Source organism: Peromyscus eremicus, chromosome 3 (genome assembly GCF_949786415.1).
Source record: "Peromyscus eremicus chromosome 3, PerEre_H2_v1, whole genome shotgun sequence".
In the NCBI taxonomy this organism is placed as follows: Eukaryota; Metazoa; Chordata; class Mammalia; order Rodentia; family Cricetidae; genus Peromyscus; species Peromyscus eremicus.
The window spans coordinates 13,087,249-13,228,908 of record NC_081418.1 but is presented as its reverse complement, the minus strand read 5'-3'; the positions used below and the strand labels follow the sequence as shown (position 1 = coordinate 13,228,908).

The window sequence follows — 141,660 nt, the reverse complement described above, 5'->3', positions numbered from 1 at the left end:
TTGCATAGCTTTTTATAACAGTTTTATACCTACTAATACGGAGCCCTTGTTATAACTCAAAGAGCTGTGTTCTGCTTGTAAATATACCTTTATTCATAAAATCAGTTGCAGGCCTTCTTATACTTTAGCCCAGGGTTCTCAAAATCTAGACCTATCGTTGGTTGTTATTACTCTTTTTACTCTTTACTCTTTGCTCTTTTGGGGGGCCTGCCACCTAACTCCCAAATAAATCCACACACAGAGACTTATTCTTACTTATGAATGCCTGGCCTTAGTGTGGCTTGTTTCTAGCCAGCTTTTCTTAAATTATCTCATCTACCTTTTGCCTCTGGGCTTTTTCCTTTTCTTACTTCTGTATGTCTTACTTTTACTCTTATTCTGTGGCTGGATGTGTAGCTGGGTGGCTGGGTGGCTGGGTGGCTGGGTGGCTGGGTGGCTGGGTGGCTGGGTGGCTGGGTGGCTGGCCCCTAGCCTCTTCCTCTCCTTGTTCGCTTGCTCCTTGATCTCTCTCACTTCTCCTTCTATTTACTCTCTGCCTTCCAGCCCTGCCTATCCTTTCTCCTGCCTTGGTATTGGCCATTCAGCTCTTTATTAGACCATTAGGTATTTTAGACAGGAAAGTAACACAGCTTCACAGAGTTAAATAAATGCAACATAAAAGAATGCAATACATCTTTGCATCATTAAACAAATGTTTCACAGCATAAACAGATGTAAAACATCTTAAAATAATATTCCACTACATAGCCCCAATCAACAGTATAATGAACACCAAAGAACTCAGAAAAGTACATTCTCCCAGACTTTGTCCTAATGTTATGAAATTCTGCACATAGGATCAACCAGCATTTCACGAAGCCCTGTGATCCTTATTCACAGGCAAAAGCCATTGCTTTAATCTAGAGGGGGGAAATAAAGCTCTCTTTTAAGTTAAAAGCTACTTGAGTTAGGTTCCCCCTATTTCAACCTCTCCTTTTTACAGGCCAACTCTCTAATCCATGCATTTTGAAACTTTGGCAGTGACTTGCCATCAATAAAGTGGTTGATGATTCCATTTGCTTTTGTTTTTTGTTTGTTTGTTTGTTTTTGTTTTTCCTAATTTCATGTGGAAGAGATACCAGATATTACCTAGGGTTCATGTTCTTACAGAGTTAATTTTCACCAATAATCCTGAAATAATGTGGTAATTTTCTTCACAGCTTTATGGCCCCAAAGAGCTCACTGCAGATGTATCCCCTACTGGACCTGTCAGATGGTAGCTGGGGTTGTCACTGTTCCTACACAGAGCTCCCTGTTTAGATCAGAATTTTTATCAGATATTTTTTAATATTACAAACTTCTGCATATACTTTTTCTCAAAAAGAAATACTAATATTTTATGCTGCTTCATGCAAATATTATTAGTAGAGGAATAAAATTGTATCAATAAATCAGAATGTGTTTTAACAAATGGAAATGAGTTTCCTGACAAAATAGAGAAGGGGAAAAATGTTCTTTGTGTAAATGGAACTGGAAATGGAGGCAGAAAGGATTTGCTTACAGGTTCCCATTTCAATAAATGAGTTATAAAGCCGTCTAGAGGAATGTTTTCCTTTCTCAGCTTGCTGAGACAGGAAGGGTGACAGACTAGGGCAGAAGACAAGTTCAGAGCTCTACTGAGAGGAGAGCTGTGAATTGAGGTGCATTCGGGAAGATCTGCTAATGCTGGAGGTAAATGATGTGACTAAGGCAGGCAGTCAGGCACCTGTGAAAGTAAGAGTGAGGATTTGTTCCCAGATGTGGCCAGAGCTAGTAGAAGACTGAAAGCCAGTGACGTCATCCATCTGGCGTTAGGGAGCAATCACTTTGCTAACAAGGGGTGAGGGAGGGACTTAAAAAAAAAGGTGAAAAGTGATTGCCTTGAAGAGGAAGGTGTAAGAACCCAAAATGAAAACTGGTGTCAGTGAAAACAGAAGAGAATGGATTCACCGGGATGTAGGAGGAGTGATGAACAGAGCTTCTCTAGGCGACTCTGCTGGGTAACTAGCAGTCCTGTGTCTGCTGCCTTATCTCAAGATCTCTGCACTAAGAAGAAAGGGGGAAGCTTAAAAATGTTTAAAGCTAAAGCCGTTCATGAATTACATCCGTGAGTCTGTGTGCTTGGAAAAAAAGTTCAGACAGGGTCAAAAACACCACACACACATGCAACACATACACGCACCACACTTACACGTACCACACACACACACACACACACACACACACACACACACACACACGCACCGCACACACGTACCGCACACATGCACCACACACATGCACCACACACACACACACACACACACACACACACACACACAAGCACCACACAACACGCACCACACACATGCACCACATGCATCACACAGGATGCAATATCTTTAGACACAGCCTTGAAGGTGCCTCTGCACAGACTGTGGCTTACTCTTCCCTGATCCCCACTCCCCCCCCCCCCCCCCCCCCCCCCCCCCCCCCCCCCCCCCGCCAGGCCGATGAAACAGACGGTCTGCTGCAATCGCTTTCCTAACTGCCCACAGCAAGCCTAAGTTCTCTGATTACTTTCAGTTTAGCTCCTAAAAGTTCCCTGGTGGCTTTGGGACAGAAGCGGACACCAGCTTTCTCTCATTCCCCTTGCCTTGGTCTTGGTCTCCATCTCTTCCATCTCTTCATCCTTCAGCTCACTGTTGGCCAGCTCCACAGGTGACAACGGGGCACTTTCACTGTCCTTGAATCAGAGTTCCACATTCTGATTTTTATAGACTATTTGGGCAGCACCAAGGCGTGGTTACCATGGTAACATCATCCTATCTTTAACAACAAAAACAAAAAATTAAGCTCACTTGGGAGAGTGAACAACAACAAAAGAAAAAAATCCAGCTAAGAACTGAACATCTTTGCTAGTAAGCAATTGCCTCCTCCAAGGAACACAATTTTAAAAATTAATAAAAATTAAAAATGAACTTTAAAAGCTATTCTCAAGGGGAAACTTTTTAAAAGATATACATCTTAATTAATTTTAAAGTTCTTATATAAAGTGTTGAGTTTTATTACTGCATTTGCGTACATATTTTGTTTTCATTCATGCCCCTCATCGATACCCTTCCCCCATGACTTCCGACCTGCTCTGGCTAGTTCCTTTTTTTTTTTTTTTTTTTTTTTTGGTTTTTCGAGACAGGGTTTCTCTGTGTAGCTTTGCGCCTTTCCTGGAACTCACTTGGTAGCCCAGGCTGGCCTCGAACTCACAGAGATCCGCCTGGCTCTGCCTCCCGAGTGCTGGGATTAAAGGCATGCGCCACCACCGCCCAGCGCTAGTTCCCTGTCTAGCCCTCAATAAGGAGTGGTTGTTTTTAACTCCCCTCACAGTTCTTTCTGTGCAGAAGTCCTGGTCTGCTCACCACAACATGGAAGCTGATTGGTCACAACTTCGTGAAGATGAACCTAGTGACAAGAAAGTGTGAACCCCCTGACTTATCTCTTCAGGAGGCTGATTTAGGAGCTGTTCATTCAAGGAGACCATGATTGCCAAGTGCTGGATACCTTCTAACTGGAGATTCATAGGCAAATGATACACTCCAGATCCAGCTGCCAGGTCACAGATATTTTTGAGTTCTGAGACTCTCAGAATCAAAAATCATTATTTCCTGGGGCTGATCTTGCCGCCGATTGCTTTGCCCATGGACTACTACTGACATGTTACACAATGAACAGGCTTCTATGGAAGGGTAGTTTTCCCAGGGTCCTCCAGCTTATCACCAAATGTGTGGTTACTAAAGATGAGGCTTGTTTACTATAGAAGGAAAGGATCAAGGGAGGTTAAGTAGGGAACCAAGTAGCAGATCCCTATGGAGGTCCCACAGAGGTCAGAGTTGAATTTTGCAGTTCTTAAATGTCTCAGAGAAATGTTGAGCCGTCGCTGTTACTTAGCCCAACCAGAACCCACGCATAGAAATCCCACTGCAATAACCCTCAACAGGGGAAAAGAAAGTAATAAAACACGACGGTCCTCTGGCAGTTGATACTAATAGCTTGGCTTATGCAAAACTAATTCCTTAAGTTGAAATTGGTTTATTGTATGAGTTATAGTATTACATAATGTAATATGGAGCTGTCCTGTTTCAATAAAAATTGTTTCTATTCTAGGCAAATAAAAAAGTGTCACATTAAATTACAAAATCTTTCTGCCTTTAAATTTCTTGCATGCCAATGATTATTTATAAAGAGCCCAATTTAAAAGTAGAAATAAATAAATAAGAGAATGTGACAAGTGTGCAAGTAGATGGTGGTGATCTGAACTCTTTTTCCTTTTAAAGACACATATGATAGGTAGCTCCTGCATTTTCATAACATCGGAGTTCCAAAGTAGTAAGCAGCAATCAAAGCTACAGGAGCTGACCTACTGTAATTTTACTACCACGGCAAAAATCAGCCCCTTTATTCTCAGCTACACACTTCCAAAGACAGGCTCAGCGGTATGCTCCTTTTATGACTCCAGTTTATGCAACTTTTCCTTAGGCCTGTAGCTCATCTACCTATCTGAAATTTCTAAATGCAGCAAGTTATCAAGGAGCAGCATTATTTTCTTATCAGCAGTCAAGTATGACTACAGGACAGACTATGTGGAATAAATTGGGGTCACTGAGACATGCCAGGCATACGCCCTCTGTGCCATCCATTTAGAAGTTATGAAAATGTAGAAGCCACACGCTGTACTTTTAAAAGTATGTATATTTATAAAAGAAGACTTCTGATCATCGCTGAATAGGGTGCTTTGTGAATGAAGGGCAAAGGGCCGTAATGGATGCCACAGGCTAGAAGCTTGTGATGGTTCACAGTTTAAATTAACAGCGGGCCATTTCTAATCAGACCTTTCGAAGGAAAGCATTCCCAAGATGACAGCCAGCCTGCAAGCCTTGTTTTACTCCTGCTTAGATCCCTGGGTTTCATAAATACATCAAGACAACCAAAGGGTGCACAACAGGGCTTCTTCCACTTGGAAAAAGATGGCCATGTACAAGAAAAGGGAGGAGAATTTGCATTCAAGAAAAGTGTCACTGCACTGGACAATATAGAGAAAAAGATGAAGATTTCACTTTTACATGCCTTTTTTGAGTGACTTTTTCTCTACAGAAAGGGTGTCTGCATTTCTATGTCTGTCCTTGACAAAACATTCAGTTGAAAGTGATTATCTGGGCAGAACATAAGCAGACTCCTACAACACACAGTCTAGAGAGCCAAGAATATAGAAGAGCTCTGTTTAGACCCTAACACTGTCTGGTTCCTCGACTCCCACATGAGGAACTTGTCTATAAACCATGGTTCTGGGGATATCAAAGAAGACTTCAAGAAGGTAAGACAAAAACATATCTGACTTAGAGAAGAGAGCTTACCTATCCACTAGGGCTGGTAACTCTATGTGTCATAATTTTCCAGGAGCTTAAAAATCCAATTTCATCTTTCAGCAAAAAATATAGTTGACAATACTTGTTGTGTTCATGGCCTATGGATTTGTTGTAGGGATTAAAAAAGTGACATTGAATATAATTTACATCTTTCTCTAAAGACAAGTGGGCTCCTTCTGACATTAACCGAGTATAGCTTTATTGAATAAAGGGACTTTTCTAGAAACAAGTGAGCATTAACCACACTAGCAAAGCAATGTGCATATAATGTATACATATTATATATATATTACATATACATATAATATCTGTTAAATATCTGTCTTGGCCACAGTTGCATAACACATATGTAATTGATTGGAATTATTGATAAAATGATTTAAATAACTCCTTCAATTACCTGCTATTTTTTATCATTCCCCTGTCCTGAAGAAGGGGAAAAAAACTAACATAACTGTTACCATTTAATTACTCATGGGAAAATGTTAACAATGTGAAAATCTGTTTTACTTTCAGGCTTTTTAACCACTGTTACTAAATTAAAGAATTAATAAAAATCACTTGTCTGCTACATTTGTATCTGTGCCTTTTCCGTTATCATGTTTTATCAAAACACTTCATCGATGACTCCCACCTGGAGAAATGGTAAACGGGTATTTGCCTCATCCGGGTAGTTTGCGTGTCTCTAAGAAATGACACCACCAAATTCCAGTATAAACCAGGAAGCCAAAATAACCGCTGAACTGCTTTTCAGTTAAGTGACAAGATTGTTGCATATAAAGTTTTAAATCTGCACATTTCAATAAAAATACTAATAATCGGGTCAACCTCAAAACATGAATTGGGAGTTAGAACAGGGGCCAGCAAGATAGCTCTGTGGATAAGGGTGCTTGTGGCCAAGACTGAGTGATGAGTGATCTTTGGAAGGACACAGTGGAAGAAGTGAATCACCACAAAGTTGTCCTCTGACCTCCACACATCATTCTCTCTCTCTCTCTCTCTCTCTCTCTCTCTCTCTCTCTCTCTCTCTCTCTCTCTCCCTCCACTTTCTCATTCTCTCTCTCACACACACCACACACATTAAATAAATAAATGTAAAACAACAATTTACAATAGTAAAAAAAGATGTTAGAACAATTGTGTTATCTGTGCAAATGATATCTCACTGTAGAAAGACAATCCAAAATTGACCTGCCATGACTTAATATTGATAGAACATTTATTTTTTTATATCAGTCTGATTTGGAAAATGCCAAAATTTACTTCTAATTTAAAAGCTTTCCAAGGGAAGGAAATAATTAGTCACTAGTCTCTGTGCAAATGCAGAACGGAATAGTCTAAATGCTTAGATTGGCCTCATGACCTTTAAACTGGAAGGCTTTTCTGATTTTCATAAAAACATCCTGACTTACTCAATTACCATAATGCTTTTTGATAAATAATGCTGTGCTGAAATGGAAGATCTGTAATCACACAGCACTATTTCTAATATTACAAGATGGAGATTTCACTCTGTTTGCAGGAGCAGATATGTTTGCCTCTCAGAACAAAAACTCAGAAGAATAAATGAATTTCCAGAATTGACAACTAAATGTTCTATTTGTCAAGACATGAAAATAAATTGTTGAAAACAGTGTTGTTTACAAGAAAACCATGTGAGTCATTTTGCAAAGTCTGTGCTGGAGGAAGAAAGAAGGGAATGTATTAATTTTACATGATGAATGACTTGACACTTCCTGGGTGTTGTGTTGAAGAGGAAGTTTTGAAAGGTTTTCCTGAGGGGTTGCTTCACACTTCTGATGCCTATGTGTTTCACCATTATTTAGCATTTTAAATACTTCTCATAAAGATGGCAGGAATGCATTGTAAATTTTGATACATAAGAATGCACACACACATACAAATATAAGTTGTTTAACCATGGAGACATGCTCTGAGAAATGCACTTTTGCATAATATTCTGTTCTGGGAACATCATAGAGTGGACTTATGCAACCTAGATGGTCTATGTCAACTAGTCAACATGATCTCCTACCACAAGCAAGAGGTGCAATCAACAGGACATAATATATAAAACCTCCTCTAGTGTAACAAAGCTTTCTGGGTTATAAATATTTTAATATGGGTACACGCTAAAATAATAATAAAGCATGTATAAATACATAAGCCAACACTGTGCTGTTGCCGTCATTATCAGGTATTATATACAATACAAAGATATGGCATGCTGTATTTCCATGCGACTAGCAACAGTGTAGGCTTGTTCGCACCTTAGTACTACATACCTGTGAGTAATGTTTTGCAGAGCAATATTACAGTTACTAACACATCAATAGGCAAATGGCACTTTTCAGCTACAGTTAGTCTTATAGAACCACCACAGTACTGGAACTGTCATGGACCAAAACACTGTCACACTCTATAACGATGTATATATTCAATGTCTTTCAATATCCAAAAAGTCAGCCTCTAGGTTCTTTAAGAAAAATGCATTGTCTCCATTCTGCCATGTACCTGTGATAACCTAATGTTTCTGTTTCTCTTTTATGTTCTGATAGCGGCTTTTATCATGGCAGTGTTTGATACACAATTCAAAGCAACATGAACAACCCACTGCAGTAACGTTAATTTATACAGAAAGGTTAGGATTTCCTACAAGAGGGTAAAGGAAAAGCCAGTAGCTTCACACTTGAAATAATACTCTCCTAAAAGCCTCATTCCAATGTCATCTCCAAATGGAACTCTTTTTTCAAATGTTTTGGGTACTGTACCATTAAAAGATAATTACAACTACATGGACATCTGCTGTCTCTGAGGCTATAAATTAAAACGTTCCTAGCATTTTTTTAATAATCACACAAACTGATATTTATAACATAAATCAGAAGAACAGCTCTAAAATCCCCACATCATAACCCATTCTGTTCTTCCTCCTTCCATTTCAATACAGAAATAAAAAATGCTGGGGCCAGTGTGATGACTCAGGGAGTGAATCAGCTTTCTGCCAAGCTTGACGACCAGAGCTCAATCTCAGGGACCAATATGGTACAAAAGAGAGAACTGAATCCCACAAGTTGCCCTCTGACCTCCACGTAAGTGCCATGGCGTACATGCACACACTGAATGAAAGTAATACATTTCAGATTGTATAAAGAAATAAAAAATGCTATGTCTCTCTTTGTGATTTTGTCTCATATTCCAGTAAGCACGATGTAATTATAGTGATGATAGGCTAGCAGCTGACAAAAAAGAACAATCATTCTGCATCATTGTGGAGAACACAAATCACCTTCTGTAGTCCTGAAAATCATCCACTCACAAAGTAGATTAAGGTATTTAGGCCCGACTTCTCTCCTTTCTGTGTGCAGTGAAGTTAGTTGTTCCGTGATGGATTGTGCTGAGATGACGTGATAAAAATGTGATGTTGAGATTTCTTCCCTTTTTTGTCCTCTTCCCAGCATGCCAACCTGCACAGTTCACCAGCCCGCACAACCTCACCAACCATCATCACTCTAAAAGAGTGGTTCCAGGAACACAGTAAACCAATCATATCCCACCAGTGCTGGCACATGACACACTCTATGCTTGTTATCCAGGACTCGTCCATCACTCTAAGAGCAAGCTCCCGTCTTCCTCTCCTGCAGATATGCAGGATCCAACACGGGGCCTGACAGACTTGGCACAAAGCTCTTTCATTGAACCGCATACTACTGCATTTGTAACAAATGAATGCGAGCCAGTGTTTTTAACATCTATTGAAGCCTGTCATATGTACAAAGCCTTCAAAACATAAGCACACAAGATCATTTGCAATGTGTGTAACTTACCAGTGTTCACGAAAAGGCCTTCACTGGCCTAAGCCAGAATCATAATTTCTGCTTCTCAGGAATCGACTCTGTCCAACTGTGGGTTCTTCGTCACAGAGGAGGGCAGAAGGAAAGGCAGAGCACAGTACAGTACAGAGTGGAGCAGAGTAGAGCAGGACACACCACCACGTGTGACACCTGAGCTGTCAACAACCCTCCCTTTCCTGTTCCTACTAAGAAGCTATATAGAGTAGTGAGTGCTGTTAAAAATGCCCTCATCCTTCCCAAACTTGAACTCTCGATCTCTACATTCTCTCTCTCTCTCTCTCTCTCTCTCTCTCTCTCTCTCTCTCTCTCTCTCTCTCTCTCTCTCTCTCCACACACACACACACACACACACACACACACACACACACACACACACACACAGTGGGAAATGGGGGAATTGGGTACACTCTTGATGTGTATCTTAGGATATAGATCAAGACCTCAGATTCCAATAATGTCCTGTATTCCCACGAAGTACATTCAGTTTGAATAAACCGATGTAACCTGCATCAGTACCCCGTCAGGCTTAAAGTCTGCCAGTGACGGGCACTTACCATGTATCAAGTTATGTACCAAACCCTTTATGTTAAGCATTTTTTTTAATTTGTAGGGCCATCCATGATGTAGGTGCTGATACTATCTACCAACTGCAACCCAAAACTCAGCCAGTACATCTTGCCCAAGGACACACAGAAAGTGAGGAGCCAGGATTCCAACGCAGATCATTTTGAGTTCTCATGTTGCCGTCTTTAAGGTCTCTACGTACCCACAGGAAGACATTTCCCTTAAAGCACTGAAAGGCCATGCTCTGAAGAAGGCTGTTTTGTTTTGTTTTGTTTTGTTTTGAATCAGTTTGCTGTATTAATCTCTGTATATCTTTGCCTATAAATAAGCAATTCCATGTTGTTAATGAGTATACATTGGTTTGAAAAATATGAGCTAGGCATTTATATTGAGAACATAATTAGTAACTTCAGTTCACTGACATCACAGTCCTGAGTGTTTCCCCTTTACCGCTATTAGATAGGAAGAGGTCTGTGCGGCTGCAGCCTGGGAAAGCTTTGTGGTGCATCCCAGTGTTCCCTCGCCACCTAGAGGCTAGGATCTGCAGCGATGCTGTGACTGGGATCTGCTACGCAGAAAGAATGAGTCCCTGAGCTCTGAAACCCACCCTGAGCCCTCCACATCACCCCGTTCTAAGAGTTTGATCTTTTCTCCTGTAAGAACATGCTTTCCTCCTGAATTTTCAAACTTAATAGTAACAAGGGCCAGTTGCATTAAATCAAATATGAGGCAGATATTTTTATGGTAAAAGGAATTTGGGGATAGCAGTTATAAGAAAAAAAGAGCTCACTAAAGATCTATTGTTGGCATTTCAGGCCTCTCTTTTCACCATGGTCTATATACAGTAATCTATTACTGTATCGTGTGAGCAGTAAATCAGCCCTCCTTGAGTTTGTCCAATCGCCAAATGCTCATTATATATATTGCTAGATGTTCTCAAATAGCATAAAGAAAATGAAGTAAATCAGCAGGAGCTAATTTCCTAATATTTGCCTTATGTGAAAAACCCAGAGGAAGTTTTTCTAGAGGTGTTTGGTTCTAACTGGTTGCTCATAATGATGATAGGACAGCTACTGCTGGTTAATCCGCTGTGCTTAGGGAGTTTTATGTAGCCATATATTATTTCTAACAACAAAACAATTTGAATGATATTAGAACCATTATTTGAGAAATAAACAAAATGAGACTCAGATAAATGATAAAACAAATTCATTGCAGGTGTTAATTGAAAAAACTGGTACTTACACAAAAAACTCCAAAAATTCATTCCCTTTCATTGCATCAGTTTAATTTGGAAATAATGAAGAGCTACTAATTATATATCCAAGGTGACAATGGTAAGTTAATAACATTCATCTAAATATTTTGCATTAGGGATATGATATTTAGTGTTAATTGTCAACTTGACACAATCTAGAAATATCTGGGAAGTGAGTCCCAAGGAGGAAAATTAGGATGATATCATCTTGGGATGTCTTGATTACATTAATTGAGATAGGAACTATTACCCACTGTGGGTGGCTCCATTCCCTGAGCAGATGATTCTGACCTGTGTAAGAGTGAAGAAAGAGAGATGAGCATTACCATTACGTGCATGGGTTCACTGCTGTCTTCTCTGGACTCTGACGGGATCAGTTGCCACAAGTTCCCCAGCCTTGGCTCTTTCTGCAGCAGGAACTGTAACCAGAAAAAGCGAGCCAAATAAACATGTATTCATAATATCTCTCTCTCTCTCTCTCTCTCTCTCTCCTCCCAAGTTGGTATTTTATCACAATAGGAAAGGAAACTGAGACAAGAGGTAACCAATAAAATTACTTTACATATTTAAAATTTGATTGAAAGTCATTGAAATGGGATATTTTCTTTATAATATGCTTTATTAATTCTTTGAGAATTTTACCCAACAAATTCTGATCATATTCCTCCCCACATATATGGTGGTATTTTACTTGTACTGAGATGTGATTTTAATTGTATGTTAATAAATAAAGTTGCCCGGGGGTCAGAGTTATTAGAGCCATAGCAAGAGCATGGCGGTGGTGGCGCACGCCTTTAATCCCAGCACTTGGTAGACAGAGCTAGGTACATCTCTGTGTGTTCAAGGATACAGCCAGCATTGGAGACACACGCCTTTAATCTCAATACCAACCATAGAAGACCTGGAAGTCTCTACAGACAGGCAGTGACGAGGGCAGTCATGTGTTTGGGTTTACAACCAATGAGAAGGCAGAACAGAAAGGCTATAAAGACAAACACACAGGAAGTAGCTCCTTTTTGGAGAGCTCTCTTGGCTGAAGAGGATCGCTGAAGCAGGAAGGATGAGGCTCTTAGTTCTGACCTCTTGGCTTTCTTCTCTGAATCGGCTCTGTGTTTCTTATTTAATAAGACGATTGGTTACATCTACACACATATACTCTCCTCCCCACCCATTCCCAACAGCATATCCTCCCTTTTTTTTTTTCAAATAACCCCACCCAGGCCAATTTGTGTTGATAGTGTCTTCCTAAGTGTGGGGCTGTCCACTGGAGCATGGTTTACCTACCAGGGACCTACCACACCTCTAAAGAAAGCCTGTCCTTCCCTCCCTGAGAAGACATCAACTGCCAATAGGTCTTCATTCAGGGGTGGGGACTCATGAGCCTCCACCTCCCTCCATGTTAGAATAAATTAGCTTGATCTTGTGTGGGTCTTGCTCAGGCAACCACAGTTGCTGTGTGTCAGTGAATACAGCATATGTTACTCCTGTCATATGCAGAAAACACAGTTTTGCCCCAGTCTTTCCCATCCACTTGCTCTTATAGTCTTTCTGTTACGGACCCCGAGCCCTCTGGGAGGATGATATACACTTCTCACTTGTGACTGGGCACTCCCCTGACACACAGTCACTGTACTTTGACTAGTTATTAGTGTCTGTGTTAACCACTTCTCTGATGAAGTGTGAGTGCCTTGGCAATCAATCTATTAATTGATACCAATTTACAGGGCAGAAATAGAGCAGTAGGTTCTCTCCTAGGGGCTGCACTCTCACCAGCTATAGGTTCTTGGCCAGAGTTTCTATAGGATACATGAGTTTCCTCTTATAGAAAGGGCCTTAAAGCCAATCAGAAAGTGGTCACTTCCCTCCATATAATTGTACCACTATTGTGCCTATGGGACTGTACTAGCATGCTGATCATTATTGTAGTTTACAGGGTTCACAGCTGGATGTAGCTATTGATGCTGTGCCCCCAGCAGCCAGCATAACACCTTCCATTACTATGAAAGCTAGACAGCACAGCAGGAGACATCCTGGTCAGTATCAATTTGATTTTCCCATCTCCTATGACCAAAGTGTGGGGTGCCTTCAGCAATAGGGTTTTACCATCAAGTTCCCATGGGCAAATCAAAAGCAATGGCAGTCAGATGTATCATTTTTGGTAGCTGCTCAGGACATCCCTAAGTAACATTTGGAGGAGCCGTATCCCACATCTGGCACTTGGCATTTTATTTGGTACTCTATGACTTCTGAGAAGATAGTTATCCCCTGTGTAGGGTAATTCCAATTAAACTTTAAGGATAGGACTAAAGTATCCCAAGCAAATGAGATCAAGAAGCAAGCAAGCATTGTTATCATAATATCGGACAAAATAGACATCAAACTAAAACAAGGAGAAGAAGCAAAGAAGGGTACTACATTCTAATCAAAGGATCAATTAATCAGAGAAATATCACAACACTAAACATGAGCACACCAAACTCCAGTTCATCTAATTTGTTAAAGAGCATACTAAAGGAATTAAAGACATAGATTAACACAAAGCTGATTTAACACCCATTTCTCCAATAGATAGGCCATCTGGACAAAAAAATAAACAGAAAAACCTCAAAACAAATATATAAATTTTTGAATAATCCCATATATCCTAGCTGACTGTTATGCAATATAACTTAAAATCAACAGCAAGTAAAACTCTAGTAAGTGTATAAACTCAGACAGATTAAGTAATCCATTGCCAAATGATGAATGGGTCAAAGAAGAAATCAATAGAAATTAAAATATTTCTGGAACTAACTGAAAATGAAAACACAATACAACAAAACCCTTAGGGCATATTAAAAGCAGTCCTAAAAGGGAAATTTATAGCCCTAAGTGCCTACATTAAAAAATAAAAAAGACCACAAGCAAATGACTTAATAATGCAACTCGAGAATTTGGAAGTATGAAAACAAAGCAAACCCCAACCCAGCAGACTCCAAGAAGTATAATGGAATAGAAACAAAGAAAACAAGACAAGGAATCAGTGAACTCAAGAACTGGTTCTCTGGGAAGATAAACAAGAATGACAGATACTTGGCCCAACTAACCAAATGAAAAAAGAAAGAAAGAGAGACAAACCAAGTTATCAGAATGAAAAGGAACACAGAGAAACATTACAATAGACACCAAAGAAATACAGAATATTACAAGGGAATACTTCAGAAACCTTTACCCCATTAAGTTAGAAAATCTGAAATAAATGTTTCCATACAGCTTGAAATGCATTCTTAGTGTTGGTTATCCCTCTCCAAATGACCTTCTCTGCCTATGTTTCCATCTCTCTCCCCTATGAACCTCCCCCATTATTCTCCATTCCCCTTTAGAAATAAGATACTTTTTAACAGTTTATGATTTAACCTACTTCTAGAGCTGACAAAATTGCTTAGTCTGAATAATAATACCCCAGCGTGAAGGTGGCAGTGAACTAAAGATGGTTTATAGAGATAAGTGAGTATGGTAGGATGCTCTTAAGCATTTTTCAAAGTGAGTTTATGTCTCCAGGTTCATAAGCAAGTAACTTTGCTCTAGGTGAAGAGTTAGTCTATAAGAAATTCTATTCCACTAAGCTGTCCTGAAGGACAACATCAGAACGTCACTTATGCTATCCAGTCTCTCAGTACTTTTAGCTTATTTGGAATCTACCTGTTGTTAAAGCTTTTCACTGATATATGTATGTTGTGAAATTTTGTTCACTTAGAAATACTTCAACAAAGATGTGTTGTTATGCTTGTTGAATATTTAATGTCCTAGGAAGTTTTTGAATGCAAATAAGACCAAATTCTGTTATTAAAATCATGATATATGTAAGGACAAATGCTAAAGATTTTTGTGAGATATCTGTGTCCTTCTACTGCTAGATGAAAAATAAAAGGAATGATTATAAACACTCGGAGAGGTATGGGCACAATTATCTTTGTTAGCATATCAGTGTAGGTTCTTGGGTATCTTTTCAACTGTAAAAGCAGCATATGGGCATTATGATCTTAGAATGTTAAAACTAGAAGGGATGTAAATATCATCTATTCTAGTCAACATTACATTTTTTGTGGATGAGAAAGCTAAGGCCCATGGAGATGAAAGGACTTCCCAATATTCACAGCGAGATAAGGGCAGATCCAAGAATAGATTCAGGGTGTCTTGATTGCCAGTCTTGGTCTTTCAATAGATTGCACAATATGTGCTGTCCATCCATATCCCATCCTACTCATTGTGTTAGTAAATTTGATGAAACCCAAGTATCTGTCTTTGCTGAGCTGAAATAAAAACAATAGATGCCTAGAATAGCAGTGGGCACTCAATGAGCACTCACATTCAGTCCCTGGCATGTGAAGATGAACTACATGCCAGAGGCTAGCTACATATGAACAGAAGAAAATGTAGTGGAATATTATCCAGACAACAAAGTTTTGATGAGAATCCCCTCCATGTTTTCTTCTCTGTGTGATAAAAATGGAGGCTTTCAGAAATGCCATAATAAAGAAGTACCTCTGGGGCTTGCGATACAGTCCGGTGGAAGAACAATTGTCCAGCATGCACATTGCCCGGGGTTCCATCCTCAGGCCCAGAAAAAGGAAGAAAGGAAACGGGGAGTGATGAAAACAGAAAGGGAGGGAGAGAGGAAAGGGTAGAAAGGGGGATGAAGGAGAAGAAGGTAGAAGTGGGGGGAACAGGAGGGAGAAGAATTATCCTTTGATCATAATCCCAAAGAACTTACACAGAAAAGAGAAAATAACTGGCATCATTAATTAAAGACAATTTATTAAGTACACTGACAGTCTTAAAACTCATAAATTCTCAGACTGCAAATTGGTAGTTTAAAAATTAAGGCATTTAGTAGGTAAATTTGGAGCTCACTCTAAGAAAAACTAAACAACCTAAACTAAGCACCTCTGGGCTAGATCAACCTGACCTCCATGCCCACTCAGTGGTAGCTGAGAGGTCCAACATGGGGTCTTACCTTCTGATCAAAGCTCCCTTCCATATAACTTCATTGCTAATAAATATAAAATTCAAGTGGAACATCTACAAAAATTCAAAAGGCTCATCCAAAATTTAATCATAGATCTTAATCTCATACAGAAAAATAATGTGATTTAAAACTATGTCATTTTATCTCTTATATGATTAGAGTTTAAAATTGTGGTGACTCCCTGTGTCCAAGTTGGAAAGTAGGCACTCTCATATGGTGCTATTTAGCTGGCCCTTATGAAAGGTGATTTTTTTCAGTATCTGCCAAAGTGAAAGCTGCATGTACTCCTTCACCTTCCATTCACTCTGGGACTTTTTCTGGCATGTGTGTTTATAATTATGCAAAAAAAAAATGCTTAAATGTTTTCATTGTTAACTGTTTGTGGTAGTGAAAAAACAGAACTTCAGTGTCTGTTCGTAGTGAAATCATCATATAGTCTATAATCAAATAGCATAGCCCTAAGAGATAACAAGCAAAATCCCTGGGCATCACTAGGAAACGATTCCCCCACTGAGAACCACTAAGGGAAGAAGCAGTGTGTTGTACATCATGGATGCCGCACTCTCGTGTGACAGGGGAAAATAAGAAACTGGTATTTTCTTATGGCGTTTTGAAAATTCTGTAAGGACATATAACTAATAGTAGTCATTAACTGTGGCCCAGACAATTGGTACATAGGGACCTAGGGAGATGGCTCAATCAGTAAGGGCCTTCCCTTGAGAGCATAAGGACCTGAGCTCAATCCCCAAATCCCATGTAAAAACCAAGCACAGTATCATACTCATACAATCCCAGCACTGGGGAGACAGACAGGAGGATCCCCATAACTCACTAGCCAGCAAGTATAGGCAAATCAGTAAGCTCCAGGTTTAGTGAAAGACCTTGTCTCACAAAATAAAGTGGAAAGCAATTGAGGTAGCCACCCAATGTTGGCCTCCAGTCTTCACACACACATGCACACACACAGAAAATAGACAAATGGGGAATGGGAGCAGGATTTGCAAATAATGTAATTATCACTAACAAGAGAAAGACAGAGACAGACAGACAGACGGATAGATAGAAACAAACTGAACAACTTCAGCAAACTCAATAGCGGTTTTACAAAAGAGCCCAGGTGGGTATGAAACAGCTGTGTGAAGAGTCGTGAGCAGGTGAGTGGCTGTCAGCATACATGAAAGACCAGAGCAGTCCCAGAAAGAGGAAAGACAGATGCTGCCCAAAGCAAAAGCAATGGAGTTACATCTGAGCCTGAGATTGACAGGAGAGAAGAAGGCAGTGAGATTCAGTCATTTTGAATTCTCTGGTTTCTAATGTGCGTTTTGATACAGAATCCAGGTCTGTAGCAAATTCAACAAATCTTGAGAATCTTTTTTTATTTTTTTTTTACATCTCGACAACAGTTTCCCCTAGCTCCTCCCTCCCAGTCTCTTCCCCCTACTTCCCCTCTGTACACCGCCCCCCATCCTCTCCTCCTCCATTTCTATTCAGAAAATGGCAGGTCACCCATGGATACCAACAAAACATGGAATATCGAGTTGCAGTAAAACTAAGCACCTCCCCATATATTAAGGCTGGACCAAGTAACACAGTATGAGGGAGTAGAGTCCTAAAAGCAGAAAACAGAGTCAGAGACAGCCCCTGTTCCCATTGCTAGGAGTCCCACAAGAAGATCAAGCTACATGACTGTAACATATACACAGAGTGCCTAGGTCAGTGCCATGCAGGTTCCCTGGTTATCAGTTCAGTCTCTGTGAGCCCCTATGAGGCCAGGTTAGTTGATTCTGTGGGTTTTCTTGTGATGTCCTTGACCACTTGAGCTCCTACAATCCTTCCTCCCTCTTCAGCAGGATTTCCTGAGCTAGGCCTAATGTTTGGCTGTGAGTTTCTGCATCTGTTCCATCAGTTGCTGGATGAAGCCTCTCTGCTCACATTTGGGCTAGGCACCAATCTATAAATATAGCAGAATTATCAGGGGCCTTATGGAGAGCCTGCTCAAAATATCATTAGGTATCATTATATTGACATTTTTCACTCCAATCCTGTTGGGTTCTATCCTAGGTCTCTGGGCCATCTAGCCTCTTGGTCCTGGTGCTCCAGGCAATACCAGGGGTAAGCTCACTCTCATGGCATAGTTCTGAAGCTGGACCAGCCATTAGTTGGCCACTCCCACAATCTGTGCATCACCCTTACCCCAGCACATCCCCTAGGCAGGACAGACTATAGGTTGAAGGTCATGAAGCTGGGCTGGTGTTCCAGTCCCTCCACTTTAAGTCTTGCCTGGTCACAGGAGATGGCCAGTTCAGGCTACAAATCAACTATTGTTAGAAGTCTTAGCTTGGGTCATCCTTGTAGATTCCTGGGAGTTCCTCTTGCACCTGGTTTCTGCCTCATCCCAAAATGCCTCCCATTTCAGTTGTCTTTCAGTACTTTCCCATTCATTCTTCCCCCACTTGATCCTTCATGTTCCCATCCCCTCCCACCCCCAGTCCACTCATGAAATCTCCTCTATTTCTCCTTCTCAGAGAGATCTGAGCATCCCACCCCCCTTGAGTCCTCCTTGTTACATAGCCTGTCTGGTTCTATGGATCCATGGATATACCTAGACATAATAAAGGCAATACACCAAGTCAATAGCCAACATCAAATTAAATAAAGAGAAACTCAAAGCAATTCCACTAAAATCAGGAGTATGACAAGGCTGTCCACTCTCTCCATATCCATTCAATATAGTACTCAAAGTTCTAGCTGGAGCAATGAGACAACTAAAGGATATCAAAGGGATACAAATTGGAAGAGAAAAAAAAATCAAAGCATCACTATTTGCAGATGATATGATAGTATACATAAGTTAATCCCGAAAATTCTACTGGGGAACTACTACAACTGATAAACACCATTAGTAAAGTGACTGGATATAAGATTAACTCAAAAAAGTCAGTAGCCCTCCTATATATATAAGTGATAAAAGGGCTGAGAAAGAAATAGGGAAACAACATCCTTCACAACAGTCACAAATAATATAAAATACCTTGGTGTGACTCTAACTAAGCAAGTGAAGGACCTATATGACAAGAACTTCAAGTCTTGAAGAAAGAAATTGGAGAAGATATCAAAAGATGGAAAGATTTCCCATGCTCATGGATTAGTAGGATGAATATAATAAAAATGGCCATTTTACCAAAAGTGATTTACAAATTCAATGCAATCCCCTTTAAAATCTCAACACAATTCTTTAAAGACCTTGAAAGAACAATACTCAACTTCATATGGAAAAATACAAACTCAGGACAGCTAAAGAATCCTGTACAATAAAAGAACTTCCAGAGGTATCATCATCCCCGATTTCAAGCTCTACTACAGAGCTATAGTAATAAAAATCACATAAATTTGACATAAAAACAGACAGGTGGATCAATGGAATCAAATTGAAGACCCAGACATAAATCCACATATTTACAGACACCTGATTTTTGACAAAGAAGCCAAAAGTATACATGGGAAAAAAAAAGCATCTTTAACAAATGCTCCTGGTCTAACTGGTTGTTGGCATGGAGAAGAATAGACGCATATATATTGCCCTGCACAAAACTCAAGTCCAAGTGGATCAAAGACTTCAATATAAATCCAGTTACATTGAACCTGATAGAAGACAAAGTGGAAAATAGCCTTAAATGCATTGGTATAGGAGATAACTTCCTGAACAGAACACCAGTAGCACAAGTACTAAGATTGATTCATGCTGAAGAGGATGTGGAGCAAGGATAACACTTCTCCATTGCTATTGGGAGTGCAAATTTGTACAACCACTTTGTAAATCAATATGGGAGTTTCTCAGAAAATTGACAATTCATCTACCTCGAGGCCCAACAATGCCACTCTTTGGCATATATAAAAAGAATGCTCAATCACACCACAAAGATACTTGCTCAATAAATAAATGGGACCTTGTGAAACTGAAAAGCTTCTGTAAGGCAAAGCACATTGTCAATAGGACAAAACAGCAGCCTTCAGAATGAGAAAAGATCTTCACCAACACCACATCTGACAGAGGGCTGATTTCCAGAATACAAAAAAAACTCAAGAAACTAGGCATCAAAAACCAAATAATCTAATTTAAAAATGGGGTACAGATCTAAACAGACAACTCCAACAGAAGAAACTCAAATGGCCAAGAAACACTTAAAGAAATATTCAACATCCTTAACCATTAGGGAAATGCAAATCAAAACTACTCTGAAATTCTATCTTACACCTGTCAGAATAGATAAGATCAATAACACAAGTGACAGCTCATGATGGAGAGGATGCGGAGTAAGGGGAACACTCCCCCATTGCTGTTGGGAGTGCACACTTGTACAGCCACTTTATAAACCAATATGGAAGTTTCTCAGAAAATTGACAATCCAACTCAAGGCCCAATGATACCACTCTTTGGCATATATCCAAAGAATGCTCAATCATACCACAAAGACACTTGCTCAACTATGTTCATAGTAGCTTTATTTATAATAGCCAGAACCTGGAAACAACCTAGATTCCCCTCAACCAAAGAATGGATAAAGAAAATACAGTGCATTTACAAAACGGAGTATTTCTCAGCTGTTAAAAACAATGACATCAGGAAATTTGCAGGCAAATGGATGGAACTAGAAAAAACTTATCCTGAGGTAACCTAGACCCAGAAAGACAGACATGGTTTGAACTCATTCGTAAGTGAGTAAGTATTTTCATTGTAGTGGACAACATACCTGTTTCAGGCTAATAACAAGGTGAAGTGATGGTTTTAATCCAGTGTAAAAGCTAATACAAAAAATGACTCCATAAGGACCAATACACATACTCTTTCAGATGAACCTAAATGCTGTAAATAATACAATGTATCAATTTTCGTTTAACTCCAGAGAAATTCAAAGTTACAAAGAACTGAAAAGTATGCATAATGATCTGTTGACATCAGCAAATTAACAACAGTAATACTCTCAATCTTACACTTGAATGCTATAAATACAAAATCCACGTAGGTAAAAAGATGGAACTACAATTCTCTACTGCAACATTTAGTGAAAAAGGCATAATTTCATTCCCAAGGTCTGGCATAAATAATTAGATATTCCTAGAAACTTCCAAAACTATTGACAACTTGTTTTTCTCTAAACCTAAACAATATTTTCTGTTCTAAAATTAAGTCAATATGAAAATTCTACAATTTACACTTTGGTTACTTTAACCATAATTTTGATAATATGCCAGTAAATTCATGGATTTGAAAACAGAAAGGCCTTGTCATCATACCCATTCCTCTCAATATGTCACTTAGCAATAGTGCTGAATGTTCACAGGAGAGTGTTTTCTGTTTGCTGTGTGCCAGAGAGATGGATAAATACATAACAACCCTCTATTACAGGGCAGGGATGTCTATAGCAAAGACTATTAGTCATTCATATATTTTCCATGAGTACATTTTTGTTGGTTTGTTTGTTTATTTGTTGGTTTGTTTGGTTTGAAACATGGTGTAACTGTGCAGCTCAGCTGCCCTCAAACCCACCATACTTCTGCCTCAGCCCTAAGTACTGGGGAGATGTGATCACTCCTGTCCCCACAGGTCAATTTTGCTTTTAAATTTTAACACTGTGCTGAATGGGTAAATCTATTAGTGTTCTGGTTCTTCACTAGAGGTGGATTTTTGGGCCCTCTTCCCCATCTAAGGACACATGACATTGTCTGAAAAGATAGTGGTTGTTGCCGCTTATGGAAAGCAGTATTGGAAGATCCCTGAGCATCCAGTGGCTAAAAGGCAAAGGTGTTACACACATGTAATACATGTTATACACATGGACAGAACAACACCTAAACAGAGGATTATATGACCCCTAAAGTCAATGCACTGACAGTGAGAAACTTCCACCCTGTGTTGTAAGAGGGATAATTGTATTTACATTTCTCAATTTAGATCTGGAATTCTGGCTAGAACCCACACAGGAAAAAAGTTTCCATTATCATAACTATTCCAAAGCTTAATTATTGTTTTAAATATATCTTGACTCCAATGCTTTAAGAAGTGAAAATGTGATTGTGTTTTTTTAATCTGCTTGAGTTTAATGTGGTTTTCATTTTTCACTAGGAAGCACTTTTGTTTGTTCAAAATTCTAAGTCAAAACAATGAAAGTCTTAGCAACAAAAACTGCTCAAGACATTACTAATTCATCTTCTCTGGTATAAATCGCAACCAGAACTGTTCTTAGCCGTGACATGCATTTCTGTATTTTTTGATGCTTTATGCTAGATCATGCCCCAGATGTTAGCCAGATAAACCCAAAGCACAATTAAAAGAGTCATTTACATCCAGGATAGTTCATGGTGTTAAGTAAGAAACAGGCCATACTGACAAGTTTTCATTCTCCCATTACAACCTATTAGTAAAACTGCAATTAAATAAACCAACCAAAAATTTTGGACTCATTGAATCTGTCCACAATGACACAGAATTTTCTAATTCATTTTAACCATTGCCAAAACAGTATTGCTCCTTTTCAGATCATTTCTCTTGCTCAAAAGCTTGACTATTTAATCTGAGTCAAGTGGACATAAAAAGTAAATAAAGTTTGAACATGAGAATCCATTGACCCTCCTGAACACCCTGGGGAATCCGGAATTTACTAAATGAGGCCAGTGTGAACACAAGCATGGGAAAACCCAGGACTTTAGAACTGGTCATCGAGGGAGTAATGCGTTTGGTGAACTAATACATTCTAGAAGCAACGTTTGATTATTTTCAGGAAGGAAGAATAAATAAAATTTTTATCTAAGTCCACCATTATCTAACATGGTAGTTACGAGTTTAGAAGAAAAACTTCACAATAATGTGGAGATACCCTGTGTTAACTTATATTTGAATATGCTGTTTATGTTGATGTCCATGTAAATGAATTATTCATAAAATGGCTTAAAGTACCTCTGTGACCATGTGTGTGCTCAAGGCAACTTTGTCCCCTTGGGGGTTTGTTCCACACAAAGCACTTCAAAGGCCTTTGGGAAAAGACTCACAGAGAGAGTCACATTTTTTTCCAATCACACTGTCCACTGGATTTTCCCATGACTTCTTCCCCTTTTACATCTTGATCCTGAGAATCAAAGTTTGTGGGGTTTGAAACTAACTGGCCTTTCATTCCTAAGTCACTTAGCTTACCCTGGACCTGCACTCAGAGCTGCTGCCCTCCACTGTGCTCCTGGGGCTGCCCTCTTAAATGGCCCTCTCCCGCCAGGACACAGGTCCCACCATCTCACTGATGAGGTTTGGTTTGAACCCCCAGGGACAAGTCTTGCTTCCCCCTTACCCTCTGGCACAGCCTTCAGAGAGCAGATTCAGTTCAGAATATGTGAGCTAAGTTGTTTTTATCTCACAAATGGTGAGCCAGAGGGTCTGAAAGCCAATAACAGAAACTTTAGAACAGCAGCATGCCCCTCACCCCTGCTTTTTCTTTTTTTATGTCAACTGAGATTTTTCTGGATCCCACATTAATGTTTCCTGCCCTCTTCTAGACCGACTAGAACATGCTCATCTCTTAACAGTAAAAAAAGCAAGCCTAAGCACAATTATATCAAATCACTTTTGTCTTGTTTTTAATGTTTGAATTATAATCTTAAATTGTTTATCCTTTAGCAGCCCCTTATACACGTAAACAATGAACTTTAATCATTCTAACCACCCTCCCTCTTCTGCTGAATGCGTTCTTTCCAATAAGGTGCCCCACTCCCGTGTGTGTGTGTGTGTGTGTGTGTGTGTGTGTGTGTGTGTGTGTGTGATCTGCGGGGTTTAATTAGGGTTGTTGGCATGGGCATGAGTGGAGGGTTATTTACTAAAGCAAGTGCAATTTCTCTGTGGCTACACCACTGAAGTGTAGACAAATTTCTAAATGGTCTTATTAAATAAAAAACACGGAGCCAAATATAGGGATGAAAGCCTTAGAGAGATCAGGGAAACTGGGAAAGCCACAGCTAACCTTACCTCACCAACTCTGCGGCTTCCAAATGCGAGTTGCTTCCTGTCTACCCACGCCTATATGCCTTGCTGTTCTGCCATCTGATTTGCTCTCTCCGTTCAGCCACATCACTTCCTCTTCCTACACAGTTCTGTCACTTCCTGTCTGTCTGTACAGACCTCCAGACCTCCATGGTTAGCTAGTTTTGGAATTTAAGGCGTGTGCCACCACACCTGGCTCTGTTTCCAGTGTGGCCTTGAACACACAGAGATCCTGCCTGCCAAGTGATAGGATTAAGGGCATGTGCTACTGCTGTCTGACTTCCTTGTTTACTTATAATGGCTGGCCTTTTTCCTCTGATCTCCAGACAAGCTTTATTTATTAAAGCACAAATAAAATATCACCACACTGAAAAGAGCGACACTCCTTTTCCCAACAACCCTTAACTGCCGATATTCCCGTAGGGATGGGACTTCCAGGATGATAAGGGGCTCATGGCGGGACTAATCCCACGCAGGTATCATGCAGGTAACCACAGCTACTCCAAGTTCATAAAAGCAGTGGCCATTTCATGGCCAGAAGAAGTCCTTTTGCAGCACAACTTCCCATCACATAGCTCTTACATGTTTGTACCCACTCTTCTGCAGTGTTCACTGAGCCTTAGAGCAGTGATTCAGATGTCCTTTTAGGCACTGAACCTTCAGCAGTCACCTGTTCTAAGCACTAGGACCACATCTCTGCATTCACTGCCACTCCCTGCCATGAAAAGCTTCTCTGATGAATACTGAGAGCAGCACTAATCTATGGATATATGTATGGGGGGGGGGTAGAAGACAGTTTACGTGTCCACTTAGCGAAACAACAGTAGTGGGTACCTCTCTTGGCCCACAGCCTCTGCAGCCTACTCGCTCTTTACCAAGCTTACTGGACAAGGGACAGGAGTTCCCTCCTGTGGACCAGGCCTCAAATCCAGTCAGAAAGCAGTTAGCAGTCAGTCAGAAAGCTAGCCCTATAATAATTGTACTACTATTGCACCTGTGGGAACGTCTTGCTGGCAGGTCATTATTATGTCTCACATCATGTGCATCTGGATAAGATGACCAATGACTTTTCTCCCCCAGGAACCTGCATAGACCTTTCTACACTGTGAAAGCTAGCCAGCAGGGAAGAAGCTTCCAGCTCTGTTTATCTTGACTTCTCCATGTGCTGTGACCAAAGAGTGTGCTGTCTTCTGAAACAGGGCCTGACTATCAAGAGATGGTGGGCAACTAAGAGCAATAGCAATAGCTATAGCCTACACTGTTTGGGGACCTCTGGAGCCTCTGTAACCGGTAAGGGAACTTTCCTATACACCGCACTAAGGTTTTTTAAAATAACATATGGCTTCTGGGATAAGACTTAGCCATCCATGCAGAGTACGTCTATTCAAACTCCTTGTTTTAATTCTATTTTTCAATAAGCTTACAAATAGTTAAGTGTCCAAATGGCCTTTGCACGCATCCTTAGTGCTGATAATCCCTCCACCTGCTCTGACCCTTAGACTTTACTTTCCCATACCCCTCTTCACTCCACTGTTTCCATCCAAAGTATTCCCCTTCTTCACATTCACACCACTTGTGTTCTGAAAGCCCCCCTCTCTCCTAAGAATTTTTTCTCCCCTCTCCTAATGACCTCTTTTTTTATCACCTTGGCCTCTACAGGCACTGCTCTAAGAAGTGATAGCTAAGAAGCGCAGGTGAGAGAGAACACTTGATGTCTGTCCTTCCAAGCCTAGAGTACTTAACACCATAGAGCATTTTCCAATTCCATCTATTTTTCTGAAAAATTCATAATTCCATTTTTTTCATAGCTGAATAAAATATTATTGCATATACGTACGGCATTTTTCTTAACTACATTATCGGTGGACACCTAGGCAGGTTCTACTTCCTGGCTATTGTGAATAGAGCAGCAATAAGCATGGATATCCATGCATCTATTAGGCTATAGATATAGGATACAGAGTCTTTGATGTGTGTGCCCAGGAGTGGTATAGCCAAGTGGTGTGACAGTTCTATTTTTACCTTCCTGAGGGACTTCCACACTGATTTCCATAGCAGTTAGATCAGTTTACATTCCTACAAACAGTTAATAAACGTTGCCCTTTCCCCAGGTTCATAATGAAATTGGCTGTCATTTGGTTTCTTAATTCTGACTAGGATAAAAATAAACTGTCAAAGCAGTTTAGATTTGCAGCTCCCTGATGGCTGAGAATGTTGAATGCTTTGGAAAACATTTATTAGCCATTTATATTTCCTCTTTTGAGAACTCTGTTCAGTTCAACAGTTCATTTTTTAATAGAGCTGTTTGGTTTTTATGCTTATTTTTCAAAACTCTTAGTATATTCTAGACACTAATCCTCTGGTGAAGGTTTTTCCCCATGCTGAAGGCTGCCTCTTCACTCCACAGTTCTCTTTGAAGTCCAGAAGCTTTTTTATTTCATAATGTCCCAGTTATCAACTCTTGATCTTATTTTATTTCCTGAGTGACCAGGGCTCTGTTAAAGTAACCCTTATCTATCTGCTACCTTCAAATGTACAACTTCCTTTTTCCTCTAGAATTTTCCAAGTTTCAGGCCTAACATCAAGATCTTCAAGGAACTGTAGAAACACATTCTATTTTTAGCAACTTATTATTTGCAATTTTTAATTCAATCTTATGATTACCATATAAATTACTCATTTCTCACTGCTACCAGTATTATCAGTTATTTCCGTTGTTTAAAATTCAAAAAAAGACCCAAGGTGAGGAAGCCCAAGCCTGAATTTTCTGTATGTCTTCTCTGCATAACTCAAGCAAACTACCCCTACGTCTCCAAGGTCTTGTCTGCACATCAAGAAAGCTGGCCTGAAGCAGGGATTCCTCTGGGCTACGCGGAGAACTAAGCAGTGTGGCACAGTGGGCGTTCGTTCGGCGCTCTCACAACCCTGCTTATTTAGAGCCACTTTTTAAATGAAGTTTGTTGGTCCAGTTTGGCTCACTGTTTTTGGACATGAAAGCGTGGTGACTCACGGGAATTGGGGGATTTGCCCAAACACGCACACAGTCTAGTATGTAGAGCGCAGTGGAACTTGAAGTTTTCAAAACAAGTGGATTAGACCAACCAGATCCTTCCCCTCCCTACCCAGCCCTTCACAGGCAAAGCCATTGCAACTGAGGTCCTTTTAAAACCGGAACAGGTTCAGCTCCTCCCCTTGCCTGGCCAAGGTTCCCTTAGCCCCTCTAGGTGCTGATCCCACAATGCTCCTACTCTCTCCAACTCCAGCTCTCCCAGGAGCTAGAATGAACACGGTCTCCTAACTCCAAATTCCATGCTCTTGGCACAGCAGTACATGTGAACACAAGGGAAATTTTCTTCACAATAAAGTTGTATCTGCCTGCCAAGTTATCAGGAAATCTTTTAAGAATGCGAAACAGAACCTGTAATTTTAGATCATTGCAGGACAGCGTCGGATCGTGAAGTACAGGGCCGGAAGCAAAATTAAACACTGTAAATAGTCTCTGCCACTTTCTGTGAGAGGTTGCCAAATGAGATAAAACCAGCTCGTGCTGTGAAGGCCTCTGCAAGCAAAATGCCTGGGAGATCAACTCTCCTGCTGAAAGGAGAACAGACCTGGGGCTCCTACCCAGAAGCCCCTGCTCCAGGGCTCTGGGGCTGTGAGCACAGGTGTGGCCAGTGTCCTCTCCACCGTTCCACAACAAGATGCCTTTGCAGCCTTGTCCTTGGGCTCCATGCTCTTGACACACAGAGATCTGAGCGCAGGTAGGCTTCTGCTGTCATTGCTTCCTTGAGGACACCTGGATCAAACAGAGCCAGTCGCAATTTCACCCAATCATCTGGATATTTGAATCAAGGACTGTCCAGGCTGCCAGCTGTCTCGGTCTACTCTTGCAAGATTCCCAAAAGTTGCTTGTATCCATCTACCATTTCTCAGGTACCATTATGTTCCTTCTCAGGTCTTTGATAGAACTGAAGACTAACAGTTATAGTCACAACTTAGCATATATATATATATATATATATATATATATATATAATCTTAGATAGAACATATTAAGTATTAGATTCAGGTTCTTTAGGATAGGACACCTTTTAGAATGATCTTTGTAACATACCATTTACCTACACTCTAGACTTCTCTGGATTTTTAGTATGTGTTTCTTGCTTGATATTGTTTACATTGATTGTAGTTCCATCTTATCTAGGTCATTATCCCTCATTATTCCTGGACAATATTTGATAACCATTCCTTTGTATATAGTCTTATATTTAGAACCTTCTTATTTAGACAAAAAGGGGGAGATGTAGTGGGTCTTCCAGCTTTGGTCTGGAAGTTCCAACCCGCATTGAGGCTTTGGTAACTATCACGCCTACAAGGCGGGGCCAAGGGAGGGCCCTGAAGACCTGAGATCAGAATGCGCTGTGCTCTCTTCCTCTTTGGACCGTGGACGAAGAGAGTTCTGCAAAGAACACCGCCGGACTGTGCTGCGTCTTTCACAGAACCCACAACCTACCTATCCCTTCATTTGTAAGTTACGCCATTAAATAAATCTCCCTCTTAACTACGTGGAATGGTCTTAATAATTTCACCAATACTCTTGATCTCAGTTATGTGAAACTGCAGAAAAGGAACCACCATGGCTTCTGCTGAGCCTCCAATGGCTCTGCTTCCTAAGGCCCAGATGTATGTTCCTTAAAGCCTTTTTTTTTTTTTTTTTAGGACAACACCATGCTATCCATTTCCCAAGGAAATCTGCTGGAGCAGTCTGAGTTAGATTCTGTTATATGAAAAGAAAGAATGAAAGGCACTAAAACTACCCTGTGTCCTTGCTAAGTTTTCCTGTTAAACTCCAGAAATATTCATTCTGGCTTTGACAGAATGAATGTCTATATAAACTCTTTCCCATATGGAGATGTTGATAAAAGCAAAAGAAAACTTGAAGAGGGGAAAAAAAAAAAAAAAAACCACCTGTCTTGATTCCATAGAATAGGATCATGAAATCATGGAAGTAGGAAAAGCCCATCTCCTCCACAGATTCACTAGAGACAATGTCATCTCTTTTTTTGTTTGTTTGGTTAGCTGGTTGGTTTTTTGAGACAGGGTTTCTCCTTGTAGCCCTGGCTGTCCTGGAACTCCTTTTGTAGACCAGGCTGGCCTCAAACTCACAGAGATCCACCAAGTGCTGGGATTAAAGGCGTGCACCACCACCATCCAGCACGTCTTTCTCTTTTTATTTCAATATCTTTTTGTGTTTGAAATTCAAATATAATTATATCATTCTCCTCCTTCTCTTTCCTCCCTTCAACCATTACCATGTACCTCACCAGGATCTTGCTTGTTCTCAAATTCACAGCCTCTATTTCTTTAATTGTTGTTATGTACATACATACATACATACATACTACATACACACACACCATATACACACACACACACACACACACACACACACATACACATATCCCCAAATATATAAATACAACCTGCTTTAAAAGCCAGTCAGATCTTCCCATTATATTTCAAATTGAATCCAGCCTTTTCATTGGCTGGGCCCAATACTGCCTGACTTAGTTGCCCTTGGCTACCTCTACCCTCATCTCCACTGATTCCTCTTCACTCACTCCATGCAGATACACTGCTCTCTTTTTCCTCTCAGACACACAGCTACTTCTGGATCCTAGCACTTACAGGTCTCTATCAGGACATTTTTATAGCCTACAGATAGCTTTAGGGTACAGAAATTTTTCTTTTAGTCCATCTTCTCAGAAAAGCCTTCCCTGAACTCCTATCTAGAAAAATAACTCTAATTTCTACTCATATTCCAATTAATTGTTCATGGTACCTGTAATTGGTTGTTTTTGCTCTTTTGAGGGGCCTGCTACCCAGCTCCCAAATAAATCACACACAGAGGCTTATTCTTAATTATAAATGCCTACCTTAGCTTGGCTTGTTTCTTGCCAGCTTTCCTTAACTTAAATTATCCCATCTACCTCTTGTCTCCAGGCTTTTTCCTTTTCTTACTTCTGTAATCTTACTTCCATTCCTACTCTGTGGCTGGCTGTGTAGCCCTGTGGCTGTGTAGCTCTGTGGCTGGCCCCTGATGTCCTTCCTCTTTCTTCTTTTCTTCCTAAATTTCTCCTTCTATTTATTCTCTCTACCTGACAACCCTGCCTATCCTTTCTTCTACCTCACTATCAACCATTCAGCTCTTTATTAGACTATCAGAAATTTTAGACAGGCGAAGATTACAGCTTCACAGAGTTAAACAAATCCAACATAAAGGAATGCAACACATCTTTGCATCATTAAACAAATATTCCACAGCAAAAATAAACGTAACACATCTTAAAATAATATTCTACAACATTTCCCCCTTCTTTCTAATAAAAAGAAAGGTTTTAACTTTAACATAGTTAAAACTATACACAACAAAAACAACTATCAAGGAAGAATTACATTTACAATATTCTGTCCATTTGTAGTTAGCATATTCAGAGTAAATAATGCATTATCTATCCTATGTTAGTGAATACACCTAACTTACTTTCTATCATAACTAAGGAAAACTGCAACTGTAACTATCTAGTCTTCAACTCCTCCATCAAATACCCAGAAGGATGTGATATTATCCAACAACAGAGACATATGGCTGCCTGGACAGTCACCCAAAGTTCCTCTGCAACATTGGGGCATCCATCTTTCAGCCTACAGACCTAGAGTATCTGACAGACTTTTCAATGCAGCAGGAAATTTGAAGGACTGTCTGGCCTTGTATTGGTAAAGTTTCTCAGTCATTTTCCTGTGCATCCTACAGAATATCTGGCAGACTCTTCTGTGAGGCAGGAATTTTGAAGGACTGTCCTGCCTTGTTTTGACAAAGTTCAACAGTCTTTTTCCTGTGCGTCCTGCATGTCCAGTCTGCACAGCATATTGTCAGCAGTCAAAGGCAAGAGCGGTTTCTTTCCACAGTGGCTAACCTTGCCACAAAGAAAGCAAACTCCATAAATAGTTTCTTTGATGCCCATCATCTCTGAAGTAAATTGGTGCTGCCAGGAGCAGATATGTCTCATTGTTATGAAAACATTTAAAATGCCATATTGTATAGGTCTTTGAAGTGTTTGAAGACCTCTTATCTATCTAAAATATACCTATTTAACCTTGAAAACATACCCAATGTGACTACAAGTTTGGTTATTATAGATAAACTACTAACCTCATTTCTTAATTATACATTGCATTTTTAAATGAGCTACATAAGCACAAAACCCAAAGCAAAAGTAGAAATATATATATATATAGTGTGACAAATTTAACTTCAAATTTGTATCAATACACCAAAATTCTCCTAAATGATAGCAAACATCCATAACCCACCAAATAACCAAAGACGATCCACACACCCCAACTCTTGGGAATGTGGACATCCTTTTCTCCAAACTGCTTCCTGCAGTCTGTGAATGAAGTATCTTTAGTGTCTATATTATTCCTGAAGAAATCCACAGCCTCTTGACTCCTATGGGAACAAAACTCCAAAGCATTTTTAATTTCCATTAAAAAAATACATTTTTTGACTTACATTTTAAAGTTACGATAGCCCTAAAGTATCTAGGTTGGCTCAATTTTGACCTCCTATTCACAATTGTTTGCTCATCAACATTCAAAAAATTCAAAATCAACACAATAGCATACTGGATTCAGAGTCCTTGTGTATTTCCCATCTCTACGTGGCTTATTCTTTTACTCTTTCTTTAAAGCCTTTATTTTTAAACCACTTATTTCTTTCTATGACTGTCTGTACCCATTTTCTTTTCTTTATTAAGCCTATGCACATTGTAAAACACTGGAACCTGTTTACAGGGTTTTTGTTTTTGTTTTTGTTTTTTCCATCTGGACCTCTTTTACTGCATATCTCTCATCTTTGTCTGACTGCACAAGCAAACTTTAGACTGCTAACCTACACCTGGATCCTCCACATGGCAGCTCTCTTGGTTGGCTCTGCCAGCTTCTAGGTTTGTTAGAGCCAAGCCTAAGGCTTGCGGCCAGTGGGAGGTTTGCCTGACCTGGAACCGCATCCAACCCCCCAGCTGTGGAATGCCAGTGCCCTGCACTGTGCAGGCATTTTTTGCTTAGTTTGCCATTTCTATTTAGCACTGCTGGCTGAACAGCAGCATCTTGTAAAGGAGCCATGTCATTTTTCTTTTTCTTTTCAGCTTTCTCAGGCCCTAAGGATATTTGTGCCTCATGTTTGTATGCCAAAATAGTATCCAGCTTTCTATAGGCCCATGTTGTAACACCAAAATGTTGTTGCTGGTTTTTTCTCTTTTGGGGGGCCCACCACCCAACTCCCAAATAAATCACACACAGAGGCTTATTATTAATTATAAATGCCCTGCCTTATTTGTCTTGTCTCTTGCCAGCTTTTCTTAACTTTAAATCATCCCCATCTACTTTTTGACTCTGGGCTTTTACCTTTCTCTATTTCTGTATACCTTTTCTTTCCTTCTTACATCATGTCTGGCTGTTGTAGCCGGGTGGCTGGCCCCTAGAATCCTCCTCTCATTGTTCTCTTTTCTTTCTTCTTTTCCTCCCAGATTTCTCCTTCTATTTATTCTCTCTGCCTGCCAACCCTACCTATCCTTTCTCCTGATTCACTAATGTCCATAAAGCTCTTTATCAAAACCATCAGGTATTTTAGACAGGCAAAGAATCACAGCTTCACAGAGTTAGACAAATGCAACATAAAAGAATGCAACACATCTTTGCATCATTAAACAAATGTTCCACAGCACAAACAAATGTAACACATCGTAAATTAATATTCTACAACAGTACTTACATAGTAAAACTGTTACATATTTGTCAAAACCCCTACAGGATTGCAGTTTCAATTATGGTCATGAATTTTGCATGCTTTTGTTCCTTGTAGAGTTCACTGTACTTAGAAGTAAATGGTATGTAGAAAGTCCTGACTTTATTAATTGGATAAATAGGCAATTGACTGAAATTGAAGACAGACACATTTCCACTTGCAAAAGCAGTGAAAAATTGTGGTATGTGATAACTGTGCTTCAGTCCTTCCTATCTCTAGTTGTACAGGAGCAGAGACACAGCCCTGGGAGGAAGAGTCCTGGTGGGCTTGGAGTACACAGAGGAAGTAGTTCTCCCACTCTGGCTCATTCTCACACAAACTTGCTATGGACCAGGTACTAGAGCACCCTTATGAGTGGGAGGAACATCTGTGAGACACCCAGTGGAATGGTTTGTATGGCTGCAGCTAGAACAGGGCAACAGTGAGGAGGGAAAAGGGCAATCCCAAGCCTGGGTGCAGGAAAGGATGGATGGACTTGGGAAGGAGGCAAAGAAATTGGGCTGATTCATCCTCTTGAAACATCTGCACTATCTACGTGTCTCTTTCTGTTCGTAAGTGGTTTTATAGTGTTGTGATGAGTTCATCTAAGGTTGCAGAAACAGATTGTTTTTCTCAATTAGAAGAACAACAAAGCAGGGAAAGCTAAGTCTTAGCATGCAGCTGTTTTACTGAAATCAGGTTTGCACGCTCACACACACACACACACACATGCAAGAACGCACACACCAATGCAGCAGCAAAGCACATGTGGAAACAGACTCAGGAAGGAGGGGACCCAAGAGATTATCTGACAGAGACAAAGGTTTAAGTTTGGAGAATGAGATGAGTTCCCTTTTACCTTCAGAACTAGCTGGTTTGGGCCATCACAGGGGACCCAATAATGCAAACAAGGAAAGGGAAACTCGACTGGTTCTGACACAGGCGCTCTCCTGCCCACCCACCAGGGGAGATCTGAGTGTGACAGAACAGCATCCTCAAGAGATTGAAAAAGCTCCCCAAGTCTTTGTCTTGGAGAGAGAAGCAGGAGGGAGTCAGCCCCTGAAACAGCTCAGTGACAAGTACACTAACCTAGCTCAGGCCTCCTTTCCCTTTGTGTCCAATTGTCAGGACCCATCTAAACTCAGTCTCAGTTTTTCCAAAACTTCTATACACCTTAGCCAAGTGCATTCCCTTATTGCTACAATATGGGATGGAGGGAGAGTTTAGATCTGTCTCATTCCATACTCTCACCCACCTGCAGACTAGTTCCCCTCAGGATCAAAGGAAAAGGCAAGTGTAGTGGTTCCAAAGAAAATGGCCCCCAAAGGGAGGGGCTCTATTAGGAGGTGTGGCCTTGTTGGAGGAAGTGTGTCACTGTGGGAGTTGGGCTTTGAGGTTTCGTATTCACAGTGTGTCAGTTGACTTCCTGCTGCCTTCTGGTCAAGATGTAACCACATCTGCCTGCATGCCGCCATGCTCCCCATCATGATGGTAACGGACTGAACCTCTGAAACTGTAAGCCACCACCTCAATTAAATGTTTTCTTTGTAAGAGTTGCTGTGGTCATGGTGTCTCTTCACAGCAATAAAAAACTCTCAGACAGAAGTTGTTATGGGGGGACTGAGGTATTGTTGTGATAGGCCTAATCATGTGTTTGTTTGGAGGAATTTGGACTTTGGTACTTTGGGTTAGAAAGCAGTGGAATCCTTTAAGCACTGCTTAATGGGCCATACTAATTGGAACATGGAAGACAGTGATACTAAGAGTTATTTGAACTATGGGAGGCTCACTCAAGAAGTTTCAGAGGAGACAGATTTTAGTATGTTGCCTAGAAATAGTTCTTGTGATATTTTGGTAAAGGAAGTGGGTACCTTTTGCCCTTGTCAGAAGAGTCTGCCTGAAGCTAAAGTAAAGAGTTTTGGATTCTGTTGGCAGAAGAAATCTCAAAACATCCTGGTATAGAGTCTGTAGCGTGGATATTAGTGGTAACTCACTCTAATGAAGATATATAATGAAAAGTAGCAAGCTGAGCAAGGAAAAATATTTGTGGAGAAAAGGGGCACCAGAAAGTGGAATGGAGCTAAATCCTGTATTCAAGGAGATAAACAGATTAAGAAATGGAGTAAAGGTAGTGACCTCAGGGCAAGATCCCACCCAGCTAAGTTTCCAATGTATGAAAAGGAACTGAAGAAAAGCTTGGAGCTGAAGGTGGTGGAGTACACCTTTAATCCCAGTACTGGGAAGGCACAGGCTGGCAGATCTCTGAGTCTGAGGCCAGCCTGGTCTATGGAGCAAGATTCAGGATGGCCAAGCTTAGGCAGTGAAAGAAAGCTGGTGAAGATGTAATTGAATGAGGGGGCCATGTCCCAGCCCCAGTAACTTTGGCAACTTGGCAACTTTGGCCACATGGTTCTGGCTTTAGAGTTAAGGATAGCAGAAAGAAGTTACAGAATAAAATCCCTGAGGCCAGGCATGTGTCAGGGGTGACCCTGAATGGAGGCCTACTAGAGAGGCCATTGTGTGAAGCTGTGACATTGAAGCCTGGCCAAGATGGTAGAGATGCCAGAGTCGTGGGATACCTGCCAAGGAGAGCTGCTGACAGGGAGTGGAACCAGCCCAAGAGAAAGAAGCATGTTGCAGTTAAACCTGAACAGAGGAGTTGGAGATCTGAAGAGCATTTTGATATCAGACATGGAGATACAAAGTTTGAAGTTTGCCCAGTTGATCTAACTTTAGTCCAGTATTTCCTTACTATGTTCCCTTCCCTACATTCTGGAATGGTAATGTATATTCTGTGCCATTATATGTTGGATGTATGTGATCTGCTTTTTTATTTTGATTTTATAGGAGATTAAGTTAAGAGATTGCATGAATCTCAGAAGAGACTTTGAACTTTGGACTTTAAAACAGTGTTGAGACTTTGATAGACTATGGGGACTTTTGAAGTTAGACCAAATGCATTTTGCATTATGATACGGCTATAAGCCTTTGGGGACCTGGGAGTGGAATGTGGTGGTTTGAAAGAAAATGACCTCCAAAGGGAGTAGCACCATTAGGAGGTGTGGCCTTGTTGGAGGAAGCGTGTCACTGTGAAGGTGGGCTTTGAGGTTTCCTATGCTCAGGATACTGCCCAGTATGTCAACTGACTTCCTGCTGCCTTCTGGTCAAGATGTAGCCAGCATCACATCATGGTGATAATGAACTGAACCTCTGAAAATGTTTTCTTTGTAAGAGTTGCCATGGTCATGGTGTATTTTCACAATAAAAAAAATAAATAAATTAAATAAATAAATAAATAAATAAATAAATAAATAAATAAATAAACCCCTAACTAAGACAGCAAGATTCCATGCATTAAGTTTTTCTATGAGTTTTCTAACCTTCAAAACCCACTTGTTCGCAGCAGAATCTACCAAAAGCAGTAGCTCAACTGTCATTCTGATTTGCACAGCAATGGTAAATTGAATTGTGATACGATCTCTAAACAAATATGACTAGGATACAACAGAGGCATCCACAGAGAAGGCTCTCCTCCCAAGCCTGCTGGGTTCTCACGTGCCTTTTGAACAAAAGGGTAGGTAGATAGGTAGATAGATAGGTGTGTATTCTAACTAGTTTGATGATCCTACAAGTTGGTGACTGAATGTAAAACTGTTTCACAAAGCAACAAAAAAATTAAAGATGTATTCTTGGAGGATAAAAATGGTTATAATCCCTTTGACAGAAAAGTAAATCAAAAGCCTTTAAAATGTACTACTTCCTAACCTAGCAATTTTACTTGTGGAATTTCTGCAAAGATACTAATCATAGATGTGCAAACAGATTTCGTTAGAAGAATGTTGGCTTTGTGTGTAATTATAATCATGAAAATTTGGAAATGACATAAATGTCTCACAATAGGAGCTGCGTAAAATAAGCTGTGAACAAGTTTGCAGAGAGATACAATGAAGCCATTAATGTGATTTGAAAATATTTGGGAGGTTGGAAAGTAATTATAGTATAGTCTTCAATTTAAAATGTATTCTACTTTTAACGTATCACAATGCCAATTTATTTAAAATAAATATATACTTTTACTCAAAAGAGGTCCAGAAGGAAATATAATGAATGTTATTAGGTTGCCCTTAAGTATTTGAATTATATGCCATTTTTGTTTGAGTGCATTTACACCTGTACTCCTAAATCATCCATAATGAATACATATTACCATTTAGTAAAAATGCTATGTATTTGAAAACCATAGGCTGAAGAGTATGGCTCTTGTGTTCAGAAGATTGGAAAGAAAGGCATCTATTTATGCCATGACAGAGAATAGTTTATGTGATACTTCTTAAAGATATGGTCCTGTCTTGCCACCTTGAAGTGATAATAAATAACAACCACCCTTACAAAGAAGCGGTGTCAAAGGGCTGCAAAGGGAACCAAAGTAATAGTAATAGACCAAAAAGCATGCATGGAGTGAATGCAAATGTCCTGCAAAGAAGAATGCTGGTAGAATCCACAAGGAAGACTAGCAGAGTGCCAGTAATGGCACGTTCCGAGGTGGGATACACAGGGTAGGTTTTGGAGTATTAAGGAACCCATTGTTACACTAATTTCTGATATACAGTAATTAGAATTTTAAGACTGATGCAACTGTATTTATATAACAGCATCACAAGGGGTTCACAAAAAGGACGTTTGGAAAAACATTTCACATTTAAAGCCTCTTTTGTACCAAATACTGATTTTAAAAGGCTGAAATTTTAGGAATATATATAACCAAAACTGTAACAGCTTTTCTTTTATTTCTCCTTATCACAACTTTGCCCATTTCTCAATTCATTTCTCTCATCTCATTATCATACCAAAAACTACTCTTTTTTTTTCAGTTTTATGTGGTAAATTTATGGATCTCTGGTAATCCAGTTATAATACATACAGCCTACGCTATCTATTTTTGCTACCTAGGAAAAAATCTAAAGGAAATTGAGTCTTTGACTCATAAAGCCACTGCTAAGCTTATGAACTCCATTTCATTCAAATCACACCAAGCATAAATTGATTAAAGGAGAAAGGCGTTTCAGGGCTTAGTTCCCATTTCTGTCTCATTTGTTGAACAGAGGAACGTGATCCGCTGCACTTCAACTCAACCCAGAGATGAGTTCCCAAGACCCGAAAGTTTATGAAGAATCTTCACTGTCATGTTGGAGAAAGCAATACCTATGCTTTGTGCTCTGATTTGGGGAAATCCCGAGTTAGTCGGTCTAGGAGAACATTCCAACCTGTGAGATTATCAAAGCTGAGTGTGGTGGACGAGTCCAGCAGACACCATCTTGGTTTTTCTCTGTTTATTCAGTGCCTTTCAACAGCCTACAATCTGTGCAGTTTACTGAAGAAATACCTCCTGGGGCAAGAGTTCAAATAAATATTAATTGAGAGGTTCAGGAAACTCCAATAACAGACTGGGAAAGGATACAAGGAAGGGAAGGTAACCAATGAAAAACATTCAGCAAATAGTTTAGGTTGTGTTTGCGTTAGTTAAATAGTTAGTTTGCGTCACAAACCACCCCAACCCTTACCTACTGAAGAACAAACAAATCTGTACCCTCTCAGGCTTCTAGAACCATCCAGGCACTTCTTGCCCGGACCTGCTCCTATGATCTCTTCTTTCAGTTGGGAACTCTGGTAGGTCTAATTGCTCCTCACTAGCCAAACAGTGATTGCTCTAGGGTGTTTTAATGAGAAATGCTCATCGTAAAGTTATCTCTTATCTTCCAACAGAATGATTTAAATGAGTGGTTCTCAACCTTCCTATAGCTGTGACCCTTTAAGACAGTTCCTTATGTTGTGACCCCCAAACATAAAATTAGTTTTTCTACTGTTAGGAATTGTAACATAAATCCCTGATATACAGGATATCTGATATGTGACCACCAAAGAGATAAAGACCCATAGATTGAAAAACACTGGCTTAGAATCCCAGGGCTCAAAAGAAAAACAAACAGAAGCTTAATCAGCAACACTTTCCAAGACTTTGATTGGGTCGTGTTTGTTAGTTGCCCAAGGACAATACAAGCCACGTAACTGACCAGGCTGTGAGTTTCAGTTAGGGATCTGCAATTGTGCATGAACAGGGCAAGATTTGAGACTATTAGGTAACTTACCTCCACTTACCATACTGAGTGATTGGAATGTAGTCTGATAGCGAAATTCTGTATTAAACTAAGCTTCAGAATTAATCGACTCACCCCCTGGGCTGTTTATACACAAGCTGTAAGTCATTGAAAGGCTCCTCCAGGATGGCAAGAGCCCAACAATTGTAGCAGACATTGGCACTTAGAATCTCTTAGAACAACCAGAATTAGTAAATCTCAAGGGTAGTTATGGGACTTAGTATAAACTATGCAACCACACAAATTTACTATTCAGACTCACTCCAAGATCTGGGGTAAGTAATGTCAGTTAATTCCCTTTTAATTCTAACTTTTTTTGTCTTGTTGCTGTTCTCTCTCTCTCTCTCTCTCTCTCTCTCTCTCTCTCTCTCTCTCTCTCTCTCTCTCTCTCTCTCTCTGTTTCTCTTCCTTCCTTTCCTTCTTTTAACTCAGGAAGCAGTAAAATGTTGGAAGTGGCATTCACCAGCCATTACCTATCTTCTGTTTAACAATACTGCAGCTCCCCACAAGGTCCCATTTCAAATACCTGAGAATTTAAACTGAAAGTCCACTCAGTTACCAGATACTCTCTGGTGCGCATGGATACTGTTCTTCACACTTGAGTGGGACTCTGAGCCTGGCTTTGAGCACAAGTCACAGTGATCTGCCCGTTACACCAATGACCACGAACAAGGCAAACGTCTCCTGAAATGGAGTCCTAGCAACATTACTGCAAACATTTCGAGCCCAGTATCACCAACTGATCAGTTCGGCATTAGAAATGTAGATGTTTTTGTCTTCAAAATTGCTTCTGTTCAGTGTGGTGGAACTGAGCTAACTAATATAGCCGTCAGAGTTATGAAATCTGGAGCCAGATGTGTGGGTTGAAATGCTGACTGGCCACAGCCCAGCTGGGAACAATTCACTTCAGCTTGCGGGTCCCACTTTTCCTACTGTAAAATGAGGGTGGGAATATTTGAGAACCAGAGAACTGTGGTAAAGATTGATACTCTTAGGGCAACATACAATATGGTCAGTACTAGCAGTTTGGGGTAGAAAATTATCATCCCTATGTACTACTAGCTCGAGCTAATAAGAATTGTTTTAGGGACAAAATTCTGAAAAAATATAAATATGGTTTATTCATATCCAGATGTTAGTTAATATCTTGGGAATGTTGACTGTAAAACTGGAAACAAGTGGTGTTGGCCTCGGTGGAGTCTAACATTTTTCTTAGTGACTCTTGGTAAGAAGTAAATTTCCCAATGAACACAGACACTGATTTACAGTACCCACATCCACACCTACGTATAAACAAAATAATACACACACACATATGTGCAACTTAAAATAATCTCATAAATAACATTCATTGTGGTATTTTTCACTCTCTGGTATTTCAGTTTATTAAAACATTGGCAAGAATATTAACTTCCCTCTCTTGACCCTCTTGAAAAAATACCGTATAACCACGTCTTATAATTAGACAATTAGAGGGGAAATGTATGCTTCTCATTTCCAGCTGAACTTCAGCCAGTCCTGCCCTGTAGTCAAACTCCTTTTAGTATGAAAGGCAATAGAGACTATTCCAGACCTACTTGCAGATTTGAAAGCTCATCAGGGAACCTTGACCTCTAGTCCTGTGCTGGCCACTCACCGTCCTCTGACAGTGCGGGACTTGGGAGTGAGTGCCCTTGCCTGGGAAGACAGAACTTCCTGGGACCCAGTACCCTCCTGCCTGTTGTGGACATGGGAGGCGTGAGGCCGGAGCAAGTAAGGAATATTAACTCTGGAAACTTTTGACGAGCCTCCTGAACCCCATAATAAAAATCATCACCCCTACTTTTTTACCCAGTTTGTGGTTAAATCAGCATATGGTGCAGCATCTAAATTAGTACTTGACAAAGAAACATGTAACATGTTGTAGGGACATCAGATGCAGGCTCCACTAAGTATGTTTTTCTATGATAAGTGGTACCTATGCCACAAAAATCACTTGAAGTGTGGTTCACTTGCCTTTTCAACTTTTTAACTTGTACCAGCAGTGCATCAGGAAACTGTAACTTCAGTCCTGATGTTTCTTCAGTTCACTCTACTCTTGGAGGTCCATACTGCATTAAATGAGAGCTTTAAGAATAGAGGGTGGGGGTGCCTAACAGTGTAAGTGTAGATGAAGATATTTAAAATGATTAAAATATAAATATCTGTTTATTTTACTGTGATTTTAAAAAATTAAGTACCAAATAAAAGTTATTTTGAGGGTGAAAGGTTTCCGTGTACCCACTATTGGGATTCTCCACCTATGCAGTAAATCAGGTCAGGCCGAATTAAAGTCCAGGTTTTAATCTGATCAAAGCATTGGGGGCGGGGAGCCTATGGGCCCGACCTTAAGTACCCTGTCGGCTTGGTCTCCAGCATCTCAGGAGGAGGAGCTACGGCTTGATGGGCTTTCTCAGGGGCGGGGTCTGGAGAGAGAGAGAGACATGGGGCCAAGGTAGGGCTTCCACCTAAACAGAGGGGTCTGCGGGCTTGTCTCAGAGGTCAAAAGTCCTTGCCACTCCCACAGAGGACAAGGGTTCAGTTCTATGCACCCATTAGGTGCCTTACATCTGCCTATCACTCCAGTTCCCGGGGATCTGGCCCCCTTTGCTGGCCTCTGCCAGCACCAGTGTGCATGCAGTACAGTTATAAACGTGGTGGCAAAATCTAATACAGGTAAAAGAGAAATAAGAAAATCTTTTCAACATTTTTTATGTTGAATTTCTTCTTCCTTTCTTATGCTTCATTTGAACCAAAAATACTTTTTAATTACAAATAGGTGTCACATTTTATAGTTTGTTATAAGAAAGATTTAATTATTTAAATGTTCCAATATCTCACCCATCACCACTTCCTACTGTTTGCAAGTATGAGGACTAACCAGTAGAAACACAAATATTGTTCTTCCTACTCTCTTGTTTAATCAAAAGTTTCCAAGCATCTGTCTACTTTACCAAGGGTAAAAGTCTCTCTAACAAACATCATCTGTAAACAGACTACTTCTTTTACTAATTTTGGAATTTTGTGGCAGAAACTTATTGACTTACATTCAGCAGTCAAAGGTCATAAAAATATTTGTAAAGAATTACACAAGTGTTGCTCTTCAAGAGAAAAAAGAAAAAAAAAAAAGAAAAACAGAGGACCTGATCAGCAGTTTCTGCTTGGTTGCACTTTGATCAAGAGAAAAAAAATACAAGGAAATTTTACTTGGGCGCCTCTTTTAAAGTGGACATAGTTTCTTAAGCAAGGCTTTGGTGAAAACGAATGTAGCAGTTCATTTAACACGTGTTTCTCATTGACCTTGTGAGGCACGCATCCAGCACATTCAGCGCACATCCTTAATAAAGAAGACTGCACCTAATGTGCCTTCCTACCTTTGGATGTTGATGTCCTTAGAAGCCACTCAAGCTTTGCTTTTGTGGTTAATGTGTCATGAGAATCTCTTTCCAGTCATTTCGTAGATAGGTTTCTTGAAGCTTCCAATTACCATAGTGCATATAGTTTCGTCCCATTCTCGTCTTATTACTCAGGCTACACATTCTACTTTGTTAGAGCCAACTTATTCAGGTAAGGTTTACTTATGAAAATTTAACTTTAGGCTTGTTACACAGTGCTTGAGTATTGCATTTAACATCTTGGGATTAATTCTAGTCTTGAAATCCGCCTCAAACACAGTACTTTTTACACTTGCTTATCCCTCTTGATTTACTAAATAACTGATTACATGAGAAGCTCAATACATCTAAAATAAAAGGCTAACTATCCTAACACATGCCCACACTTTCCACAGTGGACTAATCTGGTAAAACAAAAGACATAAACTGAAGCAGCTTTGTGACACTACCAACCTCGCATCAAAACAAGCTTCTAGACAAATATAGAAGATACAAGTGTCCAGTAATTCTGTGGTTCTGGAGTGCATAACTCCTACACAACAAGGACTTGGGAAGGACAGTCAGATACACAGAAAACATCAAGAACAAGACAATGGCCAGGCAAGGTGGTGCACGCCTTTAACTCTGGAAGCAGAGGCAGGCGGATTTCTGAACAAGACAATGCAAACAGCCCTGTGATAAGTATTTTTGTATTCTTGGTAGTAGGTTTCTCTGATGACACAATAAGCCAGATCAAGCCAAATTAAAAGTCCAGGTTTAATGAGCAAAATGCCCCCAGGTGACTGTCAAACACACACACACACACACACACACACACACATACACACTGCCAGAAGTGAGGTGGGGGAGGGAGGAGGAGAAATCACATGGCAAGTAAGTCTGAAATCACATGGACCTGCAGGCATGGTCTTGAGCAGCTCTGGGGAAGGAGCCACCACTTGGCAGGCTTTGTGGGGGGCAGGGTTTGGAGAGAGAGGAGGGAGGCTGAGGCAGAGCTTCCAACAGAACACCCTGGACAGAAATTCAAACAACTACCAAAGACCAAATGATAAACAATCACAAGACGTCTTTTTAAAAGCCCTTCCAAAAGAGATTTCACAATTAAAATAAAAATGGAAAGGTAAGTGAAGATTGTAAGTACACACCTTGAAAAGTAAAGGTTCTTTGCAAATGAGGAATGTGAGCCTTGGAACCCACAATCTCTTTGCAAATAAGGAAGTCTAGCTCATCCAAAACGTTGATCGGCTTCGTTTGTACTGTATAAGGAGGCAATACCGAGAAGGGTAGACAACTCCGGCTGCCTTTCATATGGTAGCCAAGTCATAGGCTTTCCATCTCTGGACTCCTCCTGAAGCCTGCTGGGCCCTGTCCAGGAAACCTTTTAGAGGGACTCACGTGTGTGATGCTCTTATCACTATGACAATCTACACTGCTTCATAAAGTGACTTCCAAGATTATGACTCTCTCAACTTCAATCCTCACTCAGACTGTCACCAAAATTTGATAGCCAGGCCTTATAAATTTTGCCTAACAATAATCGCTAGCAATTTTCTAAGATTCTACTAAAAGTCAGGCATTGCTCTAAACACCTTACAGATATTATCTCAGTGCCTATTACTCTGTTGGGGTAAGAACTACAAACCCCCCATTTTGTAGACAAATATTAAGTAACTTGACCCTGACCACAAGGCCAGCAAATTCCAGGTCCAGGATTCAACTGGAAAAAAAAAAAAATCAAAAGCTCAGGTTTATTTATTCAGACTGTGCTACCTTGATTTTCTGTGTGAGGAAACACAAAACTGATCTACTAACAGGCTCCATTTATCCTGTGCATTCATAGGGACGGTAAAAGTGAGGATTCATTCCTTAAGGACTACAGCAGACAGATGCTATGCAGTGCCCTGCTTACAGTGCTCACAGGGAAAAAAATCAATAGTAAGTCCTGTTCAGATGAAGCATAGTCCAGAAACAAACACATTACTACAATATATGAAACTGTGCTTATAGAACCACACCCAAAGAGCTACTGAAGGCACAGAAATAGAGATGACTAACTTCTTAAATGTTTTCAGGGTGGCATGCAGAAAACATGATAAATGGTCAAGAATCTTGAGAAACAAATAAACTTTTCCAAACAGTAAGGAAGACAGAGGAAGGTGATGCCATGTTTTTGGAAAGGTTGCGGTTGCTGCTATCACTGCTACCACTATTTCACTTAGGAGCTGTGAATAACCACGCTTGCTTCACGCCAAGAACATATCTTAGAAAAAGTCTGCAAGGACAAGGTTGGAACAGAAGCACAAAAAAAATCAGGGAGCAGGGAGCTAGTCTACAGTCCTGCTCAACTCCCTTGGAACTACGTATTTTTGGAAATGTATTGCATTTCCTTCCCCAGCCCCCTTTTCTGATTCATTCAATTTTGGTTTCCATTAGTTAAATTAAGCCAGGTCTTAAATCCTTGTATTCAGAATCTGTGCAAGACTAGTTAATATTACCCCATTTGCTAGGATGCTGCAGCGGAGAAGACAGAAAGGGAAGGAAAGGAAAGAGGGGGAGAGAGAGAAAGAAATGAGAGATATTTCCTGTATCAGCTACTTTTTTTCCAGACCAGTCTTAACAGTGCTTTGGTGCTTTGGGGAATCGTGCAGACTACAAAGGATTTGGGGGCAAAGGGAACATGCGCAAAGAATCAGTAAGAGGAGTCATTTGGGAACTGAGAATAAGACCGTGGCAAAAAGTTACAAAAAGAGCTGAGAAGGAAGCCTGGGTGGCACTTAGCATCCAACTGACAGACACATTATAACTGATCCTGAAGTAGGACCATTGTAAAGAGTTGGAGATCACACATGCCACTCGGGGTTTCTACTGGCATCTGTCCACCCAGCCCTGGGGAAAGGCGGGACTGGAGCCACAGATGTGGAAGCCCTTAGGTGGGGCTGACTGATAGAGGTCACGTGGGTCTTATAGGCATCAAAATGTAAAAGAACATAGCTGGAGGGGTCTGCAAGCCTCCAAGAGAAGCCTGAGCGACTGAGCAATCAGGGCAGCATGATGGTGGTGGTGGTGCTGATGCGTTTTAAGGAAGTTGTGGGCAACAGTTTTACATACCTCGGAGAGGCCACGTCACTCGAGAACAACCAAAATTTCAGATAGACTCAGAAAAACAAATTATCAGGTGATTTCTCTCATAGTTTTTTGACAAAAGGGAAAGCTTGGGAACAGAAGGGAAAGTAGATAAGCAATTGTAGTGGGTGATGAACATGATCAGCATATTTTATATACGCATATGAAAATGCCAAAAGGAAACACATCATTTTGTACAATTAATATATGTTCGTAAACACTTAAGAAGTAACTAAGCATTTTCAGTGTGCTCATGAGAGACAGCAAGAATAAGTAATTAGGACCAAATGAGACAAGATAAGAAGAAATCCTTTAAGGAAGTGTGAAAAGAGAGGTCTGATTCTGACTTTGTTTCTTCCTCTTCTCCTTCTTCTTCTTCCTCTTCTTTTCTCTTATTTATTTGTTTTTAAATAGTTAAGACTAATTACAGTAGTGGGAGACAAGGGAGGAAAGACAAAATCTGGAAGGAGCTAAAAGCACACATTGAGGCTTAAGTGGGGAAACATGATTTGAAGGAAGTTCTAGAACATGAACATAGTCCATCTCCCTGGGAGTTCCAGGTCTGCCTTCAGAGACGACGATGTCACCCGTGAGAGCTGAGTCCACAGCCCACCCTGGGGCACCGTCAGCACTTAGCAAACACTGTGACGAGCAAATGATTCTGCAGCACAAGCACATATGTAGAAATAGATACATGGATATTTGGGATGGTTTTTTTAAACTAGTTTGAAAAGAAATGGCATTCTACAGCAATCAGTCCTAAACAGAGCCAAAAATAACAATAAGCTTTGCTTATACTAAGCATCATAGAAGAGGCTCATAACTGTGACATATTGGTTCATTTGGCCATACCCTGTGTACTCAGAAAGCCATACCATCAGCAGAATAATTGGCTATTGTGAAAGCTAGAGTAATACAAATACAGAAAACTTAATTTCCATAAAAGAAATCCCACGCCACCCTTACCACATGACCTTCCCCTGCTCTCAGTGTTTTCCTACAAAAACGCATTTTGCCTCACAACACTAATGTTCAGAGAGTAGGCTCTTCCTGTTTTCAGCAGCAACAACAACAAAAATCAAATATGATCAGGCAATGCATGAAGAAAGTGGAGTTAAGATTTCCATGCAGGAAAAACCCCACAACTGGAAAGCTGCTGATGAGCAACGATTGTAACCTATGTAGACATTTGCAAAATAAAAGCAGAGCAAACCTGTTCACCGAGACAGCAAAAAAGAGGTGTAAAATATTTAAGGAACCAAGACCTTGGCTCTTCTAGGAAAACTGGAATGTTACTTACTGTAACTTCTCTATGCCCTTGAACAGAAATAGAATAAATAGCTCAGTTTCTAAAGGAGCAGACGATTCTGTTTGAGGCTTTGGTTGTCGTTTTGAAAGTTAACACTAGTGTTAGCATTTTCAGTGCCATATGCCTTGTTGGCAGTCTGGTGCACTCCTCAGAATTATATTTACAAAAACAAAAAATAGGCTTACAAAAGCAACTGAAGTTAAACTGCGAATGACAAACAACTGGAACAGCTGTCTGAAGCCAGACACAGCAGTACATGCCATAATCCCAGCACTAAGGCAAGAAGACTGCACATGTTCAAGGCCAGCCTTGGATACATAGTTGGTTTGAGTCCAGTCAGGAATACAGTGTTCAAAGGTGAGACATTGTCTCAAAAAAATGCATACATACAGACATATATGATTATATACGCATACACACACACACACACATATCTTAGAGAAATAAGTTCTCTGTGGCCTGTAACTTAGAGTCTAGCTCATAGCTAAAGGAAATTTTCAGTTGCAGTCAAAGTTTAATAAAGATTCTCCCCATCTGAAACCACAAACGCCAAGTTGAGAACTTCTGGCTGTCCCTCTTATGAAAACTCAGCTAGCCCTAGTGTTCACTGATGGTGATGAACAGCTCAATGAACACAAACTCACCTTAGAAGTGTGAGGAGTTATGAAAGAGCAGAGAGAGAACTGTGGCTGCAGTTGGCAGAGGGGAGACTGTGGATATCAAGAATCGCTGGTACACTCAGAGAAACATCGTCAAAGAAACTGACTCTACTGCAAGCATGGCTTCCAGAAAGGCCTCGAAGAAAGGTAAGTGTAGAGGAGTATCTTCATGTGTCCCCATCAAAATGATTTTCTCTCTGTATCGCAGAAAGCCTAGGATGTACAAATGGCAGTCTTAAGTACCTATGACCACACTGTCAGATACGTTTGATCCCTGTGGTGTTCTCCCTAAAACCTCCATAGATGGCTCCAGATTCTGGCAAGAAAGATTTCAGTTTCAATAAACTCCTAAATCAATCACTATTCATTAAAAATAGTAATATCACTATGATGTAAATTGTATAAGGGTATATAGTGCACATGAAATGCTTAAAATCAAGGCCCACAGAATGACATGTTTCTTTTTTTTTTTTTTTTTTTTTTTTTTAGTTAGTTGATTGATTGGTGTTGGCATGGGGTCTTTTTTACTCTAAAGGGTCACAGAAGTGGCCTTTATGCCAGGTAAAGTAGACACTTGGTAATATATATAATAGGAAACAGCTGTAAGGTAAGTGATGGCTGGTTAATAGGAGGGAATTCTCATGACATCATTTGTTATTTTAGGTTACTTGTTCTGATAAAATAACAAATTTACTCTTTCATGGTTCTGGAGGCCAAAAGTTCAAAGTCATGGTAATACCAGAAGGCAAGCAGATGCCTTTAATTCCAGAATTTGATAGGATGAAGGGAGGCATGTAAGTTCAATACCTAATTGGGCTATGTAATGAGTTCCAGGCCAACCTGAATACCTGTCTCAAAAAACAAGGGCCAATATGTCCACTCAACAGTGGAGCACGTACTTGTCTTGCATCCACAAGGACAATGTACCAGCAGGGTTGGCTCCCTCTGTAGCCTAGAAAGAGAAAGCTGTTCTACCTTCTGACAACTACCAGCCACCCACGACACTGTAATTCAAAGCCACAAACCCCACTCTGATACTGTGGTTGTGTGTTCTTTCCTGTGTCTTTGTATTTCAAGTACCCAACTTCCTTTTCTTACAAGGATACCATTAATTATAGAGTCACCTGAATTCAGAATGACTTCATCTCTTTGTCCTCAATTAATTACATCTATAGATTTTTACAAAAAAGGCTACATTCACAGATATCAGACAATAGGAGTAAAATGTGTATCTCTACCTATTGTAACAAAATTGAATTATATAGCAAAACTATATAAACTTTTTAATAAAAGATGGCCCAGGGATTACAAAGTATAAAGAAAGCATTTTTCTTACATATTGTATTAATAAATCCCCCTGTGTAAAGGCAAAGCCCCACCATGTAGCTCAGGCTAGCCTAGAACTTACAGTCCTCCTGCTTCATCTTCCTGAATACTGAAATTGTGGGAAATTATAGGTGTTTTTTATCGAACTAGATACTTTTACTCTTTTTAAAGTATGTATTATAAATTACTGTTATTTGCAGACTGGAAAATACAGAGAGTCTAAGAAACAATTCTCTTTCTACACAATAAAAACAGAGTTGACTCAGTCTTTGTGGTTACATAGACAGCTAAAGTATTTTAAGGATTTAACTCAGAAAAATTATAGCCCCAACTCAGGAATTCCTGGCAATCATCTCTGGAATAAAGTATGCCCAGGCCAGCACTGGAGTCTGTGGGTCAGTATAGCATCTAAAAATAGCATAATGGCAGATGTCCCTTTAGCCACTGCTAAAGGTATGCCCAATTATTAGCAAACTAGACTAAGTATTGCCCAACTTAAGCTGTCGAAAGTATATGGTTAATAATTATGCTTATATTAATTCTGTACATTTTATATAATTTGTAGTCCATCTAATAGTTTATAGCCAATTCTTCTAAACTAAGGTTTTCAGCTTACATAGTTCTAAACAATTAAGAATAAAAACCTCTCAATATAAGACTAAAGAAAAATGGCATCTGAACTGCATGGAACAATTAATATTTACAGTCATATGGTTCAGGAAGAGAGACTGCATGATGCCCAAATACTGATGCTACTTTTTGATCCAATACTCTTTACATATGCAAGATTTTAAAGCGAAGGTATGGTAGCAGAGTTTTATCAAGTTAGCCAACAATATTTTCTGTCTTCCACACAGAAAGCATATTGTCATCAGACAATTAGAAGTTTTGTCTGCAAAATCATAGTTTACCACTGTATTTCTTCACTGTATTTGATTATATTATTCAGTTCTTTACAAATGTGTAGTCATTTTTAGACCTACTATCAGAAGCATCTCTGTCTTTCTAGAAGAATCTTGTTTACTCTTCTTTGGCACTTCCCATAAGGTCTATATCAGTCCCTGGTGTACAGGAAATTCACCATTGACAGTAATTGTCAGATTTGTCCAAGCTCTCTATGAAATGGCTATCCTTTGCATGGTGATGCAAAAGGAATTCATGTAAAATCAATTTTGCTCAATATTTTTTTTTTCACTGAAACAGCTAAGCAGACCAAGCATGGTGCCTTGGTTTCTTGATTTGAAAATTTGAACTTCTAACTCTATCTGCTTCAGAAGGCAGTTCTTAAAATACTAATAATGGCATTTGTAAATTGTTCTGAAAAGGGATTTTCATTAGTAGTGGTATTGAGATTATTATTGTTAGATATCCCTTCATGTTGGCTGTGATGACAGAGGCATATAATCCCAGCTACATGGGAAGCTAAGGCATGAGGATACAAGTTCAAGGCCAGCCTGGACAACTTATGAAGACCCTATCTCAAAATTCAAAACTCAAAAAGGGACTAGAGACATAGCTCGATGATTGAGCACTTGCCAAATATGTGTAAGGCTCAAAGTCTGATACCCAGCATTGCACCGTAAAACAATCTTCCCTTCCTTGGGGGTTTTGGAAGGGTCTTTTTGAAATCTGAGAACTTGGGCAAACTAGCTTGACTTCTTGGATTTCCTTCCCTTGGCTTGCTTTGCTGTGGGCAAATGAGGCTTTCTTCTTTCAAGTGGACACAATGGCTTATAGAATGTAACTTTCTACTGATAGCTACACAATCCTTCATTCCTAGAAAGATTAAATCTTCTGACGTTCAATTAAAATTTTGAAATCAAAAACTACAATAAAACTTCACTTGCTTATGAATGTTCTTCTTAAGGAATAGTCATCATGTTGTAAAGGCTGCTGGTGCTAAAATAGTCCCCATTTAGGGTTTTAGTTCACTTGCACCAAGCCGTAGAAATTATGACCTACCTTGCCTTTAAAGACGTTTTCCCTCATGGCCTTTCTCATCTATAAAATGTGTTGTAATCACAGCTTACAAAATACAAGAAAGCTTGAAGTAAGAATGTTTTGGAAAAGAATGTACCTGAGTGGCCACCAGCCCACTCAAAGCAGATGTCAGAAGAAGGCTAGCAAAGTGAGCCATTTATTTTTGTCTCCTTTCCTGTACTGTGTTTGACTTCCATCAGTTCAGGATACATGTCTATCCCTCTCTTTCTGAAGTCAGGGTACAAAAAGGGATGCCAGTTCCATAGAATCAGAGCACTCTCCGTGGCTGCTGTATAGTTCCATCGTGTGAGGGGGATGTGTCCACTTTCCACATAATGAATTATGCTGGACATCTTTCCACAGCCTGTTTACAAGCGCTGATGCCTGGGACTTAGGAAACAATATCTTACTACAGAAACGCTTTTGGGAACAAAAGCCCAGGAACTCTATTATATTTCTGCAAATGCTTTTGCAGACATGGGAGATATGAAGTTGAGAAAGAAGTAATTAAATGAAAAGGTTATAGATGGAAAAAAAAAAGTCTGAAGAAAAAAGAAGCAGAACCCTGGGAATAGCAGGAGATAAAGTAGCCAGAGGCATTTGGCCTTTTCTGAACGATTTTAGCACAGAACGTTTGGCAATCAGAAGAGGCGGTTACTGGAGCATCCTGCTTCATGGAGTGAAGCGAGGGTTTAGTTTCATCAGTGTGTTTTTGATTTAAATGGTTCTCAAAGACTTCAGTTTTTATATTATTCTTTACAGGTTTTTATCATTCCATCATTACCCTTCAATCCACTTGGTCTCTCATTCACTCAACATTTATTGTGACCCTACTGTGTGCCAGCCACCATTCTAAAAGAGGTGTTATATATGCAGCAAGGTGTAAACTGTATGTAAAATAAAATACAATGACCATTGTTCTCAGGGCTCCAGACTACCGTAAACAAGACAAACAGCAGAGTGATAAACAGATACACTGTATTGAAAATGAGAGAGCTGTGAGCATAAGGTAGAGGGCGGTAAAGGGGGCTGGACACGTGCTGCTCCGAGTTTAACTGTTCCATTAGAATAATCCTGCCGGGTGGTGGTGGTGCACGCCTTTAATCCCAGCATTCGGGATGCAGAGCCAGGGGGATCTCTGTGAGTTCGAGGCCAGCCTGGGCTACCAAGTGAGTTCCAGCAAAGGCGCAAAGCTACACAGAGAAACCTGTCTCGAAAAACCAAAAAAATAAAAAAAAAGAATAATCCAAGCAAGGGGAAGGTTGAAGACTAGGCTGCCCCTTGTATTGCTGTTACTGTTGGGGTACGTGGTGTGTGTGTGTGTGTGTGTGTGTGTGTGTGTGTGTGTGTGTATACTCGTGTGAGTGTGAGCGCTCATGAGGTGTAGAGGATAGAGGTCATTGTCCCATGTCTTCCTCATTCACTCCCCACTTTACTTTTTTTAAAAATTATTTATTTTTTATTTTATGTTTACTGGCTGTTTTACCCACGTGTGTGTCTACATACCACATGCATGCCTGGTACCTATGAAGCCAGAAGAAGGCATCAGATCACCTGGAACTGGAATTACCCACAGTTGTGAGCTGCCATGTGCTGTGGGATGTTCTGTATGTCAAATATGTTGCTCTGATTGGTTAGTAAATAAAACACTGATTGGCCAGTGGCCAGGCAGGAAGGATAGGCAGGACAAGCAGAGAAGAGAATTCTGGGAAGTAGAAGGCTGAGTCAGAGAGACACTGCCAGCCGCCATGATGACAAACAGCATGTGAAGATGCCGGCAAGCCACAAGCCTCGTGGCAAGGTATAGATTTATAGAAATGGATTAGTTTAAGATATAAGAACAGTTAGCAAGAAGCCTGCCACGGCCATACAGTTTGTAAGCAATATAAGTCTCTGTGTTTACTTGGTCGGGTCTGAGCGGCTGCAGGACTGGCGGGTGATAGAGATTTGTCCTGACTGTGGGCCAGGCAGGAAAACTCTAGCTACAGCCATGTGGGAGCTAAGAATCAAATCCAGATCCTCTGCAAGAGCAGCCAGTGCTCTCAGCTGCTGAGCCATCTCTCCAGCCCTCCTCCTCATTGGATCTTTCACTGAATCTAGAGCTCACCCATTAGCTAGGCTGGCTGTGCCAACAAGTCCCCAAGATCCTCCTATTCTCTCCAGTGTTGGGTCTACAGACTCATGTTGCCACACCCAGCTGTTTACATGTGTTGGGGCAACTGGTCTCAGGTCTTCACACCTCACTCAGGTTTCACTCAGTAAGGCATTTCTCTAGCCCCCTCAACTTGCACTTTTTAAATCTCTGTGTGTGTGTCTGTGTGTGAATATGGACATGAGTGAATATGTTGCTCCTCGTCTTCTCCCTTGTTTTGAGGCAGGGAATCTTAGCATTTCCTGCCGAATATGTCAAGCTAGCTAGCCTGCAAGCTTCCGGGGGATTCTCCGGTCTCTGCCTCCACCTTGTTGCAGACGCTCCCACCACATCCAGCTTTGCCTGGGTTCTGAGAATCAGAACACCTGTTCTCATGTTTGAAGAGCAAGTGAGTTATCCACTGAGCCGTCTCTCCAGCCCTCCACTTGTGTTTTTAAGGAATAGGTACACATGTTTTCAGGGCTTTCCTATGCATTGCCTGCTAGGAAATAAACCCAACAAATATATTATCACCACGGTTTTCATGCAAAAAGAAAGATTCGGTGTCTAGGGGGAAAGGCTTCTTAATACATCCCTTTAAGTCTTGAATTTTACAACTGTCCATAAGTTCGCTTAACTTAAAAAAGTAAGTATTATAGATGTAGAAACAAGCTACAGTAGTTAAGTCAATTGCTTGGGACATAATGAGACTATGAGATGAATTATCAATATCTGTAATTGGACCAAATACTGCCATCAGGAGAGCAGAAGTGTCATTATCTTTAAAGCAATTCACAAGAGAAAATAACTCTCAGCACATAACGGGCCTTTATAGTCGAAAGTACACAGAAAAGACAGTGTAGAACTACCTCTGCTTTGTCCCTTTGTCTTCCCTCCTGTGAGTGGTTTCCTGCTAATTTAACCACTAATCCCTTCTGAGAGTGAACAGGACCACACTGGGGGGATGGGAGGGTGAGGGGAGGGGGGGGTTACATTTTATTTCGGCTTGTTTTGGTTTAGTTGCATCCCCTCCTTCACATGTGAAGATCTAACTTTTGGTTACTGGCACTAGGCACAAATTGCCTGAGCTGGAACTGGCTCTACAATTATAGTAGTTCCGGTAGGAGCAGTGGCCACCAGCCAGATTGATTCAGATGTCGCCAAGCAGTGGGAGGCATCACTGTATAGCAGGAGTCTGGGGCAACACTGAGTTGGCATGTGTTCGGGTTTTAAGTTACTTAAAGAACATTTTAATTCCTACTAACTTCATTTATCAAATAACGAAACTAAATATTCCCCCATCTCTACCAACTGTTTAGAACAGCTTGTTCCCTGATGACATCCTAACTGAGTGACTAGACCCCTGAGGTTAGCAGGTATTGTTTGAGCCACCTTCAGATGGTTATCGGTGATGTTCAATCCACAGTCCCGCCAGTATTTCAGAAGCCTCTGAAGTTAACAGACTCTCAAACTCAGGGAGTTAAAGACCACATGGGGGGACAGGCTTCACTTCCCACTTTCACCCCGAGAAGTAGTGGTAGCTATTCCTCCCTTGAGTTTTTATCATTACTAAAAAAAAAAAAAAAAAAAAAAAAAAAACAAAGAAACCTCAAGACATGTTTTATTTTTAAATTCTTTATTGCTCTTCCTCACTGCCTTCTAGCCCAGTCTCCAATACTGTCTGTGTCTGGCATATTTCCCATCAGCACTTTTTTTTGGGGTACAGGAGGGTGGCAAAATGTTTGGTTTTGCTTTCTGGTTGGTGTTGGAGAAAATCCCAGAACATGGTTAAAGTCAGGTCAAAGAACTGGATCTGTTACTATATCCTTTATCGTTTCAGAGTCCAGAGTGATGGGGGAGGAGTTTCTTTGTGTCCACTTTCCCATAGAGTAGGCAAGAAGCACAAAAAGATGTTTGCTGAGACAGGAAATTAAATTGCAGCTGTACTGGGAAGTAGCTGAGAACTTTCAGCCACAAAAATCAGCTGTTTACTCAAGCCTCAAGTTAACTACAAGGAAACCAAAAAGGGATGTTTTTGGTTGCTGTTGCTTTGAGCAATGAATATCGTCCTCATTCTGACCTCATTCTGACTACACGTTGTGATGACCCCATCTCAACAGGAACATGACCGATGATCAGAGAAAATGACTTAGCCCATATGATGCCCATCCTGCCTAGTCTATTTTATTAATCCAGACTATAAATAACTTATTCACATAAAAAAAAATGCCCAGGGTGGAGCTGAAGAGATAGCTCAGTGGTTAAGTGCTGTTCCAGAGGATCTGGGTTCAATTCCCAGTACCTACCTGGTGGTTCACAACCATTCGTAACTCCAAACCCAGGAAATCTAAATCCTTCTTCTGGTCTCCATGGGCACTTGAATGTATATTGTATTCATATATACACCCAGGCACATATATATATCATATTACATTATATAAAAATAAATAAATCTTAAGAAGAAAAGCCCACTGTATAGAGCACCCTTTAAGCACAAAGCTCCAACCGTCTAGAAATCTCTCTTTTCATCCTTTGCCCTGATTTCCTGTAAGTGGCTTATTCCTTGGATTCACATTCTGCTTACAGTGAGGTGGACTCACAATCTAGCAGAACAACCAAGGGTGGACTGCTTTCCAGCGCATTCCAGGAAAGACTATCCATGTGCCATCACAGAGCTACAGCTGTGGACAACACTCCATGCTTCGGTTGTATGAGCCTAAGTCCTGGTAGCTGTGTCAATCAGAGCAACCCACAGGGACCAAGATTGTGCAAGGATACTTGTGAAAGGAAAATGAAAAATAAAAAAGCAAAAGTAGAAACTAGGCAAGAAACAGGAACAGGAATTTGCTGAGACAGAAACTTTCTTAACGTTTTAAATGTTAAAAACATTTAAAATGCCAGGTGGTGGTAGGGAACACCTTTGATCCCAGCACTTCAGGAGGCAGAGGCAGGAGGATCTCTGTGAGTTTGAGGCCAGCCTGGCCTATAGAGCAAGTTCCAGAACAGCCAGAGCTACACAGAGAAACCCTGTCTCAAAAACTCAAAGAAAGAAAGAAAGAAAGAAAGAAAGAAAGGAAGGAAGGAAGGAAGGAAGGAAGGAAGGAAGGAAGGAAGGAAAGAAAGAAAGAAAGAAAGAAAGAAAGAAAGAAAGAAAGAAAGAAAGGAAGAAAGGAAGAAAGAAAGAAAGGAAAGAAAGCAACAACAAAGCCATTTTAAAGTAGCCGATAGAGCCCAAAGTGATGAATAGCTGCAGCTGCTTCTGAAAATGGCAAAGGAACCCTTGTCCTCTGCAGAGCCTGGACTGCAAGAAACCCAGAGAGGTACCAAAAGAGCGTGGATGTTAAGCAGGAAAAAGATAAAATAGTCATTACATCCAGACTCACAAATATCTCCAGAGGGCATGAACTTCACACGATTAAACAGTCATTTCCTTGACTCAGAAACATCTCTAGTGGCATTTTAATTTCGTTTTCTTTCTTTTCTTCATTCCTACCCTCCTTACTTACTTTAAAAATAGATAGAGGGCAAATATTTAAGTGTATGTGTTTCTTGCACGTGTTAATGATAGACTACCCCTTCCAGTGCTAGAAACAGGAGGAACTCAGGCGCAGTTAACATGGAAATCCCTAAGCAGGAAGTCTGATGGAGTGCAGCATCTGGAAGGTGTATCAAAGGATCTGATGGTGCAGCTACAGGAAGAGGAATGAATCCTGCCAATGCCAAATCCTTGGGTATTCGGTTACCGGTATCTTTTGGAAACTTAATTTTCCCTTACAGCTAGGATTTAAAGAAAAACTAGGAGAGTTATGAATTGTGTGTGCCTCCTAGGCCTAAAGGGATAATCAATCTTTTAACCACAAGATGAATAAGTCAAGTGCCTCTCAAGTTTAATACTAATAAAGGCAATTTCTTCCATCCTTCATATCCCAGTAATTTGATCTTTCTTTTCTGGAGCTCTGGTTGCCTTCAGCAAAGAAAAGGGCTTACATAACTGAAATATATTTGCCTCTAATAACAAAATTCAAAATTTTTTCATCTACCTAATAAAGATAAAATGTCACTGGTTGGAGGCTACATTTGAGAACACAATACAATTGTCAATAATGTCAGTTTGTGATGGAGCCAAACCTGGTCTAGAAACCAAACAGCCTGCTCCATTGACCCCAGCTGTCTGTCTCTGGTGGCAGAAAGGCAATTGGCCTACTCTTTCCTAATAAGAATTTAGTTAAGCAGAGTTCCCACACTGGCAACTCACCACCCCTTGGGCCAACAGCTGTGTGGACCAGGAGACAAGATAATTAAGGCCTGAGACCAAACAAGTGGGGGGTCTCTAAAAAGAAGAGAAAGCTTCGTTTCATTTTGTTTTGTGTTTTGCTTTCATTCATTTGTTGAAGACAAAAATCTCACCATGTAGCCCAGGCTGGCTTACAGCTCGTAATCTTCTTGGCCTCAAAACCTGAGTGTTGGGATTTTAGGTCTGCACCACCATGAAAAAAAAAAGTTTAACTTTCTTCTAGCAAGGAAAAACTAAGAGAGTTATGAATTGTGTGTCCTTTCTAGACCTAAGGGAAAAATCAATCTTTAAACCTGTCGACATAAAGGACCAACTCTATACAGAAAAAGGAAATAGTTTATTCCAAGCCCAATCTGAACAACCATGACCTGGGGACCCAGATTCAGTGTTCCACCACAGTAGAGGTTACAGGGAAAAAAAGCCATGAATCAATGTGTTTTCAAAATTCAGCTGTGGGGTCATCTGGTAGGCAGGCTGCAGAACGTCTGGGAAATCTGTGGGACTTCAATGTGATCTTTGCACATTCGTAGCTTTAGGGTTGGTGAGTCTGAGTGTGTGAGGAGTTTATCTCAAAGTCAGCTATGTTAGGTCAGAGAAAGAATTGAATAGCAAATGGCTGTTGAACTGGGCTAAAGATAGCCTGAAATGATTTTGGTTCTTAATCTACACAATGAAAGTGTTCTGTTCAGCCAAAGTCAAGTGGTCCTCAAGATCATTAACACAGATGCAGAGTCCGACCAAAAGTACGGTTCACAACCACAGGATGAACGAGTCAAGTACCTGTTGTGTTTACTATGGGTCATTTATTACTATTACTTACATTGTAAGCGAGGCCATCACAAGCACAGTAGAGCCTCTTACACAGTAAGCCTTGGGATCTCATAACTTCGCTCCCCGTGATTAAGCAGCCAGGTGCACATACCATGAAATGCCCAGAAGAAAACAGTGTGGTGGTCAGAATGGCTGGTGCCCTCAGCAACTGTCCTTTCACAGTAACGGCTTGCCACTCCATGGCAACCGATAAATCTGCATTCTAGATGTAGATAGTAGGTCCCTGTGTCAAGAATCAGGTCTCTGTATCAACAAGGCTTAATGCCAGATGCTACCCCACGGCAAATCATCAGAAAAAGCACTGATACCCCCCAAACTCTACACTCTAAAATCCCAAGTCCTCCCAATCGTCTCCCACCCGGCTACCTTGGTCGCCAATCAGGTCTCTTGGAGACACAGCTGAATATCTTCTTCCCTATTTAGGTACCCTTCTCTCACCTGAGTTTTCAGGTTCAGAACACTCAGTGCTGCAAAACCAGTGGGTTGTTTTTTTAGTTCTTTCCTGGCCTAAGAATACTATCAAACGAACCCTTCAAAAAAAATACAAGAATGGGGAGTAGATTTATTAACAAGCACAGTAGATATTCATGGCGTGGTACATTAGGTATGATGGGAAACCACCCACGAAGAGGTACAAACATAATGAGTCCCTTAAGGAGTAAAATGTCCTAGCCACTGCACTCAAAGTACAAACTGCATTGTATGAAGACAGATAGGATTTAATCACAACTAGTTGTCAGGACAGGACTTTTTGGAAGACACTGAGGCCTCAGCTGACTCTACAGGAGACATGGGAAGAGTTGCAATCAGGGCAAAGAGGAGACTGCCTCAAATGTTCTGAGAACACACTTCCCTTGAGACTGAATCTGAACTTTGGCAAGAGTATCATGGAAGTTGAACCAGATGGCTGGGAGAGGGACAAGCTTGGAGAACTCTGTATTTTAGACTGTAAATGGCAGTGAGGGAACGCTCTTGTCCTCAAGTTTTCATGGTCCTTTATGTACAAATCCGAACTGCCCATGGGAAAGGAGCCTGGAAGAATACAGGTGTGTAGTCTAGCAGTCTAATGCACCTCTGCAGACAGGCACACCAATGCAGTTGTCTATGTCGTCAGCCCTCTGCGTCCATGTTTTTTTCATCTGTGGATTCAACGAACTATAAATCAAAACTATTTAGGAAAAGAAATATTTTCATCTTTTCTGCATGTGGAGGTATTTTTTTCCTTGTCATTCTCTTCCAAACAACGAAGTATGACATCTGTTTCGATAAATTTGCATTGCATTGTTACCTGGTAGAGGCGGCTTTAAATGAACAGGACCAGGACGAGGGGTACTCATTACACAAGCGGCTTGTGCATTCCTGGGTTTCAGTACCACTGGAGCCTTGGAGCAACCCCTGTGGACTTACTTAGAGATATATCTGCATTTGAAATGAAGACCTGAAAACTCCAGATCTTTCAAGCTCTGACTCTGTAAGAACCAGGGATCCAGAAAGGAGAAAGATGCCACCATTTCGTCTGAAGAGAGGCAAGATGGCAAGTAAGAGGAATACCTAAGGTCCTTGCCCATGTGCTGTTTTTTTAGCTGGCCAGAGGCCTCGGGCTCCAACTGGAATGGAGAGCCTCCCTGCCCCTTTATTTAGGCTGCAGCTGGTCTGGGATGCAGCGATTCCAGGAGCTCCGGAAAACCCCTTTTAAGCCCCGCTTGCCAGCGGAAAGCGGCCACATCTGCATGCCAGAGCAGCACAAAAAGTTCTGGCCCTTCCAGCTGCTCGGGATTCCCAGGTTGAACTCTTCCCGGAAACTTTGCTTCACAGCTCCTCTTGCGAAATCAAGCGGGCCCTCCCTCTGCTCGGTGGCTGTTTAAAGGCGAGAGTCTGAAGGCAGTGCAGAGCACAGGCTGCCAACCTCGCTGTGCATGCCCAGCAGCCAGTGCCCACCGCAGCTGCGCCTGACCAACCGCCCTCTGGGCGCTTCTCCCGCAGGTGGGTCACTTTCCTGGCTATTGCCTTGACGCTTCCGCCAGAGGCTGAGGTCCCTTTTCTGTCTCAGCCCACCTCCAGCCCTTGTTTTCTGGACCCCACTTTCCAGCCCGCTGGTACTGAGATATAGGCAAACTCACCCCCATATCTCTCTCACAAAAAGGTCGCCCAAGGCTGCAGCAGGATCAGTGAAGTAATTCAGCCAATCTTTACCTCCCTGAGGTTTTATTACTCATCAAGGTTCAGGGGACTCCCGAAGAGAAAAACCCAGGGCTGGATTCTTCCTCTGTCTAACTGGATTTGTACAAATCCGAACTGCCCATGGGAAAGGAGCCTGGAAGAATACAGGTGTGTAGTCTAGCAGTCTAATGCTAGGTCTGAGGACTTCCTCACACAGACCTGAAATTGGGTAGTCTGTCTTCCTTGATCTTAATTTAAGTATCCTTAAGCAGCTTAGCGATGGCTTTTCCAGAGAAATGCTTTGTGATGCAGTTTACTGCATGAGGGAAAAGAAAGTCTGTCCGGAGGCAGGTGGTAGTAGGTTTGGGGATTTTTTGTTGGCGTTTTTATTTTTCTCTGAATGGCACTTTGAAAGATGAATGGTGTGTCCTAGAAAGCAAGTTGCTTGAACCATGGGTAGGGGTGTTAAGAGGTCTATTCCTAGTTCTACCCGGCAGTTCAGTAGCTGGGCCTCTGTTCCACAAATCTAAGTTGAAAGTCCTATTGGTCCAAGAGTATCCACACAATCCAGCTCTATCAACGTAAAAAGCCTGATGACTTAAGATGCTTCAGGCGTGAAAGGTGCTGGAAGTCTTGCTAATGCTCCAGGTGTGACTGAGTAATTACTTTTCGTAATAACGTAAGCTTCGTTTTTATAAGGAAACCACCCAGCTGTTCTCACAGGACCATCGTAAAGCTTCACATTTATCATTCAGAGAATACCCCAGGCTTTCAAAACCATTCTTCATTCAGCCTTGCTGTGTGAGAATGTCCAATTCTGTATAAATGGCAGTCATATAAATGTCACTCACATGAAAGAACATTTTTTTTCTGATACAGTAGGTGTAATTTTATAAAATGGCACATTTATTTGAAGCAGTAACTTTTTGAGATATGGCCTTTGCAAGGCCCTGGGTTTTTTAGAACACTGTGATTTAGCACGGTGTGAAATCCTACCTGCATGCATTCTACCTGCATGGCAAACACCACCAGCACAGAAAACAGGATGAAGCACTCTCTATCACCAGACTTCAAGGCTATAAAGTAAATGGTACATGTGTACCTCCAAATTGGGTCATGGCACTTTCTCCATTTGGCAACATTTATGATTTCACTGAAACTCACATAGCAACTGACAGAAAGAGCATACACAAGGCGGCCTGGCCTCTGACTTGAGAGTGGGTTACAGGCATCTGCCATTCATAAGCTTGCTAACTGTTGTTGAGAGGAAACCAAATAGATTTTTATAACCTTTTACAGAAACCTAAAACTATGAAGCCCTGAGTGTGTTGCACACCACTTTAGAGGAATGGGTTTGTTTGTTGGAGAACACTAGAGTGACTCGCCACTCCAGATTACCTTCTCTTGAAGGATTACCCCTAAATTACCCTATAGCGTCAATACTAGTATGTAAATGGTATAAATTCTGCTTTCAAAGTATACATGGCTGATTCTGCAGACACAGAAACACATGTCAGTTTTTCATGGTCCTTACTATCTAGTTCCCTTCATAATAAATTTAAGGACTGGAGAGATGGTCAGTGAGTAAAATAGTTGCCCCCAAAGCATGAGGATCCGAGTTCAAGTCCTCAGCACTCTCATAGAAAACTGGTTCCTTGGCACATACATATTATCTCAGCACTGGGGTGGCTCCAGGAAGGATGCCCTAGCTCACTGGCCAGCTAGTTTTGGCAAATTGGTAAGCTCCAGGTTGAGTAAGAACCCCTGGATAGGAGCAAATCGAGATGGGAAGAAGGGGGGCAGGAGGGGTAGTAGGGGACAAGTGAAATTAACATGGCGGGGTGACTATGTTTGAAATGTGTCATGTACATTATAAAAATGTTATAATGAGACCTATTATTATATATAATTAATGTATTCTAATTAAAACATGATGGAAAGCAATCCAGGAAGATAGCCAACACTGACCTCTGGCCTCCATCCATGTGCACACACAAATAGATACATGTGCATACACCCCATAGACACAGTTAAATAAACGAATAAATCTAGGTATTTTTATCAGTTGCTATAGAAATCATTTTCTTGGAAGTCTTAAAAAGACTGACAAACTACTGTTAAGAGGGACAAAGCCAACAGCAATCACACAGTCACCCTTCAAAGCTGGTGACTTGTTAGGTCACTGGAGTGGAGCTGTCATGTGAGAAGTCCATTTAGCACCGACAGCGGAACAAAAACTACCCAAGTATCTACTTATTTCCCACCACAAGGAGCAGGAATGAGCCACACGTAGTTAATTTTTCTGGATGGGCTTTAGGACTTATTTAAAGATTAGACTAGATAATCACAGAAATGAAATTTACAAAGACAAGGTCTCTGATGTTACCTGTTCACATCCACAGAGAATGGCCCATTAGTTAATTACAAAGACTTCTTGAGCAGATCTACATGATATGTTAAACCTACTCAAATGCTCCTCAGTGACTTTTAGGTCATTTCCAAAATGGTTTTAATTAACATTTATTCTTTCGTTAAGAATAAATCAGTACTGCAAAGAATAAAACTAAGTAAATAACTAAAGGATAATGAATGCTTAAAGCAATGTGTGATAAGAAAATTACTTGGGCTATATAGAAATAATTTTTCTTCCACAATTGTTAAGAATAAAGAACAAAGAATGCTTATGCTGTTTGAAGATCGTCTTTGAGAAATACGTCATTGCAAAAAGAATGCACTGGTCTACTAAAAGGAATGTTTCTACTGTAATTAAGCAGGCAGGACATTGACATCCTGATCTAAATTCTGCACAGTGTTCAGAGTTTATTCACCCATGTGTGGGAGCTCTTTCTTCGTTGTACTTCAACAGGAGCATATTTATGAAAAGTAACTTTGAGAGATGTATGATTTTTTTTTTTTAATTTAAAGGACATCATTGTTCCTAACATCAGAATAAAGTTCACCTTTCTTCTTAAAAGCAAAGAAAATGTATGGGAAGGGTAATTTTGAAAAGTTAAGAACTATAATTATGAATTTAAAAAGGACTAAGAAGTAGCAATCTAAGTATATAGCACATCTCTAAAAAGAGTTTTTAGTGGGGCTGGAGAGAAAGTTCAGCAGTAAGAGTGCATACCACTCTTGCAAAGGACCTGAGTTCAGTTCCCAGTACCTACATCGAGAGATTCACAACCACTTGTAATTACAGCTCCAGCCCCTGGCATTCTTGGCCACACACACACACACACACACACACACACACACACACACACACACACGTGCGCGCACGCACACACACGCGCACACGCGCGCATGCGCACATACTCACACACACACACACATAAACATAGACCTCCTTTAAGTTGTTAGACCATGAACTAGATGTTCTTTGGCCTCTGCACCCAATATCAAAGGAAATAAAATGTATGAAGAGCAAAGTTGGATCTCCTAGCACACCTTTAGTGGGCAAAGCTGTGGATTTAGAGCATAGGAAGATAATTAATGTTCAATGGGAAGTATGTATCTTTCATCTACACCTGCTTTTTTTACAATATGGAAACACCGAACTTAGCTTTGAGCCCAAGTTAAATGGTGGCTGAAGCGACTCTGACAGGCTTTAGTAAACATTCTTGTCCTGTCTCCGAGATCACTGTCCTTGATGTGGACTCCTGGTATCTCGCATCCCTGTGCTTGACCCTCACCCATGTGTGTTAGTGGTTTGCCTGTAATCTATGCTCTCCCTGAGACCTGAGCTCCATGAGAACAGGGACTCACTGATTTTGACTAACACAATGCCTGGCACGGGGAAGCTGTTGTTAATATCATGGAATTATGAAAGTTTACCAAGTCACTCCTGATAACACTGACTTCTGCATTGGAAAGATGCTGCCCAAAGATGGACATAGTCAATGAGTATGGATGATATCTGTATTCTTCCAGCTAACACGGTCAAAGTCCAAATTTTAACCCTGCCATTTGGAGAGAAGTTTAAGGTTGTTTTTTTACATAGAAATAGTCAAAATTATTATCATTGTTTTTATTAATAGATGAAACTGTAGAAATGGTGTTTCTTTTGCTTTCATACATTACTGGGCTGGCATAAAGTGTGAAGCCCACGGACGGTTCAAAAGAGCCTATTCATGTCAAAGTATTCTTATACACACAAACTCGCCACTTTGTTTCTAGTTAATTCCTCAGCAGTTCAAAGGTGATTTGTTTATCATGTTCCATTCGGTGACAAAGAAATACCGAAAAATAGTGTAGAAAATGGAGAGATTGAAGCAAAGTTAATTAGTAAATGGTTCATTGCAATTAACACTAATGTGCCAGTTGTAGACTTTTCCTAGATTCTAAACTATCCTTGCTATATTTTTGAGTCATTTCTGAGAAACTGGAAGATATTTTTGGTGAAGGTAGCACACAAAGACTCGCTTTGGGAAGCAAGAGTCTACAGTTATTAGATTTAGAGCCCAATTGTGTTGGCTCTCGATGTGTGAGGAGGACAGGGTATGGGACCTTCATCACAGGAAATCACATGGATTGTTCTCAAAATTAGCCTGGGAGCCTTGGGGAAGGGGTGCCCCTATGGGAAGATTTAGACATAAAATGCAATCAGGATGAGAAAAGTGGTTTCATCTGTCCACCCAGTTGGTTCCCCTGTGGGCACAGGCCATGTTTGAGAGAAGAGGAGGAACAGCACTGGCCGTGATCACTGGCTCTCCAAGGAAAAACCGTCCTAATGTACAGTGTTTGGTGATTTCCATGGTTCAAAAACTCTCCATATCTGATTTCAGGCTTCCACCCAGGAAGTTGACTCCACCCACTACAGTGAGCCCACATTAAAATCCTGAGTATTAAAAGGGGAAAGCTGTTTTTTGGGGGTGTATTTACCGACTAGTGCTGCTCTGAAGCTTGTGAGTCAGAGTCTAACAAAAGGATGTGGTGGAAGTTCTGTCTCCTGGTGATTCTCTTAGAGCCACTGGGGCATCCTTTAGAGAGCTGCTTTACAAATGGTGGCAAATATTACCCCAGAAATCCCTAGAAATGGCAAGGAGATATTTTAAAACCGAAGGGGACGCCCCATGAGAAGGGTTTCTGGGGAGACAGGAAGATCAGGTGCACAGAAAAACTCTTCTGTCCCCTACCTGGTTTAGCAGTTATCAATATCTAGATAATAATTCCTAGTGACATTTATGGGTATGAATGACTATTCATTTTCTTTGGACAAAGTTACTTGAAAATTACAATTATTAAATCACTTCCTAAACATCTCTGACAATAACCAGGCTCACTAGCTGACACCGAATGTCTGGTGAATTGTTGGAGATACCAAATTAAGCATCTGTTCACAGAATGCATATAAACCAGGTACCCTGCAGTGGGCAAGAGAGAATTCTCTCTCTGCTGGTGGCTCTTGCTCCGGCTCTCAAATTGTTGGTGACCTACAGATTTGTAAATTGGTCCAGATTTAAAATGCCAACAGTGGTCAAGGTAAATTAACCAAGACGTGACTGTATCTCTGGCCATGTCATGTACCCCAGGTCCCAAGCAAATGATTTAACAAGGTCAGAAACAGATACCTAACCTATACATGGCTAGGAAACCATAAAGTTCTCTTACTTTACCCTGATTGATAGTGCCTAGATCTCAACATGACACCATGTACCATGTGATGCCCAAATGAACTAGAATATCAGTAAAGAACTTATTAAAAATAATTGTCACACTGGAATTAAAATATATAGTAGGCCTACATTACTGTGGTGTCATCCATCTCTAGAAGGGAGCAAAGACCCCTGACAGAATGATTGCAGTTTAGCTATTTCTTCAGCCCACTCCCAGCTGCCATTAACAGTTCACACGGGAGTGTATAAACCACACAACCTTAATGTGAAGGTTATCTTTAGTTACATTCTTGTGACCTGATCAGTTTGTGCAAGACAACTATGTTCTGTGTGTCATTCAGAATGACACACAAATTAATCATCATCAAATAAGCTTCCTTGATATAAACAGCATTTCTCACAAAGTGTAAATATGATCTATTTTTCAGCAACTAACTAGCAGTTGTATAGATGAGGAGGGCTAAGATATCAACTTCTGGATGAACTTTGTGGAACACATCTGTTATCTTAACACCCAGTTTAAGGCCAGCCTTAGCTATGTAGCAAGTTCCAAGCCAGCCTGGACTACATGGCAAAACTATTTAAGAAAAGCAAAATGTCTGTGAATGTATAATATTAGTAACTTTAAATAGTTCCCAGAGGTTTCCTAGAAATCAAAACGTGGTGATTTATGCTGCTGTGGGCTTGCTGTAACTTTTACTGAAGCTAGACAGTGGGAGGAGAATGGGCAACAACACGTATGTGTGAGAAGTAAACACATCTTGGATAGGGCAGTCACTCAGTTGGTAGAGTGTTTGCAGAGCATGCACAAAGCCCTGGTTTTGAGTTCTAGCATGTTCTGGTAATCCCAAGCATTCGGAAGATGGAACAGGAAGATCAAAGGTTCAAAGTCATCCTCAGCTACACAATGAATTCAAAGTTAGCCTGAACTATACGAGATCCTGTCTCCTCAACACAAAAAATGGTGCGAATATTAGATGGGCAGTCTGAAAATTAGTTTTTGTGAGCTTTAAATCTCTGTTAAGTTCCCTTTCTCTTCATAGGGCATTATTTTATTTTGACTGTTATTAAGTACAAGCTTTGTGTGATAAGCATTGATATTTCCATCCTGTTCTTAGGTGCTTAATGATTTAGTGTAGTCTTATGATCAGTATTCCATTAAAATGCATGCTTCTCACAGACTTGAGTTTCTTTTCAAATAATCCATCATATTCTTCAGTTAGTGCTCAGTCACAAAGATCTACAAACACATAACAGCTTCTGATAACCTTCCATTTCATGGGGACAGCTGAGAAATTGGCTAGGAAGTACAAGCATGGCTTCCCTGTTAAGCTGGTTCCACGTACTCTTGCTTTTTAAGTCAAGGTCTGGTTAACCCTGGCCGGCCTGGTACTCCTCTAGATCCCAATTGGCCTTAAACTCAAAACAGCCTCCTGCCTTGGCTCCCTTCGGGGCTAGGATTGTCTCCTGTTCCAATTAAACTATTTTAAACAACGATTTTGTAAAGATTTCCCACCTGACTACAAGGGTTCAGCTTTATAAAAGATACCAGATAAAATGCAACATCCTGGTCAAACCTGAATTTCATAATATGAATTTAATGTGAATGTGCTTCAGGTGTTGCAAAAGATATGGTTGCTCTAAAAATTACTCATTATTTAGCTGAAATTCAAACTTAATTGGAGTTGTGTGCTTTTTATTTATTAAAATAAATTTACAGGCACCTCCTTACAGAGACTCACGTTGACCTGCACTCAAGATTTTACTGCCCCTCTCCCATAGCAAGTTTTATTCTGTAACCCTGTTCTGTATTCTTTGAAGCACTTACTTCCCTCTAAACCAGCCATATTTATTATTTATGTGTACATTGTCCAATTTTTTTATAATAATGCACAGACAGGTTTTGAAGCACCCAGATTCAGAGTTCTGACTTTCTACTACCAGAGAGTCAAAACACTTTATAAGATGCCTGCATTCTCTGTCTCTTCATCCTCAATGGGCCTGTGTGTGTGTGTGTGTGTGTGTGTGTGTGTGTGTAGTCAAAACACTTTATAAGATGCCTGCTTTCTTTGTCTCTTCATCCTCAATGGGCCTGTGTGTGTGTGTGTGTGTGTGTGTGTGTGTGTGTGTGTGTGTCCCCAGAGGGAATAGTGTCTAAAGAATTCAGATGTTTGAAGCATGGTTTCAGAGCTGAAGCTGAGTTCTCAAATGGAGGAAGATGCAGAGTGACTCAAAAGGCGGATCAACTGGATGACTAAGCTGCTACTGTGCTCTCCTATGTATGAGTCACTGTTAAGGAACTCCATGGGAGACTTGGGAGGTTTTTGGAGTCTGGGTACTACTCTGTAAGATTTCCTTGACAGAATGACAGAGAATCGCTCCCTGTAGCCTGATGCCACATCTCGAATCTGACACTCTTGAACTCTGTCCCTTGGGAGACTTGCACACTCAGGCCTCAGTCTGCCTTTGGCTTTTCATAAAGAGAGGAAATTAAGTTCTCAGTCAGGACTACAGAGAAAGCATGTGAAGAAGGCGAAATCCTTCCAGAGTCTGGCCATTCAAGTTTTGTGCAAGCTCTCCTCCTGATTTGAATGTGTGGCTGGGGCCAAGGACCACTCGCTTTTAGAATAACACTTTATAGAAGTATGTGTTTCTCCACAGTCCTTAATGATCCGAAAACATTTTTAATAATTAAAGAAAGTCAGGGCAGTGTGGTAGGAAGAAAGATGCCTGTACGTGCTCCATCTCCACCCACAGTCCTCCAAGCCCTCTTTGGGTAGGGCCTCTCTGCCCGCCTTAGGAGAGTTCCCAGCATTCCACTTTCTGAAACTAAAAGTTGTTTGTTGTGTTGATGAAAGTTTTCTCTTTAGATTTGTTTTTATCACCTCCAGATTTTTTCATATGAAATTTATGTTTGCATTTTTAGTTTGCATAAATATATAAAATTGGGTTAGCTAATAAATAAGCTCACTCCAGTGGTATGTGTAAATTACTGAGGAATTACATAAGGAATTTGAATTTTTTTTGGATTTTTCAGAATTAAAGATGTCAAAGGAAGTCATGGCAGTTACTTATTCTTTGTAGAAGTGTCCGCATCAGAAAGGGGAAGATTTTCCTTCTTTTTCCTTCCAGAAATGGCATTCCATATATAAATTTTTACATATTTTCCTCTTTAATCTGTAAAATTCTTGGGTAAAACAAATGGTCCATTTTCTCAGCTCAGGTGGAGAACATGCCACCTCTTGGAAGAGCCATGTTTAGGTCACTGCCCTTCTCACTAAAAGACCTGGCAAGGATGCTTTCCCCCAAGGCACTGACAGTGCTAAAATGTGTCATTTGGTACCAGGGTGCTGGTACGTAGAGGATTGTAAATTGTGAGCTGTCTTTAAATGAGATCTGTTTATCATCCAGCATATAACTTGAAACTTTTGTCTACTTATCATCTGTCTTCATATTACTATTCAATGTGTGTGTGTGTGTGTGTGTGTGTGTGTGTGTGTGTGTGTGTGTGGTCACACAAACATACACAGGAATGTGTGTGGAGGCTACATGTCAATCTGAAGTGTTGTTACACAGGAGAAGTCTACATTTGGGATTTTATGAGATGACATCTCACCTTTCCCGAGTGTCCACCTATTAGGCTAAGCTGGCTGACCCAGGCCGTAGAGATCCCCCTCCCCAGCTCTGAGATCACAAGCATGCCCCACACCTGGCTTTTAACTTGAGCACTAGCTGGGTGTTGAACTCAGATCCTCAAGCTTACATTGAACGAGCACTTTGTCAACCAAGTTATCTTCCCAGCCCAATCAATTAATGTTTTAACACAGCCTATATACTTATCTCCTAAAATTTCAATTAATTTGTGTTACAAATTTGGAATTTTTAAAACTTTTTTTAAGTATAAGCATTTAAAAGTAATTTGTGTGTATATACAAATTTTTTCTACAAATTACATGGAAAAAGAAATTAGACTAGCTATAATAGTTTTTAAAGAATATAATAGATAGAACCACTCTATAAAATTTATATATATATATATATATATGCTTATAGATATCAGTATTGTATGGTATAGACAAAGGAACAGATATATATATATATATCAATAGAGCAGAATAGAGACCCCAGAAAATGACCCACATCTACATTGAGTATTGATTTTTAGCAAAGGTACAAAGCAATTAATAAAATAAGATAATATTTCAACAAATGATAAATATGCTTTTAGTTAACTCGTGTAGGACACACACACATACACACACACACACACACACACACACACACTGACCTAAACCTTAAATTTTGTAAATTAAGCTAAAAATAGATTATAGAGTTAACTTTTACACTTTCAGAAAAATATTTAGAATCTAGGACTTGTCAGGGAGAGTTTTTAGATATCAAAAGATAATCTATTAACTAAAAAAATCAAAAAATTGTCATGAAATGTAAAAACTTTTTCTTTTTTTAAATTTATTCTTCTCTCATATAGTAAATCCTGATTACCATTTCCCTCCCTTTCACCTCCCCCCAACACACACACACACACACACACACACACACACACACACACACACACACCTCTCCTCTCCCCCAGATCCACTCCTCCTCAGTTTCCCCTCAGAAAAGAGCAAGCCTCCCAGGGACATCGGCCAAACATGGCATAACAGGTTTCAATAAGACTCGGCACAAGCCCTCATATCAGGCTGGATGAGGGAACCCAGTAGGAGGAAAAGGATCCCAAAGGCAGGCAAGAGTCAGAGACACCCACTCCCACTGTTAGGAGTCCCACCAGAACACCAAGTTACACAACATAACATACGCAAAGGACCTATCACAGACCCATACAGGTTCTGTGATTGTCGCTTCAGTCTCTGTGAGCCCTGCTTAGTTTATTCTGCGGGCTGTGCTCCCCTGGTGTCCTACAGTTCTTCCTCTCCCACTTCCACTGGGTTCCTGGAGCTCCACCTAATGTTTGGCTGAGGGCCTGTGCATGCACTTTCAACAGTATCTAGATGAAGCCTCTCTGATGACGGTTGGGCTAGGCACTGGGCTGTGAGCATCACAGAATATCGTTAGGAATCATTTCATTGACTTTGCTTTTGTTTTTGGCCAGTTGTGTTTAGTTCTACCCTGGGTCTCTGGGCTATCCAGCCTCTGGTTCCTGGCCATCCAGGCAGTGTTGGGCATGAGCTCCCTCTCCTGGCTCGGGTCACAAGTTAAACCAGTCATTGGTTGGCCACTCCCTCAAGTTCTGAGCCACCACTGCCCAAGCACATCTTGCAGGCAGGACAGGTTGTAGGTTGAAGGTTTGGTGGCTGGGTTGGTGTCCCAGTCCAATTACTGGAAGCCTTCACTGGCTACAGAAGATGGCCAGTTCAGTCTCCATGTTACCCACTACTAGAAGTCCTCACTAGAGTCTCCCTCATAGATTCCTGGGAGTTTCCACTGCACTAGGTAAAAACTCCTTTTCTATGAAGACTCTGTAAGACATGAAAGGAAACACACACACACACACACACACACACACACACACGCACGCGCGCACACACACACGCACACGCACACGCACACTCACACACAAGCATAGGCTAGGAGGACATATTTATAAATCACATATCTAGCAAAGCTCTTGTGTCTAAAATGTCTTAACATATGTATGAGAGATATTGTCTAATTAGAAAACGAGCAAAAATCTAATCTGGGTGTGGTAGTTTTTCAAGACAGGGTTTCTCTGTGTGGTTTTGGTGCCTGTCCTGGATCTTGCTCTGTAGACCAGGCTGACCTCGAACTCACAGAGATCCACCTGGCTCTGCCTCCTGAGCGCTGGGATTAAAGGCATGCACCACCACCGCCCTACCGGTAGTTCTTATCTATAATCCCGGAATTTGGGAGGCTAAAGCAGAATGATTGTACAAGTCTGAGACTACCCTGGGCTATATAGATTTCTAGGCCAGCCTGAAGCAGAGTAAAGCTTTATCTCTGGGAAGGGATGGAGGGAGGGAAACAGGGAGGGAGGGAGAAAACGGACAAATGACCTGAAGCAATGTCTCTCTGAGGATGATATGCAAACAGCAAGTAAGTACGTAACAAGATGTTCAGCATCATCAGCCATTAGGAAAATGCTAATGAAAACCACATTGAAATAACAAAATAGCTAAAATGAAAAATACTGGAGCTCATAAATTGCTAAGTAGGAATGTAGAACAGTGTGGCCACTCTGGACAACAGTCAAGCAGCTCCGTGTAAAACTGAGTAGGAACTTGCCATATGACCCAGTAATTGCACTGGGGAGCCCTTGTCCCAAACAGTGAAAACTTACTGTCAAGCCAAAACTCGGACGTGAATGTTCCCAAGTTGGAGACAACTGAAAGGTCCTGTATTAGGTGAAGAGAACTCCAGGACTGGGGTTGTAACTCAGTGTAGAGTATGTGCTGGGCATGCGCAAGCACACTCGGAATTTGGTCTCCAGAAACATTTAAGTGAAGTTACATTCACTCTTCTGTGGAATACTACTCAGAAATAATGTGGGAACGCTGCTAAAACTCGGATGAATCTCAGCGACTAATGCTGAGAAAGACAAAACTAGAGCGAGCAGCTTAATGGCTTCCACACTGCAGCCCGCTCTGGGGAGAGATGGGTGTGCTGTGAACGGCAGCGACAGGCAGAGGTGCAGGTGCTGGAACTGTCCTTGCAGTTTGCCCGGCAATCCTTGTTCTTGGAGGGAGGGCCTCAGTGAGAGCATCTCTGAAGAATGCCTGGGTGGAATCCAGAGACACAGGCCCATCGGCATTCTTCTTCACCTCAATGGCAAGTGCCCCTGTGACCATCAAAGTCACCTTTGCCACTTGGCAGCTGCGTCACTGGGCGTCATTCCCTAACCTCTGTAAACATTCCTGTGAGATCACCTCCAGTTCCATGCCCCGCCCCCTTCTGCTGTCCAGTCCCCCATCGTCAGCCCCTTCCCCACGCCCCCCTGCCCGCCCCCGAACTTTGTCCTTTGATCAAGGAACCTCTCTGGAAGGTGCTTCCATGGAAAGTAAACCAGTCCCGGAGGTTTTCCAAGCTAGGAAACTCATGTTCTTTCTAGTCACCTAGCTTGTGGTGTGTAGCGCCCACAAGGCTGAGGGAAAGAGAACACTGTTGTTTTAATCCTTTAACCCATTTTACCTTCGGTAAATGCTCTTCCTGTTTGCTTCCTTTCTTGCTATTTCCTGTTTTCCTCCGTTTTACATCTAAAAGTAAAGCAGGGTAGGAAAATTTGGGAAACTCTGAGCAAGAAATCCTTCCACCTTCACAAACCCATGTTTCCATGCAGCTATTTTGACGCACAAATATTTCTGACATAGGTGTGGTAACCCTGTTTGTACAGCACTTACCGTAAAAGACGCCCTATGCATACATCCTATTCCTGTGAGCATCTATAATTAGAATATTTTTTCCAAGTGCTAAGAATTAAAGTGCTCCGAAGAATTGATAACTTTTTCCACATTATTTATTTCACCATTCCAATCCTGGTAACTTTAAGTCTGATAATATTTTTCATTAAAAAATGTATTATCCTGAGTTATCTTGCAAGCAGAGTCATAACAAAGGCTTATGCACCAATGATTTATTAGAGACATGATTCTGGGGCGCTGGAGAGAAGGGCAGAGGGCACGGCCAGGGAATACAGGAAAGACCGTACAGATAATGAGTGCCCTGCTCACTGGGGCCACCTGAGGAGCCTTGGGAAATTCATCAGACTGAGGGCCAGAAGAAAGAGGAGTCCACAGAGGCCGGCTCCCCGCTGGCTTGTGGTGCCCGGTGAGCTGTTTATCTGAATGCTAGGCAGACACAGGTCTCCGGGAAGCCCCATGACAAGAATCGAGGCACAGCATGTGAGACCCCAAACTGAGTTTCTGTTGGGCAGTGGGAGCTTGCCCAGAGACTAGAAACAATACCAGGAGGGTTTAAAGTGAGGCTCCCGATGTGGCTGGCCACAAAGTGTCAACTGTAACTGCTGTAACTTCCTGAGTAATAAGGAAGTGCTCCAGGCATAAGTAAACCGCATTGCCTCTTATTGGATCAAATGTTTACATCTGCGACTTGCCCAGTGGTAACTCTAAGTTTTCCAAGTAAAAACAAAGTTTAATGGTAGGAGGAACAGCCCAAGGATGTTACCTTAAACTGAAAGATATTAAAATATGAAAAACTATAAATGAGAGAAATTCGTGCTTTATCCATTTCTACATCTGTGTCTTGATAAATCTGTATGGTATAAAGCCATTTCAAACAGGATTTTATTTCTAAAGTAAAATAAATGGGATAGAGTAGGCACATCCTAATATCTAGTTCAGATTATGTACTTAAATTAATCAGGTATGAAAGCATGACTAGTGTTCAAGTTATATGCTTTATATAGATATTAATTAAATGGTTAATGGGTTATATTCCTTAGATAATACATAGATTAAATAACCTGTTAAAGATAACTTGAGCATTCATGTCTCAAGCACTGTTTTGAGATACACAAATTAATCTAAGCCTTCATATCTCTTAAGCAGATACTATCTCTTGTATTAAAGATGACGAAGCTGAGTTTGAATAACTTACCTAGGCCACATTGCTGTAAGAGTTGGTGCTAAAGTGGTCGGAGGAGATCTCAGTCCATAATGTATGTCTTACAAACACAAGGACCTGAATTGGATCCCCAGACCCATGTAAAAATGCTAAGCATAGAAGGCTTTTATAATCTCAGCATGTGGGGAGTGCATACAAATGGGTCCCTGGATTCACTGGCTGGCCAACTTAGCCTTGCTTAGCTTCAGGCCCAAGAGGGACCCTGTCTCAAAGGAGGTAGATAGTCTTCCTGAGGATAACACCCAAAGTTGTCCTTGGACCCTACAAACACACACACATGTGCACCTGCACACACACACACACACACACACACACATACACACACACACGTGCACCTGCACACACACACACACGTGCACCTGCACACACACACACACGTGCACCTGCACACACACACACGTGCACCTGCACACACACACACGTGCACCTGCACACACACACACGTGCACCTGCACACACACACACGTGCACCTGCACACACACACACACACACACACGTGCACCTGCACACACACACACACACACACACATGCACCTGCACACACACACACATACATAAGCTAATGCAGAAACTAGTGCCATATAGACAATATCTTAGTTTTTACAAAATTTTATAGAAAGTTAGGATGCATTAATTCAGTGGTCAAATGTTCCAAATCACCTGGAATGGAGCAATTAGTGAGAATATTGCTATAAAGAAGTTAGTCTCTCATTGCTGGTAAATTTACCAGTTCTATCATTATTGCATGTAGGAATCCAAATGTGGGAGTAAAAACATTAGAATAAAGTAGTGGAGGAAATGAAGAGAAAGGTAGTCAGTCCTTTGACACACAAAGCAGGTGCACAGAGCAGAAAGAAGTGTGCATCATTCCAGCAGCTTGAAGATTTGAGCTATAAGAATAGCTGTTAACTGATTAGCAGCTGGCCAAATTTGCTATATACTAGTTTGCATTTATGGATGCAAAGAACTTTTCAAAGGCCAGCCAGCATGCTTACAAATGAAGAACCTTGCTCGTCCCCAGATGATTTCCCACCTGTGTCCATGCCCTTCTTGATACCTGCTGAGGGCATCTCCAGATGGTTTGTAGAAATCAATTGTGTTGGTTAGTCACAGTTTCTGTGGGGGTGCAGGAAAGTCCTGTATTTCTTCTCTCTCTCATAACTCCTGACTGAGTACGAAGATCTGCATGCTCTGCGTGTTCTGCAATTGCACAACCTCAGACAAGCTCAGCTAACATGATAGGGCTTTGTCATGAGATGAACAGTAAGGGAAATTTTCCAAAGCTCCGTTTTTGTTTTTTTTTTTTTTAAAAAAGTGCAAGCTTTATGTGTGTTTCACGATTGATGTGAAAGCTACAGTGACTGGTCGCCAGTTAGACTGGGTGTGGAAGCTGTACATCAAACTCAACTGAGTTTCACCGTCACCGACTTGAATGAATGAAGTCATGTCTTCAGGCAACATCCTCTCTCCTGTGCCCGCTCTCTCGCTTGCTAGCCAGTCACTCTGTAATTATTCAGCCTCCTCCTCTGTATCGCACACTGACACACAGGGGGGACCCTGCTCCTTCTGACTCTCACATGCCGTCCTGCTCATGCTTAACAAATATTTGCCAGCTGTCTAGCCCTTGGTAGACAGTGCATTTCTTAGCACAGAAAATAAATTGAAAATCAGAGGCCCTACCCAAAAAAAAAGCCTCTTGAATAGCTAAAAGTTTCAATTAGAACTTGAGGAAAATTTTGAGACAAGTTACCCTGAAAAAAGACATTCTATCTTCCCAAAAAATAGAGAGTAACTTGGATTATTATGTGAAGTTGTAGAAATATCAGCACTGAACACCGATTGTGGCTGGATTCCCAGGCAAGGTAGTCAGCTGCTTTCATAAACATTGCACATTTTTCTGTTAATGTCTTGGGATGTCTGTCTCGGTTACAAGCTGATGATCCATAAGTCCTTTTGAATTTCTACACCTCTGATTTCCTGTGTTTGTTTTTCAGTAATGGAGAAAATGTGTGCAGATGCGCTCCCTCTGACTATGAATTCCTCAGAAAAGCAAGAGATTATCTGCATTTTCGGAACAGGGGATTTTGGAAAATCCCTGGGATTTAAAATGCTTCAGTGTGGTTATTCTGTTGTTTTTGGGAGTCGAAACCCCCAGGTGTCCAGCCTTCTGCCCAGAGGAGCAGAAGTCTTGAGCTATTCCGATGCCGCATCAAAGTCTGACGTCATAATCCTGGCCATGCACAGAGAGCATTATGAGTGCCTCACAGAACTGGTTGACTCTCTCAATGGAAAAGTATTGGTAGATGTCAGCAACAACCGTAAAATCAATCAGTATCCAGAATCAAATGCTGAGTACCTTGCTCAGTTGGTGCCAGGAACCCATGTGGTCAAAGCATTTAACACCATCTCAGCCTGGGCCCTCCAGTCAGGAACACTGGATGCAAGTCGGCAGGTAAGTATTAAATGAACTTGCATTCAGCCTTTTATTTTATTTTATTTTATTTTATTTTATTTATTTATTTACTTATTTATTTATTTATTTTGGTTCTTCGAGACAGGGTTTCTCTGTGTAGCTTTGCGCCTTTCCTGGAACTCACTCTGTAGCCCAGGCTGGCCTCGAACTCACAGAGATCCGCCTGGCTCTGCCTCCCGAATGCTGGGATTAAAGGCGTGTGCCACCACTGCCCGGCACATTCAGCCTTTTAAGGGTGAATGTCTTAATATGTACTTACCTGAATACAATTCCAAAATAAAATCCCCAGTAAATATTTCATTTTCTAATATGTTCTAAGGACAACTTCATTGGGTTTGATTGAGAAGTATGGTCTATTGTGGCTCATGTGTGCCTTGACTTTTATTAATAGTTTGATGGAACCAAATGATGTCCCAATCTGGAGTCCTCCTGCCCATACTGGGAACTAACAGCTTGTTGACTCTTTGGGTCCATTTATGCCTCTGAGATTAGCCATAGTCAGTAATAAATGATGTAGCACCCACACTCAGAAGAAAGAGATGACTCATGCTACAGCAAACTTTGTCTTATAGCAGCACTGTGTGCCTGAAATCTTTTCATGCCCCAGCATACACATGCAAATTCAAAACCTCATCTTGCTAGATGTGTTGATTCTATATCTCTGTTTTGAAAATAGTCCATTAGTATGTTATTTTTCTACATGATACTTATATAAAGTTGAATGATAATTATTAAATAAAAAATAAATATGGAACTAATTATTTTCGCTCAGGTGTTTGTCTGTGGAAATGATAGCAAAGCCAAGCACAGAGTGATGGACATTGCTCGTACTCTTGGACTCACTCCGTTGGATCAAGGATCTCTCGTGGCAGCAAATGAAATTGAGAACTACCCTCTGCAGCTGTTTCCGATGTGGAGGCTCCCTTTCTACTTGGCCTCTGTGCTGTGCGTCTTCTTCTTTGTGTACTGTGCTATATGGGAAGTGATATACCCCTATGTGAATGGGAAGACGGATGCTACGTTCCGCCTGGTTATTTCCATCCCGAACCGTGTCTTTCCTATAACAGCACTGATCCTGCTTGCTTTGGTATACCTCCCTGGTGTTCTTGCTGCCATCCTGCAGCTCTACCGAGGTACAAAGTACCGCCGCTTCCCAAACTGGCTCGACCGCTGGATGCTTTGCAGAAAGCAGCTGGGCTTGGTAGCTCTGGGATTTGCCTTCCTTCATGTCGTCTACACACTTGTGATTCCTATCCGTTACTATGTACGATGGAGACTGAGAAATGGAACCATTACACAGGTCAGTTTCTTCTCCTCTGTGTTTCTCTACTCCTTAACTCAATCTTGCTCTACCACAACCCACTTCACAACTGCAGAACATTGCTCTCCAGAGTTTGTTTTCTTTATTTTTTTTGAAGGGGGGTGTTTGTTTGGTTGGTTGGATTGGTTGAGGCAGTTTATGATTTAGGGCTAGCTGGCCTCAAACTTACAATTTTCCTGCTTCCACCTCCCAAGGGCTGGGATTAAGGCAGGAATTGTCACACCTACCGAGCATCTTCATTTTTTTAAAGTATCAAGAATCAGAAACATTACCCCTGGGCTTGCAAATGAATCCAACTGTGATCAGATAAAACTACTGAGAATAAAAGTAGTTATTAAATAACCTAATAAAGTTAGGTTCCAAACTCACTAGGCTCTAGAGATATAATTCTGGGCTCACAGGAACACTGACCAACTTGTAGGTTTGGTACTCAAGAGTTTCTTTGGGTAAGGGCCAATAAGCACAAACTCTTAGGTTTCTACCTTCTGGTTTTATGTAAATTTCTTTCTTTTTGAAGTCTAAACCACTGCCTACAAAGTGTGGAGTCTGCCCAAACAATTTCACAGAAGGGTGCTTAGAAATCCATTCATGTTTGACTTGTGAGAAGTTGTCCTCAATAACCAGAAAACTAGACAACACTGAAAAAATATCAAATACTATCTTATGAATACTCAAAGACAAAATCAACTCAAGTAGTCTCTCAGCAGAACCATTACAAGTCTACTCTGGTTTAGAAAGTAATGGTCTTGATAGATCTTACTACAGTCTCAAAGGCCATGCAAGTTTTTGAGTAAGGATCACACTACAGAGCCTGATTCCTCTCACACTGTGATGGGAAAGATTTAATGCTGTATTATGACATAATCATCATGAAAGACCCAAATTCTGTGTGTGTGTGTGTGTGTGTGTGTGTGTGTGTGTGTGTGTGTGTGTGTGTGTAAGAGAGAGAAACAGAGAAAGAATAGAAAACCAAGTTTTGATGTGATTGTTTGAGAACACTGCTTTGTTTGGGAAACATAAAGCCATGTGCTAAAGAAGGTTAAAACACATATTGGGTTTGTTTTAAGATATAGAGGGCAAATTAAACCTCCCTAAGTGACTCCTAGAAACAAGAACTATAACAAAAATCACAGAAGAACCAATTACCTTTTCTTCTCAAAACATTCAAGTGTATTTTTCCAAAACTGTTCCTAACTGATCAATAAGAAATGATACACAATTTGCTTTGTGCAAGTAATGTATGTAGAGGTGTGGTTCAGTCCCCCTGAAAGGGTGAGGTGTATGGAGCATCCATTTTAATTGTTTGCAACTTTTCATAGGCCCTGGCTAATAAAGACAGCCCATTTAGTACCTCTACTGCCTGGCTTAATGATTCCTACTTGGCGCTGGGAATCCTGGGATTTTTTCTCTTTCTCCTCTTGGGAATCACGTCATTGCCATCAGTAAGCAACATGGTCAACTGGAGAGAGTTCAGGTTTGTCCAGGTAAGCGCTTCAAATTTAAGTGTCTTGATATTGCAAAATGAGTATAGCTTTTTACAAATATTCTGGTTCTCCTCTCTTATCAGGCCTGATTTTTCATCTGGCTCCCTTACGTCCCCAATCATCTCATTGGCTGTTCACATCACAGAATGAGTTGAGACACTGACAGGCAGGCAGACTCTGTAAGGGTTTCATTTTCTTAGGACATCTTGCCAAGATTTTTGACTACCCCCCAGAGCCACCACTGAGACTATAGAGCAAAGAGCACCAAAAAGCTAGTAACTATGTGTGGAGGTACCAGGTAAAAAGTGAAAAAGAACCCAGAGACAAAATTTTACCTTCTGAATTCAACTTTACAATCCGGACACACTGCTAAGAAAATGCAGGTTTTTCCGTAAAGCTTAAAACTTCAAACAAAATTTAATAAATATCATCACTCTAGACTTATTCATGGTCTATATGAGAGCAATTCTTTTTTTCAAATATCAACCACCAGACACCTCATTAAAGGTAGTAACTATTCCTGGAGACCAGTAATCCTCACAGTACCTATGATCACAACCAAAAGAACCACAGAAGCATCACTAGGGAACTTTTTGGGCCCCAAGCCCCAAGCACTACCCAAGTTGAGCAACCAGAAGCTCTGGAGGTGGAACCCAGCAGTTTGTTTGAACAGGCCCTGCAGATAATTTTCATTCATGCTCACTATGTGCTAGTATAATAAAACAGGCCATTAGTATCTGGAATTAGATTTGGTTATCAAATCCTGCCATTTCTCCTAGGGGCCAAATGTAGACAAATTCAAAGAATTCAGACAGAAAAGAAAAACTGAGCTTCAGAATTCCAGAGGCACAGTTTAGGAATTGTTCTTCGCTGTGGTAGAAATCAGCTAGCATGTGGTTTTGACCAGTAACAGCAAAGAATGCAGAGCTTGTGGAAGTCATTTGTTTCTGTCCCTGATAAGACGATCAATAAAAGGATTTTCCTCGTGAATCAAAGCATTGCATGCTTGTCTCCTAACTTAAAAGAGTTTACTCCTAGGATTTTTTTTTAAATCAAGCCAGGTGAAGATAAAACTAGCATGTCATCAATAAGTAAATCTTTTTGTATTTTTAATGAAATATTTACCATCCTGAAGAAAGATTATAGTTTTTCCTAAACCTAGCAGAGTCCTAAATATTATAATAGTATTACATGTTTGTGGTTGTTGACAAGTAAACTCATTGGCATGCAGTACTTCACTTTAAGATGTGGATGACATTAACACCCATGTTTTTGGTTTTTTTTTTTTTGTTTTTTTGCTTCTAGTCCAAACTGGGTTATCTGACCCTGGTCTTGTGCACAGCCCACACTTTGGTGTATGGTGGAAAGAGATTCCTCAGCCCTTCGATACTAAGGTGGAGCCTTCCTTCAGCCTATGTCTTAGCCCTCATCGTCCCTTGCACAGTGTTGGTGATGAAGTTCATCCTCATAATGCCGTGCATAGACAAGACCCTCACACGTATCCGGCAGGGCTGGGAAAGGAACTCACAGCACTCCAAATCAGCACTGAATGGAAAATCAGATATTTAAAACAAAGTTGAATTTGTGGAGATTCCTAAACTAAGGTAGCAAATGTTTAGAGACTATATGTAGTTAAGGAAGCATTCTCTCTTGTCGTGGTCTCGGGTTTATCATCACAGGAGGAGACGTTGCCCGACTTTGACAGACTGAAACAGGAAGAGAGCAACACCCATTGCCTCATCTTAGGTAGTGACTCACTGCAGGCCTCGCTCACTTCCTTTCCCGGGAACCCCAGTGCTACCATCGTGATTAGGTTTGTAGTTTCACACTATGAAACTTCTGAATTATGGGCATGCATGATGCAATGTTTTTCAAAGTGCTGGAAGAGTGTATGCAACTTCCTTCTCTATTTCAAGGACTGAGACAAGTGTGAAAAAAAAAAGGAACACTGGTGGCCATCCTGAAGGTGTTGCTTGGTGTGCCTAAAGAAGAGGCCCACGTGAAGTAAAAGGAACGAGGCTTTGTTTTTTGTAAAGAGTGGTGTTCATAAGTGTTGTCATACTGATCTGGAGATGTTTTTGGTTTGGGTGTAGTGCTGAGCATCAAACCTAGGGCCTTATGCATACTATGCAAATGCTATGTTACTGAGCTACACTCAAGCCCTGCCATAGTGAATATGTAGTCATATGTACCCCTTGATTTTGTTTTTATCAATATGGATACTTACTGTGGGGAAAGATTCTATAACACAACAAAAATATCTCTGCTGGTTTAAAGTAGCCATTCCTTGTATATATAGAAATCTATGTCATTCTCCCTCTACAAGGACTGGGTTGAGGAAGTCTGAGTAAGAGAGGAAAGATCTACTGGATTTTTTCAGTGTGCAATAAGCAAGGGAAGGATTGATAATAGCCTTGTACAAAAATGTCAAATAAGCCAAAATTGTAGCTAATAAGCTAAACAAATACTATAAAGATTCCTCTTGAGTATTATTTAGGGATTATGGTATGCATTATATATTCTAAATACTGTTCAATATTAAGCACCTGTATATTCTAGTATAAAGATAAAGCTTCCAAAATCTGTCTTTGTTATAATTTTGAGAGGTGAAGTCTTAAAGAAATCATCTGAAACTGTTGGTGAGACAAAAGCATAGCTGAGAAAATTGTGGAATGCTGGGAAGAGCAGCAGCTGATGGGCGGCAGCCAGCTCTGGCTTCCTGTGTGGATAGTGCCTTTCCCAAGGTGACCTTTAGCAGGCTTAGCATTCCTAGCTCTAGCCTGGAGCTAAAAGGAGATTTTTGCACAATCTTCCTACGTGTCACTGAAATAACTAAAAGGCATTGGGTTTGACATTTTTCTGCCTAATCTACAAAGGCTGTTTATTTTTCATTTTGTTGGCTTTTATTATCACATATCATACATGATATCATACATTGCTCACAATCCAGAGTTTTTTATATAAAGCTTATATTATATAAAAATGGACATTTCTTTGACTATTGCTCTAATAGAACATGTAGACTATATTCAGTTCTTACTAAAATGACAATTGAGGTCATGTCTTTGTACTAACAATATATTTCTATGTTTTCAATTATTTCCTCAGAATATTTTCTAAGTGTTTATAATATAAAATTAAAGACTATTTCATAGCATTTTCTGTATTGCTAGTTTCTGATATGACTCTCTCAATCCCCTTGGCACACCATTACAGGCTTGAGATTTTACTTCAATTTGTGTTTTTTTTATAAGTAACTATAAAGATGTGAAGGACATGCTCCTGTAAATTATCTTTGATGAACCCATGCAAGGATACCAAGAACTGAAGAACTCTGGGCAGAGCCAGGGAATGGGAGACAGGCCCTGGAACATCAGGGAAGGTGGAAAGAAACATGGCTAATGCCGCTTGTTGCACAGAATAACCAGTTGTGCCAGGGCTGACCAGAGCATTGGCTAACTAAAGCCAAAGCACCATCAGTTTGGTCTAGGGAGGCATTTGGAGTCAACCACATTCCCATTTCAGTAAGGGCCATAAAACAATTAAATAAAACAGAAAATGCCACACCTGAGTCAGGTACATGGAGTGAAAATATACTATACTCTTTGTAATCTTTTGGAGATGGTCTATCTAGGTACTTAATACAAGTAGTCACTGAGCCTGAAATCAAAGCGAGCCCCAGTGGCTTGGGCACAATAGTTTTGGCCATAATTACAAAGGTTCCCTGGGCCACCAGGAAAAAGCCACTGTTCTTCCAGCTCTCTCTCCTTCCCAACACCATTCCCCCCGGCTCAAAACTGAACAAATCTGACCATGTGAACAGGTGGAGAGAATGAAGTTAGGTCAGATGGCAGTGGGTGTTTGGAGTGAACTGTATTTCTGTCAGCAGAACTGTTCTGCATAAAAATGTTACACTGAGAAGTTATAATGACTGTAGCTAGAGTCTCAGCACTTGGGAGGCGGAGGCAGGAGGATCAAGAGTTCAGATCAGTTGGGAAGAAAATGGATAGAACCCTTGGAGGGAGCAAAAGAAGAAGTCTTATCTTTTAAAGCATATAGGACAAAGAAAAATGAAATTCTCCTTTATCAAGACAGAGCGAAAGATAAACATGAAAATACAACCACATAATCTCCCCTCGGAAAAGACAAAAGTCGTCCATGTCACAGCATTTCCTCACTGCTCATAAAAGAAGGAGGGGTGGGAATTCAAGGTCAGCCTTGCCTACATGTCACCTTGTCTTTAAAAAAAAAAAGTCAAAATAAATAAATAAAAGAAGAAAATTACACCAAACTTCTTTTCTGCTTGACTGTTTCCTGTATTCCAGGAAAAAAATTCTTATCAAATTCATAGACACTTATTTTGTGTGGTTATTTTATATGTCATTTGAAGAAATGACAATTGCATAAACATGTACTCATTAAACATTATAAAATATTTCTAGTTTTATTTAATTCTGGTTTTGACTTATCAGCATTCCAAAGAATATAACTGGAAGATTTTGAACCACAGTAGTTACAGCTTCTGGGACTAAAACTACTTGCCTTCTAGGATAAGGTAAAGGAGAGGTGGGCATGGGTTTGAAGCTGATGCATGGATCTGCAGCTTCATGCAGTACATGCAGTTCATTTCAACACCCCACAGAAGCATCACTGTAACCTGCAGGGGCACTGGCTGGCTAGCTCGAAGGAGAATTATTTTATCCTTCTATGGATTTCTGTGAGAATTAGAAAAAGATGTTGACATTCTCCAGGCAGATGCCACCGGAACAGGACTCATGGCTTGACAAGCGGACTTCACATTGGATTCAGACAAGACCCAGCATTAAATGCCTTGAGCAATGCACAACTGGAGCTTTCAAAACTGACAAGGACAGGGCTGGGAATCTCTGGTAACCTAGACACAAATGCAGCAGCCCCAAGCTGAAACCCACTTCAATTAGAAATTTATCAAAAGCTCTTACTACATCTACGGCTCAGGGAATCACAAAAGAGCCGTGATAATGATGAACACATATAACACAGTGAACCTCTCGAGTTTAAAAGATTCTGGACATCATCTGAAAATCCGAGAGGATGGAGGTCAAGGTGCTTCATTCAGAGGTCATGGTTTTCAATCTCTTGGCACAGCCATTGTCCCCTGGCCACCAAACACACATGCCCAGAATGCCCATAAATATACTGATAGGGCCCTATTCTGATTTCCTATAACAAAGATTACAGTCTAGAAAAAGCCTCCACACCTCTAAAGACATGTTTGGTAGAATTTAGGAAAAGAGATGAGTTACTATCCTTTCATTACCTCACCTGCAGCTCAAGCTGAGACCCTGATCTATCAGACAAGACCTGAGTAAGCCAGGGGGTGGCTCCTTGGGGAAGCACCTAGGGGGGTAGACAGAAAGAAAGCGCGGAGAAGCAGGAAGGCAGCCGAGACTGAAACATCCAGTACTGCTTCCTGCTCCAGGAGAACCTTGAAAGGTGTTGTGTGATGTTTACCGAATAATATTGTGAGCAAAGCCTTCACTGTTAAGGCATGTATTTTCCTATTTAGTCCATATAAAGATTCTCTGAAATACTCTAATTATCGCTGCTTTTCAGAAACCCTCTGAGCCTTGGCTGCGTTCACACAGCTAGTGAGGGGCAGAGCTCCGTCACAGACCAGGACCCAGGGCAGCTCTCTCTCAACACCATGCTGACCTCCCAAATCTCCTCAAAACTCCACAAATGAGGCTGCAGATCCCTAGCAACTCTTCTGAAGTGTTTGGGGTTGGGGTTTTATTTTCTTATTACAGTTTTATGTATTCATTTTGGGAAGAGCACACACATGACAGGTAAGGGTGGAGGTCAGAGGACAACTTGAGAGTAGATTTTTCTCCTTCCACCAGGTGGGTCTAGGGGGATTGAACTCAGGTCCTTGGGCATGGTGGCAAGCGCTTTACCTACTGAACCATCTCCTAAGCCCCTGGAATGTCTTTTCAGATGTGAAACTGACTGAGATTTTAAGCATCCCTAACTGTGCGATCTCCAAGTTTCCTTGTATGACTTTCAAGACATCCTACCAGGTTTCAGTAATGTAGGAACTGTAAGTTTTTCCAGCAATGCAACCACCATTTGGTCCCCACTCCAACTCCATCTATGGGTTTCCAGAGCACCACAAGGGGCTTGGAGCAGCAGGAGATGAAGGAGCCCCTGAGGACCATGCTCCTCCTCTCCAGGGGCCTGAAGGCAGATGCTCCCCCCACCCCTCCACCCCACTCCACCCCCACCCCTGGCACCCCATGCCCATTATTGCCCTGTGCTTTGTGCTGAATGATCCTATTTCTTCCTGAGACTTAGTGCCCCATCAAGGAAACTTGGTAATGCTTCTCATTTAATATTTTAATACTTGTTAAGGAAGCTGAGTGTTAACAGTGGGAGAGGGAGGAAAGTTTTAGTCGGACTCCCTAGAACCTACGAAGGGCTGTTTACTGTGTCAAGGGCTTCAGAACATCAACAGCCAGAACCAAACTTTCCCCACGCTTTCGAGAGTGCGATGAAGCTTTGAAAGAACACAGCGGTGCCCTGGGTTTGGTTACACTCCTCTTTCCTCCCACGCTGGTGAGATAGACAGTGAAAAGAACCAGCCTGCCTGCACCTGGTCACCAAGGCAGAGCAGCAGGTCTGCGGGTCACAGGATCATCTGGAGTCAACAGCCTGCCCTGCAGATGTAAATCTCCGTGAGGCTGGGATACTGAGGCGCCACCAGAAGGAAACGGTGCCTTTCTGGGCCCCCTGGGCGATTTCCAGAAAATTCTCATTTGTAGCTAACCAAAGTCTTCCTATCTGTGCTTCTATCTATTGTTCCTGATGTTACTGTTTAAGAGGAAGGCAGTATTTCTTTGCCTTCTTTTTTCTCCAGATCTCACAGATTGATATGTCTGTAAAACAAAAAACTCCCACACTTAAATACTATGGCAACATCAAATTTCCATAAAAAGTTCCACACTGTTTCTGTCTTTACCACAATAACAATCACTTCCCAAAGCGGAGCAATCTGCGAGACAGCGGCCAGCACGGCTCGCTTTCTCCAGGAAGCCTCTCCCAGACAAGGAGGTGGTGGAAAGGGTTTATTCTGGAAGTGAAATCAATCACCAAGTGCTGGGAAGAGGGCACAAGAGAGACAGAGCGGAGAAGGAAGAAGGCTTCAGGCCGGTCACTCTGGTCTGCCGCTGGAACCCAGTACTGCCAGGAAACTCGGAGACCGTGTCAAATCGTAACCCTGAGCTGCGTCCACAGAGGGGAGATGGTTTTTCGTCTACCAAATCCTTAGTTATCCTTGAGTGAGACAAGCTTTCGGAGCATTAACTTTCCAGGACTTCTGAATTTCCCCCCATTCTCATGGTACAAGCCATGGTCGGGAGAAACAGCCGAAGGAGAGCCCTTACAGGTTCCACTCACACATTCAAACCGTAGAGGTGAACGGATTTCGCCAGCAAGCTGGTACGGCCTAAAAATTTTCACCCAAAATTTCATCTTCCAGTAAAGAATGGTGCAGAGGTGTGAATGAGATCCAAGGAGGGGCCAGTGTTCTGTTTCTTTCATGATGCCTGAAGACAATATTGCCCTGTAAATTGCCAGTACCTACCATACAGACGGGCAAAGCTCCAAACGTTGGAGTACACAATGCATGTTGAGGGTGGGGGACATTTATCCTGATGCACTTGATCTTGGCCACACAAATGAGGGGCTCCCTGGTGGAGAAAAACTGGGCAGCGTATTTAGAAATTAAAAATGCACAATAAGTTTTGGCCCCAGAGACCAACTCCTGAGAATTCATCACACAGATATTCTTGCAAGCTTGGAGATGAAAACAGGTACTGCTCTTTTCATGAATGAGAACGTTGTAAATGCAGAACATGAACAGCAATGCAAGGTTTTTTTCTGTGGGTCTCGCTAAGTAAACTATGGTGGTTTTTACCAGATGGGACTCAAAGCAGCTATTTGAGACAAATGAGAGGCTTAAAAAAAAAAATACTTATTTGGAAATGTATCCAAAAATATACAGTACGTTTATTTACTTTTTTTTGTTTACTTTTGGCTATTTTATTTATATTATTTAATTTTTGAATTTGAGGTCCCTTTGAGACATGAGAGGATACACATAAGACACAATTCAACATAATAATCTAGAATTCAAAAGAGAAATAGAAACTTAGGAATTTTGGAGCTCCATACCAATATTGTCCCCTTTTAAATGGTAAACAAGGCAAAGCTGAATCGAAGCAGGACAGGATTGGATGGTTTTGTTTTGGGTGACCAGTGGGTTAAACATACAAGACTTGGACCAACAAATCACCCAAGAGTTAGCAACTGATTTTAAAATGTATGGAACTCTATCTTGAGGGTTAAACTTCATTGCCGACTCGATGGAAACTAGATCAATGCAGGAGAAAGTTCTGGGCATGCCTACGAAGGATTACCTAGTTTAGACTAATTTAAACAAAAAGATCCATTCCCTGTGGTTGGTATCATTCCATGGGCTGAAGTCCTGGGTGAATAAAAATAAGAAAACAAGAGAAATAGCAGTGTTTACCCTTCTCTGCTTCCAGACTCTGATGCAGTGGGACCAGCTCTGGCTCCCACGTCTTCCCCTCCATGATGGAGACAGTACCCCCAACTGTGAGCCAAAAGAAGCCATTCTTTCCTTAAGTCGCTTTCGCCAGTATTCTGTCACAGGAACAGCACACAGAACTAGTACATAAATCCTTGTTTAACCTGTGGGTGTGAACTAAAGTAACAGTGAGATGTGGTGTTGTTTGCCACATCTCTCTTTTTCTTTCTTTTCTGTTTTTGTTTTGTTTTGATTCTTTTCTCATACAATATTTCCCCTCCCTCTACTCCTCTGAGTGCTTCCCCACCACTCCTCCACTCCAGATCCACTCTCTTTCTGCCTCTCATCAGAAAAGAATAGACTTCCAAGAGATAACAACCAAATATGGCAAAATAAAGTATAAGATGAAGCAAAACTATCATATTGAGGTTGGACATGGCAACTCAGCAGGAGGAAAAGAGTCCTAAGAGCAGGCACAAGAGTCAGAGACACACTCGTTCTCACAGTCAGGAATCCCATAAAAATACTAAGCTAATAGTTGTAATAAATATGCAGAGGACCTGGTCCACACCTCTGTAGGTCCTGGGCTTGCTAGTTTAGTCTCTATCAGCTCACATGCACCTTGCTAGTTGATTCAGAGGGCCTTGTTCTCCTGGTGTCCTCCATCCCCTCTGGCTCTTACAATCTTTCTGCCTCCTTTTCCATAGAATTCCCTGAGCTCTGGGGGAAATAATTTGATGGAGACCTTCCATTGAGCTGAATGTTTGAAAGTCTCTCTCTCTCTTTGTATGTAATGTCTGATTTATCTATTCCCATCTGCTGAAGGAGGAAATCTCTCTGATGATAACTGGATAAGGTACTAATTTGTAAGTATAGCAGAATATATAAATGAAGATAAGGCCTATGAAGCTGAGAGATGAGGCAGCCTGGAATCTGCCTGAGGGCCTAGCATCAGGTGCTATCAGAGGTCCTGACCATGCCGAGCCAATGAGAGGTGATCAGATTGGGATGCAGCCCGGGTGCTGGGAGGAGGGTATATAAGACTCTCCCCATTGCCAAATAAATGAGTCTGCTGTTCGCCTTTCACCTGACTCCCAGTGTCTGTGCCGTTGATGTCACACCTTCTCACCCTCTCCCTCGAGGAAGCTGTTAGAACCCAGCAACACCTGGTACCCGAACAGGTTCTGGTCATCTCCCTCCCCTCACTCATGGCACTGGACAGCACCCCCAAGATGGTGTGTTTTGGTGAGAAGGCCCCTCAGTGTTATGTGTTTTCAGTCCCTTCAGCAGGTAAGTGTTGAGACCTCCCTTTCTTTCCTTCTTCTGTGTTGCCTGTCATGTTTGTCTGCCTGTCCAGTTAGGAAGGCACATTTTTTTCTGTTTCAGTTTGCCTGGCACCTCCACATAAGGGCTGATCTTCCAAGAGGCTTGACTCCCTAACAGCATTCCTCATCCAGAGACACCATATGGGCATACAGCTGTGGCCTAAAAAAAAAATGGAAGTCCCCCACTAAGCATAAAACTTAAAGGTCTGACATAATTTTCCACCCCTGTTGACTGCCATTTTCTCTCTGACTATTGTTCAATTACTGTCTCCCTCTATAAAATGGGTGACCTCTCCATCTCCTCCACCCCTTCCATGTCTGACCTCTCTACAGCATCTGATGAGGAGACAGACAGTTTAGGCCCCATGAAACCTGCTGAAGAGAGTGTGGCCACAGCTAAGACCATACATGCTGCTTCCCCATCAGCGCCACTCCAGTGAGGGAGGCTACTACACCTCCACCATGGTACCCTTGGAGTGGAGTGCCTCAATGTCCACCTGCCCCTGAAGGTGGAAATTCCCTCATGCTTTGGTATCCCCTCCAGGCCGTGTAGCCCCCCTCCCCGAATCTTGGGCCTCAAAGGCCAGCAGAAGCCTTTCTGGTCAACCTGGGACAAAATGCTGCTGTTCAGCCCTGAATTCCCACCCCCACAGCTGAACTCTCCCTTATCCAGAAGGCAGTTAATGAGTCAGGACAGGATTCACCTTACTTCAAACAGGTCCTCACTCAATGGGCAATGCAACTACCGACATACTTTGATTGGTATAGTCTGCTCAAAGCTGTGCTGGAGCTGCTGTCTTTCTTAGCTGGAAATTGGCTTAGGGTAATCAAGCACAAACAAACCTCTTTATTAACATTTCAGTGACCCTTGACATGCTCACTGGATGAGGTAACTTTGTCCATCCCATTCATCAAGCGCAGATTGGCCATCAAGCTTACACCCAACAGGTTTCTGTCCTGGCCTTCAAGGCTCTTAAGGTACTCACTCCGTGGGTCCCTTTAGCTTACTTCCACAATCTTATTTAACAGCTAGAGGAATGCTTCACTGATTTTCTCACATGTGTCAATGAGGCAGTGAAGTAGAGAGTAGACCCGGCCCCCACTAGGGAAATGTTAATCAAACAATTGGTTTGGGAAGGGCTGATGCCCCCACCTGCAATGCGGTCACAGCTGTGTACTGGCCACACGAGCTATTGTCCCCAGTAACAGTCCCATTGCTGCCCTCACCACTTCCCTGGATGCCCTCCTTGCAGACAGACAGTACACCAACAACACACCCAAGAGTCCAAAGTAGACAGATCTTGCTGGGGTTGCAGCAAACCAGTCCATTTGCTGCATTCTTGCCCCAGGGCATACCTCTACCCCTAGTTAGATAGAAAGACCCTATCTCCCTCCAATTGCAGCCGCCAGCCCCCTTGCTGACCTGTAGGAGAGGGTATGCTTGTGTTTTTCCTCAGAGTGCAACTATACCAATATGGGTCCCAACAAGAGATGTGCATCCTGCCATGAACCAGCCCACCTTCACCAAAGAATTGGCCATGGATCATAACCAACAACAGTGGGCAGCAACTTTTAATGGCTCTTAGATATCCTGCTTATAGCCCTCCACAGGATGCATGCCTGGTTCTCTGAAATTCAAAAGGCTCCTGCATAATCCTCTCCACCCAGGCTGCTCTCCAGGAATGAATGTTCATTGAGGGCTGGTAGTCAAGGATGGGTAAGAGCTTATTATGCAGGCAAGGAGTTTGTTAGGCAAGCCAACCTAAGACAGGCACAGTCCAGTTGGTGAGCCCTCCTGAGCTGAGGTAAACAAGGAATGAGCAAAGAACTCTGGTTCCTGCTGAGCCCCCATGTAATAAATTTAAAAAGGTGGATATGTAGAAGGATAAGGCCTAAAAGGCCTGTGGGGACCAGCCCCCACCTTTTATAGGGTTCCTATGAGGAGGAGAGAAGAATAAGGAAATTGTAGATAGAATGATAAGCCTAGCCGAGAAGAAAGACAGAAACACGGGATAACTTTGGGAGGACCTGGGTCAATACCCAATGGCCCAGAACTTTATTCAAAAGAGCTTTTTATAACAATGCCAAGGGGTGAGGCAAAAGACCCCCCTTTGCTAGATACAACCAAGTGTAGACCCTTCCAAATACCTGGTACCCAGGCCCACGGTCCAATCATTCTCTTATGCAGGCTTGCTGGTAAAGAAAATTTAGATCTCACTAGGAAACCTCTGTGAGCTCCCACAGAGGCCAAGAGATGAGTCAACCTGGAGTCTGTTTGAGAGCCTAGAAAAAGGTGTTGTCAGAAGTCCTGATCTTGCAATGAGAGGCAACCACACAATGTCACCAGATAAGGACACAGCCTGGGTGCTGGGAGGAGGGTATATAAGACTCTCCCCATTGCTGAATAAATGAGTCTGTTGTTTGCCTTTCACCTGACTCCTGGTGTCTGTGCCATTGATGTCATGCCTTCTCACCCCCTCCTTCAAGGGAGCCATTAGGACCAGCAACACACACACACACACACACACACACACACACACACAGGCACACACACATATACACAGAGGCACACACACAGGCACACGCACATACATACATTAATACCAATAGTATTTGGTCTTTACCCTAGGTCTCTGGACTATCTAGTCTCTGGTTCTTGGTTAACAGTGTTGGGTATGGGTTAATTCTTGTAGAGTAGACCTTAAGTCAAATCAGGCATTGGTTAGCCACTCCCACAAGTTCTGTGCCGCCATTGCTCTAGAATACTTGGCAGGCAGGACAGACTGTAGGTCAAAGGTTTTGTGGCTGGGTTGGTTTCCATGTTTCTCTTTCAGTAGCCTGCAGAGTACTTTCCCTCACTGAGGAGACTAGAATGTAGGGGTGAAGATTCCATGTAGGCACCAGTTCAACTTCTCCATATTCAATGAGTTGTGTGGGTACTGTTCTTCACAATGGAGCCCCTGCTGTCAGTTTGTGGAGAGCAGCCCATTGTCTTAGCAACAGCGTGAATTGTTTGGATATTTTCATGGGACCCCCTTGAACAAAAACTCAATTAAATGCAACTCAGTCCCACCACTGGAAGCCTTACATGGTGACAAGAGGGGCCAGTTGAGGCTCCATTACTAGGAATCTTTGTTAGGATCACCTTCATAGGTGATTCCAGGAAGTTTCCACTGCACTAGATTTACACACACACACACACACACACACACACACACACACACACACACACACCTCAAAGGCCCCCAATTCCATCTATGAGAACATAGGGAAATGGGAGGGTCAAACTGGAACAGGGACAGAGTGGGAGGGCAGGGAGGAAGATACCATGATAGATGAGGACATCATGGAAATAGGAAGAGGCAGGGTGCTGGGGAGGCTCTCAGGAATCCACAAGGATGACCCCACCTCGGTCTGCTGGCAGTGGTCCAGAGGGTGCCTGGACTGGTCTACTCTGGTGACCGGTCTAGTAAATAACTTAACTGTCATCATAGAGCCTTTGTCCAGTGACTTATGGAGGCAGATACAGAGATCCACAGCCAGGCACCAGGCTGAGCTCCAGGAATCCAATCAATGAGAGAGAGGAGGGATTCTGAAGGTGAAGGACATTGAGATCATGATGGAAGGACATGCAGAGATGACCAGCCACACTAGTGGAAGCCCATGAACTGTGGACTGGTGGCTGTGGAGCCCCCATGGGACTGGACTAGGCCCTCTGGATATGGAAGACAGTTGTTTGACTCAAACTGTTTGGGGGGCTCCCAGGCAGGGGGATCAGGATCTGTCCCTGGTGCATAGGCAGGCTTCTGGGAATCCGGTGCCTGTGGTGTGACACCTTGCACAGCCTTGGTGCAGTGGGAACAGGTTTGGACCTGCCTAGGCTCAGTGTACTGGGTTCTGCTGACTCCCCATGGGAGACCTTGATTTGGGGGATGTGGGGATGCAGGGGGCTTGGGAGAGAGGGCTGGGGGGCGGGAGAAGGGAGGAGGGGAGAGCTGTGGGTGGTAGGTGGGGTAAGTAGAAAATTTTCTAATAAAGAAAAATGAAAAAAAAAGAAATGGGAAACAACAACAAAGAAAAAAGAAATGTATCCAAAAAATATACATTAAGTTTAAAAAGATACAAAATGGTCTATAATATGTCTCCTTTTATATTGCATATTTTCTTATCATTGCTGTGTATTTTTCTTTGTTTTTGAGATAGTGTCCATCTATGTAACAGGTTGGCCTCACATTTGTGGAAATCTTAGAATTTGTTTTTAGTTGCCAAAGAAATACTGCAAGAATTGAAAAGATTCCTATCTAAATATGGTAGGGAAGTGAGAACTAGAACAGGAGACAGTATGTCCTTTATGTCATCTTGGCTTCACAATTATATGATTGTTAAACAACTCACCTAGTTGTTAAAGAATTTAATTTAAGATCTGGAGGAGGTGGTGCATGCCTTCAATCCCAGCACTTGAGAGGCAGAGGCAGGTAGATCTCTGAGTTTAAGGCCAGCCTGGTCTTAAGAGTGAGTTCCACTCGTGTTATATTTAGGAAGTGATCTCCTGTGCCAATGCATTCAAGACTACTTCCTACTTTCTCTTCCATTAAGTTTAGTGTAACTGGATTTATGTTGAGGTCTTTGATCTACTTGGACTTGAGTTTTGTGCATGGTGATAGATATGGATCTATTTGCTGTCTTTTACATATTGACATCCAGTTATGCCAGCACCATTTGTTGAAGATGCTTTCTTTTTTCCATTGTACAGTTTTGGCTTCTTTGTCAAAAATCAGGTGTTCATATGCGCATGGATTAATGTCAGGGTCTTCAATTCGATTCCATTGGTCTGTATGTCGGTTTTTATGCCAGTACCAAGCTGTTTTTATTACTATAGCTCTATAGTAGAGCTTGAGGTCAGGGATGGTGATGCCTCCAGAGGTTGCTTTATTATACAGGATTCTTTTAGCTGTCCTGGGTCTTTTGTTTTTCCATATGAAGTTGAGTATTTTTCTTTCCAAGTCTATGAAGAATTGTGTTGGGATTTTGATGGGGATTGCATTGAATCTGTAGATTGCTTTTGGTGAATTCATTTAGTCAAGATTTCTACTTCCAGCATTCCCTCAGTTTGTGTTTTCTTTATTGTCTCAATTTCAATTTTCCAATCTTGAATGCATTGGCACAGGAGATCACTTCCTAACTATAACACCAGCAGCACAAACACTAAGTATAACAATTAATAAATGGGACCTCTTGAAATTGAGAAGCTTTTGTAGGGCAAACGATACAGTCAATAAGACAAAAGGACAGCCAACAGAATGGGAAAAGATCTTCATCAACCCCACATCTGAAAGAGGACTGATCTCCAAAGTATATAAAGAACTCAAGAAACTAGACATCAAAATACAGAACAATCCAATTGAAAAATGGGCTAAAGAGCTAAACAGAGAATTCTCAAAAGAAGAATCACAAATGGCTGAAAGACATTTAAAGAAATGCTCAGCATCCTTAATCATCAGAGAAATGCAAATCAAAAGGACTCTGAGATACCATCTTACACCTGTCAGAATGGCCATGATCAAAAACATTAATGGCAGTCTATGTTGGAGAGGATGTGGAGCAAAGGGAACACTTCTTTACTGTTGGTGGGAATGCAAACTTGTACAACCGCTGTGGAAATCAGTATGGCAGTTTCTCAGAAAATTGGGAATCGATCTACCTCAAGACCCAGCCATACCACTCTTGTGCATATACCCAAGGAATGCTCAATCATACCACAAAGATATATGCTCAACTATGTTCACAGCAACAGTATTCGTATAGCCAGAACCTGAAAACAACCTAGATGCCCGTCAACTGAAGAATGGATAAAGAAAATATGGCACGTAGACACATTGGAGTACTACTCAGCAGAGGAAAACAATGACAACATGAAATTTGCAGGCAAATGGATGGAACCAGAAAATATCATCCTGAGTGAGGTAACCCAAACCCAGAAGGACAAACATGGTATGTACTCACTCATAAGTGGATTCTAGATATAAAGCAAAGAACAATCAGACTGCAACCCACAGAACCAGAGAGGATATACAGCGAGGGGACCCTAGGATGACTGTGGCTTATAGTAGGTTTTGGTTTTACTCAATTACTGGGCAAGCCTCAATGAAACATTTCACTATTAGGATAATAATTTATACTATATCAAGCTGATAATAGAAAAATAAATAAATAAATAAATAAATAAATATGGGGGGAAAAAGTCAAACAGACGAGAAAAAAAAAAAAGAGAGAGAGTGAGTTCCAGGATAGCCATGGCTACACAGAGAAATCCTGTCTCCAAAAACAAAACAAAACAAAAATTAAATTTAAAAAATAAGCACTCACATCTCCCAACTAGCTTTCTTCCCATTCACACTAAACCCTTTGTTCAGTCTTCCTCCTGTAAAATGATTTCCAAATTTTTCATCAGAACGGTCCCTCTTCTTCCAGTCTCCCACAAACATTTCAGTGTTCATTTAAAGTACAGTTCTGGGGCTAGCAAGGTGACTCAACAGGTAAAGGGGCCTGCCACCAAGACGGATCACCTGAGCAGAATCTCTGGGACTCAGCACAGTAGGAGAGAACTGACTCTCATCTGGGACCCAACACAGTAGGAGAGAACTGACTTCCATGGGTGATCCTCTCACCTCCACACACCTAAGCTGTTCTGTGTGCACACAAATACACACTATAATAAATAAATAAATAAATAAATAAATAGATAGATAGATAGATAGATAGATAGATAGATACATAAATAAATAAATAAATAAATAAATAAATAAATAAATAAATAAACAGTTTTATACTGATAAAATTTAGTTCACTGAACCAAAACTTGAATTATGGATGAGATACAGCCACATTAGAGTGCAACCCAGTCATGGCTTCCCTTACACTGGATGATGTCTTCACTAGTTTTCCTGTTCTGTTTTTTGGTGTTGTATTAGATAGCCATGATAGTCACATGCTGTCAAGAGCACATCAAGTAAAATGCCTAATTTCTTTTCACACTTAAGTGCTGTGGGATGGTCTGTATGTATGTCAAATTGCTCTGATTGGTCAATAAACAAAACACTGATTGGCCAGTGGCCAGGCAGGAAGTATAGGCGGGACTAACAGAGAGGAGAAAGGAGAGAACAGGAGGGCGGAAGGAGACACTGCCAGCTGCCGCCATGACAAGCAGCATGTGAAGATGCCGGTAAGCCACGAGCCACATGGCAAGGTATAGATTTATAGAAATGGACTAATTTAAGATATAAGAACAGTTAGCAAGAAGCCTGCCATGGCCATACAGTTTGTAAGCAATGTAAGTCTCTGTGTTTACTTGGTTGGGTCTGAGTGGCTGTGGGACTGGCGGGTGACAGAGATTTGTCCTGACTGTGAGCCAGGCAGGAAAACTCTAGCTACAGTGTTAAGTCCATTTTCTCGACAATCATCCCATCAACCTACCTCTGCCTCCCTCTTCCACCAATACCACCCACCTACATAAATCGTCATTAATATTTTCAAACAAATTCAAATCACAAATGAATAAGAACTCTATTATCTTTTTAATAACTCAGCAAATCCAGAGGGTTCTAAAATATAGTTTACTGTAAAAAAATTACCCTATGCATATTGAACCTTAATTCATTCAAATTTGTAAGACAAGTTACCCTAGACCCCATCCCAGAAAATTGTCTTATTAATTCAGTTTTCCAAAGTATTTGTTCTCTAAACATTTCCTGAATATGACCCTCATGTATTTATTTTTGATGTTGATAACAGATATAGATATATTTTATCCATAATCTACCACTTCAACTGCAGTATTTCATAGCCTGGAAGAAGCCTAGAGATCTTAATAACTCATCCCATGAACGTGGAAACTGAAACCTGAGGGGAGGGGTGATTCCCTCGAGGTCTCACAGCTGTGTTCTAATAAAGCAGAACTAGGCATGATTTCCCTGCTAGGAGATTTTTCTAGTCCTCTTGGAAGTAGCTGATTCCATGGGGAAAAAATTGGTTGTAGATTAAAATCAGAAGGGTCCAAAGGAGAGATGGATCAGAAACAGATACACCAGCCATGAAGAGGGCGCTTTTCAGCTGGTAAAAGGGCTTCACTTCCAGCAGATCACGAGACTACATACAGGGAGTCACCCAGGGTGTGTCTAAGTTGTGGTCACTGAAATGTTAATGGTGGATGATATCCTTAACTTCCTTGACATTCTCTAGTTAAAATAACCTTTCAATTCCTAGTAGACATTTTAGGACTCATCAACATGAAAACATCCATTATTTCATCCCTGTTGGAATTCTTCTCCCATATGAAAAAGACTTTGTCAAAATCACTTTAACACACACACACACACACACACACACACACACACACACACACACACATATATATATATATATATATATATATATATATATATATATAATAGCTTTTATACAAGAATGGCTAAATTTAGCAGGCAGGCATCAGGAACACTCATAGGTGACCTCAGATGTACTTCAAGAGAATCTGCTACGAGGGAGTATGACTGATTGACACCCGCCACACTTTGGAACGACCCAGATCACTCATGATCTACATTGTCCTGGGCTGCTTGTACCAGCGACAGTGAAAGCAGCAATGCTGGAATTAAGCCACCCTGGTCTCCTGCAGCCTCTAACAAGCAGCTTGGCTTGTGTGCTTCCAGATGCCAAATCAAGAGTTTCTCACGACTGCTACTGTGATGCAAAACTCTTCCTGCTCAGTTTCCCTCCTCTTTCATTTTTGTGGGTTTAGGACCTTCATCATGATTGGAAGGCTCCTGCTCATCCTTCAGGGATTTGCTCCAATGAGTCTTTTACTTTTGAGCTTAGGGTTGTACTTCAGTGATAGTGTATGCTTAGCATGAGCAGGGCACTGAATTTAACTCCCAAAAGAAAAAACAAACAAACAAAAACCTTTTCATCCAATCTTACTTGATTCTTAGAAGATGTGGTGGTTTGAATAAGAAGGGCCCCTAAAGGTTCATATATTTGAATTCTTAGTCAACAGGGAGTGATGTGACACTACTTGAGAATGATTAAAAGGTGTGGCTTTGTTAGAGGAGGTGTGTCACTGGGGGTGGGCTTTGGGGTTGGCCCAGTGTCTCTCCGGGCCTGCTGCCTGCCCATCCAGATGTAGAACTCTCAGCTCCTTTTCCAGCACCATGTCTGCCTGCATGCTGCCATGCTCTCTACCATGCTAATAATGGACTAAACCTCTGAGACTGTAAGCAAGGCCTGATTAAATGCTTTCTTTTCTAGGAGTTGCCATGGTCACAGTGTCTCTGCACAGTGGCAGAACAGTGACTACAGCAGAAACTCTGACAAAGCAGCCATTGGTCACAGAGAACTAACGTGTCATGGTAACCATCATTCATCGTCCCTTCACCTAAGTATAACTCTCTGAGTTAGACTAAGGGTTGTGCCCTAGGATAGGCCATAAATCAGGGAAAGTCCACATAGTGCAGTGTGTCGGGAAAGTGCATCCCTCCCAAGCTCTAAAGCCCTTATCACAGAAAAGAAGAAAGGCCCTCCTTATGACCTGCAGATAGTCAGTGTCCTTACATTACCCAAAGGAAAGTGTGTTAGTGTTTCACTGTTACGAAGTTGATGGTGTTCAAGAGAGGCAAAAGGAGACACAGACCTGTAGATGGGATGATGTTTGGATAACTGAAGTTGAAAATAGCCAACTCTGAGTATGGATTTCACTATACTACCACCCTGAACCTCTAGTGGGGGTGGGACATTTGGGGAACATTACAAATGCTGAGACATGTATTACTAAGTTTTAGTAAGATCCAAAGGTCTTCAAGGTAACATTCCATGGATGTCACGAAGCACTCTGAGCAACACCCTCAAGGCCACCCAAAGAGCTAACTGGGGCCAGCGCTTAGCAGAATCATGTAGCCAGACAGCCAGAATAAAGATCTCCTCCTTATCTCCTAGTCTCCAGTAACATCTGTGTTGTGCTTCCATAAAAGGATCAGAGAGCTCACTTACAAAGTTCCTTAAATGTTGAATTAGCTGTGTAGATGGTAGCTGAAGGGACCACCATAAGGTGGAGTGCTCCCCTCTGCACCCCAAATTGGGCACAGATCACACCCAAACACCAATTTCCAAGTACAATCCAATACAAAGAAATCCTTTATTAAGCAAAGCAAAGAGACATGGTGGCTGAATCTGAATCCAGCAGAAACAGCAGCAAATAGTTTTTGCAGATATTAATTTTAAAGGAAAAAAAGGGGAGGTCTGTGTTAGAAAGAGCTAGGATGAGTTGGTAAGTTCTGACTGGTTATTTTAATTAGGGTAGTCAAAATAATGAATTTTGACTGATGGACCTTGATGTTTTGATAGTTGGACCTTGGTAGTTAGTCTCAGGAATGAGTCAGTGGTCAAATAAGGGACTAGACCTTGGTAGCCAGCTTTAGGGCTGTAATCTAACAGTTTTTAACAAAAAGAAAAGGTAAGAGGCAGAACCTGTTGACACTGTGTTTGCCACACATGCGCCTTGCCATACCCATGATTCTGACACAGGGGATTAAAGGTATACTTTTCCTTACAGCCAGCTGTCCCAAAGAGTGCATGCAAAGACAGAAAGTAAAGAATGGACAAGTGTCCAGAAATTAGGAGAAAAAAATGTGCAAGTAGTGCTAAATCAAAAATATATTTAAAGAACTAGCCAAGTAGATGCTATAATGCATAGTTAGGAAAATGGAGAGTGGAAGAGATGGGTGTGCCTAAGTGGGAGAATACACACAGAATGCTTGAGGTCAAGGGTTATATAAATAATATTGAAGCATGGCAATGGAAAAGAAAAGGACTGAAATGACAATTTTTTTTAAAGATTTGGAATAAATTAATACAAATACTCAGCAGACAAAGGAACTCCAATGTAATGTGAGGGCTAAAGTTATGTTTTCAGTTTTAATTACTGTGCCCAAGGGATCCATAAAATGAAAATGCCTCTGACCCATAAGCCCCTTGCCCAAAAACAGATACTTCTGAAATGCTGGAGGCTATTGTTCATGGAGACAACACCACAAGTTTTCAGTCCCCTAAACAAGTTTGTTTGACCCAACTACAGAGGATGTGCTCGATCACATGTAGGCGGGAGGCACGTGGGCAAGAAATATGTCAGGATGTATGCTTGCCCCTGACTGGGCCTGGTATGAAATGTGGGTTTGCCTTTGTAAGCCTCTGCAAAATGTGCCGTGCTACCAATTTCTGGGAAGCCCAGGACCTAGCCATCATCCTGGCCAAAATTTAATTGCAGCTTGCTTCAAATTTGGCTCAAAATTGTGGTAATGGTCTTATTCTCATCTGGTGGGGTTAATAGTAAGTATAATTGTGGAATCATGAGACATTCAAAAGCACAAGTGCTCCACCCAAGAAAAAAATAACGAAAACCTCCATGCAAGCATGCTTCCTGAGCTCGAGAAGGTCTGAATACGCATGCCAAGAAGTGAGTCAAACTGGTCAACGCCATAAACAGCTTATAAAATACTGAATGTAAAGAAAATATATCCAGTAGGAGCATGCAAGTCCCACTGACATCTCCTAGCAGTTCCAGTTTGGGGCAGAAAACACCAGAGCAACACTTTAAAGACACAACATTTTTAAGGTGTAAGAAAATATGTTTGGGGATTGGGGATTTAGCTCAGTGGTAGAGTGCTTGCCTAGCAAGCGCAAGGTCCTGGGTTCAGTCCTCAGCTCTGAAAACAAAGAAAAAAGAAAAAGAAAATATGTTCTCAGGATTTTATGTAGGTCAATGTATTCTTCAGACCCAAAGACCACAAAGGCTGGAGAAAACATGGACCGTCCACTCAGGACATGCTCCGATGAGCCATTCCTGAAGGCAATCCAGAACAAGAAAGACTATTGCAAAAGCTTCAGGTTAAGGTTGAATTGTGAGCAGCAGATACTTTCAGTTAGGGAGCAAAGACTAAGAGATGGGGCTGAGAAGTGGAATGTAAATTCCAAACGTTCTGACTGTGTGTGGCTCAGGCAAATGACAATGGGGAGGGTTATAGTGTGGAAGTAGGCCCAAGGTGAGGGGGTTACACCCTTCAGCCACGTCCTTTGAGGCCTTCAATAAAAGGAAGACAGCCTGAAATGCTCCCTGGGAGCTCTGTGGGAGGCAGGCTGGGGTTCTATGCGTTCTCTACCCTAACAATATGTCATTCTATCCTTGCTAAATAAACAGGTGGTTGAATTTTTTAAAATGTGATCGAAGGACAGCTTTGACACTGCAAACCAGTGATAGTCCAAAGCTAAAGGTGAAAGCAATTCAATCAAACTGAGTGAAGAAGTGACTTAGTTGTTGTTGTCTGATTTTTTGTTTGTTCGTTTGTTTTGTTTTTGAGACAGGGTTTCTCTATGTGGCCCTGGCTGTCCTCGAACTCGCTCTGTAGAAGTACCTATTTTAATTGCTGGTTGGATCTGATCTTTGAATTGGGAAAGGCTCTCACATCTTTTCTGATCTCATGATCTGTAAAGTTAAGACTTGGGCGCGTGTCGAAGTCATCCGCAGTCCCTGGAAGATGGTAGTAGTGGGAGTTGGGCATGGAACTGGTGAACAGGAAGAGCACCTGACCAATCACAGCAAGCTTCTTGAGTTCCTATACTGGAAAAGGGCAGACTAGATTAACTCCAAGATGTCTCCTAGCCCCCAAATTCTATGAGATGTACTCACTGATGTCATGGTCCAGACATTAAGCTTCAGTCTCAGGAAAACTGCTCTTTCTGTGCTCTGGACATGCCACTGGGCCATGAAAACATGGTAGGCCTGTGGTTTCCAGCTTCCTTCCCCTGGATCCGAATCCACATCTCTGTGAAGGAGCCTCTTATTGATGAAGAGGGAGCAGGTTAAGTTTTTCTCATATTAAACCACAGTACCCTGAAGACAGCAAGTACAGGTTAGGGACCAGACTGTTTATGAGTCAGACAGACACTGATACCCAGTGGGAGAATAGTGTCCAAACCCAAGAGACGGCAGCTCTGACAAACGGCAGCTATTTTAAAGCATTATATTCAGTACCGTCGTCAGTGGACGGAGGGAAAGGTTGCCACAGCTTCATTCCTTCTGCTCAAGATCTCTGTAACTATCCAGGGTGGGTTTTTGATATAAATCTGGAAGTGTTTTTTTTTAATTATTTATTTCTATGAAAGACAAACACTGATATCTTGATAAAGTGTGTACTGAATGAGGGCCTCTGGGACAGAACAGGCACTTGAACAGTCTGAGTTTTTCTAATTCATGGATATGGAATGTCCATTTGTGTGTGTGTGTGTGTGTGTGTGTGTGTGTGTGTGTGTGTTTGTGTGTGTGTGTGTGTGTGTCCCCTCTTCAAAGTTCTCATTGGTACTTTATACTTCCTTGTGAAGTTCTTTTTGAATAAATTTATCCCCAAGTATTTTGTTTCATTAGTTAGTTGTTTTGATGGCTACTGTAGCTTTATTTTTCAGTTGGTTCATAGAAATACTACTGACTATAGTATAATGAAGTCTTAATTGAATCTTCAGGGATACAGACACACACACACACACACACACACACACACACACACACGATCATGTCATCGGGATTCCTGCTTTCCAGTGTGAATAGCCCTTATTTGTTTTTAAAAAACATTTACGTGTTATTGTTGTGTGAGTGTGTATGTCTGTGATTGGGAGGTAAACTGAGGAAGCTCATGTGCTTCATGGAGTCAGTTCTCTTCATCCATCCTTGGCAGGTTCTGCTGATCAAATCACACCCTGGCTGTTACCGGCTGGCTCAGCTGCTTAAGCCCTCTTTTCTGTCTGCAACTCCGTGCTAGGGGAGCACATGCCGCCCTACGTCGAAGAAAGTGACGCAAGTGTGCTCTTGCCTTTTGTAGCGTGCATATCTAACTTTTAATTTTTAAAAAGATAACCAGCGTCTCTCTCCTCAGTTACACCACGACCCCATCACCATCCCCTTCCTACCTGGCTCCGTGTGACACACCACGCTGCGTTCTTGCTTCTAGTGCGCACAGCACCAAGCCTGCTCTTCCCCACTCAGGCTGGGCTGAGACTTTACAGCCCGCGTGTCCCAGACTCCCTCGCCCTCTGACTTCTTGTTTTACTCTGTGGCTAGGGGTGCCAGGGAACAGAAAGGTGAAGCAAGATGAGAAAAGCATTCCTTCCAGTTTTCCAGTTCCGGTCAGCATCGCCCATCCGCATCGTCATTAGCCCTCTGCTCTTTGAAGAACACTTAGCATCAGTCCCGCTGCTTCCTTTAGACAAGCAGCAACTCCCGGGACACTGAGAAGTTTAAGTCACAACCTCCTGCAAATTAAAACAATGAGGAAGAATTAAAAAGGACAGAAAGCAAGCCAAACGTGGTGTTCTGCTGCCACCTCGTGGAAATTGTCCATAACTACAACACCGGTGGCCGAAGCTTTAGGGAAATTAGTATTACCCATGAAGAGGAAAAAACACAGAGAGAAAATATTAGCATTTTAGAACTTAAAAAGTACAAGCTTAAAAAAAAAGTACAAGCTTGTAAAATAAATAACAATTAAATATAGGACAAAAGAGTGCAATCCTATGGAGTTCGTTAGAGTTTACTTTAGTTCACTAGTTATTCTTTAAACATCTGGTTTTATCTAGTTCAATTTTCTACCATTCTCCCCACTTAGGGCTTGAGAGGGCTTTCTATACATATATGTCAGGAGTCCTCATCCTTTTGTCACAGGTTTTTCCACATACTGCATTTTTTTTCTGGTTGTCTTGTAGATTGCTATCTCTCCGTGTTGAATTTTTGAGTTCACAAAGGCGGCCATGGAGGTGGCTCCCTGGTTAAGAGGCAGCTCACACCCCCCAGGGGAATCTGACACCCTCTTCTGGACTCCAGGTGCGCGCGCACGCGCACACACACACACACACACACCCCACACAACTCACATAACACACACACACACCCAAGGGATCTGATGCCCTCTTCTGGACTCCAGGTACACACACACACACACACACACACACACACACACACACACACCCAGGGGATCTGATGCCCTCTTCTGGACTCCAGGTACCACACACTCACACACACACACAACTCACAACACACACACACACACACACACACACACACACACACACACGGAATCTGACGCCCTTTTCTGGACTCTAGGTACCACACACTCACACACATACATACTCATAAAAATAAAGGAATAAAAAAGACCAACCAAGATTTTACAGTCTATCTCAATAAACCATCTGTGCTTGTATCTGATCACAAAATCAGCCAGTTTAATCAGAGACCATCCATAAGTTTCTCCAATGATTCTAAAATTTCCCTTCCTAAAATAACTGTTTTAAATAACCCGTTACTACTTACAATGTCTGTGCCAGATGTCTCTTTAGCAGATTTCAATCACTTTCATGTTTTGTAATCAAATTGATATGGAAATGAATTGAATATACCGTGTATTAAAATATAAGGTGTTGGATTTGAGAACAGTCTAGCCTTATATTCAACTTTCTAAGGCAAGGAGCAAATTCCTGAAGCTTAACTGGTGTCCGCATAATCATGGCAGAATGGGCATTGTGAGTGTGTTTAAAATAATCAATAGTTAAATGCTTCTAACGTCTACAAGATGGTTCAGCTGGTGAGGGTGTTTGCCACTAACCGGATGACTCCAGTTCTGTATCTGGGTCACACATTGTAGGAGAGAACTGACTCCCACAGTGTCCTCTAACCTACACACACACACACACACACACACACACACACACACACACAGAGAGAGAGAGAGAGAGAGAGAGAGAGAGAGAGAGAGAAATGCACATAATAACTTTTAAATTATGTAAGAAGTATAAAGCATTTTACAGACACAAGAAATTGAAGTAATGTGCCTGCCCAGAGTTCACTTTGGTTGTTTTGTTTGGGGTTTTTGTTGTTTTGAGAGAGGGACTCAATGTGTAGGCCGAGCTGTTCCTTTGACACCTCCTTTAAGTGCTAGGATCACAGGCACACACTACCAAAACACCGTCACGACTGGCCAAAGTTCAGGTAACTACAATTAATGTAAAACAGGCCTCAAGGTCCTCCACACTCCTGCTCAGTCGGCCCGAAGCCTTTCTTATTGCATAAACAACTAGACTTTGTCAACGGCAACTTTAAGCTCCAGATCAATTCTCTCTTCTCCCACCCCACCCCACCTCACCTCACCCCACCCCACCTCACCCCACCCCACCCCACCTCACCTCACCCCACCCCACCCCACCCCACCTCACCTCACCCCACCCCACCCCACCCCACCTCACCTCACCCCACCCCACCCCACCCCTGCTCACTTACTTTCACTCTTCCCCATTTGCAAAGCACACCTAGAGACTATCCCCCAAGGCAGACATAGGAACTGGAAGTACAGTCTCTTGCCTGTCTTGGGGCTGGCCATTCAGAAATTTTCAGACGCCATGAAAAGACCAAACCTAAGAATAATAGGAATAGAAGAAGCCCAGTTCAAAGGCACAGAAAATATATTCAACAAAATTATAAAAGAAAACTTTCCCAACCTAAAGAAGAACATGCCTATAAAGGTACAAGAAGCTTACAGAACATCAAATAGATTGGACCAAAACAGAAAAAAAAAAATCCCCTCACAATATATTAATCAAAAACACTAAACATACAGAATAAAAAAAGAATATTAAGAGCTGCAAAGGAAAAAGGCCAAGTAACATATAAAGGCAGACCTTTTAAAATAACACCTGACTTCTTAGTGGAGACTCTAAAAGCCAAAAGGGCCTGTACAGATGTTTTGCAGACACTGAGAGACCACAGATGCCAGCCCAGACTACACTACTCAGCAAAACTATTAATCACCATAGACAAAGAAAACAAGATATTTCATGAAAAACCAGATTTAAACAATACCTATCCACAAACCCAGCCCTACAAAAAGTACTAGAAGGAAAACTCCAACCCAAGGAAGTTAGCTGCAACCATGGAAACACAGACAATAGACAATCTCATGCCAGCAAATCCCTCAGAAGGGAAACACACACACTACCACCAACAACAACAAAACCAAAAACTAACAAGAACTAACAACCACTAGTCATTAATATATCTTAATATCAGCGGGCTCAATTCGCCAATAAAAAGACACAGGCTAACAGAATGGATATGAAAACAGGATCCATCCTTCTGCTGCATACAAAAAACACACCTCAACTTCAAAGACAGACATTACTTCAGAGTAAAGGGTTGGGAAAGATTTCCCAATCAAATTGACCTAAGAAGCAAGCTAGTGTAGCTATCCTAATATTTAACACAACAGACTTCACACTAAAATCAATCAAAAGAGATCAAGAAGGACATTTCATATTCATCACAGGAAAAATCCATCAAGATGAAGTCTCAATTCTGAACATATATGCCCCAAATATAAGGGCACCTATATTTGTAAAAGAAACATTACTAAAGCTTAAATCACAAATTAAGAGTGGGAGAGTTCAACACCACACTCTCACCAATGGACAAGTCTGCCAGACAGAAACTAAACAGAGAACTAAGAGACGTTATGACTCAAATGGATTTAACAGAATTCTACAGAACATTTCACCCAAACACCAAAGAATATACCTTCTTCTCAGCACCTCATGGAACCTTCTTTAAAACTGACCATATACTTAGTCACAAATCAAATCTCAACAGATACAAAAAAAAAAAAAATTGGAATAACTCCCTGTACTTTATCAAATCACCATGGGTTAAAGTTAGAGTTCAACAGCAACACAAATTACAGAAAGCCTATAAACTCATAGAAACTGAACAACTCTCAACCAAATTTCTAAAGGGTCAAGGAAGAAATAAAGAAAGAAATCAAAGATTTCCTAGAATTCAATGAAAATGAATGTACTACATACCCAAAGTAATGGTACACAGTGAAAGCAGTGTTAAGAGGAAAGTTTATAGCACTAGGTGCCTGTATAATGAATTTGAAGAGATATCACACTAGTGAATTAACGGTACACTAGAAAGCTCTAGAACAAAAAGAAGCAAACACACCCAGGAGGAGTAGACAGCATGAAATAATCAAACTTAGGGCTGAAATCAATAAAATAGAAACAAAGTGAACAATACAAAGAATCACATACGGATCAATGGAATTGAATCAAAGACCCTGACGTAAATCCACACACCTATGAACACCTGATTTTTTTTTTTACGAAGAAGCCAAAATTGTACAATGGAAAAAAGAAAGCATCTTCAACAAATGGTGCTGGCGTAACTGGATGTCAACATGTAGAAGAATGCAAATAGATTCATATCTATTACCTTGCACAAAACTGAAGTCCAAGCGCATCAAAGACCTCAAAATAAATCAATTTACACTGAACCTAATAGAAGAGAAAGTAGGAAGTAGCCTTGAACACATAGGCACAGGAGACTACTTCCTGAATATAACACCGGTAACACAGACACTGAGATATACAACTAATAAATGGGACCTCTTGAAACTGAAAAGTTTCTGTAAGGCAAAGGACATTGTCAATAAGACAAAACAGCAACCTACAGAATGGGAAAAAACTTCAACAACCCCACATCTGACAGAGGGCTGGTCTCCAAAAAAATGTAAAGAACTCAAGAAACTAGACATCAAAATACCAAATAATCCAATTAAAAATGGGGTACTATTTCCTATCCTCATGTGGTCTTCATTTACCATGGTCTATTCCTTGTTCTCCCTCTCTGTCGTTGATCCAGCTGGGATCTCCCGCTCCCCCAAGCTCTCTTTCCCTTGACCCTCGCCCTTCACTACCCCCACTTATGTCCAGGCTGTTCATGTAGATCTCATTCCATTTCTCTGTCATTGGGCAATCCCCGTGTCTTTCTTGGGGTCCTGTTTCCCAGGTAGCCTCCCTGGTGATGTGAGTAGCAGTCCAGTCATCCTTGTTTCACATCTAGTATCCTCCTATGAGTGAGTACATACCATGTTTGTGCTAGAGAGGCCCACAGAAATCCACAAAGATACCCCAACAACAGACTGCTGGCAATGGTCGAGATACAGCCCGAACTGACCTACTCTGGTGATGGGATGGCCAAACACCCTAATTGCCATGCTAGAAACCTCATCCAACTACTGAGGGATCTAGATGCAGAGATCCACGGCTAGGCCCCGGGTGGATCTCTGGGAGTCCAATTATCGAGAATAAGGAGGGTTTATATGAGGAGAATTGTTGAGACCAAGGTTGGATAAAGCACAGGGACAAATAGCCAAATGAATGGAAACACATGAACTATGAACCAATGGCTGAGGGGTCACCAACTGGATCAGGCCCTCTGAATGGGTGAGATAGTTGATTGGCTTGATCTGTTTGGGAGGCATCCAGGCAGTGGGACCAGGTCCTGTGCTCATTGCATGAGTTGGCTGTTTGAAACCTGGGGCCTATGCAGGATTGCTTGGCTCGGCCTGGGAGGAGGGGATTGGACCTACCTGGACTGAGTCTACCAGGTTGATCTCAGTCCGCAGGGGAGGCTTTGCCCTGGAGGAGGTGGGAATGGGGGGTGGGCTGAGGGGAAGGTGAGGGGGGGCGCGGGGGGGGGGGGAGAACAAGGGAATCCGTGGCTGATATGTAGAACTGAATTGTATTGCAAAATAAAAATTTTAAAAAATTTAAAAAAAAATGGGGTACTAATCTAAACAGAGACTTCTCAACAGAAGAATTTCAAATGACCGAGATACATTTAAAGAATTGTTCAACATCCTTAGCCATAGGATAAATGTAGATTAAAATGACTTTAAGATACCATCCTACACCTGTCAGAATAGCTAAAATCAAAAACACTAATGACACCTTATGTTGGAGAGAATGTGGAGTAAGGGGAACACTCCTCCACTGCTAGTGGGAGTGCAAACTGGTACAGCCACTTTAATAACAGTATGGCAGTTTCTCAGAACATTGGGAATCAATCTACCTCAAGACCCAGCTATATCAATCTTGGGCATATACCCAAAGGATGTTTGATCATACCACTTGATCATATACCACTTTGATCATACCACTTGATCAACTATGTTCATAGCAGTGTATAGCCAGAACCTAGAAATGACCTAGATGCCCCTCAGCTGAAGAGTGGATAAAGAAAATGTGGTACATTTACACACTGAAGTGTTACTCTGCTGTAAAAACCAATGACATCCTGAAATTTGCAGGCAAATGGATGGAACTAGAAAAAAATCATCCTGAGTGAAATAACTCAGACCCAGAAAGACAAACATGGTGTGTACTCACTCGTAAGTGGAAATTAGCTATAAAGTAAAGGATAACCAGGCTATAATCCACAGTCCCAGAGAGACTAGGTAACAAGGAGAGACCAAAAAGGGAAGCAAGGATTTCCCTGGGAAGCGAAATAGAAGAGATCTCCTGGGTAAGCTGAGGGTGGAGGGACATGAGGGATTGGGTTGGGCAGGTTTGGGGTGAGACACAGGCAGAGAGTAGTGAAAGAGATGTCTTGATAGGGGTGCCAGGGAAAATTGGCAGGGATCTACAATGGTGACCCCAGACAAGCCTCCTCCTAGTGAAGAGGGTGCCTGAACTGGCCTTCTCCTATAATCAGATTGGTGACTACCCTAACTGTCGGCATAGAGCCTTCATCCAGTAACTGATGGGAACAAATGCAGAGATCCACAGCCAAGCAGAGTCGAGTTCTGGGAGACCAGATGAAGAGAGGGAAGGAGGATGGTGTAAGCCAGGAGGGTCAGGGCATCACGAGGGAACCCACAGAATCAACTAACCTGGACTCACAGGAGCTCAGACTCCAGACCAACATCTGGGGAGCCTGCATGGAACCAACCTATGGCCTCTACATATGTGTGACAGTTGTGTAGCTTGGTCTACTTGTGGGAATCCTAGCAGTGGAATCAGGCCCTGTCCCCAGTGCTTGAGCTGGCTTTTGGGAACCTGTTCCCCATGCTGGGTTGCCTTGCCCAGCCTTCATACAAAGCAAAGAACTTAGTCCTACCTCAACTTGATGTGCCACGCTTTGTTGACACCCATGGAGGCCTGCCCCTTCCTGGACAGAAACAGAGGAGGAGTGGATGGGAGGAGGCAGAGAGGAGGTGGGCGAGAGGAAACAGAAGGAGAGGAGAGAGGGGAAACTGTGGTCGGGATATAAAATAAATTAATTTAATTAATAAAATTTACTATTTCGGGGGAATGCTTTGCTTTTCTCTGTTTTCTAATAGCTGCGGTTACTATTAACGGAGCTGTAACTTGCCTTGATAGCATTGTGACCTGTGTAGATGTCACATTTCTCTGTCTGCATTACACATTCAGAAAGCATACAGATGCCCAGTGTGTGCCATACGTTATGACAAGTGCTGAAGATTAACTGTATATGTAGAAAATAACTATAACACTATATCAAAAGTCTGTACCCAAGCATGAACAAAGCACAGAATCCCAGAGGAGACAATTAATTTCAAGCTTCAGAAAAGCGTAAAGTCATTCTTATATTCCATTCACACCAAACACTGGATACATGAATGAACAGATGAACCAGTGACCAAACAAAACAGTGCAGGTAGTCAGTCACCCAGGCTACCTGCAAGGGAACCGTAGAGTCCACTGGCACCCACTGCGGGAAACACGAGACCCCAGATGAAAGGGCAGAGCTGGAGTCCCTCAGGCTTTGCAAAATAATTGCTTTGTAAAACATTAAACATGTAATCCCTTAGAGCAATATTAATTAACATAGATAACATTTACAGAACTGAGAAAGGCAAATGCCTCACATCTATTGGGATAATGGGCCTGATGGCACACACCTACAATCCCAGCACTGGGAAGGGTGAGGCAAAAGGATCCAGAGCTTGAGGCCCTGACTCAGAAACCAAAAAAAATACCAAACAACTGCGGCAAGAAAACTGACTGAGGTTCAGTTCCCAGCACCTACATGAGAGCTCACCACTGTCTGTAACTCCGGGGATCAGAGGGCCTCATCTGGCCTCATACAGCACATGAAGTATGCAGACATATATGCAGGGAAACACTCATACACTGCGCATAAAATTAAAATTAAAACCCCTTTATTTATTTATTTTTTTGGTTTTTCGAGACAGAGTTTCTCTGTGTAGCTTTGCGCCTTTCCTGGAACTCACTTGGTAGCCCAGGCTGGCCTCGAACTCACAGAGATCCGCCTGCCTCTGCCTCCCAAGTGCTGGGATTAAAGGCATGCGCCACCACCGCCCAGCTTAAAAACCCTTTTTAAAAAAGAGAAAGAAAAATTATTTCTAAAAATTAGGAAACCAGCTCTAGGCACTTCATAGGCAAGAAATTTATCCTTACTAAAACTGAGCATTCCCTAACCATTTTAGACCTGGGTAAGAAAACTTCCTATCTCCTTTCATTTTTATCTTTGTTTTTGTTTGTTTGTTTGTTTGTTTGTTTGTTTTAGAGACAAGGTCTCACTATGGAAACCAGGCTGGACTCAAATTTACACCAATCTCCCTGCCCTGTCTCCAGAGTGCCGGTATGACATGCTTGCACAGCCTTGCCGGGCTCCATTTTCTTGTTTACTGTTTGTTTCATTTTTAAATAGTGGTACTCCCGTAATTAATTCGTTTTAAAAAATGATTCATGCGATGCCTCTATACCATGCCTAAAACAAAAATCGCACATTCAAGATTAGTTATTTTTACTATGGGAAAGAAAAAGAGGTTTAGAGCTTGGGCCCTGAGGTCAGCTCCCCATGGCTGCACCTGGGCCACCCACTGACCAGCAGGGCACCCTTGAGCTGCTTACTCCATCATCAGCCTGAGCTTCCCCTCCCCCACCCTCACCCCTCCACATCATCAATATGCTGCCTGGGCTCTCTAGAACCCTCGGCCCAAAAATTGGGTAATTTTATTTGTGTTGGGGTGGGGTATAGACAAATTTCTAAATGGTCTTATTAAATAAGAAACATGGAGCCAAATATAGGGGTGAAAGCCTTAGAGATCAGGGAAATAGTGAGAGCCACCAACCTTACCTCTCCAGCTCTGCAGCTGCCAAAGGGGGCTACTTCCTGTCTTACCCATGCCTTTATTGCCTTGCTGTTCTGCCCTCTTATTGGCTCTTAGCCCAGCTACCTCACTTCCTTGTTACTGCCTGTCTGTACAGACCTCCAGGTCTCTATGGTTGGTACTAGGATTAAAGGCATGTGTCACCATGCTTGGCTGTTCCCTAGTGTGTCCTTGAACACACAGAGACCCTGCCTGCCAAGTGATCGGATTAAGGCCATGTGCTACCACTGCCTGACTTCTATGTTTACTTAAAAATGGCTGGCCTTTTCCCCTTGATCTCCAGGCATGCTTTATTTATGAACATACAAATAAAATATCACCACAGTGGGGCAGTGTTTGATACGGTTTGGATTTTTCGAGACAGAGTCTCACTCCATAATCCAGGCTGTTTTGGCACTCAACATGTAGCCCAGGCTGCTCTTGAACTCACGGCCATTTTCCTGCCTTAACCTCTCAGGTGCTGGGGTTAGAAGCCTGAGCCACCACACACAGCTCGACCCTCAGTTTCTTCAGCTATGAAACTGGTATAAGGCCAGCAGATACTGCGAGGACTCCATGATGGGCGGCGGGCAGACGTGGTAGACCTTCACAAAAGCAGTAGCAGCAATAGCCAGCCAAAGCAGCAGAGCATGGATGATATCCAGCACCTTAATTTCTCATTTTATGAAGCATTTATTTGGGTCCCTATCCAGTCATCATCAAGCCTATGTTGTCCTTTTGAGTTCATGTGTTTTAAGTGAAAATGACACAGGTACGCCTTCACTTGCCTAAGTGCACAAGTATTTTCCCAGTATTTCATATGTTACTACTCTGTTTTCTGTGAATAAGTTTAAAATATTTTCCATAGAAATGGTGCTAAACTTTTCCTTTTTAAAATCTTGCATATTTTATAAGCTTGGCTCACTCTCAGATCTTCTAACAATAGTATATTTTCCCTTATTTTAATTTACTTTCTTACATATGAGCAAAATATTAACATTTAAAAAAATTTTAATGGGGCAGCGGGTGAAAAGACGGCTGAGTGGGAAAGGTACTTGCTATCAACCCTGACCATGTAAGGTCAATCCCAGAACCCACATGATGGAAGACGCGAGTGACGCCTGCAAGTTGTCCTCTAAAAATCCACAAGAGGCACGAAAGAACCTGGAGGCCAGAGCAACCCTGAGAGAAACAGTTACACTGAAAGCCCCAGTAACAACAGCAGCCTGATACTGATGGAAAAGCAAACGTGTGGAGATCTAGATATAACCCATGCAGCCACAGTTACCTGGTGTGGCAAAAGTATACATTAGAAATAAGAGCCTCCAACGGTGTTGGGAATCCTGGATGTCCAGATGTGACAGGGCAGGACCGGGCAAAGGTTCCGCCATCTTGTATTCTTCCTGAGACTACTTCGGGTTTAACTAGAATTTGATCTCCTTGATGGAGAATCCCATGGAAAGTCATTCAATTGGCTTCTAGGAATCAAAGGTTATAAACTAACTCATTTTAGCTTCTGTTAAACGGTCTGTTTGTGAGGAACCCTCTCTAGCTAACTCCTTATCTTAGTGTCTTAAAACTTCTTACAAGATGCCAGCATGAGGTCTCTGCCCTTAAAATCTCCATGTTCTGGACACTTGGGGACACATCTAGGTCCCCAAACACTTGGGTGTGGTTCCAGCTGGCTGGAATAAAGACTTTCAATTGGCTATACTTTGTCTGAGTGGTCATCTCTGGTGGGCTACCTGTAACACAGATTGTCTTAGTTTGGGTTTTTTATTACTGTGAAGAGACACCATGACCACAGCAACTCTTACAATAAAGTAAAACATTTAATTCAGGGACTCACTTACAGTTTCAGAGGTTCAGTCCATTATCATCATGGCAGGGAACAATGGTGGTGTGCAAGCAGGCCTGGTGCTGCAGGAGTAGCTGAGAGTCCTAGATTTTTAGGCAACAAAAAGTTGACTAAGACACTGGACAATATCCTGAGCATAGGAAACCTCAAAACCTGCCTCCACAGTGACACACTTCCTCCAACAAAGCCACACCTCCTAATAGTGCCACTCTCTAGGAGATTGTGGAAACCAATTACATTCAAACTACCACACAGATATATGAGATTGAAACTAGATCCCTATCTCTCACCCTGTATGAAAATCAACTCTGAATGTATCAAGACTTGTGATGATTTGAATGAGAATGGCCCCCAGTAAGGCTCATATATTTGAATGCTTGGTCCCTAGTTGGTAGAACTATTTGGGAGGGATTAGGAGGTGTGGTCTTATTGGAAGAGATGTGTCACTGTGGGGTGGGCTTTGAGGTTTCAAAAGTCCACACCATCCCAATTAGCACCCTCTTTTTCTCTCTTTGTCTAATGCTTGTGGATCACTTCTGGAACCCTGAGCCCCCAAATAAATACTCTCTTTTATAAGTTGCCTTGGTCATGGCATTTTGGTACAACAATGGAAAATTAATTAAGACAGAAGTTGGTACCAGGAGTGGCATATTGCTTTGACAGGCATGCCCATGCTATTTTTGGAAGGAATATGGAAGATTTTGAGTCTTTGGACTCGAAAAGTTGTTGAATGTTTTTAGCAGTACTTAATAGGTCAACCTAGTAGGAACCAGGAAGACAGCAGTGCTTACAGAACTAGGGACTATAGAGGCTCAGCGCCAGATGTCTCTGAGGAGAATATTAGCAATTGTTTAGAGACCATCCTTGCAGTATTTAGGCAAAGAATGTGATTGGTTTTTGCCCTTGTCCTGTGAATCTACCTGAGGCTAAATTGAAAAGTTTAGGACTAATTTCATTGGCAGAGATTTCAAGACAGCCTAGTACTGATTCTGTCATGTAGTTATTAGTAATCACTCTTATGTAGATCTACAATGAAATGAGCAAGCTGAGTGAAAAGTAATACAAAATGTACAATTTGAGGAGAAAAAGAACACCAGGAAATTTAATGTTGGGGCCAAGTCTTGTAAGCAAAGAGATGAGAAGTGAAAAGAAATGCCTTATGGGAATTAGAATAAAGGAAGTGGTGCTCATACGGCAAGACTCCATCCACAGACACTTCCAACTTGTAAGCAGGAAATGCCTAAGGAATCTTCTCCTAAAGCAAAGGAAAAGCTTATCCAACAAGTGAAAGTATCAGCAAATCAAAGCTTATGCAAATGTAATTCAAGAAGGAGGTCAAGCTTCGTTATAACCAAGCACCAGAACTTGGCAGTGCAGGCCACTTGGTTCTGGCTTTAAAGTTATGAAGGACACAGGAGTAAAGGGGTTGTGGAATCTTCTCCCACTGTTAAGGGAGCTGTTGAGGCCAGGCATATGATGAGGGAATCCTAGAGACCATCGAGTGAGGCTATGATGGTGAAGTCTGGACTACTTTGGAGACCCCAAGATGTTGATGATGCCAGAGTCCTGGGATGTCTACCAGGAAGGGAGTGGAACCAGATTAAATGAGAGAAGTGTATTGCAGTTATCAAAACTGGAAGAGTGGAGCCAGCTAAGCCCTTTGACATCAAACACACAGTTAGAAGATGTAGAGTTTGCCCTGCTGGGTTTCAGTCTCAATTTGGTCCAGTTGTCAGGTCCTGAAGAAGTGGCTAACTGTGATGCCTATTTAACATACTAAAAGCATTTAAACATGCACAGGCTGCCAGGCTCTCTCGGTATTGCAAGTACATGTTACAGAGTCCTGGCTCCTCTCAGCACTTCTCACCCCTGCCCCTACCCCCTACCCCTGTTCTAAACCTCTCCAGCCCCAAGCTTTACTTTTCTCCCCTCGACTTCTTTCCCATATAAACCCACCATTTCTGCCATGTGCTCTCCTGGACTCCTGTTTTTCTCTCTCCTCCTTCTCCTCCTCCTCCTCCTCCTCCTCCTCCTCCTCCTCCTCTTCCTTTTGTTCCTCAGATCCTCTCTTGGTCCCTCTCTCCTCTTCTTTCTGTCTTCTCTTCCTCTCTCACCCCCCACCCCTGTCATCCTCTCTCCTCTCATGACCTGGTTCAGCTTGAACCCTTCCAGATCCCTCTGGCTGCTCCCTCCTATCTACAATAAAACCCTTCTCCTCAGCCATACCATGGAGCAGTCATCTCTTCATTTTCATTCACCAGTATTTCCTCACTATACCCCTATTCCTCCCTTTTGGAATGGTAATATATATGCTCTGTGGCATTATATGTTGGAAGTATGTGATTTGCCTTTTGATTTTACAAATGGTTACAATTAAAAGATTGCCTTGAATCTCAGAAGAGTCTTTGAACTTTTAAACTGTGTTGAGACTGTGAAAAACTACGGAGACTTTTGAAGTTGGATTAAATGCATTTTACATTATGATATAGCCACGAGGCTATGGTGGCCATGGAGGGAAATACGGTGGTTTGAATGAGAATGGCTTCCATAGGCTCATATGTTTGAGTGCTTGGTCCCCAGTCGGTGAACTATTTGAGAAAGATTAGGAAGTGTGGTCTTGTTGGAAGAGGTGTGTCACTGGGGTGGAATTTAAGATTTCAAACGCCCATGACATCTTTCTCTCTCCCTCCCCCATCTCTCTCTGACTTGTGCTTGTGTGTTAGGTGTAAACTCTCAGCTACTGCTCCAGCTCCTTGCCTGCCTGCTGCTGCTGTCCTCTCTGACATGATGGTCATGGACTCACCCTCTGGATCTTTAATTCCCCCAAATTAAATGCTTTCTCTTATAAGTTGCCTTGCTCATGTTATTTTATCATAGCAATAGAAAAACAATAACAAAGACAAATCTCAGTGTAAGACCTGAAACTGAACTGTTAAAATGAAAAGCAGAGAAAGTGCCGCAGGGTTCAGGTGGGGGCCTTTACTTTCTTGAAAGAATAGCTCAGGAAAGATCACCAACTATGGATGAATGAATGGCACTTCATGAAGTTAAAAAGCTCCACACACCGAAGGAAACAGTTGAATGACAGCCTCCAGAATGGCACAAAATCTTTGCTAACTACAAATGTGACAGAGGATTAATATACAAAAAACTGAAAAGAAACTAAATAACAAGAAATCGAACCTAATCAATAAATGGTCTAAGGTAATGAACAGACTATTCTCAAAAGATAAAGTACTAATGGCCAATGCACATATGAAAAATGTTCAGTCTCACTAACCAACAGAAAGATGTAGTGTGGAATTACACTGAAGTTCCATGTCACCCCATTCAGAACGGCAATCTTGAGAAAAGGACAGTAGGTGCCAGTGAGTGTGCAGACAAAGGGAACAGCTGTCCAGTGCGAGCTGGAAGTGTAAGCCAGTCTAGTCATAACGGAAGTCAATATGCAGCTCCCTCCAAGACTGGAAAGCAGCTCTGCCTCTCCTTGGTATTTACCTAAAGACTCAAGTCAACATATTATAGAGACATTTCTACAGAAATGTTTATTGCAGCATTCCCAACAAAGGCTATGGAGCCAGTTTAGGTATCCATTAACACAAGGATGGGCAGAGGAAAAATTATATACTTATGCAGTGGAGTATTATTCAGTCATAAAGAGGAATAACTATATAGCTGCCATTTGTAGGACAAGGAATGCACTGGAAGATTATTATATTGAGCTAATCAAGTCTTAGACAAATATCACACGAGGTCTCTTATTTGTGCTTCCTAGATTTTATATAGATTCATAAAATCATCTGTGGATATATTACATTAAAGCAGAAATGAAACTGTCTATGGAAATAAAAGGGACTAAAGAGAGGGGAGCAGTAGAAAAGAGAGGTGTGGAGTCACGTGAGGCTAATACGTTCAAAGTCCACTCTAAGTTTGTATGAAAATGTCTTTATGAAACCTAGTACCGAGTACAGTGAATCTATGCCAGCTGAAAACAAGGTTTTCAGATTCTTCTCTCAGTGCTGTTGGCAATGTCTTTCCCCAGAGAAACAGGCCATGCTTGTAATGATCATTCTTTCAGTTCACTTGTTGCTCGTTAATTCCAGATTTCTGTGTGTTTAGTTACGTTTTGTAAGTTTCTTTTCTTTTTAAATTTGTCTTGCCTTTTACCAATGATGCACTCACTGTTTTTAAAAATGAGTTGGAAGACAGGAATTATGGCTCATTCCTGTAATCCCAACATCTAGGAGGCAGAGGCAAGAGGATTGTGACGTTAGGTGGATAGTTTCTCATCTTTGTCTGTACTTTAAACTATGTATATGCATGTAATTATTCTATACATATTTTATTACATATAAAATATATATTAGCCGGGCAGTGGTGGCGCATGCCTTTAATCCCAGCACTCGGGAGGCAGAGCCAGGCGGATCTCTGTGAGTTCGAGGCCAGCCTGGGCTACCAAGTGAGTTCCAGGAAAAGGCGCAAAGCTACACAGAGAAACCCTGTCTCGAAAAACCAAAAAAATAAATAAATAAAATAAAATAAAATATATATTGTCCATATATATAATAATCTGCTGTTGAAGTAAAGCAGGCTATTTGGTAGTGACAGTGCTTCATTAACTTTCCTCTGTGAAAATTCTTCTGTTTACATTTTCTGCTTCTTGGATCTATTTCATAGTTCATCTAACATAGTTATAATAACCCACCCCTAATCAGTGCTGTAAAGCAGCACTAAACCCAGCACACACCTTCAGGACAGCAGAGCCAGGACTGACTAGGCTGGGTCTGACTGGGCTTCCAGCCACATCTGAAGGTATGTCTCCCATCCTTCCTGACCTAACTGGCTACCTAGGCATACTCTCCTCATGGCGGTGATAGAAGTAGAACATGGCAAGTGAAAATACATGGTTCCCCTTAAGGCCTAGACTCAGAACTGGAACCACCCAAAGAAGAGGCTGAAACAAATGACAGACCCACAAGCACAGGAGGAGACTTGTGTCTTCACATCTCCTCAATACTTGGAATTATCAGATTTGTTCATTTTGACCAACATGTTGGCATGGAAGAACTAATTCTTAATACTGTTGCTCCCTTGATTGCTAATAAAGTTGAGTTTTATGTGCTTATCACCTACTTGGGCTCCCTCTGTTTGTTCAAATGCTGGGCCTATTTCATGGGTTGAGGTTTTTTTCCATGTTGATGCATCACAAATTTTTAACAATGAATTCTACCTACTAGTTGTTTGCAATAGTATCTACTAAAAAAGACTCCACACAGTGCAGCATTTTGCTCTCGGTGCAGTCTGTGGCATCTTCCACCACATTATTGTGCCACCCCTGAAGCTGGGTGGTTATTTCAGCTCACTGGTAGAGTTCATTTGCTATCTCATTCCAGAGTTACACATGTAATTAAGCTTGAACAGTGACTTTTCTTTTCTCTTTACCCAGGACCAGCGACTTTGAGAGAAAAACAGAACAGCTCTGGATTATTGTAAATAAAAATGAGGTAAAGTATATGAGTTTGAGTGGACCTCTGTCTCTCGGATGTTTATCTCACTGAACTCCACTTCTACAGAGACGTCACAGCTCCTTTGGTAGGCAGCTTGGTGCAACACATTTTTAAAGAATTCATCATCTGGAGAGGCATTTCTTCAATGCTAACCTTACGGCAGTGATATCATCATCTTGCACTGTAACTAATCCATTTAAAAAATTGCCCATATCAATGGTGTATATTTTTCTAGAGTGTTTTTGCTGTACTTAAATATATCACCCCCATCATGTGATTCTCCCAATGCAGTGGTTGCCAAGAAGGCCCTGAAAAATCCCCTCAAGGGAAAGCAGGACCCTCAGAAAATATCTCAAGTGAAAACATAGCATAATAGAATAATAGAAAGTTCACAGATTTCTAGCAGGTGCAAGGCTGAGCTGCAGTCTTCAAGAAAGAAAAAAAAGTAGATGAGCTCATTGAGAGGAGGAAGGAAGCTGCCCTGAAGTTTGATCTCAGTGATGGCAAAGGTAGGGCTATGATTGCCACCAAGCACTTCTCCTGGAGAGACCTCTTGGTAGAACACCATGGGGACTTCATTGAGATCACCCATGCCAAGAAGCAGGAATCTCTGTACACACAAGACCCCTCCGCAGGCTGCTACACACGCTATTTTCAATCTGAGCAAAACCTACTGCATGGATGCTGCTTGAGAAAAACTAATTGCCTGGAGAAACTGATCAGTCACAGGAAGTGTGGGAATTGCTAGACCAAACTGCAAAACATCCATGGCATGCCTCACCTAGTCCTTATCAACCCCCGAGACATTGCAGCTGGGGAGGAGCTCCTGTACAACTATGGTGACCTCAGCAAGTCCTCCATGGCAGCCTACCCTTGCCTGAAGCATTAACCATGCTGCCTCCCTGCCCCCTTCAAATGACAAGGTACTATCAAAGGGAAATGACTTTTTTTTTACCCACACTTAATCTTAGATTACTTCAAATGTCTTTTAAAATTATACTAAAGATGCCTTTTCACATGGTATGTAAATGACTATTACAGGTTTCCAAGGTGGACTTGAACAGATGGCCTTACACTACCAAAACATTTATATTCCAGTTGTTTTTGTACGTTTCTGCATACAAGTTGAACGTTTGTGCTTCCCATACAGTCTAAGAATTGGCACAAGTTTTAGAGAATGGAGTAGAACATGAACCAGGAAGTCGGGCTCTGCCCAAGACGAAAGCCATGACTCCCCTGCACCCCATGTCCGAGGGCAGGGAGGTGTGAGGATACTGCCGCTCCGCACGCGCAGCCTGGATGGCATGTCTCCAAGCTCTTGTTCTCCTGAGTGCATTGACAGGCATATGCATTGACACGTATGAACATTTTTTAATAAAAGTGTGTCTGGGGGGGGGGTCCCCTTTTACCTCTCAGCCTGAGTGTCACCAGAGGGCAAACAAGCGGAAGGGCAACAGAAAGCTTTGTATGCAGCCCCTGAGCAGGGACCAGACAGCCTTGCTGGAGACCACTTTTGGTGAAACAGTTCAACTCTAATTTGCATTAAGTGGTATCCTCTAGCTGGATTAGTGGAAGCGTGGCCCTAACAAATTGGCTAGAGCACATGCCTAATTACCATGTGGGTCATCAGTGGAAGAGCATTTGCAGGGAACTGTGTCAAGGGTCACAGATAATTTAGGCATCCTGGGCCTAGGGGCATCCAAATAAGGATAGGGAGAGCAGGAAGCTTTTGCTGGGGGGCCGGGGTCTGTGTGTCTGTGTGTGTGTGTGTGTGTGTGTGTGTGTGTGTGTGTGTGTGTGTGTGTAACCCTCCATGTTTCTGGGCTTAGAGAAAGCTGCCAGGTTATGGTAGACTGCAACCCCTGACCAGCCAGCAATGCCTTCCAACACAAAAGTTTCACATAAGCTAGTCTTCCCCTCTGTTCTCTTCAAAGCTTTTTGAGCCCGGGGCTCAGCTGTCTGGACAGGAACATCCTCTCCAACAGGCTTTTGGCTTTTCCAGGCACCTGGAGGCATCAGGATACGCAGTCAGAAAGAGGCAGGCCAGATCAGCAGGGCAGATCACCTGGAACTGCATTAATTCTTTATGGGAATGTAAACACTGAATTTATTTAAAAATAATAATAAAAACATTTTTAAATCAAAAAAGAAAAATGAAGTGGGGAAAAACACAAAAAAACAAATTATATGTATACAGTTTTGAAGGGAGTGAAATGACTGTGTTCATCTTTTCTTTAGGGTTCCTTTATTTCTATCTTTTTGGCTTGGTTGACTGAATTGTGTAGAGAAGATCTGAGATGGTCCTCTGTTATAATCAAAGTAAGGTTTTGTAGAGGGACCAGAAATTACTAACCCCTTAAGCAACCCTGAATCTGCTACTGGAAATTTCTCTACCAGCTGTCAAGGCAGAACCCCTTGTGTCCCATGAAGACACTGCCAGGCCAAGACACCTGCCAACTTCAGCCATCAGTGTTTGGTACTAGGATACCTGGCAGCCACCAAGGCTTAGCAGCCAGAAACCAGGATGATACTAAGTTTTTACCTGTGATAGCAAGAGGGGGTGGCTCCCTTCTCCTCCTGGAGGAGGACTAACCATCCCCATTCCACCTTCAGTCTAGAGGCAGGTGCTCAGGATCCACGTATGAAAACCTACTCTCGTCCCAACACTTCCAGCCATCCCCCAGCCTCATGTTGGTGCCACATAAGAAAGTCTTCCCCATATCCCTCTCTAGCCCAGTCAGTGGTCAGATTTCAAGAAGGATCTAACAGGACATGTAACTGTGAGGTCTACTGTCTTGGTTGTACCGGTTTGTGGCTTAGCGTTGTATTCAGATAGCAAACAAAAAAAGAAAATAAACATGAAGTTTATTTGTCATCATTAAAAACAAAGCAAAGAAATTAAAATATTTATTGACAGACCAGGAAAAAAAAGAAAATAAATGAAATGAAGTGAAAGTGAGAGAAAAACATTCTCAGACCAGTAAAAGCTGAAAGAATAAATTTTTACAAGATATATTCTACAGGAAACATGAACGGGAACCTCACTAGCCACACTGGGCAGAGAAGCAGGTAGGCTAGCTGCAGATCTTCACCTCTCTCTGCAGATCTTCACCTGTCTCTGCTCTCCTCCAAATCCAGTGGCCCAGGCTCTGTAGCACACCACCTGCTGAGGCCTCCCCTTCCTCTCTGCCCCCATCTCCAGGGGATCATGCAGATCTTCCCCTTCAGTCTTCCTCTCCAACCATGCCATTGTCCCAGACCATAACTCCAGCAGGCATTCCTGGGGACCTGCCACCTCAGTCTGCCACAGAAGCAAACAGGCTAGTGAGCAGGTAGACAAGCTTTAGATCCTCACTCTCCCTCCTGTCCTCCAGATCCGGTTCTCTAGTCTCATGTCCAGTTCTGTAACAGTCACTTGTTGTGGTTTCACCTCACACTCAGCCCAATCCCAGGGGACTAAGCAGATCCTGGTGAACACCCTGCTTTCCTACCTCCTGTGGACACCTTAACCACCCACCTCTGCCTTCTAACCCATCCCCATTCCTAGGTGTCAGCTCCCAGTTCCAAGAAAAACATTCTAGTCAGAAGCCCCTGTAGCCATGTCCTAAAACAATTTGTCAGAATCCCAAAACAATTCCCTCCCTGGCAACAAACAGCTACCACATCCTCCCAAGAACCAGAGAAGGTGACACAAACCAAGGTCTGTACCAAGCTCCCACCCTACAAAGACAAAACAAGATAACAGCATCAAGAGGTTGAATCATCCCAAACCCAGAAGCCAGTGTAAAAACACATTCAATAACAGCCAAAACAAGATGTCTCCACTAGAGCCCAGCAACCCTACTAGAGTAGGCCCTCAGAAACGCAACACAGCTGAAGTACAAGACATGAATCTTAAAACAGACTTTATGAATATGATGGAGGTCCTTAAAGAGGAAATGAATCAATATCGTAAAGAAATCTATAAAAATGCGTACAATCAGTGGAAGGAATCAAACAATTCAAGACCTGAAAGTGGAAATCAAATCAATAAAGAAAACTCCAACTCAGGGACAACTGGAAAGGCTATATTTAGGAACTCACACAGGAACTGCAGAGGCAGTCCTCACCAACAGAATACAAGGGATGAGAGAAGTTCTGACCCTGAAGACAAGGAAGAAGTAATAGATACCTTGGTCAAAAAAATATGTTAGCCGGGCGGTGCTGGCGCACGCCTTTAGTCCCAGCACTCGGGAGGCAGAGCCAGGCGGATCTCTGTGAGTTCGAGGCCAGCCTGGTCTCCAAAGCGAGTTCCAGGAAAGGCGCAAAACTACACAGAGAAACCCTGTCTCGAAAAACCAAAAAAAAAAAAAAAAATGTTAAATCTGAAAAATTCCGGGCACAAAGCATCCAGGCACAAAGCATCTAGGAAATCTGGAACACTATGAAAAGATGAAATCTAAGAATTATAGGAATAAAGGAAGGAGAAGAATTTCAGGTCAAAATCACAGGAAATATTTTCCACAAAATCAAGAAGAAACTTTCCCTATTGTCTTGATAGATGCCTCTCAAGGTACAAGAAGAATACAGATCACCAAATAGATTGGACGAGAAAGAAAATCCCCCTTGACACATATTAATTAAAGCATAAATGTACAGAACAAAGAAAGGACACAGAAAGCTGCAAGAGAAGAACACCAAATAAAGTATGAAGACAGACCTGTTAGAGTAACACTTGACATCACATTGGAGACTCTAAAAGCTGGAAGGTCTGGACAGGTATTCTAAAAACTCAAAGAGAACATAATTGTAGTTCAGACTACTATACCTAGCAAAGTTTTCATGTGCAATAGATGGAAAAAATTCCATGATAAACCAAATGTAAGCTGTAACTATCTACAACCAGGCAATACTGAACGTTCTCAGAGGATAACTTCAACTTGAAGAAGCTAACCACACCCAAGAAAGCAAAAGGAATAAATAATCCTATACCAACAAATCAGAAATAGGGAAACACACACACACACACACACACACACACACACACACACACACACACACTCAAACACTTCCCACAACTAAAAATGAACAGGAATCAACAAACACTGTTCACTGCTATCTCTCAACCCCAATGGCCTCAATTCCTCAATAAAAAAACACAGACTACCAAACTAGTTAAGAAACAGGACGCATCCTTCTACTGCATCTAAGAATCACCTCTTAACTTCAAGGATAGACATCACCTCAGGGAAAATGATATTCTACGATATTATGGGATGTCAAAGGAAAACTGGTGTAGCCATTCTAATAACTGACTAAGGAGACTTCACACCAGAGCTAATCAGAAGAGACAGGGAAGGACACTGCATACTCAAAGGGAAATTCCTCCAAGATGACATTTCACTTCCTAACACCTAAGCACCAAAAACAAGGGCACCAATTTAATGAGAGAAATACTAATCCAGCTAAAGTAACATTTGACCTTCATACACTACTAGTGGGATGATACTTCAATACCCCACTAGCTCGGGGTGGGGTGGGGGTGGAGACAAAAGTCAACCTGGAGCCTGGTGGTGAATTGGAAAGGAGAGAGAGAAGTGGAAACATGTGGTAGATGTATCTGAGGACAGTGAGGAACTGGCTGACATGGATGGCCTGCTTGACACCTGGGTTCATGGCGATGTGCAGCGGGTAAGGTCAGTATTGTCAAACATGTTGAAAACAACAACAACAACAACTTGAACTTAACTGAGTCTGAGCAATGATCTGCTCACAGATTGGACAAAAGTCAGAGCTGGTCCTGGATCCTGGCCTGGAGTGAGCAGGAACAACATCTGGGAATGCAAAGGAAAGTGGGGTTTGGAGACAGGCATCCTGGACCCTGGGGCCTCAGCTGGACCAGCTGGACTCCACCTGCTGTTCATCACAATGTACCCTAGTGGCTTCTCTCAGGTTCTGGAGTATTAGGCTAAGGCACCCAAACATTCGGCAAGAAGTTCCACATAAAACCTGAGAAAGCTTAAAAAAGAGTCTATGCACACAAAAACAGTCAAACTCAGCTTCTTGGTAACGGCTTTTTCTCCATTGGGCTTTGTTTGCTGGTGACTAGCAGAGGCGCAGCTCCTTCAAGAGACAGTTTCTTGACTCAGCGTTAGCAGCAAAAAACAAAATCCGAGGGCTGTTTTCAGAGGCCCTGCTGCCAAACACTTACATGGTGTTTATGAGCAGCTAGTGGCACACTATTCGGTGGCAGCATGGACCTAAAACCTCCCCAGAGTTGGGGGTGATACATGTGACTCCCACTAGTACTTCTGCCTTGAAGCTAGACTCCCAGGAACCAAGCAATGGGGTGGACCCAGCTGCTTTAATCCTAACCAAGCCTGTTTAGCAGATTAAATGCTCACATGATCAGAAAAAGATGAAGATATACAGTAAAGGCAGATTCAGACGAACCAAACAAAAAAATCCTCTAAGTAGGTTACAGTGTGTTTAAAAATATACCTAGGCTTGGGAAAGTAAAGAGAGGGTATAGATAGTCATAAAAAAAATATATAGTTTTAAAATAATAAAGTCCTTTAAAGGGAGTAAAGTAATATTTTAAAAAGCCACCTAAAGATGGAAAATGTACAGAGAGTCTGGATACTGTATGTTATTGCATTGTCTTTGAATTGTTTGACTGCAGAGGAAGGAGCATCAGCTGCTAAGAGACATTTGATTATAAATGTTGCTGGATTAATCCAACCTATATATTTAGAAAATGCCTTGATTTCAAAATTTAAGTCAAAAGGTATGTTACTTTGGAGAAGAGGTTATGCTTTTATTTCCTGTTGTGAGGCTCTGGAGTCATTCTGGGTTAAGAAGAATCAGTTTTGATCAAGGAAGACCCCCTGAAACATCTCCCATGGGAACAGATGGCTCAGATGAGCCAACATTTCAGAGCACCTCTGTTGTAGTTTCCTCTGAGTTCTGCATCCAGAACAGCTTCAAGGCTGCTGGCTGAGATGATCCAGCCTCAAAGACATCTCCAGTCAGGACTTTACCATAATCCTAAATTTTCTCAGGGTCTCCCAAAGATTACCAGTACCCCCAATCAATAGGAAGTAGTCTAGAAAACTATGCCCACATTCCAAACAAACTACGGATATTTATTATCATTTTAGGGAGATTGGTTACAAGTTGTTATGGATAATGGTGAGGAAAAAAAGCTAAACAAAGGAGATTAGATTCAGGGATCTTGTTCTGAAAAGAAAAAGGGGGGATATAGAAATGATAGAATAAAAGGATAGATTATTGAATCTACTTTAATAAAAAAACAACAACTTTTATTTTTACATATTTTATATTGGTATAGATTTTGGTTTATTGATACAAATTTAAAGTTATTTTTGTTATACTCTCTCTATACATTTCTACTCTTCTTTAAGGTATTGTGTTTATGCAGCACACTTAAAATGTATAATTAAACAGATTAATAATTAGTCATCTATAATAACAAACTTATAGTCATGTTGGGTATGTTTTCAAGGTCATACAGAGATATATTTCAGATAGATAGACAATCTTCAAACACTTCAATGACCTACAGTATATGGCCACCCACTGAAATATAGTAGATCTGCCAGGAGCCTCATGCTTAAAGAAAACTGAATCCCTCAGGAGAAACCATCAACTATCCACAGCTCCTCAGATAATGATTAGGGCACATGAGGCCCTCTACCCTCTGTGCTGAAATGTTGACAGGCTTGTTCTTATACAGGTCTTATGAAGGCAGCCACAGATGCTGTGAGTTTGTGAGGGCAGCGGTCTGCTCATGTCCAGTAGATGTTGTTTCATTCTGGTCCTCTCTGTCTTCTGAATATTATAATCTCTGTTCTTCTTTCATAGTGAACCCTGCTCATGGGGCAGGGGGATGATACACATGTCCCATTTGTGACTGAGCACTCTACTAGCATTTACACTCTGCATTTTGAAACATTGTGAGTTTTTCTATTAACCACCCTACACTGCACAAGAAACTGATGAGGTTGGGGATCTGCAAGAATTTATGGGAGTAAACATAACAATTTGATGGCAGTTTGATAATCTGTCCATTTAACGTAACAGTAGTACTTGCACCCATCCAGAAGAGAACTCTCAAACCTTGGGCTCATGGACAGATTTACACTACTATTTTTTAGTTGAATTTATGTTCACTGATAAACAGTAACCAAAATTATACACATGAATATAATGGTATTTTGGAAAACAACATGGAAGCTCTTCAGGAAACAGACATAGTCGCCATGAGATCCAGCTAGCAGACTCCTGGGTACTGATCCAAAGGACATAAAGCCAGCGTGTCAGAGGTTTGCTCACATGCACACCACAGTGCCATTCCCAATAGCCAAGAAATGGGAAGCACCAAGTGCCTGTCAGCTGGTGAACAGGAAAGACATGCAACAGCCACACAGTGGGAAACTCCTCAGCCATCTCAACCTCAAGTTACAAAACTAGACACAGTGCTGGATTTGGTAGAGGGGACAACTTTTCACAATAAGGAATTATACAGGTCTCCCTGTGTCCAAATATTTCCACATATAGCTTGTGTTGGGTCTCAGATGGCCAGCTACAGCCACAATGAGACTGCAGGAGAGAGCACATGGCCAGACTCAGGACACATCACTGGCTATCCTTCACCTGCTGTAAAAGCCTGTCCTTCCGTCAGACATTTTGAATTCCCACAATCCCCAAAGGACACCCAGAGGGTCTTCAGGCTCATAAGTCATGCTACATGGGAGCCTATCTGAATGTCACATAGTGTGACTCCCTTAAAACAGCCTCATGCCAGATGCTGGACATTCTGTCAGTCAGGACAGAGCCAGGCTATTTCAGCCAACGGTTTAAAGCTTTTCATGACTATCCACTGAACTTGACAACATTCTGAATCCCTGCAGAGAGTCACAGTGACGCATGTGTGCTCCCAGGATTCTCTGCACCTCAGCCTGGGCTCTGCTTGCCAAACATTCTATTGTGATTAATGCCTGCAATATATTTATCCACTATTTATCTATATATTTTCATGATGTTCACTCTAAAACTAAGGCCACTGGCCTTGGAGGCAAACACTCAGTTAACTACCCACCACACACCACAAGCTAAAAGATTAATGGTGCACAGAGGTGAGGTAGTTAACAAGGTATGGTTACTTTTGGTGCCAGATACAAGGGGCAGAACATGGCACATAACAGGTGAGTGCCAGCAATAAACCATGATGCCTATGGAGAATCGGAGATGATGAGACAGAGTGTGAGTTCAGACATTTGAGATGAGGAAGCAGCACTGTCAACTGTGTGCCTCCTCTCAAGGATGCAGTGACCTCAGAAAAGATTGAGGGCTGCCACAGGATGTAAGTAAGTGATTCCCATGGAGGTGTCTCTGTGAAACACTTCCAGCTACTTTCCCAGATCTATGTGTTTCCAAGGACACTTGACACAGTTTGGGAGAGAATAAGTATGGACCAAGCTGGGAGGTAACTGAGGCCAGGATGCCCTTTGTGATTCTCAGAATGAAGTGAGGTGAGGCCTCTGTGACCTCACAGGTAAATCTCTGCTGCAGAAACATCAATGTTCTTTGCCTGAGGGGAACACAGAAGACACCAAAGAGGGCTGGGATTCGAAGCAGGTCCAAATGTCTGGGTAAGTTTGGGCTGTTTTCTGGATGGACACTACCTGAAATTCATCATGTGAGTGACTCACTCAGTGTGAGGCACTTCTTCATAGGGACCTTAAATGAGGAGACTGAAATAGCGAGGTACTTGAGGTGGCTCTGCTGAGCAGAGTTCATCCTAAGAAGACTAGAAAGAGCAGGGATCAGATGTCTCATAGTAGTGGAGCTGGTTCCTCAAGACCACAGGGAGAGAAACCCCTCATCTTACCATGGAGAGAGGCCTTGGAATGAAGCTGCACAGGTGTCTCTGGACCAAGACTTTGTTGCCGGAAGGTTTCTCTGGTCCCACCTGGTCCCACCTGGTCCCACCTGGTCCCATCTGGTCCCGTGGCCCCTCAGCCGCTTATAAAATAATCATTCATATGATTAATATTAATTATCAATTGTATGACCTATGGCAAGCCTCTTGCTAGCTAGCTCTTATATTTTAACTCAACCCATAACTATTAATCTATGTATCACCACGTGTTCCATGGCTTTACCGGTCTGCCGGCATGTTGCTCCTTGGGCAGCAGGCCGGCCTCTCTCCAGACTCTGCCTTTTTCTTTTCTGTCTCTCTCCTTGGATTTCCCATGTGCCTCTAAGCTGCCTTGCCATAGGCCAAAGCAGCTTATTTTTTAACCAGTGGGAATAACATATATTCATGGTGTACAGAAAGACATTCCACAACAGGACTTAGCTTCCAGCCTAAGGAAGGAAGGATGAACCATTGCTTATTGCATACCCACATTAGACCATCACTCATGGCTTGTCCAGGGAAGATAGGAAAGGCATCTGGGTACTGATATCTGCTTCCCTAAGGTCTTCGGTCCCTGCAGTAGCAATGTTTTCATTTGTACTCAGACAGCGGACACAATACGAGAACAAACATCAATGTCACTATCAGAGGAAACACCATGGAAGCACTCTACACTTTTTCTGTACTAATGTACAAGTTTTCACTTTGTATGTGTGCCCATGTGTGCTGCCATCTGCAGGTCCATGTCATATGTATGAAAGTGCACAGAGATGACACTGAATGCTGTCACAGACCTTCAGTACCAATATACACATTGTTATCAAGACAGGGTAATTTTATGTTCAGGCTTTTAATAAGATGATGAGCTCACCATATGGACAACCTCCCATTTTTATGGGACAGAATGCTCAGCCTGGTGTGGAAAAATATGGTGGTTCTTCATGATACACTCAGATGCAGAGGAAAAAGCTGGATAGAGGTGTGGTCAGGACTCTGTTACCTCATAGCTCATTGCTATGGTAAAGGCTGTGGTGTTGATGTTAGGGAATTCAGTGTCTACTGGGGTGGACTGGGACCCAGAAGGAATTGCAGGTAGGCAGTGAAGTTTGGGCCATGTGGAGAAATACATGCAGGATACCTGGGATGAAGGTCTAATTAAACCTCAGTGTATTATACTGGGAAGTTTGGGATGATAAAGGATGTGAGGCACAATGTCGTCTTTTAGATGCCCTTTAACAGGACCTGTGCTATAGCAGTAGAAATAATTGCAGTAAGTATTGTTGGTGTGTGTACTGAGGAACTTGCCAAACAAGCATTCAGAGAGATGACACCCACAACTCACCAGAGAATGAAGTCAAGGGATGACCACACCCAAACTGTAACAAAGACTGGTCCAGGATGAAGCCTATAGTTGTGCCCTAAGCCCTGGTCAACTGTCAGCTATGGCAGCCCATAGTGTCCAGGGCAAGTAGGAAATGCTTCACAGACTCCTACTGTAGGAGTTCTGAAGGGACTTTGCTTTTTCACAGCAGTAGTCTTATCTTTTTTTTTTTTTTTTTTTTTTTTTTTTTTTTTTTTGGTTTTTCGAGACAGGGTTTCTCTGTGTAGCTTTGCTCCTTTCCTGGATCTCACTCTGTAGACCAGGCTGGCCTCGAACTCACAGAGATCCGCCTGGCTCTGCCTCCCGAGTGCTGGGATTAAAGGTGTGCGCCACCACCGCCTGGCTTAGTCTTATCTTTTTCACCTATGGGTTATGCCCAGAATGACTGAAGTTAAGGACACAATATGAAACAGAACTCAAGCCATCTTCCTATCTCTGCACACTATCCACATTTAAATTTAAATTGCATGTATTTTACCATGCATGATCTGGAGAAATTATGTGTGTGTGTGTGTGTGTGTGTGTGTGTGTGTGTACGCCTTCAGGTACTATAAGCATGCAAGTAGGTATAGGGGCAAAGCCCTGAATGATGGTGACTGGAGCTCAATGCAGTTATTGAGGTATTCCTGACCTAACACAACAGGAATCCTGGTAAGAATCCAAAAGAGCAATGAAAACAAGCATGTCTGCTGAGTGGCATGCCATACTAAACCTCCAGGACAGGACACTATACACATGTCAGGAAGAGACACAACAGGAAGAAAAGGTCTGTGGCAGGGTCCTGTGTTGATGGTCCCTTTGGGGGAGGGGGCCAAGTTGGCACAGAGTCAATGACACAGACTCTAGGAGAACGTCAAAACAACAAGCTCAGTTTATTCAGGAAGAGGCAAGCCTTGTATACCCTCCACCCCACCCTGGGGGAAGGTCTGATGAATATGCATCTACTGGTGTGACATGGCTGCCTCTCATTGGTCCCAGTCATCTCCAGATCAAGTCTCAGCGTCTGTTGCTAAGGCCCTTAGGCAGACCCAGGTTGGCTCTCAGAAGGTATCTTTTTGACTGGTCATCCCACAAAGGTCCAGTAAGGACCTGGTCTAAGACTCAAGGTTAGAACTTACAGAAGATTAAAGATCAACAACTTTCAGCAACAACCTGTGACAATCCCTCAGGGCCACATGTAGCACATGGAAGGTAGGAAGTGTTTCACTGGGACCTTCTCTTGGGCTTCTCAAGACAAGAACCTTCCTGAAAACAGCCATCTTTATTCAGCTCTTCCCTACTCTGCCATAGACAGTGATGTCGCACACTCTCCACATTGACATTATATACTGTATTTTTATTTATGAAACTTGTGTTAATATGTCTGTGGATGAATCTCTGCATACATGTGCATGTGTGAGGGGATCCTGTCTGTTGGTTACTTCTACTAATTTCTACCTGTTTTGTGAGAAAAGGTGACAGCAGCTGAGGCAGAGCCAGCACTTGTCTCCTCAGGACTCCTGGTTCCAAACTTCAATGGGAGGAAGCTCTGTTGTTATTCTGTTCTCCAGTGAGTGACATTCCCAGAAGTCATCAACTGCCATGGCAGGGCCAGGTTAGGAAACTTCATGACATCCTGCTTTCTGGGCAATCCTTAATGGTGGTGAAGGGACAGGTTACTAGCCAAATTTATCAATCAGCTTGATACCCAGGATCCTGCAGATAGCACATTCCCAGTTTTATGATGAGAGAAACTTGCTGATAACCAGAGCATCAGAAATGATAGACCATGACTTACACTTTGTACACTGGGGCTGAGTATGACTCATCCCCACTGGACTTGATCTCCCGAGATGTGAAGTTCCCTAGAGGAGAAGGAGGACTGGATCTGAGCTTCTTCCCATGAAATAGTCATAAAAGAAGCCTTCAGATACTTCCTATATGTACTAGCCCAAAAGACAGCTGTGTAGTTGAAAGGTTTCACTGGTCCCACCAGGCCCCCACAGTCCCTTGACCCACTTATACAATAATCACTCAGAAGCTTATATTAATTATAACTGCTTGGCCATTAGCTCAGACTTATTACTGACTAGCTCTTATACTTAAATTAACCCATAATTCTTATCTATGTTTAGCCACATGGCTTGGTACCTTCTTTCAGTTCTGCCTTGTCATCTTGCTTCCTCTGTGTCTGGCTGGTGACTCCTGACTCAGCCCTTCCTCTTCCCAGAATTCTCCTCATCTGCTTGCCCTGCCTATACTTCTTGCCTGGCTACTGGCCAATCAGCATTTTATTTATCAACCAAGCAGAGCAACACATATCACAGCATACAGAATGACATCCCACAGCACAGCTGTGTGCAACAAGAAGGGCTTTCCCAACTGTCTTTCTTCACTACAGATTTCATTGTTCTGTCTGTATAATTTGTATCATCTTGATGGTGGGGAATAGATGTCTGTGCCTGCGCATGTTTCCCTGAGCACAGGTCAATGCCATGCCAGAAAAGAACACCAGTATTTTCCTCTGTAATCATCCACAAGTCTATTGTTTTGATGGTCTGTCTTTCTCTCTTTCTTTCTTTCTTTCTTTCTTTCTTTCTTTCTTTCTTTCTTTCTTTCTTGCGGAAATACTGATCAGATATGAACACTAATGTAAAAGCATCTTTTGACCTATAAGAACTCAAAATGATCCAATACAACTGTAAAGAAACTGGTATGTTTACCCTGATGCCAGACCCAAAGTGATAAGATATGTAGGCATGTCCCAGCAGCTCAATGATAGAGGCCCTGGACAATTCAAGAAAAAATGTGTGCCTAGGCTAAAACTTGACCCTGAAAGGCCAGGCACAATACAAAAAGTAATATGGTACTGAGGCAATTCCTAACAATGAAGAGGCCCATGCTCAAAATAAGAAGAGATGTGAGCCTGGGCCAATCCCTTTTTCTGAAGCAACCCAGGCCAAGAGAGACAGGAAGTGGGCCTGGTCCTATCCCTGAAACTGAAGAGGCAAAGATCCCCAGGTCTGATAAAAGACAACATGTGGCCTATTCATAAGCCCAAAGAGGCTCAGGCCCAAACAAGAGAGCATGTGGGCCTGGGCCATTACCTAAACATGAAGAGGGCCAGGCCCAGAGAAGAGATGTGGGCCTGGGCCTATTTCCTACTCTAAAGGGGGCCAGGCAGAATGAAGAAGAAATGTGGGCATAGGAAATTTCTTTCCCATGAAGAGAACAGGGTACAAAGAGGAAGAGATGTGGGCCTGGGCCTAACATTTATCCAGAAGAGGCCTGGACCCAAATAAGAGAGAGGTGAGCTTAGGCCAATCCCTTATCCTGAAGAGGCCTGGGCCCAATGAAGAAGAGATATGGGCCTGGGCCTAACCCTAACCCTGAAGAGGCTCACATCAAAAAAAAGAAGAGATGTGGGCCTGGGCCTATCCCTTACCATGAAAAGTCCTGGGCCCAGTGAAGACAAGATATCAGCCTGAGACTTTCTCTTACACTGAAGAGACCTTGGCACAATAGAAAAGTTATGTGGGCTTGGGCCATTCCCCAACCCTGCATAGCCCAGGCCCAAGGACAAGAGAGTTGTGGGCCTTGGCCTTCCTCTTACCCTGAAGAGGCCCAGGCCCAAAGAAGAAGAAATGTGGGTCTGGGCCTTCCCCTGACCCTGAGGAGGCCTGGGCCCAAACAAGAAGAGATATGGGCATGGCCTATCCCTAAATGCAAAGAGGCCAGGGCCAAAAGAAGAGATGTGGGCCTGGGCCTCATCCAGATCCTGAAGAGCCCACAAACCAAACAAGAAGAATTGTGTGCCTGGGCCATCTCTAACCCTGAAGTTGCTTGGGCCCAAGAAAGAAGGGACATGGGCCTGAGCCTATCCCTAACATTGAAGATGCCTTGGTCTTAAGAAGAGAAAATGTGGATCTGTGCCTATCCCTAAAACTAGAGTCTCAGGCCAAAAGAAGAAGAGATGTAGGGCTGGGTCATTCACTAATCATGAAGAGGCCTGGGCCTGAATAAAAGAGAGACATCAACTGGGCCTATTCCTATTCCTGAAGAGGCCTGGACTCAAACATATAGAGATGTGATCTTGGGTAAATCTCTAGCTTTGAGGAGGCTTAGGCCCAAAGAAAAAAAGAGTGATAGTGGGCCTGGGCCTATCCCTAACACTCCAGGGTCCAGGGCCCAAAGCAAGAAGAGATGTAGGTGTAGGTGTAGGCCTAGCCCTGTCCCTGATGAGGCCCAGGCACAAAGAACAAGAGATGTGAGCCTTAGTCTGTCCTTGACCTTCAACAAGCATGGGCCCAGAGCATGAAGACATGTGAGAAAATACAGAATAAGAGAGTGCCAGAACAAAACAAAAAGGAGTATGTCAGGACACATCAGAACCTGAAATAACGAGGTCCCAGAACAAAAAGGGCCCTGGTCCTGGGCTTATTCCCAATACTGAAGATGCCAGGGTCCAAAATGAGACCTGAGAGCGGTCCAGGCAAATCAGGAAAGGGATTGTGCCTGGGCCAAACCCTGACACTCATGAAGTCCATAACAAAATGCTACTATACAATTAGCCCAGATTCACTCTCACCCAAAGAGCCCTAGACCCAAACAAAGAAGACTGCCCATGCCAAAACTAAAGTGAATCAACATTGTGTTTAGACTGTGTACCATGAGGCACTTGGATCCAAGGCCTTACTTTCACTTCTTTTAAAACCAACCAAGACATCAATGCAGACACATCCCAGCTGTTCATCCATAATCTTGGACTTGACTACAATACTTCCTAACTGACCACTAATGAAAGTGACATCCTGAGTAATAGGTGTGTGGATCGAACACACATACTTCATTTGATGCAGACCACATCAACCTGTGAGCAAGGATGACACAATTGCTACAGTGTGCCAAGGGCCACTGAAATGACCTATCGGCATGGACATACCTTACTATAAAGGGTGTCATACTACACCCTGTGGCTATCTGAGATAAGACTTCATCTTGACTTAAACCGATTTCTTTGGGAATAAACAATTCTCAACTGGAACTCAGGCCACAGCCTGTTCTCCAAGAATCTTGAACTAACCCGAATTTGGTATTGCTCTGAGTAACTGACATCTGGACAGATTATATCTTCCAAGGTTCAGATTTTGATGACGACCTAATTTATAGCCAAGTGCAAGGCCATAAACAGACCTCAAAGGAAACTTAGCAGCTTCTTGAACCCCAAGTAGCCTGGGCTTACATCATCTTCAAGGATGTGTGGGCCACACCCTCTCTCTATGCATCCCAGGACAAAATGCCACCAAAAAGGAGCCAAGCCCTAAAGGGACCAAATCTCACCTTAATGATTAAAGGAAATGGACACCCCCAAGAACCATGACCTGGTCTGAAGCCAGGCATTTTCTTCACGTCAATTTATTTTGTTGGACAAACCATAGCCTCATTTGTGGCCCAGGACATGACAAGATCACCAAGACAATTGGAATCATCACCAGTGAGTGACATCAGATCATAGACCATGAACTCCAATCACTAAGGAGTTGATCTGGAAGCTCCTTTTGGCTCCACTCTGGATTGTGGGCGGTACCCATGACTCTGCCAACACAGACAACATTCCCAAATCCAATGTGTCAAGGCAACACCATGGATTTCAAGCAATCTGGACCACATATGAATGTTAAATGACAGGGACAGAGTTGGGATGAAGGGTGTATGGGCTGTGCCCAGGAAATCCTCTTTGTCCAGGTCAAGAACAACAGTTTGACCTTGGATCTGACCCAGGACATACACCACTTCACTAAGGTTCTATACACTGTGACACCATGAGGTGGTTGTCTGAAGAATGGAACAAGGGCAAAGGCCATAAACTGACATTAATTGGGCCCGGCCAGCTTTCTGATTACCAGTTCCCTGGGTCCAGCGTAAATTCAAGGGTGTGTGGGCCACAACCTCTCTTCACATGACCCAGTACTTTGCTTACAGTAAGGGAGCCAGGATCACAAATCATGGCCTTAAATGGGAGAAGGACCCACTCTCCTTAATGATCAAAAAGATGTGTGGTGGTGTTGTGTTCCCCAAAATATTGTGCACCCTAATAAACTTATCTGGGATCAGAGACAGAACAGCCACTATATTAAACATAGAAGTTAGGCAGTGGTAGCACACGCCTTTAATCCTAGTATTCCAGAGGCAGAAATCCATGTGTTCAAGGATACAGCCAAGCATGGTGACTCACGCCTTTAATCCCAGAAAGTGAGTTTTTAATCCCAGGGAGTGATGGCAAAAACATAAAGATATATAAGGCATGAGGACCAGAAACTAGAAGCATTTGGCTGGTTAAGCTTTCAGGCTTCTAGCAGCAATTCAGCTGAGAGCCATTGGGATGAGGACAAAGAAGCTTCCAGTCTGAGGAAACAAGACCATCTGAGAAGTTGGCCAGGTGAGGTTAGCTGTGGCTTGTTCTATCTCTCTGATCTTCCAGTGTTCACCCCAATACCTGGCTCAGGTTTGATTTTATCAATAAGAACTTTTAAGATTCCTGCTACAAACATGGTCATGCCTTAACATCAAGAATGATTACGTGGCACATGGACCTCTAGTGACTTCACCTGATTTTTTTTTTTTAATCGGGCTTGGTTCTGTTCACCAAACATCTTAAAAACATAAAGAAGGCTTCCTAAGCTGATGACTGATCCCAAATCAATTGCAGTGTGAACTTGTCTCAATTTTCACCAAGAAGCCTGAGTCAAATTTCAATTCAAGGGTTGTGGGCCACATCCCCTCTTCGTCAAATGCAGGAGATACACTCAACTTAGAGGACTCAGGGCCACAAAACATGGCTTTTATTAAATAAGACACACTAGAGTAACAATCTGGGCAGATTTGGCATGATGTGTGTGGGGGCCGCACCGAGGAGCCATTGTGTGACCAGGTGTCTTCAAGAGATCCAGGACAAATGATCTTGTGTGGGTTGGCCAACACCACAGCCTCTGAGGGACCTGGAACCACCACAACGACCAGAGTGGGTAGTCTGGTATGTGACATCACCCTCACAAATGTCCAGACTGTGGTCCAAATCCTCATGTCCTGACATCTTAGGGTTCTCTGCCTCTCATTGTTGACTTTGGCCCTCAACCTGACCTGATTAGAAACATCAAGTAGGGCTGGAGAGATGGCTCAGCCGTTAAAGGCTAGGCTCACAACCAAAAATATATGAAACATCAAGTAACCCATTGGATTACAATGTCATGAACCAGGAGTTCAGACACAACTTTAATAAAAAACGTGTAATGGAAATCCCGGAACTTCCTCCTCTGAAGGCATGTTTGTTGGCATGTTCAAAGCCTAGACATGTGTTCCTAGACTTCCTTAAACCCTCACAGGAGCCTACCTAGAAGAAGCCAGAATTGTAACCTGATTTCTACAGGTCTCATGTAATACAGATGTAAAGTCTTGCAGTCATCAGTCTTATTGTACATGTCTTGCTCTAACATTGTTAATATAACATTTAATAAATACAAGGTTTATCTACTACCATTGTTTATCCTGAAATGTTTATTATGGCCCTTTCCCTATATTCCTAACACTGAACTACTTAAGAACAGGCTGTGATGGTTACACAGAAACAGGAAGTATAGATATCTTCAAGTATATGGCACATGTCTGTATGCTCTGACCTCCTCCTGAAGATCAGTGCATTTCTGTCCATAGTTTGTATCTTTGGCATTTGTTGGAGTCTCTTAAAAAATAAAATAAAGAGCTAGTGAAAGGCACCAAGTAGGTAGTGGTCCTCACTTAGTCTTAAAAGTACTGGGATAAAATTTCCAATTTGAAGGGAGAGCTCCCAACCCTGTCCATTGAGAAAATCATATTAGCACCAGTTTTAGAGAGTTGCTGATGAAGGGCTGAGAGGCAGAGGAGTAAGGGGAGTTTCAGTGTGGATCACAGGGCACCAGGCATCTGGAAATGGTCTTCCAGTGAGACCCCACATGAGGATGAATGGACCCCCACTGTTATTCTATGCATGGTCCTACAACAGAGTCAGGGACAGAGTCATGTCAGCGGAACAGTAAAATGAGCTGTGCTCCTGTTGGGGGAACTAGAGGCTGATGGGTTGCCACTCTGCTCTTGCCCCTGCTGATCCTGGGAAATATGGGTTGCAGATTTCTTGGTGTGTATGTTTTGATCATTGATTTTATCTTCTTTGAAGAAATACCTACTCTTGTCCTTTGACCATATTTAATTAGGTTATTGTTATGGTTTTTTTTCATTGTAATAGTTCCTTCCCTATTCCAAATATTGATTTTTTTTTATCTGATAAACACCTTCTACATATCTTCTGCCATTCCACAAAGGGTGAATTTCACTCTGCTGACTGTCATACTCATATTGGTCCCAGCAAGGGGGAGTGATGACTAGTTTTAACAGATAGCTCCCATATAGTTGTTGTGGACTCTTTTACTCTGGTAACTATAGCACCCATCTGTTTTCTCATCTTGCATACCTCAAGTTTATGCTGAGAGAGTTTTTTGGAGACATTTCAAAGGTTGTTCACTTACATGTACATAGATAGCTGTGGTACAAATGGAAAAGAATAGAACTGTGAGAGACCCTGCTTCCTTTTAGGACTCCTAAAAATGGCTAATAGTACAACCTTGCTCAATTACTTAATTTTCTAAGGTTTATATGTAAAACCAGTGGGTGGCTTCATAGTTATAGACTAAATCATTGTTTTTACTAAAAGGAGAATTTCTGAAAGTTTGGTGTGGTGTAAAACTACTGGGTAGGCAATTGTGGTCAGGAATTGATATGTATGGAAACAGGTCAAAAGGTGAGGGTGTGTCTGTGGGTGTGGATATGTGTGGGTGTCAGTCCACTTATGTAATAATTAAAACATGGCATATTTAATAATATGGCAGTGATAACTAATATGTAGAAGAATCACAGAATTCAATATTCTACAGCTATCAAAATGGCGTGTTCTAAATATATTTAAGAAAGAAAGCAAGACCTGATGATGCAACTCCTCAGAGGTCTGAGGCAGGAGGATTGCAAGTTCAAGGCCTATCTGGGCTACACAGTAAGCTCACAGCCAGCCCAGGGAGTTAGTGAGACTCCATCTCAAAATAAAAAGGAGAGGAGCTTGGTGCATACCTCAGCAGCACAGGGTCTGTTCAGCAAGCATGAGAGGTCCCAGGCTCTATCTCCAACGCTGCAAAAAAGGGAAGAAGAAAGAAAATGGCAGTCGATATAATAGATAAAGACTAAAGTACAAACAGCATGTCCATACAAGTTTTTATTTGCAATGTGAGGCTGAAATAAATCTGTCCAAAGCAGCCTCCATAACTGAATAATAAAGCACACTCCAAAGCAACCACTGTACCTACAGAACTATATCCCATCTTATCACATGTTTACAGCTGTGCAGCTTATCCCATCAAGGTTGCTGACTGATCAGGCCATATCCACATAAAGGAAATGCTGACACAATCAGCGAGGTCATTTCTGCATGGTACTTACTTTTCTCCTGCTAAAGCGCTGGTATGTAGTGAGGTGGGGCCTTCTGAATGGTCTTTGTCTGGAAAGTTGCCCCATGCAAGAACATTTTCTATTCATTAACTTTGTTCCCTTTATCTGGCCTAAGCTTTCCCTTTAACAATAGAAAGCAGCAGAGGACAGAAATCAAAATAATAACAATGATTTTCTCTGGATAATAGGTGATTTTTCTTTTTTCTTTTTACTTATATCTTACAAATTTAATAGGCTTTAAATTTTTTAAGCTTACTTATAGTTTAAAATAAGCTATAGCATGTTACAGATTTATATTTTAACCAAATAACTTCTAGCAACTGTAAGTGGTCTTTTGCACACTCTGGTTAGCAGTTTAACTGGGGCATGATGGCGATTTTAGATTGCAAGGGCATTTCAAAAAAAGGGCTGAAGCATAAAGGTCCTGCATCACAGAAGCACTGGAGGGACACCCTAAGGCCCTGTGGCAGCTGGCTCCAGACAACAGCAAGTGCAAGTGAGGGCCGATAAGATAATTGTTTTGCTTTGCTTTGTTTTGTTTTGTTTTGCCTAAATGTTTTGAAATTCTGTTACATGGAAACCTCATATCCAGATGTGGTTTCTAACTTCTTTAGTGTGAGCAACACTCTGCTCCACTATAG

General features: G+C 41.8%; 1 protein-coding gene and 1 pseudogene across 1 annotated transcript; both read left to right on the top strand.

The window, feature by feature from the left end:
- The first annotated feature begins 58,982 nt into the window (after positions 1-58,982).
- Steap4 (STEAP4 metalloreductase) lies at positions 58,983-84,116 on the top strand. The gene is made up of 5 exons (XM_059257296.1): positions 58,983-60,176; positions 76,586-77,043; positions 77,837-78,364; positions 79,705-79,869; positions 81,175-84,116. The coding sequence occupies exons 1-5, from the start codon at positions 60,110-60,112 to the stop codon at positions 81,436-81,438; spliced, it is 1,482 nt and encodes a 493-aa protein (XP_059113279.1). The 5' UTR covers positions 58,983-60,109; the 3' UTR covers positions 81,439-84,116.
- Positions 84,117-89,568: 5,452 nt separating this feature from the next.
- Positions 89,569-121,098, top strand: LOC131905596 (N-lysine methyltransferase KMT5A-like; annotated as a pseudogene).
- The last annotated feature ends 20,562 nt before the right edge of the window (positions 121,099-141,660 follow it).

What these genes read in the sequence shown, in the direction of transcription:
- Steap4 (XM_059257296.1), top strand. Translation starts at nt 60,110, where the DNA reads ATGCCCAGCAGCCAGTGCCCACCGCAGCTGCGCCTGACCAACCGCCCT. An exon ending in CACTGGATGCAAGTCGGCAG is followed by an intron (nt 77,044 to 77,836) that starts GTAAGTATTAAA and finishes ATTTTCGCTCAG; the next exon opens with GTGTTTGTCTGTGGAAATGA. An exon ending in GAAATGGAACCATTACACAG is followed by an intron (nt 78,365 to 79,704) that starts GTCAGTTTCTTC and finishes AACTTTTCATAG; the next exon opens with GCCCTGGCTAATAAAGACAG.